We start from the raw sequence: 128,637 nt of genomic DNA, 5'->3' as shown, positions 1-128,637 counted from the left end.
TTCAAACACTCTAAAACCAAATTCATGATCAAACATCTCACTGACAAAGGACATATTTCAAACAAAAGGAAAGGGATCCCAGATGGAAAGCTGATATGTAAGAGAGAATGAAGAGCAAAGAAAGTGATAAATATGTGTAAGTACACACAGTACTCTCTGGTCACATATATACGTATAAATAATGTCACACATATATGCATATGCATAACCCACAAAAGCACATCCCTGGAGAGTTAAAATACCATATAAAAACAAGATAAGGGGATGGGAAACTGAAGTTGAAGTATTCTAAGGTCTATCAAGGAGGAAAGGAAAAAATTTTATTAAATTTTAATTTTTAATAAGTTAGGTGTGCATGTTGTGATTTCTATGGTAACCACTAACATGGTCATGGAAAAATAATAGAATGGAAATAGAATATCTAGATTAACAATTTGATACTTCTATGCATATAAACAGCAGCTGAACAATTAAGTAAATGGATGGATACTTGAAGTCAGGTTTCTCACTGCTGGAGTCTGAGTCTATGGATAAGCAAGGGAAGAAGCTGGAATGATCCATGCAGTAATGCACAAAAGCTGGAGACACCAATAAGAATTCACGTTTAGCTTAATATAAATACATATGTTTACATAGTAGCAATATTTATAGATATGTGTACACCAGCTAATATATACACACATATTTCTTCACTCTGTCAGCTAAGAGGAAGTAAAAGAAATGATACTCTAGTAGCAATAAGTGCACATAGAGCCCAGATTTTCATTCCTAATATCATTCTCCATTAAAAGGAACAAGGGCTGTTTGGAGACATGGTCGATTCTAGGATCAGCAAAGGAAATACATAAGATGAACCTGGAATATCCTGTGTTGCCAAGAAGTAAGGAAGTGTTCAAACACACACACACACACACACACACACACACACACACACACACATTGATAAGAGCATGTCAAGGAGACACAGGAGACAACTGAAAGGGCTCCCAATGGCCAAAGATGTCATAATTTGAGCAATAAAGTAGTATCGTATTATAGTCCAAAATACAAAATAAATATCCATGAATCAATACTGACATAAAGACATAATTGAATAAATTAATAAGTGGAAAATAAAAGATAAATCTGTACAGAATTCCAAATAATGTCTGTAGTTACTCAACCCTGAAGGAGGGGGGAGTATACCTTCTCACTGTTTAGGTGTGAACTGCCCATAATATGTTCCTTCCAAAGAAGACAGTGTGGAAAGAGGGAAAAAGAGTAACTTTGCAGAGGTAGAATGATGACTACTACCCTAGTCAGGTGACCAAGGTCAACATCAATGGTCACAAATCACCTGAATGGTATATACTTTTTTTAGATGACATGATGACAGTATCACTTTGTGCAATCTTCCTCCCCAAAACCCATAACTCCAATCTAATCATGATAAAAACATCAAAAAAAGTTCCAATAGAGGGATGTCCTACAAAATACCTGACCAGGACTCCTCAAAACTGTCGAGGCCATCAAAAACAAGGAAAGTCTAGGGGTTCCTGGGTAACGCAGTCAGTTGAGCTTCCAACTATTGATTTCGACTCAGGTTGTGATCTTAGGATCCTGAGATGGAGCTCTTACATCGGGCTCCACACTCAGTGCAAAGTCTGCTTGAGATTCTTCGCTGCCTCTCTGCTCCTCCCCCCTGCTCACTGTCTCTCTAAAATAAGTAAATGAATAAAAACTCAAAAAAAAAAAAACAAGGAAAGTCTAAAAACTGTCACAGCCAAGAGGAGCCTGAGGAGGCATGACAACTAAATGTAATGCGGTGTCATAGAAGTAATTCTGGAACAGAAGAAGGACATTAGATGAAAACTAAGAAAATCTCAATAAACTATGGACATTAGTTAATAATAATGTATCAATATTGGTTCTTTCATTGTAACAAGTGTTACAATTAATGTATAGTTTAGGGACACCTGTATAGATGTAAAACTATACAGGGATGCTAAAAAGTTACAGTGATTATCCAAAAGGAAGGGAGGAGGTTGCAATCACAAGAGCCATGGAGGTATTTTCTGGGATGCTTATAATATTTTATTTCCTGACCCAAATGATGGATATTGGTGTTTAAAGAATACTTGATTTAGTAATATGCATGAAGTTTTATCACTATATGTTAAGCCATACACATATATTTAATATAATTTTATCACCATAAATTTTTTTTAAAAAGTGGTATGAAATGTGCTGAAATCACAAAGGATATTTTCTCTGAATGCTGAGATCATGGATATTTTTTCTTTTTCTTATGTTTTAAAATATTTTCTAATTTTTCTGCAATACTCCTGAGTGCCATTTATTATCTGAGAAGAATAAACTCTACTTGTTAAAGAAGGTGAGAAAATCAGACTGTCAAGGAGTATCTGGCTAGGAATAGTCTTTTTTTTTTCCATGTACAGCCTTTTGTTGTGCTAAGAGTCGACTAGAAATATGCCAGTTATGGTCATTTAAATTGCATACCAAATGGAAATGTAAGGTAGAGTACAATGCCTGAAAAATCTGGAAATGCTACTTTATAGTTTTCTATAAGTCATTCTAATGCCTTAAAAGATTGTTTTCATAATTCCCAGTTTGGAAATCAGCTAACAAACAACAAAAATACAATGACTTTGGAGGAGACACAATGACCCACAAAAAAGATGGCAAAAAGTTGCTTATCATTTCCCAGCCTCCATTTAGAAGCAATTAAGCATCTGGCCTTGTGCTTTCGTTTGTAATGTCAAATACCAGAGGGGAAATTATATGTGAAATAGACAACATCCTCAGCTTGATTTTGTTCAGGCATTTCAAGGGAACCACTCCACAACATGTTCATCCTTACAGAAGTCCAATATTGAAGATTTTTTTTTTTATAATATGTGACCTTCTGCAAGTCACAGAGGCCTCCCTGGGCCTCTGTGTCCTCATCTGTAAAATGAAGACTCCAAGAAATGACCTCTAAGGACCCTCCCAGGATTACAATCTCTGGCTGAAGCCTATCCAACATACAGGAAGATAGGTCTTATGCTAAAATCAATGGTGATGATAATAGCATTGAAGATTCTGTAACATTTTAATCTGTAACAGTGTTTTTCAATTTATGTTCATCTTATCTTCAACAACTTTTATTTTTGGTAGGAATAGAAATGTCCTTATATCTGCCTTGAAATGAGAAAGCTGAAATGAAGTGGATATTGACAGAATGCAATAGAAAGCAATATCATGCAACATTCCAGGGTATTTTGAAAACTAGGACCTGGCACTAAATAACTGTGGCCTCTAAGCCTCATGGATCTCAAGGTTTGTTTTTGTTGTTGTTGTTGTTTTTCCCGTCTGTAAAATGAGCAGTTTGAACGAGGCTAGATGATCTCTACGATTCTTTATTTTATGACTACGACAAATTCACATTCGAGTAAGTAGGGGTGTTTATGCCAAAAGCAAAGTCTTGAATATAAAAATAGCCTTCCCTAATTAATGGACACTTTATAGATAGCTCAGAAAACATTGATGCATGTGGAAATCAAAGCAGAGTAACGATACTGGCTCATATAGTTCTTAAAGTTCTCCAAATTTGCTTAAAAAACAGTCCTTCTACCCCACTCTTTATTGCATTATTCTCTGTTAATTTGAATATGTCTTCTCACCCCAGTTTGATTATGTACCTTGCATTCCACTCCACCACTAATTATCTCTTGACCCTCGACAAATTCTTTAAACTCTCTGTGCCTCATTTTCTTCATATGGTTGTTGTGGGGACCAGAATGAGTGTGCATGTGCCCAGGTACAGGATACAGATCAGTGCAGAGGGCAAAGTGAGCCCTGTATGTGTTTACTATTATTGTAAGCTTCTTAAGGAAAAGGACACTGTGAATAGATATGTTTAAATAAATGGTTATCTTATAAAGGAATTGATTTCTTGAAGTAACTAAATTCAATTAATAATAGAGGTGTATACCTCATAGAGTTAAAAACTTACCACTGCTCACTTCCCAGGAAAATGGATTGACCTGACTTAGCAGAACTAATGAATTCAGTGTTTGCTCACAAATACATTGACAAGTTGCTGGTTTTCACGCTCATTTTTTCATTTTCCCAACACCTTCGCCCTTCTTCTGACAACCACCTACTGCCATCTGACAACTCCATCCAGATGGCTACCAGGAGAGCCCCGTGAGTCAGGCACCTCTCCTAAGTTAAGCCGATCAAAGGGCTGGCATGGGAACCTTGCAAACTAGAACCAAGAAAGAAAGTCAGTCAGTCCTTGAGTGGTTTACTGTAGGATGGGGCGCGCAGGCTGGATTTATATTCTATTTTCCTATAATGGAGACTAAAGAAATGAAGGGACCACTTACACGTAAAAAGGAGGAAGAAACTGGCATGTAGAGAGAATCAGAAGGAGCTTGGGTGGTGCAGTCAGGGAAATGTCCAACTCTTGATTTCAGCTCAGACTGTGATCTCAGGGTTGTGAGATCAAGCTCCATGTTGGGTTCCAGGAATACTGAGCATGATGCCTGCTTAAGATTCTATCTTTCTCTCTCCCTCTGCACCTCAGCCCTTCTCTCCCTTGGGGAAGGAAGGAAGGAAGGAAGGAAGGAAGGAAGGAAGGAAGGAAGGAAGGGCGAAAGAGAAAAAATCAGAGATTAAAAAAAAATAGAAATTGAATTTGGAGAGCATCTGTGTTTCTGATCCCAGGACCTGGTCATATTTGTGTTCCTGGGTTCTGTGAAACATCCCAATATCCTTAAAATAAATCCCTCTTTTGTCTAATTTAGCTAGAGTGATTTTCTTCCACTTGTACCTGAATGACCCTAAATTATAGTGTGTCCACCCAAGGCAACTACTCTGAAGGTCATCGTTCATGTAGGTATAATTGAGACTATAGCCAGCATTCTCTAGTTACTTAGGTTTTATTTTTACTTTAAATAGATAGGGCCATAAAAGTCTTCATCTGAGTTGTAATACCCAAGATGTTCAGTTCTTGAAAAAGAAAAGAAAAGGGGGGTTAGTGAAATTGCAGAAGGTCAAAATGTAAACCTTTCATAAGTCCCGCAGTCAGTAAGAAGAATTAATGAAAGAGACAGGCTAGCCCGGGCACAACCCAGCTTGTTCTCCAGTTCAGCTCTGGGCTTCTGGCTTCAGGATAAAATGATACCTCAGCCTCCAGTGAGTGCTGCACATTCAAGGACTCTACCCTGTCACATGAGGGCGCCAGACCCTGATACACAACCGTGATCTCAGAAAAAGAAGTCTAAGACAAGGAAAAAAGAAAGATGAATAAAAAAGACAAAGCTTCTTTTTGGATCGTCTCAAGAAGTCCTAAGCCACATGTCCACAGTCCCAACCAGGCAATCAGAAGACAAGCCTCCAGGGTTAGTGCCAATGGAGGAGGAAGATCCACGGTCCAGGCTTGGAGCTGCTCCCCAGAGTGGCCCTGTGTCAGCCCTTCACAAGCCAAGGTTATGTTATATTCTCCACTGTCCAGAAGAGTGTTAGATGCTGCTTTAACAGGCACTTCCTAGAACTGACAAACCATAATCTGGGTTTAATGATTTCCTCCTTATCTCCACAGTAAAGTTACCAAAAAAAAAAAAATAACAATAATCAGGAAGACTTGCTAATAATGCTTTAGACTCCAGATTTCAAAGGGAAAACCAGGCAGCCTATCTCCTTTGGTTGATATGTTCTATCTATGCTCCATCCGACTGAAGACCTAAAACTTAAACCACCCTGAGATCAAGAGTCACATGGCCTTCCAAATGAGCCAGCCAGGTGCCCCCAATTAATTTTTTTAATTGTCCTTTTGTAAGGTGTAAAAACCCAAAATTTCACAACATAACAAGAGAAGAGAGAAAGGGGTGGTCTGTCTCCGGAAAGCACTAGAGTGGGGGTTGGGGAAGAGTGATCGTGAGAGGTTCTATAGCAGGGCCTTTGACTTAAAGACCTCCAGAAGATACACGTACTTATCTCAACTAGTTAGAAAAAGAAAACGTTATGACCATGTGGCCCCTTGATATTAACTGTTGAAGTGGATAGAATAGGCGGTGGTTATAAACTCTACGATGCATATAAATAGGAAGTTAGAGCTACTTTTTTAATTCACCCATCTTACAAGAGTTCTAGTGTTAAGCTCATCAATCCTGCCTTAAAAGTCATACTCCTTCAGGGAAGAGCCTGAGTAAAGAGTCTATGAAAACTGAACTCATCACTGTAATTCTTCTGGGTTGGCGTTCCTAGTTCCTAAACTCAAGACTGAACCCCCAGCTCTGCCACTGACCACTTATATGACCTTGGACAAGTCACTGAATTTCTCCAAGCTTCATGACCATTCAAAAACATGAAAACAAAAAGCAAGCAAGATGAATACTTGCCTAAGAGAGCTGCTATTTGCTCCTCTATTCGTTCTTTTAACCAGCAATTATGATTCAATGTGATAACTTCAATAAATAGATTTGAACAAAGGAGGCAGCACAATTGATACTGTCTGGAGGAACTGTATGGGTATTCAGGGAAGGCAGGGAGCACTGTGAAAGTTGAGGCTGGAAAGGGAGGTTGGGCCCAGATCTGGTGCACTTGGAATCAAATGGGAAACTGCATGGGGAAACATTTTCTAAATTGTAAAATGAACATGAACATCTGCTATTATGATGACTTCTTTTCCTCTTTCCTTCCCTAGTCTTTCTTAAATGCTGCTGGAAATGCCAAATTCTCCCATCAGGGTCTCACAAAGAGAAGCTCTGAAGCCTTCAAAACTGTGCTTGAACCTTAGCTCCCCATACTTGCCCCAGGAACCTCCATCCTCTGGGGATGATAATACCGACTCTGCAAAAATGTTGAGGATGGTAAAGATCACTCACTTCTATGAAATGCCTGGCACATTCTAGGTGGTCAATAAATGGTAGCTATTAGCATATTTTTATTAGCAATAATGTATCCGAAATGCCAGGATCAATGACTGGCACAGAGGAGATGTTAATAAATCCCCTTCATTTTCCTTGGAGATGAAAAGGGCAGCTTCTGAATTAGCATTGTTTGAAAAGAGATCAGAATTCTACTTCCCCTGACGATTCTCCTCATCTGAAATTTCCACTCTCATTCAATAGGTTATGGGGAAATATTTCCAAAGTGTGTTTTTCAGACAAATTAGCTCTATGGTCTGAATATGTATATCACACACACACACACACACACACACACACACACACACACACACACACACAGGGAGAGAGAACAATGCAGCATTTCCCAAACTTATGTGACCTCAGAACACTTTCCTCTGTCAAGCCACTCAGTTGAAGAAAAGGCAGATAGGGCTTTATCTGCTGGAGGCCCCTGTTAACACTCAGGCACCTTATCCAAAAGGAGATAAAACTTGAACATCTTATAGTGAGAGCGATAATATCTACAATTCAATGTCTTTATATGCTTAGAATGGTGCATGCATTATCTCATTTAATTAATGTTCATTAAGGTATTAAGATAATAATGGCCACACTTAAAGATTTTATTTATTTATTTGAGAGAGAGAGCATGAGGTGGGGGGCAGAAGGAGAGGGAGAAGCAGACTCCCTTGCTGAGCAGAAAGCCCAACACAGGGCTCAGTCCCAAGACCCTGAGATCATGACCTGAGCCAAAGGCAGACCCTTAACCGACTGAGCCACCCAGGCGCCCCAATATTGGCCACACTTATATAATACTTTATACAATTATATAACCATCATGTCATTTATCCATTGACACAGGGATCCACTGCTGGACATGTAAATCGAGGCATGAAAACAGAAGAAATGCTTCACAGTGAATTTGAAAGCTGCTTATGAGAAATATGATGAATACTCAGAGCATCCTCTGAATTTCCTGGGCAGACCTGAAACAAGGTGTATGGTTATGATACAGTAGAGGTTGGGACACAAAAGGAGCCAGCCTCACATCCACAAGACTCTGGGCAGTTCACAAGAAAATGTTTATCAGACCACCCTAAACAAAAGAAGTCCCTTTTCCTGCCTAAACTGAGTCCCTAATTTGACATGAAACTTCTGGAGGCTAGTGATGGAATTAGTCTTAGCAATAGTGGCTTGCCACATGATTCCCCCCTGCCCCCCACCAAAGACCAGCGACTTGCTGCCCAAACTGTCCCTAATTGGACTAAATTTGCCCAGGGAATGGGGTTCACCTGCCACTCACCACACTTACTTAGCTACTCCCTTGTTAAACCAATTCTAGATCCACTTCACTTACTGCTTTTCAATTTAACAAATGAGGCAATATGGCTCCTTCATCTGATTTGCAAAGCCACACAGATTCAGTCCTACATATGGCTAAAATATCTTAAACCACAAAATCAACTCGGTGGGGCTGCAGCCGGGCGCCCTGTGTCATTGTCATTGACAGTACCTGCAGATGGCTTTGTTTTTCGTCCCTCGGGCACAGTCACACTAATATAACATTGAGGACTTTATTAATACTTTTCCTGCACGCTTGCTTGTCTTCTCAGGGAAGAGAGGATTTATAGGAGCTCAAGAACCCCCATTCCCTGAGACCTTCCCTGCCATCACTCAGCAGGTGCCAATTCTCCGAAACCAATAGGACACCAGCCCAGGTAACCGATGCTCAGGCTAGACGCTGTAAGACCTCTCCATTAAATAGTTTACCTCATATGGTCCAGCCAAATGATAAGCTATCACACAGCCTCCAAAAGGGATTATGAGGAAAACAGTGTAAGAAGTATAAAACAATGTTTTGATGTGAGAATATTTAAAACAGCAAAATTTAGAGTGTCTCATATACTCTGGATGCAACTATGCAAAATTATCTATGCAAGTGGTATTTAATAGGTAATGTGAAAATCATTATTGTACTAGTGTGTTGGGAAAAGAATTTTTAAATTTATGGTATACACTTTTTTAAATGTTTTCAGTTTGATCAACACGGTATAAGATTTTGAACATAAAAGAGTCATATATTCCGTAATAGCTTTTGTAAAGCAAGGAAGTTAATAGCCATTGCTTATGTACTACATGCCAAGGAATGTAAATACAATATTGCAATTAATGCTTGAAACAAAATTACAAGGTATGTACTATTATCTCCTTCCTTCAGATAACACAAAGTAACTAGCTAGCAAATGACTACAATAGACCAAGGGCTGGTTCCCAATCTTTACTCCGACCCCAATAACAGGATCATACATCCATTCCTGTTGCCATGTAAAGGTTAGTGCCCCTTTGACTCTGGGTTCAGTTGCATGACTTATTCTGGCTGATGGGATGTTAGCAGACAGGATGCAAGCAGAGGCTGCAAAAGTGCTTTTGTAGTTGGGCTTGTTTCTTGCACCTCTGCCATCACCAGCCTAGTTTTCTGGTTCTAGGAAGACACATGAAGCAGAACACCCCAGCTTGGCCAAGCCTTGGTCAGTCTACCCCCTAAACACCCAACCCTCATACTGTCCCACAGACAAGTGAGCTAAATAGTCTTTACTGTTGTGCACTACTGAGATTTCATGAGTGGTCGTGATTTAGCATTATTGTGGCCATTGTCAACTGAAATGGTGACTAAATCAGAATTTAAACTCAGCCACACACTCCAAATCCAGTCTTTTTCCTTTGCCATACTAGCAGACTCTAAACTTCTACTGAAATCACACTTGATATATGGGAAATTGGGCTGAACCAAGTGGAATACTGAACAAGTTCATCTTTGTCATCTTTCTCTTTTCCCACGATGATCACCCACACTTAAATATTCATAAGACAATGAATTCTATTAAACCTATTCCAGCACAAGTATTTCCCTGAACTTCTAAAATAGGGCTAGACATGGCTGGAAATAAATTTTACATAGTAATGTCTGCTATTAGATAAAGAGAATCCTAGTTGTTAGATCTAGCAGGGAAATGATCGAATAGGGAAATAACTAAATAAATTGTGGTACATCCAAACAATGGAATATTATCCCTCTATTTCATATACTTAAAAAGCTAAGTATATTTGCTTTTTTAAAATTTTTTTATTATGTTAATCACCATACATTACATCATTAGTTTTTGATGTAGTGTTCCATGATACATTGTTTGTGCATAACACCCAGTGCTCTATGCAGAATGTGCCCTCTTTAATACCCATCACCAGGCTAACCCATCCCCCCAGCCCCCTCCCCTCTAGAACCCTCAGTTTGTTTTTCAGAGTCCATCGTCTTTCATGGTTTGTCTCCCCTCTGACTTATTCCCCTTCATTCTTCCCCTCCTGCTATCTTCTTCTGCTTTTTTTTTCTTAACATATATTGCATTATTTGTTTCAGAAGTACAGATCTGTGATTCAACAGTCTTGCACAATTCACAGCGCTCACCATAGCACATACCCTCCCCTGTGTCTGTCACCCAGCCACCCCATCCCTCCCACCCCCCAACACTCCAGCAACCCTGTTTGTTTTCCGAGATTAAGAATTCCTGATATCAGTGAGGTCATATGATACATGTCTTTCTATGATTGACTTATTTCACTCAGGATAACACCATCCAGTTCCATTCACGTCATTGCAAATGGCAAGATCTCATTCCTTTTGATGGCTGCATAATATTCCATTGTGTATATATACCACTTCTTCTTTATCCATTCATCTGTCGATGGACATCTTGGCTGTTTCCACAGTTTGGCTATTGTGGACATTACTGCTATAAACATTGGGGTGCACATACCCGTTCGGATCCCTACATTTGTATATTTGTGGTAAATACCCAGTAGTGCAATTGCTGATCATATGGTAGCTCTATTTTCAACTGTTTGAGGAACCTCCATACTGTTTTCCAGAGTGGTTGCACCAGCTTGCATTCCCACCAACAGTGTAGGAGGGTTCCCCTTTCTCCGCATCCCCACCAACATCTGTCGTTTCCTTACTTGTTAACTTTCGCCACTCTGACTGCTGTGAGGTGATATCTCATTGAGGTTTTGATTTGGATTTCCCTGATGCCGAGCGATGTTGAGCACTTTTTCATGTGTCTGTTGGCCATTTGGATGTCTTCTTTGGAAAAATGTCTGTTCATGTCTTCTGCCCATTTCTTGATTGGATTATTTGTTCTTTGGGTGTTGAGTTTGAGAAGTTCTTTATAGATTTTGGATACTAGCCCTTTATCTGATATGTCATTTGCAAATATTTTCTCCCATTCTGTCGGTTGTCTTTTGGTTTTGTGGACTGTTTCTTTTGCTGTGCAAAAGCTTTTTATCTTGATGAAATCCCAAGAGTTCATTTTTGCCCTGTCTTCCCTTGCCTTTGGCGATGTTTCTAGGAAGAAGTTGCTGTGGCTGAGGTCAAAGAGGTTGCTGCCTGTGTTCTCCTTTAGGATTTTGATGGACTCCTGTCTCACGTTTAGGTCTTTCAACCATTTGGAGTCTATTTTTGTGTGTGGTGTAAGGAAATGATCCAGTTTCATTCTTCTGCATATGGCTGTCCAATTTCCCCAACACCATTTGTTGAAGAGACTGTCTTTTTTCCATTGGACATTTTTTCCTGCTTTGTCAAAGATGAGTTGACCATAGAGTTGAGGGTCCATTTCTGGGCTCTCTATTCTGTTCCATTGATCTGTGTCTGTTCTTGTGCCAGTACCATACTGTCTTGATGATGACAGCTTTGTAATAGAGCTGGAAGTCCGGAATTGTGATGCCGCCAGCTTTGCTTTTCTCTTTCAACATTCCTGGCTATTCGGGGTCTCTTCTGGTTCCATACAAATTTTAGGATTATTTGTTCCATTTCTTTGAAAAAAATGGATGGTATTTTGATGGGGATTGCATTGAATGTGTAGATTGCTCTAGGTAGCACTGATATCTTCACAGTGTTTGTTCTTCCAATCCATGAGCATGGAACGTTTTTCCATTTCTTTGTGTCTTCTCCTATTCTTTCATGAGTATTTATAGTTTTCTGAGTACAGATCCTTTGCCTCTTTGGTTAAATTTATTCCTAGGTATCTTATGGTTTTGGGGGCAATTGTAAATGGGATCGACTCCTTGATTTGTCTCTCTTCTGTCTTGTTGTTGGTGTATAGGAATGCCACTGATTTCTGTGCATTGATTTTATATCCTGCCACTTGACTGAATTCCTGCATGAGTTCTAGCAGTTTTGGGGTGGAGTCTTTTGGGTTTTCCACATACAGTATCATATCATCTGCAAAGAGGGAGAGTTTGACTTCCTCTTTGCTGATTTGGATGCCTTTGATTTCTTTTTGTTGTCTGATGGCTGTGGCTAGGACTTCTAATACTATGTTGAATAGCAGTGGTGATAGTGGACATCCCTGCCGCATTCCTGACCTTAGGGGGAAACCTCTCATCTTTTCCCCATTGAGAATGATATTCACTGTAGGTTTTTCATAGATGGCTTTTATGATATTGAGATATGTACCCTCTATCCCTATACTCTGAAGAGTTTTGATCAAGAATGGATGCTGTACTTTGTCAAATGCTTTTTCTGCATCTATTGAGAGGATCATATGATTCTTGTTCTTTCTTTTGTTAATGTATTGTATCACGTTGATTGATTTGCGCATGTTGAACCAACCTTGCAGCCCAGGGATAAATACCGTTTGGTCATGGTGAATAATCCTTTTAATGTACTGTTGGATCCTATTGGCTAGTATTTTGGTGAGAATTTTTGCATCCATGTTCATCAAGGATATTGGTCTGTAATTCTCCTTTTTGATGAGGTCTTTGTCTGGTTTTGGGATCAAGGTAATGGTGGCCTCCTAAAACGAGTTTGGATGTTTTCCTTGCATTTCTATTTTTTGGAACAGTTTCAGAAGAATAGGTATTAATTCTTCTTGAAATGTTTGGTAGAATTCCCCTGGGAAGCCATCTGGCCCTGGGCTTTTGTTTGTTGGGAGATTTTTGATGACTGCTTCAATTTCCTTAGCAGTTATAGGTCTCTTCAGGTTTTCTATTTCTTCCTGGTTCAATTTTGGTAGTTGATACATCTCTAGGAATGCACCCATTTCTTCCAGGTTATCTATTTGCTGGCATAGAGTTGCTCATAATATGTTCTTATAATTGTTTGTATTTCTTTGGTGTTGGTTGTGAGCTCTCCTCTTTCATTCATGATTTTGTTGATTTGGGTCATTTCTCTTTTCTTTTTGCTAAGTCTGGCCAGGGGTTATCAATCTTGTTAATTCTTTCAAAGAACCAGCTCCTAGTTTCGTTGATCTGTTCTACTCTTCTTTTGGTTTCTATTAAATTGATTTCTGCTCTGATCTTTATTATTTCTCTTCTCCTGCTGGGTTTAGGCTTTATTTGCTGTTCTTTCTCCAGCTCCCATAGGTGTAGGGTTGGGTTGTGTATTTGAGACCTTTCTTGTTTCTTGAGAAAGGATTGTATTGCTATATACTTTCCTCTTAGGACTGCCTTTGCTGTATCCCAAAGATTTTGAACAGTTGTGTTTTCATTTTCATTGGTTTCCATGAATTTTTTTAATTCTTCTTTAATTTCCTGGTTGACCCATTCATTCTTTAGTAGGATGCTCTTTAGCCTCCATGTATTTTAGTTCTTTCTGACTTTCCTCTTGTGATTGAGTTCTAGTTTCAAAGCATTGTGGTCTGAAAATATGCAGGGAATGATCCCAATCTTTTGGTACCGGTTGAGACCTGATTTGTGACCTAGGATGTGATCAATTCTGGATAATGTTCCATGGGCACTAGGGAAGAATGTGTATTCCGTTGCTTTGGGATGGAATGTTCTGAATATGTCTGTGATGTCCATTTGGTCCAGTGTGTCATTTATAGTCTTTATTTCCTTGTTGATCTTTTGCTTAGATGATCTGTCCATTTCAGTGAGGGGGGTGTTAAAGTCCCCCACTATTACTGTATTGTTGTCAATGTGTTTCTTTGCTTTTGTTATTAACTGCCTTATATAATTGGCTGCTCCCACGTTAGGGGCATAGATATTTACAATTGTTAGATCTTCTTGTTGGATAGGCCTTTTAAGTAGGATATAGTGTCCTTCTTCATCTCTTATTACAATCTTTGTTTTAAAATCTAATTTGTCTGATATAAGGATTGCCACCCCAGCTTTCTTTTGGTGTCCATTAGCATGGTAAATGGTTTTCCACCCCCTCACTTTCAATGTGGGGGTGTCTTTGGGTCTAAAATGAGTCTCTTGCAGACAGCATATAGATGGGTCTTGTTTTTTAGTCCAATCTGATAGCCTGTGTCTTTTGATTGGGGCATTGAGCCCATTTACATTCAGGGTAACTATTGAAAGGTATGAATTTAGTGCCATTGTATTGCCTGTAAGGTGACTGTGACTGTATATTGTCTGTGTTCCTTTCTGATCTATGCTGCTTTTAGGCTCTCTCTTTGCTTAGAGGACCCCCTCAATATTTCTTGGAGGGCTGGTTTCGTGTTTGCAAATTCCTTTAGTTTTTGTTTGTCCTGGAAGCTTTTTATCTCTCCTTTAATTTTCAGTGAGAGCCTAGCTGGATATAGTATTCTTGGCTGCCTATTTTTCTCGTTTAGTGCTCTGAAGATAACATGCCAGTCCTTTCTGGCCTGCCAGGTCTCTGTGAATAGGTCTGTTGCCAGTCTAATGTTTCTACCATTGTAGGTTACATATCTCTTCTCCCGAGCTGCTTTCAGGATTTTCTCTTTGTCTCTGAGACTCGTAAGTTTTACTATTACATGTCGGGGTGTTGACCTATTTTTATTGATTCTGAGAGGGGTTCTCTGTGCCTCCTGGATTTTGATGCCTGTTTCCTTCCCCACATTAGGGAAGTTCTCTGCTGGAATTTGCTCCAATATACCTTCTGCCCCTCTCTCTCTTTCTTCTTCTTCTGGGATCCCAATTATTCTAATGTTGTTTCATCTTATCATATCGCTTATCTCTCGAATTCTGCCCTCGTGATCCTGTAGTTGTTTATCTCTCTTTTTCTCAGCCTCTTTATTTTCCATCATTTGGTCTTCAATATCGCTGATTCTCTCCTCTGCCTCATTTATCCTAGCAGTTAGTGCCCCCATTTTTTATTGCACCTCATTAATAGCCTTTTTGATTTCGACTTGGTTAGATTTTAGTTCTTTTATTTCTCCAGAAAGGGTTTCTCTAATAACTTCCATGCTTTTTTTAAGCACAGCTAGTATCTTTAAAGTCATGATTCTGAACTCTAGGTCCAACATCGTACTAATGTCCGTATTGAGTAGGTCCCTGGCAGATGGTACTACCTCTTGTTCTTTTTGCTGAGTTGATTTTTTTTCATCTTGTCATTTTGTCCAGAGGAGAATAGATGAATGAGAGAACAAAATGCTAACAGGTTAACAATGTCCCCAGCAAATATATTCTATACAAATCAGTAAAGACCTGAAACCAGGAGAAAAGAAAGAGAAAGAAAGAAAAAAGAAAGAGGAAAAAAAAAGAAAAAGATAAAGATAAAAACAAACAATAACAGAACAAAACAAAAAAACCAGAATATGATCAAATGTGATCAGGCTAGTGCATAGATCAGTGCCACACACTAGATTGTGGGCGTATTTTGGTCTGTTAGAAGAAAGTGCCTCCTAAAATTTTAAAGGAAGAAAGACTTATATATGTACAAAATAAGGGTTGATACAATGAAGGGATGGAAGATGACTGTAAAGATGAAACTTATAAAAGATTTTATAAAAGGAGTTGATAAGATAAGAAGTTGTTTGAAAAAAAAAGAAGATTTAAAAAAAAAAAGAAAAGAAAAGAAAAAAAAAGGGAGAGAATGTGATCAGGCAGGAGACTAGAACAAAGCCATACACTAGTGATTTAGGGTATATTTTGATCCATTAGAAGAAACTGTATCTCAAAATTTTAAAGAGAGAACAACTTATATATATATGTCAAAAATAAGGGTAACTACTATGAAGGGATAAAGTTTGACTCTAAAAATGAAAAATAAAAAATATTTTTTTAAAAAAAGGGATTGATAAGATGTTGGTTGAAAAAGGGAAAAAGAAAAATTCAAAAAAAAACAGCTAAAAAAATATTAACTTTGAAATACTAATGAATCATGGTAAAAAAGCCATAAATTCTATGTGCAGTATTCCCCTAGCGCTGGAGTTCTCCCGTTCTTCTTGATCGGTAAACTTGGTCTTGGCTTGCTGGCTGTTCGTGCTGATCTTCTGGTGGAGGGGCCTGTTGCCGTGGTTCCCAAATGTCTTTGCCGGAGGTGGAATTGCCCCGCCCTTGTCGGTCCGGGCTAAGCAAGCTGCTCGTGTTTGCTCTCAGGAGCTTTTGTTCCCTGCAAGCTCTCAGTACAGCTTTGGAGGACCAGGGTGAAAATGGTGGCCTCCCATTCTCCGCTCGGAGGAGCTCAGAACTTGGGGCCTCGCTCCTCAGTGCACCCCCAGAGAAAAGCAGTCAATCACTCCCGTCTCCCCGGTCTCCGGGCGCACTCCATGCTCACCCGGCCTATGACTGTTTCTATCTCTGGCACCCGATCCCGTGTGGAGTCTCCAAACCCAGCAGATCCCTGCGGTGCGCTCCCGTGCCACTCCTCCTGGGGGAGGAAGGGGAGTCTCCCCGGCTCTGCCGCTTGTTGGGTCCTTGCCGGAGGAGCAGTGGCCCGACTGGGCTGGGGATCACAGTTTATGGCAATCCCGAGCTGAGAGCCCACCCCTCGGCTCCGTCTCTGCAGCCGGCTTCCCCGCTCCGATACCCGGGAGCTCTGCCGCACTCAGGCACCCCCGGTCTTTCTGTGACCCTGAGGGTCCTGAGACCACACTGTCCCGCAAGGTTTCCACCCTCAGCTTAGCCACTGGAGCGATGTCCCTCAGTGGAGCCGACTTCTAAAAGTTCCGATTTTGTGCTCCGCGGCTCTAGCACTTGCCAGAAGCGGCCAACGGAGGCCCCCTCCCCTGCTGTCTATCCTCCCGAATATCACCTCGGATTCACTTCTCCGCACGTCCTACCTTCCAGTAAGTGGTCGCTTTTCTGTTCAGAGAGTTGTTGCTATTCTTCTTTTCGATCTCCTGTTGAGTTCGTAGGTGTTCAGAATGGTTTGATCCCTATCAGCTGAATTCCTGAGACCAGATGAAATCCAGGTCTCCTACTCCTCCGCCATCTTGCTCCGCCCCTTATATTTGCTTATTTTTGCATGAGTTAGAGAAAAGTATGGAAGGATACACACCAAACAGTGGCATTGGTTGCCTGAGGGTGGGTAGGGAACACAGCTGTGAGTGAAAGATTAGCAGCATTTACTTTATACATCATCGTATCACTTCACTTGCTACAACAATCTTATGCAACTTCTAAGCCATTATATTTTTTAAATATTTTATTTATTTATTTATTTGAGAGAGAGAGAGAGAGCATGAGCCAGGGCAGGGAGATGCAGAGAGAGAGGGAGATAGAGAATCTCAGGCAGACTCCACACTCAGCACAGAGCCCAATGCAGGGCTTGATCTCATGACCCTGAGATCATGACCTGAGCCAAAATCAAGAGTCAGACGCTTAACTGACTGAGCTACCCAAGCCATTATTTCTTTGAACATTTTCTCCTTTCTCTCTCTCCTCTCCTGGGACACCCATTACACATACACTGGTACGCTTGACGGTCCCCTTGTTTCCCTGAGATGTTCCTCATTTTCATTCATTCTTTTTTTCTCTCTATTTCTCATCTTGCACAGTCTCTGTTAATCTACAAGTTTGGTAATTCTTGTTTCTGCCACGTCAAATCAACTGTTGAGCCCCTGTAGTAAATTTTTATTCCAGTTATGTATTTTTCAACTCCAGAATTTCCGCTTAGCTGTATGTTATAATTTCAATTTCTTTTTGAATATTCTCTATTTGATATGACATTGCCATCATGCCTTCTTTTACTTCTTTAATCGTGGTTTCCTTCAATTCTGTGAACATATGGACAAAGGCTACTTTAGGAAGTCTTTGGTTGCTAAATCCAACATCTGGTCACTCCCACAAGCAGTTTGTATTGTCTTCTTTTTTCCCCCTCATGTGTAGGTCCTACTTTCCTGTTTCTTTATAGGCCTTGTAACTTTCTGTTGGTAACTGGACATTTGAGGTTATATATTGTTGCAACTTGGGGTACCGGTGTCCCCTTCAACGCTTGTTTTGTTATTTGCATATTTTTTGGTGTCTGGAATTTAGTGAAGTCTATTCCACACACCCCTCCCCACCCCCAACACACACACTCAGTGTCAAGCCTCTGGGGTTGCTCCTCAGGGAGGTACAGATTTGGGGAATCGCACAGCCATTTTGGGATAATGAAGGTATTGGTTGGGCTCTCTTTCTCTCTTCCCTTGATTTGGCCCAGCTGTTACACTCTACTCCTTGTCAGTTGTTTTCAACAATGCCCCTCGGCATAAAGTGCTCTATCCGCTAATCCAATCAAATGGTGACTCCTTTGGAGGAAACTTTTCTGTTTGTGTCTGATATTCGTTCTGACCCTAAAAGGGCTCCTCCTAGCTGTCTTTATTCCCCAGTTCTCTCCTGAAAACTAGCCTGCCTACCCTTTGTGCTGCATCTTCATTAAATTCATGAGTCTCCCCCCAGTTAATTACCTTTCACCACAACCTTCTCTGTCCTTGAGAGCGTCCTTAGGTTTGAACTTCTCCACACTGGACTGAAGAGATTAGGAGCTATCCATCCTATGGTCTGTTTATCCCCTGGGAAAATCTCTGAGTGACATCCCTGGAGCTGGTGATAAGCAGGAGGGCAAGCTTTGCTAAGAATGCCACTTGGCTGGATGTGCTGAGCACCAGGTTGGGGTTAAGAGGGAGGTACAGCCTGAAGTCTCCTTGGCTTGCCTTTCCCGGTATGGAGCCACCACCTCATAAGCTCTGGCAAAGGCAACCCCAGTATTGACAGTACGCAGTGCCCACGGTAGAACATTGTCCCACAAGTGGGGGCTGGGCAGAAGAAGGGAGTCCTTCTGGAGCAACCCCAGAGGCTTGACATGAGTGTGTGTGTTGGGGGTGGAGAGGGGTGTGTGGAATAGACTTCACTAAAATCCAGTCCCTCCTCCCTTCTTCTGCCCAGCCCACTCACCTGGATCTTAGCTGTGTGGGCCTGGACTGCTGGACTGGAGTCTCCTCTTTGCTGAGCAGGAGTGGTAAGAAAGGAAGTGGTCTTGATTCAAATGCTACACACTCTGCCCTTTCTTACCAAATTTCCATAGTTATTTTTTTCGAATAGATGTTTTTTTTTCACTTGCTGTTTGCCCATAGGACCATCCCCAGAGGTTCTTAATGGTTGGGTTTTTAAAACATTTTCACCAGTTTCACGGGTGAGTGGATCAGTGGAGCTCCTCACGCTATCGTTCCAGACGTCTCTGTTCAATCAACTGACATTATACAACATTTGTAATTAATGAAAAGGTAAAATGACAGGCAAAAGATCTGGAAGACTTTTTACCCCAAACCTGATTATTTGCAGGTGTAGAACCTGAGGCCTCAAGGCAGTGGTTCATCGTCATCCTCCTTCCTTTTGTTATGTTTCCCCAAAGTTGTGGCACGCTTGGGAGCCCAGGCAGGCCCAGAAGAGATGGGGCAGGTACAGGCTAGGGGAGGATGCTGAGAATCATCATGTTGTCCAGATCGTCCCCCATCATTCAACAAGGTTGCTCCCCTTGAGGGGATATTTTATTTATGTGGCACAGAGACCCCAGCAATGCCAGTTAAATCCAGCATCACTGTGAAACCAGTTCCCAGATTTCCTTAAAATTATTACATTCAGTCACTGCTCCTTCCATGTTATACTACTAAAGATAACTGCTTTGTTTGACAAAAATGCATCTGGAGTACAGAATCTTAAAAGAGAATGTGCCCAGATGGTAGCAGTATTTAAGGAAATACAGTTTTCCAATTTGGGAACTTGTAACCCCCTCTGATTTCATTTGTACGATTTTTCAAACCCTCCTTTTGCCCATACACTGTTCAAGTTGCCAGGGGAGTTTCGTGGTGTAGTCATGGTAACCATGAAGCCTCACTATGATACCCACCCCCCCCACACACAAACACATGCACACACTTGACATGTTTTACCCACCAACCACAACTCAAACTCCAAAACTCATTTATATCCTGAAAATGAGTTTAAAATAACAAATACCAAAAGTTGTATGAACCACCACATGTTGTGTTTTCGTCACTATGTCTAATTACTATTCACACCAAAGGTAAAAAATATAAATGGAATTCAGTAGCAGATTGCTTGCTGTTGAGGATTTCCTTTTTAATAGGAGGAGAATGGGGGATTTGTGCGTTCCCATCTCTGCTTGGAGGAGAGCTGAAATTGAAGGTGGCTTTAAAGATGTGCCCCTTCCTGATTGTTTTTACTTTCCTTGCCGTAATAATTATTCTTGGCTAATAATGTTGGTTTTTAAAGCAGGTAATTAGTGCTTCCAACACTGTAATTGAATTCTCTGAAAGCCAAGGTCTGCATTCAACAATCCAGGTCCCAACTATTGAACCAAGAACTAAATCTCCAAGACAAGAGGCAAGAATTCCCTTGGATGTCTGGTGCTCAGGAGACCGATTCCAGAGGAACATTGATGAATAGATCCGCATGCATGAGCTACAGAAAAAGTCCATGAGCAGATCTGGAAACCATGTCTTAAAACTAAGCCCAGGAGAAACTGAGAGTCTTTGGTATGGAGAAATGCATATGGGATTTTAAGTCTGAAAATCTGTGTTTTATGTGAAATGATCTCTGAAGAGCAGGGAAACTGAAAAAGGAGTGTCCTTAACCAAGGAGAAACCTGCCCCCCTCATGTTCCACTCCTCCAAAGCAAAGGATGGAGAAAGTGTCCTCACTGTTTGTCCTGATGCCCCTCCTACTCCTACTCCCCAGGGTGATACGGTGATACATATGTGCAAGAAACCTTCCCAGGGAGGTGATCCTTATCTCCTTCTCACTCAATTATTTTCCCAGCCTGTGTTAGCCTGGAGTAGAGCCTGAGACAAAGGTCGGTGTCAGAGTTGTTTATTTGGGAGAATGATTCCAGCGAGCAGGACTGAGGGACAGGGGAGGGAAAGGAGACTAAGGAAACCCACATAGAGAGGCATTTGCAGGGGCGCCTGGGTGGCTCAGTCGGTTAAGTGTCTGACTCTTGATTTCAGTTCAGGTCATGATCTCGGGGTTGTGGGATCGAGCCCCGCAATGGGCTCCGTGCTCAGCAGGGAGTCTGCTTGAGATTCTCACTCTCTCCCTCTCCCTCTTCCTCTGCTCCTCCCCCTTCTTTCTCTCTCTCTCTCTTCCCCTCAGATAAAGAAATAAAATCTTAAAAAAAAAAAAAAGAGGTATTTGCGTTCTGTAACTGGCCCTCACTCCTGGATGACTTACTCACACACGATCTCCTGAGAAGTCATGAAATGTGTCTCTGAATCATCCTCCTGGGGTAAGAAAGGGGAAAGCATTTATCCTAGGTTCCTGTCCCCTGATGGCCCAGGGCTTCCCCTGCAGGGCATGGACGCCCCTCTATTTCAGAGAGGAGCATTCGTGAGTACTAAGCAGTTCTTTGGGTGTGCCGTGCTACAGTGTCAGAAATGCTGGAGGCAGCAAGCAGTAGGTCCACAGCAGGGACCTGAGGAAGGTGCAGTCAGGTCACACCTGCATGAAACTGCAGGAAAGCCTGTGTGGATTGATTCCCACAGCATCATTATCTGAAATGAGGCAAAGCCAAGAGGAATTCAAAGTGGTGCCCCAGAGGTAGGCAATCCCCCCCATCAGAGGAGTCACAATAAGGGCAGAGGATAGGCAGACACTGTTCTGGAACCCTTGGTCATCCCTCGGGCATGTGGTATTAAAGACCTGACTGTCCATCTCTGATCCAGGGTGCAGTTCCCCATTTCCATCTTTAGAATCTTCTCCAAATACTCTACTCTGCTGGATGTACATCCATCGGAAACTGTCTGCAGCCCCAGACATGAATCCAATCTGTTGGAATGCACCTTGGTGACCTAAGCCTATAATCTATGATTCTGCACCTCTTCGGTTTCCCCTGTTGGAGGAATCAGAATTTCTGAACCCGCTCTCCTTCTGTCTTCCTAGAATTTCTCACAATGACCTCTTTTTGGCTTCTGTGTGCACCACCTGCTGTCCCTTCTGACCTGGCCTCCATCCATGTCCTGGCCTCCTCTTCACCTTCTGTGTTCTTCCGTGCCCATCACCTAATTCATTCTGTCTCTCCTTTTGATCCTCTTTCCTTTAGGCTAGTTTCCCCGGGGGGGAAATCCTCTATGCGGTGAAAATGACATCGGAGAACTTCATGCACATGCGATATTGATTTTTAAGCAAGATTATGTAAATTGTGGATAGTCCATTATCTTGCTTGCCAAAGTTCCTTTAACAAAATCATGAAGTTGAAGTTCTTTAATATAAGGCAGGCCAAAAAAAATGAAATACGTATGGTCAAATCATGAAAACATGCAATTCTGGAACATTCTATTGGTGTCTCGGGCATTGCATTCAGACTCAATGAGACCCTAACACCAGAGTTTTGGAAGAGACATCAGTTTCTGCTAAACTTCACTCAGTCTTCTTACACCTGTTTTCTACTAGGAAACCCAAACCTCCCTCTGTCATTCTTCACATGGCGCATGGCCTAGGTCTCTAAGTTTCCTGTAAAGTGGGTCACATTTATAGTAATCAACTATGTCTCTTAAAATTTCCTCCAGGCTGTTAATTTAGGATTTTCAATCCCATTAAGAGTTTTACCTGGTTATTTCTGGAAGTCCACCTGGTTATTTCCGGAAGAGGTGCCACACGTTTGCATATAAGTGCTTTCCTCAAGTTCATCTGCCAGCTTTGGTTCCCCATTTTGATGTACAGCCCTCCACAAATCTGTCCCCACTAGCACCATTGCTCGGGTTGCTGTTCACAGCCCCACAGCCTCCCCATCCCCCCACCCAAGGCTCCCATGCAAGTCCAAGGAGTATCCAGTGACCGACCTCTGAGACAACATTGTCTTCTCCACCCTTCTTTCCCCCAGGCATGGTGCACACAACTGTCTCTGTTCTTCTCCAGCCAAAAAGGATTCTGCTGTGCAGACTAATGCCAGGAAGGTCCACTTCATGATATACACCAGGACTCACGCTCAGACACATTTCCAGATCCTTCACCCATCTGTCTTTTCTGGTCTCCTTTCTCTGTGTGCTCATCTTTAGCTGTGGAACATTCTGCAAATGGCATGGTTTTTTCAGGCCAGACTTAGTGTACTGTGATTTTTCTACACACTTGCTGGGTACTCTTTCTACCCATTGGCTTCAGAGAATTATTTGTACTAAATAGATGAAACAGGAAACACTTTTTTTTTCTTACAACTACAAATTCAAGGGAAGGAAGGCAAAAGGAGGAAGCAACTAACATTTACAGACATTGAATGAGAAAAAGGAGACTCAGAGAGGTCTCTCACTTGCCCAAGGTTACTCATCTAGTAAATGACAGAACCAGGATTTGAACCCTGGGAATGTCTAGCTACACATCTCTCTCTTTCTCTCTCTCTCAATTTCTGGCCTGATTATCTCCATGTTACAGCAAAATGAAGTTTCCTGTCACTATTTTGTAAATATCTCAGTTAACATCTGAACATAAATCTTCTCCATAGAAACTTCATTTTTCTTTTTTTCTTTAAGTTAGCCCTGAGCCCAGATTTCAGATTTCCCTCCACATTACACTTATAGGTCACCTGCTGCTTTTTCCTTCAGCAAAAGTCACTGTGGGGAGCAAGCAAAGTACATCCTGTCAAGAATCTCAAAATGAAACATACCTAATATTACATGCATCTTCTTCCTTGTGTCCTACCAAGAATAGCACTCAAAAATTCTATTTCTGTGTTTTGCTTTGTAAGCATTCCCTAGGGGACATTGTGCTCACTGTAGAAAGTCAAAACTTGGAGGGGACTTACACCCATTTCTCCACCTCTACTATCTTAAAGATGAGGAAATTGGGATTAAGCAACCAGCCCAAGAACTCACAGCATTTCCCTTGATCACGCAAGTTAGGAGTAGAGCCAAGAACCTCTGGGCTTCCAAACTGAGCTTCTCCTAGTGTATCTGACCACCTTTCCATGGATCAGTTGTGCTGGAAAGATTTGCTCCCATAAGCCCAGTTAGGGCAGTGGCTACATGTGTTTAAATATGGTTAACGTCAGGGCCACCTCCCATACATGGAAGAGCTCAATCTTTGAGTAGGCATGTTATGAGTATACAAAGCACCACTCACTTCTGCATTCTCATTTATAACACTTCGTCTTCACAAGTTCCCAGGCACACCCCGAGGTTTTGCCTGTATGAAATCACCCAGCAACAGTAAATGAAGGACTCGTTAAATAAGCATGGATTAAATGCCGGCCATCTGCTAGAATGGTGCTAGGTGTTTCTACATGGGCATTTAATAAATGTTTGCTAAACCTGATCTAGATGAGTCCTCCACCAAGATTAGGAAGGTCTTTCTATGTCAGGCTGGAGTACATTACACATGGTTGGAAAAATACCCTGGGCTCTCCAGCAAATGTGTTCTGGAATCATCTCTACATTTGGATGCAAGTTAAAGAAAAGAGGGGAAATATGCACAGTTTTGCAAAAGCTGTCTCATTCCACTTGACAGAGACTGGGAGGAAAAGCTAACCAACCCTGGAGTAGAAACCTGTTTTACATCTTCAAGGTAGTTACTGCCCTCTAGTGTTACAGGAATCAAGCAAACAGTGTCCGTGGTAGAATCTGAATCCAACCTCTCACAGTTTTTCAATTAATGGCAAGTCTCAGCAGCCTTAGGAAGTCCTTGGAAAACACCACCAGAAAGAGATGCCACACTGGGGTTGACCAGTTGCAGCCCCCAAGGTTTCTACGCAGTCAATTCACACTGGTACTTCCATACTTGTTAAAATACTGAAATGCTTCTATACTGGTTGGCAAAAAGCCACCACCCTATGCCTCCAGTACCCCCACCACCACCCCAGAACCAGGACTCTCCCTTGGACGCCCCTCCTGGAGCTCCCCACCATCTAATAACTAGCGTATATCATGAAGTGGACCTTCCTGGCATTAGTCTGCACAGCAGAATCCTTTTTGGCTGGAGAAGAACAGAAACAGTTGTGTGCACCATGCTTGGTCAAGCAAGGGACCTCCTAGACCCTGATCCAGAGCTATGGGTGCAGTGTTAGGCCAGTGTTTGAATCCATCCAGCGATTAAATATTTTAAATGTGACATTTAACTGCTTCTCACCACCCAACTATTGTGATTCTTTATCTGTCCATTCATCATTAAGCAAGGAGTGATTATTAAATAATTATCATTCTGTGGCATTCTCTGAACTTAAGATGGCATCTAATTTGGTTAATATTGTCTTGGTGGCCTGAAAACATCTGCAGCCAATGACTAATCTTACACCCAGGCTTCTCTGGGAGGAATTCAGGGGAATGATTATACTATATTGTATGCCCATTGATGAAGGACCAGTCCTTGGCCTCACCTCTTAATAGCTCTTTGGCCTCTGGTGAGTTATTCTGCCTTTCTACATTTCAGATTCCCATCTCTCAAGGGAAAAAAAAAAAACAACAAAAAACCAACATTTACATCATTAGGTTATTATGATAATTAAGGAGGTAATCCTTATCACATTCCTTGTCATACAGTAAGTCCTCAAGAGGGGTTTGCTAATATGTGAATCACAAAGTATTTTTTAAATGTTTTATTTATTTATTCATGAAAGTCAGAGAGAGAGAGAGAGAGAGGCAGAGGCAGAGGGAGAAGCAGGCTCCCTGCCTAGCAGGGAGCCCGATGTGGGACTCGATCCCAGTACCCTGGGATCATGACCTGAGCCGAAGGCAGACGCTTAACCATCTGAGCCACCCAGGCGCCCAGTGAATCACAAAGTATTAAAGGTTAAAATTTTCATCACCAATCACCAAATCAAATGTTTCTACTATTTTAATATACTAAAGAACAAAAACGCTTAGGGCATCAGAGCAATTCCACTTTCCAGGGATAGTCAGATAGAAAACACTTAAATATAGAGGGAAACGAGAGCGTGAAAAATAGGAAAACAAAAATGGCTCTGGTCACTCCATACTCGCAGTGTGAACTTAATCATTCAGTGGATGCATTCACTACACATGGCATTGTTGACAGACGTATCTGAACAGCTCTAGATAGACGTATGGCAGAGGTTTATCCAGCCAGTCGTCAAGTCATTGCAACCCTTGGTAATGGGTCTCTCTGCCCATCACCTGCAGACTTCCTTTTCATGGTTCACAGCATGTGGCTCTGTCCTCCTCATGGTCATGGGATGGACAGGTCAGTATGACACAGGTCTGTGAAATATACCTGACTTTTCATCATCTCAACTTGAAGGTGCTTGGCAGAAAGATGGCAGGCTTCCAAAGAAACACCTCCTTCCTCCCCTGGCTGTATGTCAGCGTATTTCATCAACAGCGATGGTTTTACTAGTGCCTTCTATCCCACAAAGTATTCTTTACAAATCTTAGAGCACTCACGGAGCCACTAAAATACCTGGCGAGACTGCCTTTAACTTTTTCCCAGACACCACCATTCCAGGAGCAAATTGCCATGGCAGACATCACTGCTTAACCTCTATGTCTGACAGGTTAGGAGAAGTGTCCCATCCAAAGGACTGAGATAGCACATTTGTAGCAGTAGCTGTAGAAAAGATTCAAAACTGCTGGCCAAATATTCAGGAAGATCATGAATAGTCACCCACATCTGAATAATTTTGACCTCTCCCCCAAAATGGCATGTCTCTCAGCCCCCCTCCCACCAGAGAATAAAAGCTCTTAATCCCCCCAGCATTGCTCTTTGGAGCCTGGAGGCTTAGTTTAGACTTTCCAAATATAGCCTACTAGTTTGAAATAGAAAAAAGATTCATAAGCACAAATTGGTATGGAAAGATGCACCCGTACACTTCCTAATACCTCAGCCTGCCATATCTACCTAACCCATCACATCAAGAACAGAGAAGGGATAACAAAAGATACAGCCACTCCCTTCATCTCTCACATTTGGGGACCTCCGGGATTCAGATGGACCAAAAAGCTGGGGCCAAATCTCATGCAGAAAAATAACCTTATAGGGGCGCCTGGGTGGCTCAGTCATTAAGCGTCTGCCTTCTGCTCAGGTCATGATCCCAGGGTTCTGGGATCGAGCCCCACATGGGGCTCCCTACTCTGCAGGAAGCCTGCTTCTCCCTCTCCCACCCCCCCTGCTTGTGTTTCCTCTCTCACTGTGTCTCTCTCTGTCAAACAAATAAATAAAAATCTTTTAAAAAAATTTAAAAAAAAGAAAAACAACCTTATATACTCCTCCATTCCTGAAACCAGAAATGTACAGATCAGCTATTTTAATGTTTGACCCTATTTGAAATGTAGCAGAATTGACAAATCTGTGTTTAACGACTTGATCAGTGTTTCACACATATAAATTTTAAAATATCTTTTAGATGTTATCCCTTATGTGAAAATAGCCCAAATCAAAGCTGTCTCATCCATGGCACATATATTAAACAATAAGAGTTTTCATATCTAGATGCTGTGGGAGTATTTTTTTATTTTGCTATGTCATAAATATCTCCATCTTCCCCCAAATGTAATTTTAAAATGTTGAGAGCTATCTTTCAAAATAATGTGTTCAATGTGCTGGATACACATCAATACGCTTTTTATGCTTTAGTCGTGACAGCCTGAGTTCTAACACACATCTCACCAAAGACAACCTATATTCTGATTGTGAATCTTTGGGGTACCTGGGTAACACAGTTGAACGTTTGACTCTTGGTTTCCACTCAGGTCATGATCTCAGGGTCGTGAGATCAAGCCCCAAGTCCGGGTCTGTGCTCAGCATGGAATCTGCTTGGTATTCTCTCTCTCTCTCTCTCTCTCCCCCAAATAAATAAATAAATAAATCTTTAAAAAAAATCTTCGGTTTATAGTTTTTTTTTCCACTGTAAAATATATAGACTTGGCAGGTTTCTGTAAATTGTCCTTATTAAAATCATTAGTACAAAGACCAGCAAATCAGCTATCAGTGATCCACTCCAAACATTTGTTAAACTTGGGTTTTCTTGACTCCAACATTTCAGAGATGATAGGGCACCTGGGTGGCTCAGTCAGTTAAGCGTCTGCCTTTGGCTCAGGTCATGATCCCAGGGTCTTGGGATCAAGCCTGCTTCTCCCCGAGGCCCAGCAGGACCAGAGGTGCATGGACAGCTAGGTATGTGTTTCAGGTGAGGGGACAGGGACTTGGCTCATCGCTCAAAATTTCCAGAAGGTGTATTACAGTCCTGCTAAGCAGAGCCCCTCTTCATTCTGTAATTAGCAATGACATAACTTTTATTCCTCCAGTTAACCTTTGTGGATAGCTCTAGTCTCTGTTTCATTTCATCATTAATCTTTTTAGAAACTTCATTGCTGTCACCAAAACCATGCATATAAATTTCCTCCCCATACTTAAGCAAATTAAATGAAATGGGCTTTAAGCTTGCCCAAATGCAAAGGGACTTATTTCCAAACTGTTCCTAGGGCTGTACCTGAACACAACACAGCTCCCCACAAAAGCACAAAGCTTTGGATGGGGCCAGGGGGGTGGGGACCACTTAAAGGTAGGGACCTGTGACCATGGGACACACGGGATCCATTCTATAAATATGTGTTGAATGAGGTCTAAGTAAAGGAATTTATCCCACTCTGACTTTCTCTTACCTAAAGGAGAAATCTTTTCTTTTTCAAGAAACATTTCCAAACCAAGTTCAGGTTGATTGTCAGCAGGTCAGAGTCACACCTAGGTAGGTCTTTATTACCTCCTGGGCACCCCTAGACAGGCGAAAACTTCTAGTAGCAAAGAGAACCAATATAAGGCCTAGTGGATTACAATGTGCCACAAATATATTTGTGTCTGTAAAAATCATTAACACGTGGAAACAGGCAAAACAGAGCTCATCGACCCCAGGTGAAAGGGTGTCCACCCTCTGCTGAGCCTAGGAAATAATTAGAGGCCTACAAATAGACATAGGCTCATAAGCTAAAGGCTTGAGTGAAACCAAGCAGTTTCTAGGGAAGGAAGTATTTTTATTGATGCTCTTCAGTTACTGATGTGCTGCTACTCGCAGAGCATCTCCAAACTTACGGAAGATAGTGAGCATTCTTCATGAGTGGCTAGCTTTTGTGAGTTTCTGGTTGGGCTGGATTTAAATGATCAGGGTACTAGAGCTTCCCCAACAAATCAGATTGGCAGGCTGTCAGTGCTGCTCAAAATATGGCCCAAGGACTGACACCACATCACTTGGGGGTTGTTAGAAATGTGTATTCTCGGGCATCTGGGTGTCTCAGATGGTTAAGCGTCTGCCTTCGGCTCTGGTCATGATCCCAGGGTCCTGGAATCGAGTCCCGCGTTGGGGTCCCTGCTCCTTGGGAGGCTGCTTCTCCCTCTGCCTCTCTCTCTTTCATGAACGAATAAATAAAATCTTTAAAAAAAAAAAGAAATGTGTATTCTCTGTTTCAGCTGGGGGTGGGGCCCAGCAGTGTGAGTTTGAATGCCCCTCCAGGTGATTCTGATACACACTAAAGTTCAAGAATCATGAGCCACCCTATCCCTTCTCCCCTCTTCCCTTGGCACCAGGATCCTCAATTTGGAGGAAGGATGGCAATGTTCCCAGGGAAACGGCATATTTCCCAGCCATTTCAGGTCAATGATATTCATATGGAAGCAACCGGAAGGAGCATCTAAGAGAATAGTTTCAAGGGAGGTGGGCTTAGGTGGGAGGTGCTGCCCCTTTGCCCCTTGCCCTCCCTTCTGCTTCCTGCCTGAACTGTGGATGCAAGGACCAGCTGGAAAATTGCCATCCCCGTCTCTGAGGCAACCTCATGGAAAAAGTGCACTAAAAATTGAGGAGCCTAAAAGCAGGAGTCTGTTCCCAATAATCAGATCACAAAGTAACCATACCAGCTATGGCTTTCTTTCCTCCAGATTTCCTTAATACAAGAGAGAAATAAACCTTTAACTTATTATGAATATACTCTAAACATGCTGGTTGGGGTTTTCAGTTGTATGTTATCCAACCTAATCCTAACCAAACCCCAAAGGTTGGTCAGTGTTAGCTCAGATGCCCCCTAGAAGAGCCAACTGTGAAAGTGAAAACCACTTTCCTGAGACTACTGGGAGCCTTGCCCACTACCCAACGTCCTGCTTGCATTCTGGGCCCCCATCCCTTCTTCCATATACAACCTTCTGCAAAGTCAATGAAGTAAAAACGGAGTATTTTCTGGAGAAAATGAGCTGGGGTGCCTTTTCCCTTACCTGGTTTATGAAGATAAGAAATTAACACATGCCTTGAAGAAAAGAGAAACGGGAAAGAAAACCATTGAGATTCAGAAATCCACAATTGACTGGTAGGGAAATGAGAATCCTCTTTCAAGCAGAAGGTGCATTTTACTTATGATAAAATCATCGTATGTTGTTTTTATTGCCAACTTAATAACCATCTTGCCCACTTGCCGTAAGTAGAAGGAGGCAGGGACCATGACGAGGGTTTTTACCAATGGATCCCAGGACTTAGCACAGAGCCCAGCACATGGTATGGGCTCAGTAAGGATTTATTGAATAAGTGAATGAATCAGTGACTAGATGGATTAATAAATACCATTCTTTTCATATGTATGATGATCCTTCCATTTATTCCAGGTGAGACAATCAAGTGAGTTGTCTATGGCCTCCGGGAATGGAGGTTAAATGTTTGTCTCGCCATCCCATTCCTCAGACACTCAATGGGAGGCCCTGCAGTAGGGGATTACGGACTGAGAGATTACTCCAGAATTATAGAGAGAGCATCACTGTAGGCCTTGTAACCCACTCCCAGTGCTACATGTCTCCTTGGTCACATCATTTGATCTCTCAAGGTCCCCATATGCAAAATAAGGTGAAAGAAATGATTCTCAACATGCCAACCCCAACTGATTCAATCAACTTAGGAATCCAGAAGAAACCTTAGTGTCTGGAAATAACCTCTAGCCTCAGTTCTTAAAAATTTGTTTATAATTATTTTTATTATTATTTTTAATGAGCTAATACAAGGTAGCAGGGGACCCCGGGAATGTGGTTATTTATCACATGACCTCAGGTGCATGTGCTATAAACTTCACAAATAGGCACGCCGATTTCACTAATTATTTCCAATAAAACAGAAGGTCAAAACTCAGCATCAAGAGATGACACAACACAGTTGAGGCTGTTAAAAGTACCAAAACGGGCATCATAAAATATATCATGAACCGTGAACAGCTTTGCTCAACGAAGGAGAACCTCATCCTTCCACACCGCAAGGATGCCATTGGGAGTTTCTCAAGATAGAACACGAAATGAAAAAGAAGGGCCTGGCCAGAAATGCTGTACATTATCCCCCAATGACCTGCCACAGAGACTATTTTTAAAGAAGCATTTATCTCAGCAGGAATGACAGCATTTAAGAAGAGGCCAGGTACCAGCGCCAGGCAATTCTTCATGGACGGGGAAGGCTGCAGAGCCTGGCTGCACCCTTTACAAAGGCCTAGGTGATGGATGACATAGGAACTGCTCTTGTTTGGTTAGGTGGTTGGTTTAAGGAGCCATACAGTTAATGCACATATTAGAGCTTGAAAACCCAAATGGAATTGACCCCCAAATTATGGCAGCCATCTCAACACTCAAAAATTAATTGGATGTGAGATTTACAAGATCCATCTTAACTACAAATGCAGATTCTAACTGCTTTATAAATTTCTTAAGTGGTAGCTGCTCATTAAATTGTATCATCCCATTGAAGAATAATGTTACAAGGGATGTGGCCATCTCCAGGTTACACAATTCTCTTGAACGGACCTAGCCACTGTATTTCATAGTCAGAATACAGAAAGTATATTACAGCTATGTTACATTGGGCCTCTCATTACTGATGTAGCCTTTATGTTAGGCAATTCCTATAAAACACTGAGAGAAATGTTAATACACAATAGTATATTTATATATTTGGGGGGATCAGGGTGTCAAATCAGAGCTGACATGTCTTCTTTCCCTGTAAAGAAAAAAAGAGTGAATAAAGAGGTAGGAGACAGGAGAAGCAGAGTCAACATTTTAACCATTAAAACTGATCTCAGATCCAAGGTGGAAAGGTGTCGTAATATTTACTCTTTCCTCCTGTCTACTTGTTACTCCAGAAAACAACAGAAAGAGGGCCTGAAGCTGTCCTGGGACCCAAGTGTCTCCCCAAAGCTGAGAAAACACTCCATGTGGTCATCAGTACCCTGCTTCAGTTTTTGGAGATGCCTGGTAGGGAGTGTGTAGCACTTGACAGCACTCAGAACACTGCATATCAACTTGAAGCATGAGTTCTTGCAAGCTGATGCTCACCGGGCCTCGGCCAGTCCACCTCCAGGGACGAAAGCTCATAGCTCGCTGTCCTTCCAGGCTAGATAGTTCCGGTGTATGAAACCTTCCTTTTCTGTGCTGTCAAGACTTCAGTCTATTGCTGACCCTTGCCAAAGCAGTTTTCCTGGGTTCCCCACCCCCATCCCCACCCTACCCCCATTCATGTTCCAAGCAGGTCTCAGAAAAGAATTCACTTGGAGCACTGAAGGGAAACATACTTGACATCCACTGCATGCCCTAATTTCCACGCCAATGACATCTGTTTTCAAAGGTCCTGAACCGAGACACATAGCATAGATTTCGCATGGGACCTGACCATGATAACAAATATGGATCATGTTTTACAGCTAAAAGAAACAAAGAATTTTCGCTTTGGAGAACTGTGGTTACTCTTCCCCATCCCTCCCTCAATCACTCATGTTGTCCACTGTGTTTTATTCTTGCCCATAAAGAGAATGCCAGAGGCCCCCGAACCCTTCTCCTGTTGTTTCTGGGGGTGCAGCAGCATCTAATGCCGGTACCCACGATGGTGAGCTTGTTTCACAAGTGATCTGTGTAAGAGAGAAAGGTAACTACTCCACCTACACAAAGAAAGGTGCCTGGACTAAATGAACTGTACAACACGAGTTTACGAAGTGCATCCTCCTGACAGCAAGTTAAATGGCTATAAGATATTGTGGTTGCATTTCATTCAATCAGACCTAATTTCCTGGGACTCCAAACACCAACTCCTCCCAAAATATGGCTAAAAGGCTGGCAAATATTTGCAGGTACCATTCCTGCAAATTAAACCCAGATATAGTTATGTACAAAGTTAGTTTACAGAATACCTATCGCATTAAGTTTCTTTAAATAGATCAAAACAGGAATAAATAGCATCCTTAAATTTACCACCTAATCGTCATGGAACACTTAGGACACTTGGTTGAGGGGGGAGCAGATTTCTATAGATATTGATCAAATATTTGGTTTTCTATATTAGAGTATCTTCAATGCAATTGTGCCAAATTTCAAATAGAACATAGGCTTGGTGATACTCTAAATGCAAAAAGTATCTTGTATTTCAAACCCAATATTTATATGATGACTCTAACTTCCTGGCAAGTCAGTGTGTTAGGTCATTGGGCTCTGAGAAACTTTATGGAAGAGGACCTTAAATGTTTCTCACCCTCAGATTCATTCTGAAATGCAAATAAGTCCTCGCACCTCACTAGGCGGAATACACAGTCCTTGCTCAGCATGTGCACCCATTGGAAGGTGTGATCCTTCTTCCCCTGCTTTGGGCTGGGGAGACCCAAAGCCAAGAACACAGCTCTGGGATTCTAAAGGTGATTCAGGACACCCCCAAATCAGTCACCTGAGTTACAAACATATTGACAGCTGAAAGGGGTCCTAAACTAGGAGTCACAAAATCAACTTCTTCTCCCGTGTCCTCTGGACAGTGTCCTCTGGACAGTGACAGACAGTGCATTTAAGGTTCTTGGATAAGGTTCTTCCAACATCTTCTTTCCCCAGAGGTTGTTCACATCAGGACCTGTTCTCGGGTCTCTGGCAGCCGAAGAGCAATCAGGCCACCCCCAACGAGAGATGCAGCGGCCAGAAGAATGGGAACCACTTTGGTTATCCCAACAAAAGAAGCAAAGATGGTGTTTCCCAGGATGGCGCCAAATTTGCATAATCCATTAAGGATGCCAAAGGCTGTTGCCCTGTTAAAGAAGAAAGTCAGTCATTCTAAAAGATGAACCAGACCTCCTTGGGATGAGCAGGACTGGGTCCTTTCTTTCCCTGTTGTGAGGGAAGGTATAGTGAAGGTGTGGGAGGGAAATTTGTTCCTAAACATAAAAGTCAAACATTCTCATTTTAATCAAATTTGGAAATACAGAACATAAAGATGTAAAGGTATATAACCCCACCACTGAAAGGCAATCACCACTATTACCAGTCTAGAGTATTTCCTTCACACTTGTTTCTTTCTCTTTTCAAACGTTATCTCTTTGAAATTGTCACAGATAGGACATGCATATTGTGAAACACTGAAAAAAACAGAGAGAATGAAGCAGAAAGTGTCACTATTCCTCCTCAATAACACCCTGACCCTCTTGTGACAGACACTGCTGGGTGTCCCTAACTAGCATTTCTCCAAATGTAACTACATTTTCCAGACTCCCTTGCTGAGGAGTCTGGCCATGTGACTATGTTTTTAGCCAATGAGATATAAGTGCAAATAGCAGCTCCTGAGAAATTTCCTTGAGAGATGTCATGAGTGGTACTTTTTGCTCTCTTCTCTTCCGTTTTTCTTCCTTCCATCCCACTTCCAAAAATGTAGATGGTCTCATCTTGACCCATGGCTGAGCTCATGAAAGGGTGAACAACAAGATAAAAAAAGCCTGCAATGCCTGGTGTGGACTTCTACAGGAGAGAAAAAGGAAATGCCAACCTTCTTAAGGCTGAAGTTATTTGAGATTTCTGTTATCCATGGCAAAACCTAATCCTAATTATTATCCCTCAATCACACTTCTGAGGGGCAACTATTATTTTTTTTAAATTCATTTATTTTTTTTAGTAATCTCTACATCCAATGTGGGGCTCCAACTCACTACCCCAGTGATCAAGAGTCACATATTCTACTAAGCCAGCCATGTGTCCCCTTAATGATAACAGCTACTAATCATCTGTCCTTTCTTGACTCCATCTGTATACAGAGACTATATTCCTAACACCAGCTCTCTTCAACTGAAGCAAAATATTTTTTTCCTATCACAGGTTTACTAAGAATGTGTCTACATTTTTGTACATTAATTTTTTTACATTTTTAATCACTTTATATATAACTAGCCCCCAATCCCAATCTTTTTGTTTTCAGAATTTTCTTGGGTATTTTCACATGTGTATTTTTCCAAATGAAATTTCCAAAGTTGTCCCAAGTTTCCAGAGGAGGGGGGGAGAAATCTCATTGAATTATGAATGGACTCCGAAGTTAGAAGGAAACAAAAGAAGATTTGAAGTTCGTGTAAGAATAAATCTTCTTAGAATTTCATAAGGTATATCTTGACGTATATGTAAGTCTTCTGTTTTACCTCTCAGTAAAGCTTTATGGTTGTCTTCACATAAGTGTTTCATCTTTCTTATTATCTCTTATATTCTTATATTCCTATTTTATGATTTCTGCTATTATTAAATGGAATTCAATTTTACTTTAAAATTTTTGGATACATTTTTAAATCCCATATGTTATTAAGTTAGTTTTGTTATTGACCACCTTATCAAATTATTTTTCTGTTTTGAGCAGTCTCTTTAGTTAATTGTCTTGGGTTTCCTAGATATAAAACCATATACCATTGAAATAATGACAGTTTTTCCTCCTCTTATTTTTTGTAAAATTTAGAAGCTCTTTGGTTCAGGGGAGAGGGGCTCCAAATATGGTATGCTGTGCTTTGCCATAGCTAGCCATATTCTAATACCTCTGTCACCAATTTGGGGAATATCATTAAGATTTTTTTGCAGAATTTCATTTACCTGCCTTCCACATCACTTCGCACTCCTTTTTGACCATAGGGCCACTTACCTGCCATCCTTAAAATTCACAACTCCCTCTCCATAAGGAGAGACAACTGCTACATAATGGCTTTGACCCCATGCCTTTCAACCAGGCCTCTTCCCACATGGCTTGCACAAAAATAAAAGTAAGCACTGGGCATTCCTATCACACTCTCTGCAAATGCCCTAGACCATCAGGACTCACCCCCACCTTTATCTGCCCTTGCCTCTCCTCCACCCTTTGTTTATCTAGTTCTTCACATCCCCCCCCCCCCCCCCCCCCCCCCCCGTCTCCCATTAGAGGCCTGTTTTCACCTCTCTTTGGAGCGCATGATACCTATGGTGTCACCCTCATTTCTTTCTCCTGAACATGGTTTGCACTTTTCCTTTGTATCTGACCCCTCACCCCACCCCATCAGGCTTTAGCCTGCTCACCTCTGTGCCTATACCAGCCCCCATACAGGAGAAACTCAAAAACCGAAGAGATGCTTCCTTGGTCCGTCAAACACCAGAAGACCAAGATGGCTGTGGGGGAGGGTGTTGGAATGGGTAGACTTCTGGCCAAAGAAGTCCGAACAAATCCCAGAGAAAAGCCCAGGGAAGAACTGACCTCTGGTTGGTGGGATACAGCTCCACCGTGATCACATCCAGAGCATTCCAGGCGGCAATGCTGGTCCCACAGAACAGGCACTGCCAGCCAATCATCGCAGACTCGCTGTTGCCAAAAAACAGGAAGAAGCAGCAGACCGCCGAGATTAGCATGGAGCCACCTAGAGGCGGAGATGAAGGGCAGAAAAAAAAAAAACAAAACACGAAGCCCATATCTTAGACAAGACTGTCACCCATAGGTCTTTCCCCTCTCCTATCCTCACAGGTGCGCCTGTAGTAACAGGTCACCTCAAGTCACAGGTCCATCTCTACACAGAGAAATCATAGCTTGAACCCCCCACATGGTACTCCCGTCACGGGATTAGAGCCTTTTGCGTGGGTCCTGTCACCAGAATTAGCCTCCGGGAAGGATTTTGGGAAATCCTCACTCTGTGGTGCTGCCCAGCCCAGAATAATTGGGGAGGAGGCCAAGGGGACATTTCTTGAGAATCTGTTATATCCCGGACATTGTTCTGGGTGCCTGAGATACATCAGTACCAAAAAATCCTCTTGGAGCTTACGTGCTATTGAGAACAGAACTGTAAATGGGCTGCAGAAGAAAACGTGAAGGGCCTTGCTCTTTAGTCTCCATTTATCCTAAATCCACCCCAGACATCTGATCTGCCCTTCTCAGCCCTGCCTGTTTCCTGAGAAGCTAGCCCCCAGGGACTGCATACCTGCTGCTCCCTTATCAGCTGGGAGCAGATAGGGGTTGGAGTATTTCTTTCCGATTCCCGTTCTATCTATAAAGCCCTTTTTTGGTCATGGCTGCATCCCCCCCAGGACTATAGTTCCTTCCAGGAGCCTCTACCTCCACGGTTCCTGCTCTCCCTGGGCTCGGTGAGTGCTCTTCTCCCTGCAATCCTCGAGGCAGTACCTGCTGCCAATTTTGCTAGCATCTGAGAGCCTCATCTGCCTTATTTGTTCCCATAACCCTGTCCCCAAATAGCTGGTGAGGTAGGTACTATTTTTTTTTTTTTGGCCAACATTTTATAAATAGGGAAAGTGAGGCAGCACAGAGAGGTTAAAAGACTTGCTCAAGGTCACACAGGGAGGGAAAGGTGGGACTTGAACTCAGGCCTCTCTATCACAAGGGAAATGAGAATTAACCGAATGGAAGTACAGTGGGCCACAGGGATCTATAGTAGGATTACCCCCCCAAAGCCACATCCCATCCCTAAAGTCTCTTCACTAGAACTCTCTGGGGTGGATTTTTTTTCCCACCAACACTCTGGCTGATACAGCTCATGATAAGAGGTCCCACTGAAAGAAGCTGTGTCAAATGCTACCCAAATCCATTCCATCCAGCCCAGAAGAGCTTGGGGAGTGTGGAGTGTGGAGTGGATGCAAGGCTGGACCAGGAGTATGGCTGGAAACGCAGTGGGAACCGATAGCAGAAAGAAAGAAAGCAGCTTCAAAACAACCAGCTGGGAAACAGGCCAAGGGCTCCCCCTCCAGGCATCAGGACCCTGGGGGACCTGTTGCCAAGGAGCCATGTTGGTGGCCTGGCCTGACCCACAAGGGCCTCCCCGGTTGGGGGGCCGCTGCCTGGAATATCGCCCTCAGAGCTCGAGCTGCCAATACTGATACCAAACCCTGCTGATGAGCTGGGACATGGTAACTGTCGCCTCGATTCTGCTGATTCTGGGAAGGGGCAGGGCTGTGAGCAGGTCACCTGGTAATGTCTTTCCAAACAGCTAGGAAGGAGATAAACAGCTACGAGACCATAAGTGCCTTGGGAACCATATCACCTAAACGCATGCCTCCCTCAAAGTGGCCAGCCATGGCGCCTAGCTTACAATAAATGTTGACAAATGTTTAATTGGATACAAAATATTACCATCAAATAAATCAAGTGATATTCAGGGAACTGACCTCTCAACTATGTCAGATAATCCTACTATAGATCCCTGTGGCCCACTGTACTTCCATTCGGTTAATTCTCATTTCCCTTGTGATGGAAAGGCCTGAGTTCAAGTCCCAGCTTCTCCTCCCTGTGTGACCTTGAGCAAGTCTCCTAACCTCTCTGTGCTGCCTCACTTCCTCTATCTGTAAAATGTTGGCAAAAAAAAAAAAATAGTACCTACCTCACCAGGTTATTGAGTGTTAAATATGTTAACATTTACGAAATGCTTGGCATGAAGCCTGACCTATAAATATGTGCTTTATAAGTGTTTGTTCAATGCAATTTCTAGTTTATGTCTGTCTCTCCCAATAGATCATTTGCTCTATGAGCATGAGGATGCTGTCTGTCTCAATTACTGTTGCCTTCCCATTGTTGCCACACAGCCTGGCAGAGAATAAGTGCCGTATAAATTATCACTTATTGAATGAATAAATGAGGACTAACAGCCTCATCAGGAAAACTTCTACTCTGTTGTTAACAAGACACTACTTCTACCCAGGAGGGAGCGTGGCAGAGTAAGCAGGACAAATTCTATGCCCCGGCAGATTCAAGAGGGAATTTTGCTGAGGAAATAGCTCTTTCCGTTCATGGAAAGACTATTTCAAAACAGGTCACCCACATCCCACCGAGATATTTATTGATTATCTAGTATGTGCTGAGCATCACTGAGAATATCACAGGTGACCCGTCTCACGCCAGACCTTCTACTAAAGATCGAAGAAAGAACTGCCTGAGCTCTTAACAGTGCAGCTCAGAACCAAAATACAGACATTAATAAAAGAGTAGGATACAAAGAATGAGAGATATTCATTCCAGCTGTCCAGTTTGGGGAACATGACAGGAATCAGTTCTGATCTGGAATATCTGGTTGATGCCAAGAAGGACTGCAGTGGCCACAAAGCAGATGTCTGCTCTCCGGGTGCCCTGCCTCCTTCCCACGCCCAGCCTTCCCTCTGCCTCCTTGGTGGGGGGGTGGGGAGGCTTGTGGTTGCTCCAGGCAGCGGGCCACGCCCCTGCACACCACCCCACCCCTCCTAGACCCTGCCTTACCAAGGATGTCTTGGGCTACCCCCAGGGTTCAACCACAGCATTCGCTGTTCAACCTGGGGCTGGAAAGGCCAGGGGCAGAATGGCAGTAATGTCACCTGTCTACTCTCACACACCTTATCTCATTGGAGCAAATGGAGGTATTACTTTCACAATTGTGAAACAGAAGCTCAGAGAAGGAAAGGAAGGTGTGTAGACTCATAAAGCAAATGTTGGCGGAGATGGCCACCTGACTCCCAGTTGCTGGTCTTGCACAGGGTGTAAGCTACCTTCTGCCGAAAAGCTCGGGAGTTAAGGAGTTAGTCAACGCTGCCCTTCCCTCAGGGGCTTCAGGTCTAACCATCTGCCATGCCTATACATGACTCCATCCTCACCACAAACAGCATTCACGCTACTTTTACACTAATAATATTCAATGAGCCCCACACCGGCAAAAGTTTCCCTTGCCAAGCTCTGACCAAAGTGCTCTTCTCTGACAAAATGACTATGTGATTTATTTTGTTTCCCTTTGAGCTTCGCTGGTAGGGAGTTGGTATTAATTTTCCTGATCAACTACATCCCTAGAACAGACCCTTCATGTCATATGTATCAATGTGTTGTTCTCATCCCCACCCCGGCCTTACAATATATACATTCTGATATGTTTTCCCTGGCCCTGGGTATATATGTTTTGTTTCTTATTTTCTATGCACAGCATGTGTTTCTGCAGCAAACTCCTGCGGATCCTGGTGCAGTGAAGCAAGGCATGCGTGAAAACTTCTACCGTTTCAAGAACCTACAGGGCACCAAGCACTGTAAGATGCTCTGGCTACATTATGCTCAAGCCTCACAAAACCCTACCAGCTAGTTATAGGTACAGATATGGAAACTGAAGCCTGGAGAAGTAAAGGAACATGTCCAAAGTCAAACAGCTTTGAGGTGATAGGACTCAGACATGAGTCTGTCCACCTCCAAAGCCTAAGTGTGATCACTATGAAATCGTAATAAGAAATGCAATCCATTTTAAACCCATCAGACGAACCAATGTTCATTGAAGAGCATTTTGTATTTTTTTTTGACAAAAATCTTACAAAGCAGGTAGAATGGGCATGTTTAATATCCTTACTGAAGTGCTAACAGCATAAGTGACTATCACAGAATCTCTCAGTCGGGAAATGAAGATGAGTCCCTGACCTGGACCATTGGTCTCAAACTATGCCTGTGGAGTCCTGGGGTTTTGAAAACATGTGTGCCTCCCAGGCTCCACACCAGCAGATCCCGTTTTGCCTGTTTGGTTTCCAGTGCAGGATTTCTTTAAGAAAAATTAAAAAATCCTCTTCTTTAATACACTTTGAAAGCCACGATCCTTACCTACTGGAGGAGATGCGGCATCCCTAGCTACTCACCAATCATCTTGAGCCTTCCAACTCTATCCATGAGCAGGGCAGAAATGATGTTCCCAGGCAGCACAGACAGACTGCCGAGGAAGCTGACGAGGTAAATCAGGAAGTCATTATCCTGCTCAAAGTCCATGTGGCAGCCCTCCTTCTGCTCCAGAAAGGAAGTGTTGATAAACCGGCAGTTGATGAATTTATGCTCATAGAGGTCTGGGGAGAGAAGGACACCCTGGGTTCATTAGAGTGAGCAGGGGCTGGGGAGAGATGGGGCGGAGGCAGGGATGGAGTCCTGCACCTTCCCCGGGCAGGATGCTCCAAGCCTCCGGCAATCAGATAATCTCAAAGTCAAGGTGATGTGTGGCCAGGTATGGATGAAGAGAAAAAACTAACAATGTAATAACTGCTTCAACTTCCCATAAGCAAAGGGAAATGAAACAATCACTCCTGGAGAGGCATGTCTGAATACATCATCTCTCAAGTAGGAAATGGTCCTGTTTCTATCAATGAGATGGCACCAGGGTCCACACCAAGGCCGGGCCACTCCTCCGAGGCTACCCAGCTTATAGGAAGCAGAAGACAAGAGAATTGGGTCTGGATTGAGGTGACCACTCCAAAGCCTGTGCAGAAACCTAAACATTCTTCAAAATAAAAACCATTTGCAGGGTGCCTGGGTTGTTCAGTCGGTTGAGTGTCCAACTCTTGATTTCAGCTCAGGTCATGATCTTGGAATCCTGGGATCGAGCCCTACATCAATCTCTGTGCTCAGGGATTGTCTGCTTGGGATTCTCTCTCCCTCCCCCTGCTTGTGCTCCCTCTTTATCTCTCTCTAAAATAAATAAATAAAATCTTTAAAAAATAAAAATTAAATTAAATTAAAAATAAAATTAAAAACCATTTGCTCAGTGGTTTCCAGGGTGGGGAGCTGGGGAGACGAATGTGGAAAGCACAGAGGATTTTTAGGGCAGTGAAAATACTTTATATGGCATGATAATCGTGAATATATGCCATTACACACTTGTCCAAGCCCAAAGAGAATATCCAACACCAAGAGTGAACCCTCCTGTAAACTCTGGACTTGGGATGATTCTGAGGTGTCAGTGTAGGTTCATCAATGGTAACAAATACACCACTCTAGTGGGGGGATATTGGTAATAGGGGAGATAGGGGCAGGGGGCAGGAGTTCTATGGAAATCTCTGTACCTTCTTTCTAATTTCATTGTAAACCTAAAACATCTCCAAAAAAATCAAGTCTTAAAAAAATATAAACCATTTACTTTGGACCTCGTTCCCAAGTCTTCCAACACCTTCTAACACCAACTGTTTGAGCAGAAAGAGTGCCTAAGCAAGCTCTCCGAAAATCTGGATTTCGGGAACTGGCTCTGCAGCTGGCTCTGAAACTCCTCCTACAAAATTAGAAAAGTACACCTAATTCTCTCCATCACTTCCCAGCACTGACATTTCATGAGTACAGGTGTTTGCAGAAATCCCCACGTGACAGTATGCAAACAAAGAGGTAACTTAAAACTTGAAAGAAAAAATTAAAAGATGCGTCAGGTTTTAATGACAAACAGGAAATGTATAAGCCTTTTTAAGTTCAGGCTAGAAAACAATTATGAAGGTACATCTCATAATGGATCACTTAGAGACAGAGGGATATTTGGAGGCCACATATTGAACATTTTGGGGCTGACCTCATGGAAGAAGAAGATATCCTTGCATCAACCACGGTGCTGAGGCCCAGGAGAAAGCACTAATATTGACACAATGTGCAGAGTTCAGTGGAAAGATCACAGACTTTAGAACCAAACAACTCAGGAATGAATCCAAGCTCCCTAAGCTTGCTAGCTGTGGCCTTGGACAAGTGCTTAAGCCTGGGTTTCCTGAGCTATAAAATAGGAGTAAATGTACATTTCTCACTGGAGACAATGTAGGTGAAGCCCCTGGTAAAGCTCAGGTAGTTTCCTTACATCTCAATTCCCCCTGGTATGTTATTAACGTATGATGAGAGTAAAAGTAATGAGGAGGGATAGAGTGGTGGGATTTTGTGAATGTTTTTTAATCATGGAAGTCCAAAATGGTGTGATTTTAAAATATGCTTCTCATCTCACTTTATGCACAGGCTTGAAAAGATACAACTTTCCCTTTTCCTTTATTATTGTGAGAACATGAGCCTTGAAGTTTGCAAGATTCAGATTACGTGAGGTCTTCAAGAATGCACTCCACGCATAAAATGCGGCCTTCCTGAAATACTTTTCAGGCTTTTCATATGTGCCATAGTGTGTTCCTACTGAAGACCTGCAGCATACAAGCATCAGTCTCCTTGAGACCAGAGCACTCACCCAGAAATTTCGTTTCCACTTCACATGTAATAAAACATGCAGACAAATTCAATGCATTGGTAAAGATGGTGCAACTAATCCATGCCATACCTGGGGCTAGAACCCATTTCTCCAACCTGACTCTCAGTAACCATGTCTGTGTATACCTTCCTACTCCTAAAGCTTATGACTGAGCACTTTGCTTCTTAAATAAGACCAGTCCAACCCTTGATACCATGCACCTACACCACCCATGTTCTCACCTGTGTTGTAGAAGATGGTCGATTCAATGGTGCAATTTTTGAAATAGGTATCAGTAGATGTAACGTCTTCAAAATAGCACTCGTCAAAGAATGTGTCCTCAAAAAGTACATGTTTAAAGTACATCTTTGTGAACCTGTGGGAAAGACATTAGTCCCCGAGTGATTCAACCAGGAAGAAAGAAGACTTGAGACCAAAATGGAAAGCACAGAAAGGCAGAAAAAGGAGAATTTCAAACCAAAGGGTGCTGAAACGTTATTTTCCAAGGTTAGTTCTCTATTCTTTAGCTGGTGTTTATAAAGGAGGGAGGACAGCCGGAGTGCGGAAGCTGGTGTCTGGCCCGAGATACGGGGCTACTATGCAGCAGCCAGATAATTCCAAAATGCAGTCATGGACCTTCTGCATCAGACTCACTGAGATATGGACTAGCGTGAAATGAAAGTACTGATCACATGGCACTTTATGAGGAGCTTTAAAAACACGCAGATCCAGGGCGCCTGGGTGGCTCAGTCCATTAAGTGTCTGTCTTTGGCTCAGGTCATGATCTTGGGGTCCTGGGATCGAGCCCCACATCAGGCTCCCTCTCCTTCTGCCCCTCTGCCTCCTGCCCGCACCACCTGCTCCTGCCCTCTCTCTCTCTCAAGTAAACAAAATCTTTAAAAAAATGGCAGGTCCCTCAGCTGGTCTTAGTAGGTTTGGAAGCAATAGATTTGTGAGGGACTGAGAATCTTCATTTTAAAAATTTCCCCAACAAATATCTAGAGCAATAGGCACTTTCATTCACACAGTTGGTAGAATATAATTGGTGCAGCCTCTTTGAGAAGCAATTCTGCAAAATTTTAAGTGCACAATTGCATTGACCTAGAATACCACCTCTAAGAATTGACCCTATTTATACTTGCTCATGCATTCAAAAGAGATACATTCACTGATGCTCGATGCAACATTTCATATGGTAAGGATTGATTACTAGACAGATAATGGGTGGGTAGGTAGACAGACAGACAGATACCACGCAGTGGAATACCATGTGGCTGTTACAGTTTTTAGGTAGACCCATATGCCTTAATATGGATCAATCTTCAAGGTATACTGTTAACTGAAAAAAAAATCAAATGCAAGCTGTGACCATTCATGTAAGAAATTATATGCCTCCAAATGCATAGAATATGCCCCAAGAGTTACACAAGAAACTGGTAGATGTGTGGCCCTGGGGAGGTGCATTGGGATGAGCTTAATTTTTCCCTTATATCAAGCATACATATTATTTCTTCACTGAAAAATGAAACAAAGGTGGAAGCACCTAGGTGACTAGGAGGTGCAGCCACATTTGGGAACCACTGCTGTACTCCAACTCCTACATGAACTTAATAGGAAAAAACAATATTACATTCAAAACCATATACTGACATATATTAACATCATCCTCTGCTGGACCTTTACCAAGCTTGGTCAAACTTTTAGGCTAGAAGCCTTGGATCTGGTTGTTTTTTGTTTTTTGTGGTTTTTTTTTTTTTTATGTTGTTAGTCACCATACATTACATCATTAGTTTCTGATGTAGTGATCCACGATTCACTGTTTTCATATAACACCCAGTGCTCCATGCAGTATGTGCCCTCCTTAATACCCATCACCGGGATAACTCATGTCCCCAAACCCCTCCCCTATAAAACCCTCAGTTTGTTTCTCAGAGTCCATAGTCTTTCATGGTTCTTCTCCCCCTCCAATTTTCCCCCGCTTCATTTTTCCCTTCCTTCTCCTAACGTCCTCCATGCTATTCTTTATGTTCCACAAATAAGTGAAACCATATGATAGTTGGCTTTCTCTGCTAGACTTATTTCACTTAGCATAATCTCCTCCAGTCCCATCCATATTGATGAGAAAGTTGGGTATTCATCCTTTCTGATGGCTGAGTAATATTCCATTGTATATATGGACCACATCTTCTTTATCCATTTGTCTGTTGAAGGGCTGGATCTGTTTTCATTTATGAAGAATTACAACTCATTCATTTGTCTATTCATTTATTTATATACTCAGTCTTCAGCAAAATTTAGGTACATGGTATTAGGTGCTATGCACACAGAGAGGAAAGACAGGGTCCCTGCTCTCAAGTCTAATTGGGGGAAAAAAAACAAGCAAACAGACAATAATACATGGAAGTCACCGTGACAGAAGTGGCACAGGCTGCTGAGGGTCATTGTTTCTTTCAGGGCCACCACATAATTCAGTCCATGACCACAGATGATGACCAGTTCTCCTTTCCCTTCATGCTATATTGTATTCTGCTAACAACCCTACTCTAGAGTCACCTGTCATGAGCTTCTGCAAAAAGACCTCCCCCTACCCCTGCCCCGAGTAAGAAGGCCTAAGTAAGTGTTTCTCAAAGAGAAGTCCCCAGAACACTTGCATCAGAATAAAACCAAAGGTTGTTATGAAAGATGCAGTTTCCTATATTCCTAGACCTCTTGAACCAGAATCACCCAGGCAGACGCCAGATTATTTTTAAAATGTGACAGCCATTGGTCTAGGAAAGCCAAATTATTTTATAGAATTTTTCACAGGGTCAAATTTGCTACAGACTTTTAAACAGGGGCCTCCAAAGGCTTTCACTGAACTCCAGATTTCCATGGAAATTGGTAAGCCTTGTGTTACAGGAAGATGCCTTTGATTTCAAAATTAATATAATTTGTATGCTGGATATGTTTACTCAGGAAAGCTATTCCTGGACACTGTCTCAGGTCTTTGCCTTTCTTAATATATCGTTCTCTTTAATATAGTAATAGGCTGCTGATGTGACCCTCAGATATATTTTAATGTTCTGCCAGGGGTGGGTGAGGGAGCAGAGCCATAAATCATAATGGGCCTGACGTAAGCAGACCTTAAAATGTATCTCCAAGTGAGTTATAAAAAGCCAAAGTTATAAAGAAGGAGAAAAAAGGAGAAAGGACCAAGGCATATTTTATGAGTCTTTATATAAATCATCCCCTATCTCTAATTTATATACTGAACTGACCCGAGATTCTTCATTCATGAGAGTTCAAAGGCTGAAAGAAAAGTTAGCATAAGTATCTTATGGAACTTGTCCTGTAAGAAAACACAAGCCATTGGCAATCCAGAATCCATGGCAGGATTATTAATACAAACACTTTATCTCAGTTACCCTCAGGCCCAATGGCTAGTCCACCAAACGGTCTAAACTATGCCAAAAATTTTATCTGTTTTGTCACTGTATTTTACCTGACGGCAACCTCAAGAAGCTCTGTCTAATTATTATTCTAATAAATAAGAAAATTGATCATTAAAATTTAGTGTGATAATTATCAAGATAGGGGTATATTCTAGGATCACTTCAAAGGGGACACTTATGATCCGATTGGGAAAAGCATGAGATGATGTATCCTGAAGGACAAGTAAAAGCTATCCAAGTGAACATGGAGTAAGTGCAGTCCAGGCAGAGGGAACAGCATGTGCAAAGACATGGAGGCATATTACATACACCCTTTAACTGCCTTTTTTTGAAAAGTAGAGAGTTCTCGCCCAGATAAATTAAATCACCTTTTGGGGAGAAAATAAACAAAGGGTACAGTTCTCCAAAGATTCCATACATGTAACCTACTATCATATACCTTCCAGCTACAGTATAATGAAATAGAATGGTTTGGAAAAGAACTGGAATTCTAGTCTCTCACATATTATCTCCTGTCAGATCCCAACCTAACCTTTAAGCAGAGCATAAAGAGGATCATTTGCTTCAGAAAATATATGCGTGGACCTAGTTTCTTTAAAGAGAGGAAGAAGGTGGAAGTCTTGCCTAAATGCTCCACGTAACTTGTTAAATTCTCTAGTGTCATCATCAGGCCTGTCCCCCACCTCTGATACCACTCTCCGAAAACTGACGAGTGGAGGCCAACTTTCAGAGTTTAATCACCAAGAGATCTCAGGCAAGTTTTTTCTCCTCTCCAGGCAGGCATATAAGAATCTTTAAAGTAGGGGTATTGAGGAGGTGGTTTTTTCCAGCTCTATATGGTTCTATAAATGAGGAGTGTCTTAACTGTGTGTTGCCTGAAAAGAAATAAAAGAATGGACCTAGGATATGGCCATCTTTCTTCTCCAAATGATGAAAATATTATTTCGTGGAAAATAAGAAGTATTCATGGAAATGCTGGGGCCAATGTCAATCAAATAGACTCTCTAAAAACCTATGTTCTTGAGCCTCAGTGAATCTGCCGGTAAACCCAACTTCCTCTCTTCCTTTTCTTTTACACTCAAGGCTACCCAAGTGCTGAAGTCACAAGATCGTATCCTGTCCCTTTTACAAAGATCCTAGCACAGGTACAGCCTTTGGGAATAAAATCTTAAGCAGAATTATAAAAATGGAATACAGGGGGAAAAGAGAAATAATAAGGATAAAAGCAATTATTAATTTGCAAGAGGAAAAGAACAAATTCATATATAAATATGGTTGCAAACATCCTAAATAAACATTACTTTAAACATGCTAAAATCTGAAGAGAACACAAAATTTCTTCAACTGGTAAATCGATAAAAATGTATTAGTACATTCATACCATGGAATAGTACTCTGCCATAAAATAAACTGTTAAATGTGCAAAAACATGGATAGATCTAAGTGCATAATGCTAAGTGAAAAAAAAATAGGATTAAAAGGCTTCATATTATAGGATTCCATTTATGTGACAGAGAGAAGAGCATTGGTCCTAGAAATTTCTTAAAGCAGTAAAACAGATTAAGAATACCTTTGATGGACTCATCAGTAGACTCATCATATTTAAGAAAGGAATTACTTACCTTGTATATAAATCAAGAGAAGTTACCGAAACTACAACATAAAGGGGAAACTCCAGAAAAGAGGCTCCAAAGACTTTGGGAAGCTATCAAACAAACTTAAGTGTGATGGGAATTTAAGAAAAGAGAAAGAAAACTTGGCATAAGACATATTTGAAGGGGTGCCTGGGTAGCTCTGTTGGTTAAGCGGCCAACCCTTGATTTTGATCTTTGATTTTTGATCTCAGCGTCATGAGGTCAAGCCCTGCATCAGGCTCTGTGCTCAGTTGGGAGTCTGCTTGAGATTCGCTCTCTCCCTCTCCCTCTTCCTTTTCCCCTGCTCACGTGTGCACTCTCTCTCTCTCTCTCTCTTAAATGAATAAATAAATCTTTTTTAAAAAATACATATTTGAAGAGATAATGGCCCAAAATTTTCTAAATTAATGAAGCAGATCAAACCACAACTCATAGAACCTCAAGCAGAGTAAATACAGAATAAGAAGAGAAGAAGGAAGAGGAAGAAGGTACATCTAAGTACATTATATTCAAACAACTGAATACCAAATATAAATGGAAAATTTGGAAGGGAACAAGAGGGAAAAGTCACATTACATTGAGAAAACCAAATTTTAAGAATTTAGCAGACTTCTCATAAGAAATTATGAAAGCCAAAGACACTTTGGTGAAATCTTCACATTTCTGAAAGAAAAAACTGTCAACCCAGAATTCTATAGCCAGCAAACATATCCTACAAAAAAATGAAGAAGAAATACTTCTAAGACAAGCATTGAGAAAATTTATTCCCACCATAATTATACTATAAGAAATAGTAAAGTTCCTCAAGCATAAGGAATATAATATCAAGTCACATTTGAAACTTGGATCTTCATAGAGAAATGAAGATGGTTAAATTAAAGGTATATCTAAAAGACATTTTTTCTTTTTTAAATCACTCTAAAAGAGAATTGAGTGTCTGAAGCAAAAATAGTAGCAATATATTGTGTTCTTATAGCATATGTAAAAGTAAAATACATGACAATAGCATAAAACATGAGAGAAAATGAGAGTGTTCTACAGTAAAACTCACACATTACACGTGAAGTTAATATATTATTTGAAGATAGACTGATTTATTAAAGATGTATATTGTAAGCTCAAGGCAAACACTACATTTTTTTAAAAGATGAGTAAATAATAAGCCAATAGTGAAGGTAAAATGGAATAATGAAAATAATCTAAAATAGAGCAGAAAAAAATTTTTTTAAAGAATAGAGCAGAAGATACAGAAAATAGCTAGCAAGATGATAGATAAATTGGATCCCAATTATATATGCTCTCTACAAGAAACCTACTTAACTCTAAAAATGTAATAAATTAAAGAAAAAAAACGGAAATAGTAAACACCAATCAAAAGAATACTGGCGATTCAGTATTTATCTGATAACATAAGATAAAGTAAACTTAGTAAACAAGAAATATTATCAGGGAATAAGGGGTGACTTGCATAATGATAAAGGCATCAATTCACCAATAAGACACAACAAATATAAGTGTGTATGCACCTAACAACAGAGCTTTAAAAATGGAAGTCCTATATCATACAGACTGCATTATCTGTCCATAACAGAAATATATATAAATGATCAATAATTACAGCATTTTGCAGGACACCTGGGCGGTGCAGTCGGTTAAGCATCTGACTCTTGGTTTAGGCTCATGTTGTGATCTCAGGATCATGAAATTGACCCCCACATTGGGCTCTGCGCTCAGCTGAGCATGGAGCCTGCTTGAGATTTTCAATCCCTCTGCCTCCTGATCCTCCCACTTGAGCTCTCTCTCAAATAAGTAAATCTTTTTTAAAAATAGCATTTTGACACTTAACATACACTTCTAAATAATTTGTGAGATGAAGAGTAAATATCACCAGAAAATATAAAATATATATTGGTAAGCAAAGTTGTTTGAAGGAGCTAAAGCAAAATTGGAGGGAAATGTACTTAATTCAATTCATTCACTTTTTTTAAAAAAATCAAGAAACACAGTAAGGAAACTAAAGAGATATAAAAAAGTAAATCCTAAGAAAGAAACATTAAAGAAAGGAATATGATTACTTAAATATAAAATACGCAAAACTCCAGTAAGACTGATTTTAAAATAAGACCAAAACCACAAATGAGCAGTATTAGCAATAAAAAGGAAGGATTTATTATTGCAAATCTAATAAAAACTTCATAAAACAATGTTATGAAGAACTTTGTGACAATATATTTAAAGCTTAAAAGAAATAATTTTCCAAAAGAAAAATGAGCATACTCGAATATATTAATGCCATTAAAAAATAAATTGGTAATCAAAATCTGCTGCCTCAGTTAATGGCAAGCTAATATAGTTATAGTGACTAGCTTTACCAAACCTTCAAGGAATCAACAACCCCTACAGTTTGTTTTAGCAACAAAGGGGGGGGACTATAAACTTGATACCAAAGTTGAATGAGAACAGTATAAGGAAAATATACACCAATTTCACTTACTCCTACATAGTACACTAGCAAATCAAATTTGTCAATGTATTGCCTTGAAAAAAAATAACAATGAATTAGTAAGATATATCTCAGGAATCACATATGGTTGAAAACCAGAAAAACTATTATTTCAATATGTCACATTAGTAGGTCCAAGGAGAAAAACACATAGTTATCATAATAGACGCAGAAAAACATTTGACAGACTCAATATACTATCATGATAAAAAAAAAATCTCAGTATACTCAAAAGAGAAGAGAATTTCCTTAACTTTCTAAAGACTATGATTCAAAAACACACAGAAGATGTTATATTTAAGAGGGAGACACCAAAAGCACCCACAGAGGTCAAGATACCCGTTGGCACTCTTCCTATCCATCACCGAACTGGAGGTTCTAATCAACGCAACACAATGAGAACACAATTATAGGGATAAGAAAGGAGGAGATAAGACTGTCATTAATTTTTGTCATTGTGTTTGCCACATAAAAGAGCCAAGCATATCTACCAAGAAGCTATCAAAATGAATAAAGAGTTGGGCCAATGTTTTAGATCCCAAAAAATCATGTATAAAGTAAAAAGGAGGAGGAGGAAGAAAATGAGGAGGAGGAGAAAGAGAGGTTAAAAGCCCCACTCACAACAGCACCAGGAGCAATAAAGCATCAGCAATAAGCTTCACAAAATACATACAACATCGATTTTTTTTTTTAAGTAGACTCCACACCCAGTGTGCAGCCCAGTGTAGGACTTGAACCCACGAGCCTGAGAAGGAAACCTGAGCTGAAATCAAGAGTCGGACATTTAACCAACTGAGGTACCCAGATGCCCCCATATGGAAGCTTTATAGAGGATTTTATAAACCATTATGGAAGGACATCAAAGAATGACTCAGTCAACAGAGAGAAATACAATACGCAATGACTGGGAGACCCTATACTCTAAAGATGTCCCCCAATGAATCTAGACATTCTATGTCATTCCAATCAAAATCCCAACCAGCTGTTTTTAATGGGATTTTAGAACTTGATCCTAAAATTCATCTGAAAAAGCACAGGGGCAAAACCAGCCAAGAAAAATGTTAAGAACGAGGTGGAAGACACTAATCCTCCTGGAAACACAACAAAACAATAAAGTTAATGGCAATGAAGTCAGTATGGAAAAGGGAGAGACAAATAAAACCATAGAACCAGAGAGCCCAGAAACACGGTGATACATACGAGGAACTCTGACTTACCCTAGAAGTATGACTATATACCAAGAGGGAAAAGATGGGCAATTTTACAAATGCAGAAACAATTGGCTATTCACATGGGGGGAATATCAAAGTATTCCTCTCTCATAGACAGAGACCCCATTCAAGTAAATTAAGGTCTTGAATGTGAAAAGAAGCTTTAAAAAAAGAGAAACAAACTGAAAATGACTTTTCTGACTTCAAACATGGAAGACTTCTTAAATAAGAGTCAAAAGGCACACACCTTAAAGGGAAAGGTGACAAACCCAGCATTAGAATATAGAGTATCTCCCCAAGAAAAGGCTCCTGAAACAAAGTAAAAAAGCAAGCCACAGACTATCAGAGCCAAGAGGAACCTGAGGAGGCATGACTACTAAAATGTGATGTGGTGGCCTGGGTGTGATGCTGCGACAGAGAAAGAATAGTGGGTAAAAGGAAAACTGAGTGTGGGCGCCTGGGTGGCTCAGTCAGTTAAGGATCTGCCTTCAGCTCAGGTCATGATCTCAGGGTCCTGGGATGGAGGCCCTCATCAAGCTCCCTGCCTGGTGGGGAGGCTGCTTCTTCCTCTCCCTCTGAAGCTCCCCCCTGCTCATGTTCTCTCTCTCTCTCTATCAAATAAATAAATAATTTTTTTTAAAAACCCAATTTTATACCAAAAAAATTGCAAAATTTATAATATAATTATACATTTACATATACAACATAGTATGATATTTATCTAAATTTTAAACCATACAAAAGAATACTGTACAACGTTTACAGATATAGAAACATGGGAAAACTATAAAAACACCCTTCAGTATAAAATGCTAGGTTTATTTTTATTTTTTTTTGTTCATCTCCCCCTCTGACTCCCCCCTTCATTCTTCCCCTCCTGCTATCTTCTTTTTTTTTAAACATATAATGTATTACTCATTTCAGAGGTACAGATCTGTGATTCATCAGTCTTGTACAATTCACAGCGCTCACCATAGCACATACCCTCCCCAATGTCTATCACCCAGTCACCCCATCCCTCCCACCCCCACCGCTCCAGCAACCCTCAGTTTGTTTCTTGAGATTAAGAATTCCTCATATCAGTGAGGTCATATGATACATGTCTTTCTCTGATTGACTTATTTCGCTCAGCATAACACCCTCCAGTTCTATCCGCGTCATTGCAAATGGCAAGATTTCATTCTTTTTGATGGCTGCACAATATTCCATTGTATATATATATGACTTCTTCTTTATCCATTCATCTGTCGATGGACATCTTGGCTCTTTCCATAGTTTGGTTATTGTGGACATTGCTGCTATAAACATCGGGGTGCACGTACCCCTTCGGATCACTGCATTTGTATCTTTGGGGTAAATACCCAGTAGCACAATTGCTGGGTCGTAGGGTAGCTCTATTTTCAACTATTTGAAGAAACTCCATCCTGTTTTCCAGAGTGGCTGCACCAGCTTGCATTCCCACCAACAGTGTAGGAGGGTTCCCCTTTCTCTGCATTCCCGCCAACATCTGTCACTTCCTGACTTGTTAATTTTAGGCATTCTGACTGGTGTGAGGTGGTATCTCATTGAGGTTTTGATTTGGATTTCCCTGATGCCGAGCGATGCTGAGGACTTTTCCATGTGTCTGTTGGCCATTTGGATGTCTTCTTTGGAAAAATGTCTGTTCATATCTTCTGCCCATTTCTTGATTGGATCATTTGTTCTTTGGGTGTTGAGTTTGAGAAGTTCTTTATAGATTTTTGGATACTAGCCCTTTATCTGATATGTCATTTGCAAATATCTTCTCCCATTCTGTCGGTTGTCTTTTGGTTTTGTGGACTGTTTCTTTTGCTGTGCAAAAGCTTTTTATCTTGATGAGGTCCCAATAGTTCATTTTTGCCCTTGCTTCCCTTGCCTTTGGCGATGTTTCTAGGAAGAAGTTGCTGTGGCTGAGGTCGAAGAGGTTGCTGCCTGTGTTCTCCTTTAGGATTTTTGATGGACTCCTGTCTCAAGTTTAGATTCTTTCAACCATTTTGACTCTATTTTTGTGTGTGATGTAAGGAAATGGTCCAGTTTCATTCTTCTGCATGTGGCTGTCCAATTTTCCCAACACCATTTGTTGAAGAGACTGTCTTTTCCATTGGACATTCTTTCCTGCTTTGTCGAAGATTAGATGACCATAGAGCTGAGGGTCCATTTCTGGCCTCTCTGTTCTGTTCCACTGATCTATGTGTCTGTTTTTGTGTCAGTACCATACTGTCTTGATGATGTCAGCTTTGTAATAGAGCTGGAAGTGATTGTGATGCTGCCAGCTTTGCTTTTCTCTTTCAAAATTCCTCTGGCTATTCGGGGTCTTTTCTGGTTCCATACAAATTTTAGGATTATTTGTTCCATTTCTTTGAAAAAAGTGGATGGTATTTTGATCGGGATTGCATTGAATATGTAGATTGCTCTAGGTAGCATCGACATCTTCACAATATTTGTTCTTCCAATCCATGAGCATGGAACGTTTTTCCATTTCTTTGTGTCTTCCTCAATTTCTTTCATGAGTATTTTATAGTTTTCTGAGTACAGATTCTTTGCCTCTTTGGTTAGATTTATTCCTAGGTATCTTATGGTTTTGGGTGCAATTGTGAATGGGATTGACTCCTTAGTTTCTCTTTCTTCTGTCTTGTTGGTGTATAGGAATGCCACTGATTTCTGTGCACTGATTTTATATCCTGCCACTTGACTGAATTCCTGTATGAGTTCTAGCAGTTTGGGGGTGGAGTCTTTTGGGTTTTCCACATAAAGTATCATATCATCTGCAAAGAGTGAGAGTTTGACGTCTTCTTTGCTGATTTGGATGCCTTTGATTTCTTTTTGTTGTCTGATGGCTGTGGCTAGGACTTCTAATACTATGTTGAATAGCAGTGGTGATAGTGGACATCCCTGCCATGTTCCTGACCTTAGGGGGAAATCTCTCAGTTTTTCCCCATTGAAAATGATATTCACTGTGGGTTTTTCATAGATGGCTTTTATGATATTGGTATGTACCCTCTATCCCTATATTCTGAAGAGTTTTGATCAAGAAAGTATGCTGTACTTTGTCAAATGCTTTTTCTGCATCTATTGAGAGGATCATATGGTTCTTGTTCTTTCTTTTATCAATGTATTGTATCACAGTGATTGATTTGCAGATGTTGAACCAACCTTGCAGCCCAGGGATAAATCCCACTTGGTTGTGGTGAATAATCCTTTTAATGTACTGTTGGATCCTATTGGCTCGTATTTTGGTGAGAATTTTTGCATCCATGTTCATCAAGGATATTGGTCTGTAATTCTCCTTTTTGATGGGGTCTTTGTCTGGTTTTGGGATCAAGGTAATGGTGGCCTCGTGAAACGAGTTTGGAAGTTTTCTTTCCATTTCTATTTCTTGGAACAGTTTCAGGAGAATAGGTATTAATTCTTCTTTAAATGTCTGATAGAATTCCCCTGGGAAGCCATCTGGCCCTGGGCTTTTGTTTGTTGGGAGATTTTTGATGACTGCTTCAATTTCCTTAGCGGGTATAGGTCTGTTCAGGTTTTCTATTTCTTCCTGGTTCAATTTTGGTAGTTGATACATCCCTAGGAAAGCACCCATTTCTTCCAGGTTATCTAATTTGCTGGCATAGAGTTGCTCATAATATGTTCTTATAATTGTTTGTATTTCTTTGGTGTTGGTTGTGATCTCTCCTCTTTCATTCATGATTTTGTTGATTTGGGTCCTTTCTCTTTTCTTTTTGATCAGTCTGGCCAGGGGTTTATCAATCTTGTTAATTCTTTCAAAGAACCAGCTCCTAGTTTCATTGATCTGTTCTACTGTTCTTTTGGTTTCTAGTTCATTGATTTCTGCTCTGATCTTTATTATTTGTCTTCTTTTGCTGGGTTTAGGCTTTATTTGCTGTTTTTTCTCTAGCTCCTTTAGGTGTAGGGTTAGGTTGTGTATTTGAGACCTTTCTTGTTTCTTGAGAAAGGCTTGTATTGCTATGTACTTTCCTCTTAGGACTGCCTTTGCTGTATCCCAAAGATTTTGAACAGTTGTGTTTTCATTTTCATTGGTTTCCATGAATTTTTTAAATTCTTCTTTAATTTCCTGGTTGACCCATTCATTCGTTAGTAGGATGCTCTTTAACCTCCATGTATCTGAGTTCTTTCCAACTTTCCTCTTGTGATTGAGTTCTAGTTTCAGAGCATTATGGTCTGAAAATATGCAGGGAATGATCCCAATCTTTTGGTACCAGTTGAGACCTGATTTGTGACCTAGGATGTGATCTATTCTGGAGAATGTTCCATGGGCACTAGAGAAGAATGTGTATTCTGTTGCTTTGGGATGGAATGTTCTGAATATATCTGTGAAGTCCATTTGGTCCAGTGAAACACCAGGTTTATTAACAATGGTGATCATTATGCTTTGGGAGGGAGAGGAATCACAACGAGGCTCACAGAGTGAGTAATGCTTAATCTATTTTAAAATCTGAAGTAAATATAGCACAGTTGATGATTTTATAAAGCCAGCTGCTCTGAACTGGGTTGTTTGCATTATTCTCTATTCTTTTCATATTTGATATACTTCACAATGGGATAAAAAAGAGAAGAAAGGAGACAAAACAATGGCTATTTGCAGATGATGGGATCATACAACAGTAACAAAGGGGAACTGTTAGGACTAATGAAAGAGCTTAGATATCAAATAAACATCTCCAAATCAATAGGATTTCTATTTATTTGCAATAACCTGTGTAAATATTTGATGGGGAGGAAGCAAGCCAATTTTCAGTAGCCAGTGAGATTATAAAATATCCTGGAAGAGTCTCCACAAAGATCTTTGCAGGACCAATATTAAATTGAGAGATTTGATCAACTCTGAAGCATGAAGTATGTTATCTATTGATATTATGACTTTCAGATGTGGAATTGGAGGCTTATGCAGGTCAGAGATGGGTCAGCTAGTCTCTGACTCATCAAGGCTTGAAACCCAGTCCCTCAAGCTACTTCCCCAGACCTGGAAGCCAGAAGGTGAATTTACACATTTCCCACCCATGGCAGCTTCACAGGACTTCACTGCCCTGAAACAGACCCACTGCAGCTAAAAAAATTCTTATTTCTGCCTCACTCAAAGGAGCTTTGAACAGTGTGGGGAATGCCTCAGTGTGATGCATGAAACCAACCTTCTTCTCTTTTCTGCTAAGCCACCCTCATTTCAGAGTTCAACTCCCTGACCTTCCATGAAAACTCATGAGAGCTTTTCTCCTATTTTTCCCTTGGCTGATTCTCTTGTATCATACTCTTCCCCATCCTAACCGTCACAGAAATTAGCCCTGCCAAGCAGAAATGTCTCCCCAAGCAGAGAGGGTAATTAGTTTCTACATGCTCTCAGGAAAAAAATAAATAAAACTATACTGCTTTCAGTTAACAGTATGAGAAGCCTGGCCTGACATTTTGGCTCAGGGTTTAGAATATGAACTTTTTCTCTTGCCTTTCTTGCATTTTCCAAAACTTATGAGTTCTAGAGCAAAAGCAGGATAAGAACTCAGAGCCACCTGGTCCCATTAGATGCACCAGGAGGGCTGCAGATAGTGCTTGGGGAACAGGCCCAAACTAATCTGTGTACTTTCATTTCTTCTTGGGGCCAAAGGGATTGTCTTACAGCAGGATGAAGATCAGGCTTCAAGAGGTTCTCCTTTATTGACAAAGTCTGAGGGTGAAGTCTGAAGCCCTACTTGCACCAAAGTCATTTTCCCCGGTGTGCGACAGTCAATAAGGTAAATAATTTCTATTTAAATTTTAAATTAGCAAAGTGTGGATAAAGTCAAAGGAGGAATACAGGGTACATTTGGAGAAATGCGGCACCCCAGCGGCCACATTTCTCCAAGGAGGGTTAGGGTTTTCAAAGATGAGGCGCTTTCTAGCCTATGATCAGCAGGTGGCAGCATAACTCAAGAAAAGAAACCAGGTTCCTTCATTTCTTAGCTAAGTTTCAAGGTTCCTAATCTTCCAAGGAGACAAACACCCCTTTTATTCAGTTTGCTGGGGGTAAAAATGATGGGTTTCACGTGATAATGGTTGTGCTTTTAGGATCCATTGGTTAAAAAACATAAATGAGGGGCGCCTGGCTGGCTCAGTCAGTTAAGCATCTGACTCTTGATTTTGGCTCAGCTTATGACCTCAGGATTGTGAGATCAAGCCCCCAGTCAGGCTCCGCGCTGGGCATGGAGTCCGCTTAGGATTCTCTCTCTGCCCCTCTCCCTGCTTCCTCCAAAATAAAGCAAAACAAAACAACCATATAAATGACAAGTTAAAATTAACTCACTGCAACTTCTGAAGGAATTTATATTTGAATAATTACACAAAACAACCACATTCTCTTGAACCATAGAAACATGGCCACATATCTGTGCATGCAGAATATTCACATCTACTCTCAGATAATTCTTAGCATGACTGTGCGTTCCCAGACCCTTGGCAATAACTGTATGGTGCCAGGGGAGGTCCTGGGTCCACAGGAGACCACTGCTTTAAAGAACCCTTGTTTCCCCCTCACTCCCACCCAAAAGCCTGATGAAAGCTTCCAGAGGCTGAGAAAGATTAAAAGAACAGAGTGGATCAGACGTTCTCGTTTTTTATGTAGCTAAGTCTAAGAACTACAAAACCAGCCTGTTGCAAACCATGAGAGTGCTGGCATTGCAATGAACTTTAAAAAAATTGTTTTAAAGATTTTATTTATTTATCTGAGAGAGAGAGAGAGCATGAGCAGGGGGGAGGGGTAGAGGGAGAGGGAGAAACAGACTCCCCACTGAGCAAGGAGCCCGACCCGGGGCTCGATCTCAGGACCCTGGGATCATAGCCTGAGCTGAAGACAAATGCTTAACCGACTGAGCCACCCAGGCATCCCACGATGAACTTTTAAATGCAGAAGACACCATATAACACAAGACCTCTGTGGGAATGGAGAGTTTCCCGGTGAGACAATATCTAGTTGTTTAGGGTATGGGATTGGAGTCCGAATACCAAGATTGGGAGAGACATTTCTATTTATATTAGCTATGTGATTTGGGCAAGCTACTCAGCCTCTCTGAGCTTCTATTTCCCCACCTGTACAATGAAAAGCATATGTCTTGCTTCCTGGAGGCTTCCTTTATTTTTGTGAGGATTAAATAACAGTCTATGAGGGTGCTTAAGGCAGCTGCTGACACCTAGAAATGCTTGATGATGTTGGCTGCCGTGGTTATGATTATGAGCCTCATGATCAATGTCATACTATCATTATTTATTACTAATATCACATGAGAGTATCAATGAACATTGGAAACGTCATAAATGAGGTCTCTTTTATTGAATTTGTCTCTGCAGAGAATGGTGTCATGTCATGGGTGACATCTGGCCATCCATAATGTCCCTTCGTTTTCAACATTTCCAAAGTGTTCTTTGGGCAACGTTTCTTCATGGGCAATGTCAGCACAAGATCTCCCAACTTATACCAAAGACCCCTGAGAGTGAGAAATCCCAGGGTGACTACCGCCCACCCCCACTAGCTCGAGCTGCCATCCCTGGAGTGGCCAATCTCAGCAGATTTTGATGACTGAAGTGTCTACACAGAGGCTGTGTGCATGCATGGGCACATGAATGTGTAGATGTTTGTGACTGGGTTTTGTGTTAAAAAAAAATCATCGGAAAGTCTGAATTCCTTGTCCACTCATGTTTGGTCCTAACCTTCCTCCCCAGTGGTCTCTTATTTCTAGAAATAATAGTCCCCCTTTCCTCTCACACTTTCTCATCCTAAATAACAGTGAGTGTTTGCTCAGGTGTGGCCAGTGAGAGTGATATGGACTAGCCTGCAAGAGATATCTCCCCCCACCCCTTGGACTTCACCCAGACATAGGCTTCTCTCCTAATGTGACTGACAGCCACAGGCCAGTCCACTTCACCCAAACACATAAGTGGGTACAGGGGCCATGCGAGACCATGCACTGCAGGGGAGAATTCTTGGTGTTAATTCTTGTAGAGAGGTGGTAATTATGGGGTAGTTTATACCATTGACACTGAACTATCTGGGCCGTGGTATTTCTGATGTCACCGTGCAGCTAACTTGATGAGCTTGCTAAGTACAATTCAAGAAGGGAAACAGGAGTAAATGTCCTCCTTAGTGAATAATGTGGCCTGGGGTCAACTTTAATGTGCTGTCCCGACCCATCGGGGGGCCTCCAGAGGGCAGCCTCAAAGAAGCATCCTTAAAGTCCAGTGGGCGACTGCTCATCTCATTGGTCCCAGGAATAGGAAGAGAAGTAAAAGGGAATGAGGAGGCAGCCCCACAAAGATGTGGGCAGGACTCTTTCAATACACCACTGATTTTACCCCTAAGGGACAACACTCTTGATGGCAACGGGCCATGCTGACCAATCCTTGGAGGTAATATTAGGTGAAAGAATAACATAAGATAGTGTCATATTAGCCTCTGGATTTGCTTCTAGAGAAGCTTCCAAAATCAAAGAAAAAGCTCAAAAACCAGGCTGGTATAGGGTTCTCAACCCTCTAGGCCCTCTTTATAGGTAGGCATCAATAGGAGGCCACAGCCCTGTGCACATCTCCATTAAAGGTGTGAGGTCACAGGAAAAATGGTCTGATTGCCTCTCCTCAGACAAATGTCTCTATCCTTGGATGAATAAGTTCTAGCCAGGTGATTAGGGATGACTAGAGGCCATCAGGCCTCATTGTGTCTCTGAGGTACCACAAAAGCCTTGGAGCTCATTCACCTGCCATACTGAATTCTCTTTCCAATGGCCCCTCTCCCAAGAACAGTCCCCACAGACCATCACCCCGATCTGGGGAAAGCCCGTGGTCTCTCTCACTTACTTGTCATTCACAAGTTTCCCACGTTGATGAATCTGATTCTCCATCGTGAAGTTGATGGTGGCGCCATACACGTGCTCACCAAAAAACACCTTCATTTTGGACTTGTATGCTTCATCTTGAAAATACCGGATCATATCAGGGAACCAAACTGTCAGTCCATAGTAGCTGTAATAGAGAAGACAGAATATTCAAGCAGCAACAGGATTTATTCTTTCGTGAACAGAGTCTGTATCCCTAACCTGATATAAATCAAGCTCATTTTAAATGTACGAATATGGTTCATTATTAGAAATTAAGACACTAAGTGCCACATTATCACTCATCATATGAACAGATTTAAGGAAAAAAATCATGACCATCTTCATAGATTCTGAAAAGGCATTTGATTAAAAAAAATTCATTCCTGATTTAAAAAAAAAATAGATTGGGAATTGGTGGGCACTTCCTTTACATGTAAGAAAATACATACCTCAGCTCAAAGGTAGAATCTTACTTCATGTGGAAACAGTAGAGGCATTTCCACTAATGTCAGGGACAAGACCCAGACACCCAATCTCACCACTACTCTTTACCATCACATTGTAGGGCTTAACCAACTCAGTTAGACAGGAGAAAGAAATAAAAAATTGCAGGAATACAAAATTGCAAAGCAAGAGGCAAAACTACCTCCATCTGCAGATGATATAACTTTATACCTGCCGATCTCAAGATCTTCAACTCAAAAAACTGGCCACTAAACATTTAAAAAAGATGCTCAGTCCCACTCACAATAGGAAAAATGCAAATTAAAGCCACACCATTATCATTCTCAACTATTAGGTTATAGGTAAACAGATGCTCTCATACACCACAGGAAAAATTTGTACAATACCATATGGAGGAGAGGTCAATGTCCAAAAAAAATTACTGATGGATTTACCCCTTTGACTCCATAATCCCATTTCTAGAAACCTATTCCATTGATCAGCTCGCTCAAGTACAAAGTTGCCTACAAACACAATTATTCGTTGTGGTATCATTCATAATAGCAGAAGTCTGAAGACTTCCCAAGAGTCTAGCAATAAGGCCCTGTTTGAAGATTGTGTGGTGCTACATAATGGAAAACTATGCACATGTATTTCTCTGTTGTTTCAACATTTGAAATGCATTACCTATTCAACAAAATGAAATCAGCTATAAGTAAATATAAACAAGACATTTTAGAACTCTCAGTGAATTGAATCCTAGTGTCTACCATCTTTGGCTTCTGAAATGTTCCCTCCTCACTTAGACAGAATAAGTGGAGGGGAGTAGGGTCTGGCTTCCTCTTTACTTTTACCCATTTGGGTCTCCATGAATAGGTATTGAAAGAAATCAGGTCTCCCCATGTTCCTCCATGAATCAAAGAGGTCATTAGACCCCATTTCATTTCCTTTGGGCACAGATGATGGTGAACCAAGCAATTTCACAGATGGAAGTTTTAAATCTCATTGACAGTTCCTCTCTGATAATAGCAACTAATTGAGCACTACTAAGTGCCAGAAATTATTGCAAGCACTTTCTTTATACAGTAAATAGCCTCAAGATGCTTTAAGTGGCTTAAGTGGCATAAAGAGGGTCATGATATCTGAAGGTGTGTGAAATGACCTACCAATTAAGAGAGGAGCCAGCTAATCACCATTCCTATTGAACTCGATCTTCCTTATTGTAGGGCACAGTACTGCAGTCTCACTGCTTTATCCCATGGCCACAGTGCAAGTGGCAGCTGCCTACTCAGCACTCGTTCCCTGCTCATTCCTTGGAAACTAGATTTTGTTTGGGTATCAACCCTCAGGGAAGCTTACAGTATCGTTGGCTCAGACACAAATCCTGATTAGTCTGAAGTCGCTGGAAAATCCCATCCCCTTCGCCAGTTAGTTTGGCACTAAGTATGTGACACATATCTGGTTAATAGAGAAAAAGGATGTAGGGGTTTTCGGCGGGGGGCTCCTGAGAAAGCTTTCCTTGCTGTTACAAAGAGAAGCTCAGAGAGAGGCAGCCTTTTCCTCCTTGGGACATTTTCCCACACTGATGGGATGCCAAGAAGAGCACAAGCATCTGGCAACCATCAAGAGATTGAGCCTGGGGCTGAAACCCTGCCTGGAGCCTGCCTCTCTATGGAATTCTTGTTACAAAGGACAAGACGTGTCCTTGTAGAAGCCACGAGAGTGGGCTGCCTGTTACTTGCAGCCAAAAGCATCCAGACTCTAGGAGTTAGAACTAATTGAAATCTTTGGTTTATAGATGAGGTGCTGGAGGCATAGGGAAGTTAATGAAGTTAAGTAAGATAGAATTTACCTTAAAGCCATGGTGAACCAGACCACAGCCAGAATCAGCGTGTTCATCCTGTAGGGCCCCATCATACAGTACAGAGCATTATCCCAGACCTGTAACCCACACACAGAAGGGTTATTAAAGCAAGAGACTTGTGACTTGAAAGAGCTCATTTCTAGGATTTTCTGATAAATTTCCTAGGACCCCATGAGAGAATGGAAAACCATGATCTCCCAGAAGCAGCAATTCTGTTCAAATAACAAAGAGTCTTCTCTTCTTACTGCCTGGCCTCAGCCTCCAACATAACAGTTCTGGAGCATCTTCCCTGGGAACACAGTAATACATCATCAAAAGCACACTGAGTTGGGATTTCAAGACACTAGATAACCTTGAGTAGTGAGCTCTGCTCCTTGCCTATGGGAGTGGGTGACATTCCCAACATTTAACAACCATTCAACCATTCATTGGCTGCCTCAGTGCTTGACAGCTGAGTTGCCTACAGGAGTCACTTCTCCGGAGAAATGGCCTTGCCCTTCATGGAGACTTCCTCAGAAACCACCAACACACCTCAAAGGGCTATCTACTTCACTCATTCCTTTCTTCCTACAGATTATGTAAAGAGAAGGTGATAGAGAGAAGGATATTTACTAAGAGTAGATAGATGTTCTGCCTGTGTTCAAAATCTCTCCTTGGGAAGTAAGAGCAAAGAAAAGAAACTAAGGTTTAGAGAGTCTGTGGCTCAAGTCACATGGTGAGTGAGAAGCAGGCACAAATGTGTCCCAGAGATTCCATCCAGGACACTCCCTCCCCATCACACTGCCTTGGGTTGTTCGGTCTTTATCCTTCATCCACCAAAGTTACAGAATTCCAGACATTCTCCCCTCTCATCTCCCACATGTTCCCAATCATACCTGCTTGAAAGTGGTCTTGAACCTGACCAGCCAGCGTTGGTACCAAGTTCCTGTTGAACTTTGGATCTCAATGAATTCATCCATTTGCTTGGGAGTTTTGATGTGGGAAACCTGCAAAACAAAGATGGTCTAGAGAATCATAACCCCACTCTGTGTCAGACTTTTCAATCTTTAATTAATGTAACTGAATTTATGTCACGTATCAAAGGCTACAGGAGCATTGGATGACCCTCTAGTTCAGTGATTCTTAACCAGAGATGTACATGGCCTGTCTTAGGAAATCTTTCTCAGGGAGATAGGTCCCCCTGCAGACAAGATGAATCCATCTTTTCACTAGATTATGCTTTTGAGAAATTTATATTCGTCAGTCATAATATGCTGAATTCCCATGTACATCTGATTTGCCCACAGTAGAGTTGACTCCACCTTAAAATTCACAAGTCTATCCTTAATACCTTAAAAGGTATTAACAATTAACATCACAGAAGTCTAGAACCCATGTAAGAAATGGTGTGTGTGTGTGTTGCGGGAGAGGGTTGTTACTTAAGATTTTTTTTTAAAGATTTATATATTTTAGAGAGAAAGTGAGGGAGAGAGAGTGTGCATGCACAAGCAGGGGGAGGGGCAGAAGGAGAGGGCAGAGACAGAATCCTCAAGCAGACTCCCCACTGAGCATCGAGCCCAACACAGGACTCAATCCCAAGACCCTGAGATTGTGACCTGAGCTGAAATCAATAGTTGGCCACTTCACACACTGAGCCACCCAAGTGCCCTACTACTTAAGATATTTTTAAAACACAGCAGAATATGAGAAATCATGTCCTCCTTGCTGTCTCTGGCTTTCCTAGTGGAAATCAAAGAAATGGGGAGTGGGGATAAGGTTATATATCTCAGCTCTCTCCCTAAAGGGCCCCAGAAAATATTGATTTGTCCAATGTCAGCAGGTAGCCCCAATGTGCAATCCTGACCCACCAAGAGAGTGATTGTCAAGTTACCTAGTGTTTAAAGCAACCACTGAATTCTATAACTAACCATCATGTTAAGGAGATGGTTAGCCAAGTTAGCAAGGTCCATGCTTGCAGACTTATTCAGAGGAAAATGGAGGAGAACACTCAAAAATATTCAGCCCCCCCAATGAGCTTTGTCTAAGGGAAAAGGTTTTAGTCCTACAAGCATCTCCATTGCTTTCTTCAGCCATCTGAGAATGTGAGGAGACGGGAAGAGAGAAGGAGATAAGGCTGGTAATCCATAGGGAAAAAAAACAGCCCTTGGGTGTGGACAACAGACTCATTAACTCTGAGCATGAGGTCTAGGACAGCATGGCTTTGCTTTTCTAAACCCTAAAAATAGTAGTTCTTAAACTCCTGGCGTGTCCTACCATCTGCAGGTGTTCCTCCTTTGCAGATCTCTCCGTCTGGGCTCTGACAAGGACATGGGGGAGTGAACGCACAGGCCCTGCAACAGAACTCTTGGCTGGAGCTCCATGGTATCAATACCCCCAGGGAGCCATGAGCCCTTGCTGTAGCCAAAAGAGGCCAGAGGGCAAGGTTGACATCAAATCAGGAAGCATGTCGAAAATCATACTCCAAAGCATTAAGATATCCACTCAAATGCAATGTTTTTCTTTTTGGTGCGCCTAGGGAAAATAACATTCTATTCCCTAGGGATTTGGGAGTGGGTGTGTGGACAACCTCAAGCAAAATTACTCTAATTTACAATTAACTAGGATACTTGTCTTTAATTGGGTCTAAATCAGAATATGGCCTGTGTTCACCCTAGCCCTGCAGAACATTTTACTGGGGACACCTGCCAGGTGGCAGATCAGAAGCTGTGAGGCAGCCAGCCAATGGGATGGCTGAAACCTGGGGCTTTGTAGAGGAGGAAGAGATTTTTTTTCTCGCCCCTCTTAGTGTCCCAGGCTGGGTCTGAAAATTAAACTGACAAACACAGATTAACAGGAGAAAAGCCTACACATTCTATCAAATTTTAACACAGACAAGGGAGGCTTCCAAAGAGAATGAAGGCCTGAAGAAGTGACCGGAGCAGAAAGCTTTTACACCTTTGAGGCCATGAAACAATGGATTTGTGAAGAATTGACAAGACAAAGGGGTGTGGGGCTAAGGGTAGTCATTGGTGAAGCAGTAACTAGGAAGAAAGAGTTGATTTAACAAGGTTTGTCGATGCAGGCTTCTTGACCCCTCCCCCCATCTCTGATGATAAGAATGTCTTCTTTCCTCCTGGTACAGGGACAGTCACTTCACACCGGGGATCTATGACCTGTTCCAGAAGATGGGCGAGTGGGGAGAGGTCAGAGTGATCTTCCTGCTTCTGCCACTTTCTCAAACTCCTTCAGCTAAAGATATTCAATATGCCAAGGTGCCATATTTTAGGGTAGGTGTCCTGAACCCCAGCGGCTCAAAGGTGAAGGTGAGGACCCTAGCATCCGTGGCTCTCTGAGTACAATCAAGGGTGCATTATTTACTGAGGGGAGCCCACCCACGGTTCCTATTCCTGCTCTGCTCCGGGATCTCTGACTTCCTTGGGTTGCACGGCCATCCCGGGGGGGAGGGGTTCTGATGCTCAAGTGAAAGACTGAGATTGTGCCTTTGGAAACTGGAGGCTTTATTGATTTCCAAGCTAAGACCTCATTCTTCAAAATTAGTCTGCTTAAGGATAAACCCATTGTGAAGAGAGAATGCGGGATCACGTCTCTAAAGAGGACTCCTGGTCTGGCAAGCCCATGCGGTTGATTTAGAAGTGGTCCTTCTGGAAGCAACAGTCAGGGAAGCCACTGGGTGGGAGAGGCTGCAGGGGCCACCCAGGTAAGACAAAGGTCGGGAAGCATTTCCAGTCTCCTGGGGCTGTTAGGGACAGGTATACAAATGAGGTGGAGAGCAATCATCCCTCAGGACTCCTCTCAGGAGAGCTGTGGGTTTGCTTGGAATAAATATGCTAACAGACTGCTTGACAGGTCAGGGAATGTCAGAGAGGACCAGTGCGTGAGCCGTGCACGAGCCAAGGAGAATTCGCCATATTCCAGAGGGGGAATAGGGGAAAGAGAGGGAAGGCGAAAAAGGAGGGGGAAAGAGTGGGAGATGGGGCAGGGAGGAAGTTCCTCAAATTGTCACGAAGGTTATTAAACTCGCAAATGCTTGGTATGAGTGAGGTGTGTCTGTGTGTCTGCATGTATGATGTGTGTCTGTGGACGTGTGTGTGTTCATGCATCTTCGTGTGTGTTTCACACCGGGTTGATGTGGCCCACAATCCAATCCAGCTGATGTGGATTCAGAGGCTTGAGTCAGAGACAGCCCATGAAGATGTCTCTCAGGAATAAGCAGGAGCTTGGAGAGCAGTCTGTGGAACGGGTGGGGGTGGGGGCAGGACCAAGCCAAGCACACCTAGGTCCTGGAGCGGGGGCTCTCCACTAACATCTGGTGTCCACACCTGCAGTCCAGCTGCAGCGTTATAATCCGCCACAGACAGTGATGGGGATAGGGGACTTGGCAGAACCATCTATACCCTTAACATCTTTCATCTGGAGTATTACTGTTAGTTGTGCTTCTTAATAAATGTTTGTGATAAAAGCACCAGTCCTGTATTTTAGATATTTTTAGGAGCATTGGAATTGAGGGAAATAGGTGACTGAACAGCAATAAAACTCATTGCTGGAGTTAATTTAAGAAAAAATGTGTCATATCATTTTTTTTAAAGATTTTATTTCTTGGGACGCCTGGGTGGCTCAGTCGTTAAGTGTCTGCCTTCGGCTCAGGTCATGGTCCCAGGGTCCTGGGATCGAGCCCCGCATCGGGCTCCCTGCTCAGCGGGAAGCCTGTTTCTCCCTCTCCCACTCCCCCTGCTGTGTTCCCTTTCTCGCTGTCTCTCTCTCTCTCTGTCAAATAAATAAATAAGATCTTTTTTAAAGATTTTATTTATTTATTTGACACACACACACACACACACACACACACACAGAGGAAGGGCACAAGCAGGGGGAGCAGCAGAGGGAGAGGGAGAAGCATGTTCCCCGCTGAGCAGAGAGCCTGATGCTAGACTGGATCCCAGGACCCTCAGGTCACTACCCGAGCCAAAGGCAGACACTTAACTGACTGAGCCACCCAGTCGCCCCTATGTCATAACATTTTTGAATAATAGTTAACATCTATGTAGCCCCTACTCCAAGGCAGGTACTGGTTTAGGTACTTTATTTAATCCTTACTAATAGAGATATTATTATGCTTCTATTCCCAGTAGAGAAACTGAGGCAGAGGGAGTACCCTGCCTAAGACCACACAGCTAGAAAGTATCAGAACTGGGATTTGGACCCAGACTGTCAGGCTCCAGGTTATGGATTCTTAGCCACATGATCCTGCCACATGGCCCAGCCTGAGAATCAGGGCTTCTAAGCAACAGTTAACAAGGACAACTGTGTTGTCCAGAATCAATGGCAGAGGCCAAAGCTGCAAAAGCAGTGAATCAGATAAGGAAGGGGTTAACCCAGGAGGGCTTCCTTGTGGAAATGGATTTGAAGTCAGCCTGAAGGGAAGTTATGCAAAACAGGGACCCAGGGCAGGCATCCCTCCTTGGCCGCAGAGCATGGTTGGGGGAACACAGACCCTGGTAACTAACAGGACATGTTCATGGAAATCACCACTCACTAGTTTTTCAAGCAAAAAACAAAATTCAGGCTAAGCGCCAATGCTGATAAGGGTGGAGGAGAGAAATGGCTATCCTGTTGCCTGTGGCACTGTAGATTGGCACAACCCTATTGAAATGTAATCTGGCAATATAACTCAAGAGCTATAAAAATACTAGTGCTTTTTCAGCCAGTCATTTTATTTCTAGGAGTCTATCTTGGAAAACAAACCGAGAACATGAATGGGAAGGAACTATGTGTGTGAGAAGGTTCACTGTGACAATATTTACAGGAACAAGGTAATAAAATGGGGTAAAAAAACTTTCTAGCATTTGGGGCATGTTTAGGAAGACTGTGTTAACGTTCCCAACATTAATGTTGGTTAAAAGGATAATTATGAATGCCAAAAGGCAACATACGGAATGCTTATGGGTACTCTTTAAAAATATATAGATGGAGGGGTGCCTGGCTGGCTCAGTTGGTTAAGCATCCGACTCTTGATTTCAGCTCAGGTCGTGATCTCAGGGTTGTGGAATGGAGCCCATGTGCTGAGCATGGAGCCTGCTTAAGATTCTCTCTCTCTCACTCTCCCTCTGCCCCTCCCACCCTGCTCACTCACACTCTCTCTCTCTTAAAAAAAAATGTAGATGTAAATATATGCACATATGCTTATGCCCATATGAACACAGCTAGTTTTTTCCTTCAGCATTTTTTTAACAATTAGCAGTAACAAGGATATCCATCAAAATGAACAAATAATTATGACACAATAATAGGAATGTCAGGCTTTTATTCTCCCTCTGATACATTTCCTTTATCAAATTAATAAATATCATGATATAATAAAATTTTCAGCAAGCCAAAACAGTAAAGAGGGGAGGTCCCCTCTTGTTGGTATAGGTGCCGCACACTCACTGTGAACACCTTCTCCGGGGCCCCCTTCGCCCTCATGTTGGTGTCGTGGACTTGCTTGAGAATCATCCAGGCTTCGTCGTGTTTGCCCATCTGGTGAAAGCAAGGAAAGAGGTGTAAGAAATCCTTTCCTGACGAGGGGTGGAAACCCTACGGGGGCATCCAACCCTTAGTGTGAAGTGGTTAGACAATGGATGCACTGCCACTCGTCTTGGGAAGGATTGGGACAAGTCTTTGTCCCCAGCCCATCTTGGAAGGATGCTAAGGTAATGCCTCCGGGGTGTAACGTGTAAACATTACACACTATTCCCATTACACAGTACAACAAGCCTAGTTGTAAGGTTGAGGGACTGCTGGAGGGGGAGCCACGTTCCTCCCTGACCAGAGCAAGCAACGAAGCAACATGTTACAGATTGAATTGTGTCCCTGCAGCCCTGGGTACCCTGGAATAGGACCCTATTTAGAAATAGGATTGCTGTAGATGTCATTAAGATGAGGTCCTACTGGAGTAGGATGGGCCCCTCATCTAGTTCAACTGGTATCCTTATAAGAAGGCAGCACGTGAATACGGAGACACAGGAGGGGAGCGCGTGAGATGACACAGGCAGGAAGCGTGGTGCAGCCGCAAGCCAAGTGATGGCCAACAAAGCACCGGAAGCTGCAAGAGGCAAAGGAGGACTCCCCTACAGACTTCAGAGGGAACGTGGCCCTACTGACACCCTGATTTTGGACATCCAGCCGCCAGAACTGTGACACCGTTTCTGTTACTTGAAGCCACTCAGTTTGTGACAAAACCCTTTATCACAGCAGCCCTAGAAAACTAATGCACCACAAAGGGTAAATTTTGAGAGATCCCTGGTTAAAAAAAAAAAAAAACTCCCTGCGGTGTCTGCCCCTGATAATGGGACACAAGGGAATTTGACAAGGACGATCACTCTGTAGGAAGATCTAGAAGGAGACACAGAAATGGACTCAAAATTGGGCATGTAAGAGGCTTCAAGTTCCTATCACTCCTCTGCCAGTCCCACCCAGTCTGACCCCTGCAAGCACAAGAGGCACCCCCAAGTTGGAAGGACTCTTTTCTCAAGACACCAGGAGCAGCTTTCCTGTGGGGAGGGGTCCTGATGGGCTTGCGGGAGACATGAGTTTTCCCACAGATCTCACTGTAGCAACTTGAAAAATCATCCCACAGTTTTGAAGAGCCTCTGGAGAGAATGGGAGCTGGAAGCAGCCTCTGACAGTCCCTGAATCCAGGGCGTGCAGCCATCAGACAGCGATAAAGCCAGACATGATGATGGGCCAGGCGGGCTGACGTGGGGGTGGTGTGCAAATGCAAGCAGGAGAGGAGGGGGGCCAAAGGGCTATCGTTCTCAAATTGGGTGGGGGCGGGGGCAGGGCTGACTCACCTCCAGCAGGAACCTCGGGCTCTCTGGCATGAACCTCAGAGCCACCATGGACACAGTGCAGGGCAGCGCGCAGATGATGACAAACACTCTCCAGCTATGGAAGTGGTAGTTGGTGCCCATGCTGAAGCCCCAGCCTGTGAAGAAGCAGTCAGAGGATTTCTGACATGATCGTAGAGTGACCTTAAATCACTCGCTCTCAAATGAGGGCACAAGACCATCGCCTGGGAAGCAGGTTAAAATGCAAACCCCCAACTGTCCCCAAACCTTCTGAGGCAGAAGTCTGGAACAGGCACGGGCAACATGCATCTCCAGAACACCCGAGTTGGCCAGGCCTGACATTTACCGGGCCTTGGGCTGCATCCTATATTTCTCTATAGTCATTAAAACTGAAGTGAACCAACTATTAATACAGATGTTCTATCCCCTTGCCTTGAAAAATAAGGACCTGGAAGGCCAGGCCATGACCTACCCTTGCGAGACTCCTTTCATTTCTTCTCCTGGCCCCTTTCACAGAGTGAGGGGCCTCGTGCTGATATATGTGAATACTCTACCACAATGAGAATGGGCATCTTTGTCACGATTCCTTGAGTTTCGTGGGAATTCCTGGGTTCTGAGTACCCAGAGCATGATCTGGATGGAAGGGAGAGTGATCACACACCTCAGGGACCCCTTGTCTTCTAGGAAAGAATACCAGATCAGGACCTTAGGACCTTGGGGTTCCCGCTTCCCAGGCCAAAGTGCAATACCAGCTCCAGGTGATTCTAATGCCAAGGTTTCAGGACCACACTCTGAAAAGCACTATCAGTCATAATACAGGCATACCTCAATTTATTGTGCTTTGCAGATGGTGCAGTTTTTACAAATTGAAGGTTTGTGGCAACCCTGGGTCAAGTAAGTCCATTGGCATCATTTTTCCATCAGCATTCGCTCACTTTGTGTCTCTTTGTCACATTTTGGTAATTCTCAAAGTATTTCAAATTTTGCATTATTACATTTGTTATGGTGATCTGTGATCAGTGATTCCCACTGGCCAAAAGCTCAGATGATGGTTAGCATTTTTTAGCAATATTTTTTAATTAAGGTATGTACACCTTTTTTAGACATAATGCTATTGCACACTTACTAGACTACAGTTTGGTGTAAACATAACTATTAGATGCACTGGGAAACCGAATAATTCATTTGATAGTTGCTTTATTGCAGTAGTCTGAAACCAAACCCATCATATCTCCAAGGTATGCCTATATTATTTTTTTTTTATTTTAAAGAGACAGGGCTTCTAAATTCAAATGAATTCTATCATTACTGAAATGGAGAGATGACTAGCTCCTACTCAGCATTCGTTATTGAAAGCATTTCATTTTTTTTAAGATTTTATTTATTTGAGAGAGACAGAGAGTGCGAGAGAGAAAGCGAGCACAAGTGGGGAGGGGGTGGAAGGGTACAGGGAGAGAGAGAAGCAGGCTTCCCACTGAGCAGGGAGCCCAATGCGGGACTCGATCCCAGGACCCTGGGATCATGACCTGAGCTGAAGGCAGACGCTTAACCAACTAAGCCACCTAGGTGCCTCTTGAAAGCATTTCTAAGAAATTGCTTCTGGATCTACAAAACATTATTTCAAACATCCTCATGGGTCTCAAAAGTCTCTCTTTTAAGGAATGGGTAGCACAGTGGAAAGAGCCTAGATTTTCATAGTCATGTAGATCAGAGTACAAATCCTGGCTTTCCCACATCATTGCGGTGTTGGTGGGTTTTCACAGAATGCCAATACCACCACAGATTGACTAAGTGCAAAAGCTCCTGACAACCAATTCATCGGCTTTGAGGGTAGATTTGATTTGCTGAGAAATAGCTACACGACATTTATTGCCAAAGTTGTTGACTAAAATAGATGAATATAAGCAAAAATCAGCAAAATAATTGCTTTTTAAAAAAATTCAAGGTTATGGAGCAAGATGGAGGAGGAGTAGGAGACCTGGGTTTCGTTTGGTCTCAGGAATTCAGCTGAATAGGGATCAAACCATTCTGAACACCTACGAACTCAACAGGAGATCGAAGAGAAGAATAGCAACAACTCTCTGAACAGAGAAGCGACCACTTTCTGGAAGGTAGGACGTGTGGAGAAGTGAATCCGAGGCGATATTCGGGAGGATAGACGGAGGGGGAGGGGGCTTCCGTCGGCCGCTTCTGGCAAGAGATAGAACCGCGGAGCACAAAATCGGACCTTTTAGAAGTCGGCTCCGCTGAGGGATGTCGCTCCAGTGGCTAAGCGGGGTGTGGAACCCTCGCAGGACAGTGTGGTCTCAGGACCCTCAGGGTCACAGAAAGACCGGGGGTGCCTGAGTGCCGCAGAGCTCCCAGGTATCGGAGCGGGGAAGCCGGCTGCAGAGACGGAGCCGAGGCATGGGCTCTCAGCTCGGGGTTGCCATAAACTGTGATGGGTGACAGTCGGGCCACTGCTCCTCCAGCAGGGACCCAACAAGCGGCAGAGCCAGGGAGACTCCCCTTCCTTCCCCAGGAGGAGCGGTGCAGGAGCGCATCGCGTGGATCTGCTGGGTTTGGAGACTCCACACGGGGTCGGTGCCAGAGATAGCAACGCTCGGTCACAAGCTGGGTGAGCACGGAGTGCGGCCGGAGACCGGGGAGATGGGAGTGACTGCTTTTCTCTGGGGGCGCACTGAGGAGCGGGGCCCCGAGTTCTCCACTCCTCTGGGCGGAGATTGGGAGGCCACCATTTTCACTCTGGTCCTCCAAAGCTGTACCGAGAGCTTGGAGGGAACAAAAGCACCAGAGAGCAAACCCGAGCAGATTGCTTAGCCCGGGCCGGCAAGGGTGGGGCAATTCTGCCTCCGGCAAAGACATTTGGGAACCACAGCAACAGGCCCCTCCCCCAGAAGATCTGCACGAACAGCCAGCAAGCCAAGACCAAGTTTACCGATCAAGGAGAACGGGAGAACTCCAGCGCTAGGGGAATACTGCACATAGAATTCATGGCTTTTTTACCATGATTCATTAGTTTTTCAAAGTTGATTTTTTTAACTGTTTTTTTTCTTTTTTTGAATTTTTCTTTTTCCCTTTTTCAGCCAACATCTTACCAATCCCTTTTTAAAAATTTTTTTTTTATTTTTCATTTTTTGGAGTCATATTTTATCCCTTCATAGTAGTTACCCTTATTTTTGGCATATATATATATAAGTGGTTCTCTCTTTAAAATTTTAAGAAACAGTTTCTTCTAACAGATCAAAATATAGCTAAATCACTAGTGTATGGCTTTGTTCTAGTCTCCTGCCTGATCACATTCTCTCCCTGTTCTTTTTTTTCTTTTTTGTTTTTTAATCTTCTTTCTTTTTTCAAACAACTTCTTATCTTATCAATTCCTTTTATAAAATCTTTTATAATTTTCATCTTTACAGTCATCTTCCATTCCTTCATTGTATCAACCCTTATTTTGTACATATATAAGTCTTTCTTCCCTTAAAATATTAGGAGGCACTTTCTTCTAACAGACCAAAATACGCCCAAAATCTAGTGTGTGGCACTGATCTATACACTAGTCTGATCATATTTGATCATATTCTGTTTTTTTTTGTTTTGTTCTGTTCTTGTTTGTTTTTATCTTTTTCTTTTTCTTTTTCTTTTTTCCTCTTCCTTTTTTCTTTCTTTCCTTTTCTTTTCCCCTGGTTTCAGGTCTTTTCTGATGTGTATAGAGTATATTTGCTGGGGACGTTGTTAACCTGTTAGCATTCTGTTCTCTCATTCATCTATTCTCCTCTGGACAAAATGACAAGACAAAAAAAATCACCTCAGAAAAAGAACAAGAGATAGTACCAACTGCCAGGGACCTACTCAATACGGACATTAGTATGATGTCAGACCTAGAGTTCAGAATCATGACTTTAAAGATACTAGCTGGGCTTGAAAGAAGCATGGAAGTTATTAGAGACACCCTTTCTGGAGAAATAAAAGAACTAAAAGCTAACCAAGTCGAAATCAAAAAGGCTATTAATGAGGTGAAATAAAAAATGGGGGCACTAACTGCTAGGATAAATGAGGCAGAAGAGAGAATCAGCAATATACAAGACCAAATGATGGAAAATAAAGAGGCTGAGAAAAAGAGAGAGAAACAACTACAGGATCACGAGGGCAGAATTCGAGAGATAAACGATATGATAAAACAAAACAACATTAGAATAATTGGGATCCCAGAAGAAGAAGAAAGAGAGAGAGGGGCAGAAGGTATATTGGAGCAAAGAATAGCAGAGAACTTCCCTAATGTGGGGAAGGAAACAGACATCAAAATCCAGGAAGCACAGAGAACCCCTCCCAAAATCAATAAAAATAGGTCAACACCCCGACAGGTAATAGTAAAACTTACGAGTCTCGGAGACAAAGAGAAAATCCTGAAAGCAGCTCAGGAGAAGAGATATGTAACCTACAATAGTAGAAACATTTGATTGGCAACAGACATATCCACAGACCTGGTGGGCCAGAAAGGACTGGCATGATATCTTCAGAGCACTAAACGAGAAAAATATGCAGCCAAGAATACTATATCCAGGTAGGCTCTCATTGAAAATTGAAGGAGAGATAAAAAGCTTCCAGGACAAACAAAAACTAAAGGAATTTGCAAACACGAAACCAGCCCTACAAGAAATCTTGAAAGGGGTCCTCTAAGCAAAGAGAGAGCCTAAAAGCAGCATAGATCAGAAAGAAACACAGACAATATACAGTCACAGTCATCTTACAGGCAATACAGTGGCACTAAATTCATATCTTTCAATAGTTACCCTGAATGTAAATGGGCTCAATGATCCAATCAAAAGACACAGGCTATCAGATTGGATTAAAAACAAGACCCATCCATATGCTGTCTGCAAGAGACTCATTTTAGACCCAAAGACACCCCCAGATTGAAAGTGAGGGGGTGGAAAACCATTTACCATGCTAAAGGACACCAAAAGAAAGCTGGGGTGGCAATCCTTCTATCAGACAAATTAGATTTTAAAACAAAGACTGTAATAAGAGATGAGGAAGGACACTATATCCTACTTAAAGGGTCTATCCAACAAGAAGATCTAACAATTGTACATATCTATGCCCCTAACATGGGAGCAGCCAATTATATAAGGCAATTAATAACAAAAGCAAAGAAACACATTGACAACAATACAATAATAGTGGGGGACTTTAACACCCCCCTCACTGAAATGGACAGATCATCTAAGCAAAAAATGAACAAGGAAATAAAGACTTTAAATGAAACACTGGACCAAATGGACTTCACAGACATATTCAGAACATTCCATCCCAAAGCCAAGGAATAAACATTCTTCTCTAGTGCCCATGGAACATTATCCAGAATTGATCACATCCTAGATCACAAATCAGGTCTCAAGCAGTACCAAAAGATTGGGATTACTCCCGCATATTTTCAGACCACAATGCTTTGAAACTAGAACTCAATCACAAGAGGAAAGTCAGAAAGAACTAAAATACATGGAGGCTAAAGAGCATCCTACTAAAGAATGAATGGGTAAACCAGGAAATTAAAGAAGAATTTAAAAAATTCATGGAAACCAATGAAAATGAAAACACAACTGTTCAAAATCTTTGGGATACAGCAAAGGCAGTCCTAAGAGGAAAGTACATAGCAATACAAGCCTTTCTCAAGAAACAAGAAAGGTCTCAAATACACAACCCAACCCTACACCTAAAGGAGCTAGAGAAAAAACAGCAAATAAAGCCTAAACCCAGCAGCAGAAGAGAAATAATAAAGATCAGAGCAGAAATCAATGAACTAGAAACCAAAAGAACAGTAGAACAGATCAATGAAACTAGGAGCTGGTTCTTTGAAAGAATTAACAAGATTGATAAACCCCTGGCCAGACTTATCAAAAAGAAAAGAGAAATGACACAAACAAATAAAATCATGAATGAAAGAGGAGAGATCACAAGCAACACCAAAGAAATACAAACAATTATAAGAACATATTATGAGCAACTCTATGCCAGCAAATTAGATAACCTGGAAAAAATGGGTGCATTCCTAGAGATGTATCAACTACCAAAATTGAACCAGGAAGAAATAGAAAACCTGAACAGACCTATAACCACTAAGGAAATTGAAGCAGTCATCAAAAATCTCCCAACAAACAAAAGCCCAGGGCCAGATGGCTTCCCAGGGGAATTCTATCAGACATTTCAAGAAGAATTAATACCTATTCTCCTGAAACTGTTCCAAAAAATAGAAATGCAAGGAAAACTTCCAAACTCATTTTAGGAGGCCACCATTACCTTGATCCCTTAACCAAAGACCTCATCAAAAAGGAGAATTACAGACCAATATCCTTGATGAACATGGATGCAAAAATTCTCACCAAAATACTAGCCAATAGGATCCAACAATGCATTAAAAGGATTATTCACCATGACCAAGTGGGATTTATCCCTGGGCTGCAAGGTTGGTTCAACATCCACAAATCAATCAACGTGATACAATATATTAACAAAAGAAAGAACAAGAATCATATGATCCTCTCAATAGATGCAGAAAAAGCATTTGACAAAGTACAGCATCCTTTCTTGATCAAAACTCTTCAGAGTATAGGGATAGAGGGTACATACCTCAATATCATAAAAGCCATCTATGAAAAACCTACAGCGAATATCATTCTCAATGGGGAAAGGCTGAGAGCTTTTCTCCTAAGGTCAGGAACGTGGCAGGGATGTCCACTCTCACCACTGCTATTCAACATAGTATTAGAAGTCCTAGCCACAGCCATCAGACAACAAAAAGAAATCAAAGGCATCCAAATCGGCAAAGAGGAAGTCAAACTCTCCCTCTTTGCAGATGATATGATACTGTATGTGGAAAACCAAAAAGACTCCACCCCCAAACTGCTAGAACTCATACAGGAATTCAGTCAAGTGGCAGGATATAAAATCAATGCACAGAAATCAGTGGCATTCCTGTACACCAACAACAAGACAGAAGAGAGACAAATCAAGGAGTCGATCCCATTTACAATTGCCCCCAAAACCATAAGATACCTAGGAATAAATTTAACCAAAGAGGCAAAGGATCTGTACTCAGAAAACTATAAAATACTCATGAAAGAAATTGAAGAAGACACAAAGAAATGGAAAAACGTTCCATGCTCATGCATTGGAAGAACAAACATTGTGAAGATGTCAGTGCTACCTAGAGCAATCTACACATTCAGTGCAATCCCCATCAAAATACCATCCACTTTTTTCAAAGAAATGGAACAAATAATCCTAAAATTTGTATGGAACCAGAGGAGACCCCGAATAGCCAGAGGAATGTTGAAAGAGAAAAGCAAAGCTGGCGGCATCACAATTCCGGACTTCCAGCTCTATTACAAAGCTGCCATCATCAAGACAGTATGGTACTGACACAAAAACAGACACATAGATCAGTGGAACAGAATAGAGAGCGCAGAAATGGACCCTCAACTCTATGGTCAACTCATCTTTGACAAAGCAGGAAAGAATGTCCAATGGAAAAAAGACAGTCTCTTCAACAAATGGTGTTGGGAAAATTGGACAGCCACATGCAGAAGAATGAAACTGGATCATTTCCTTACACCACACACAAAAATAGACTCCAAATGGTTGAAACACCTAAACGTGAGACAGGAGTCCATCAAAATCCTAAAGGAGAACACAGGCAGCAACCTCTTCGACCTCAGCCACAAAAACTTCTTCCTAGAAACATCGCCAAAGGCAAGGGAAGCAAGGGCATAAATGAATTCTTGGGATTTCATCAAGATCAAAAGCTTTTGCACAGCAAAAGAAACAGTCCACAAAACCAAAAGACAACCGACAGAATGGGAGAAAATATTTGCAAATGACATATCAGATAAAGGGCTAGTATCCAAAATCTATAAAGAATTTCTCAAAGTCAACACCCAAAGAACAAATGATCCAATCAAGAAATGGGCAGAAGACATGAACAGACATTTTTCCAAAGAAGACATCCAAATGGCCAACAGACACATGAAAAAGTGCTCAGCATCGCTCGGCATCAGGGAAATCCAAATCAAAACCTCAATGAGATAGCACCTCACACCAGTCAGAATGGCGAAAATTAACAAGTCAGGAAACGACAGATGTTGGAAGGGATGCAGAGAAAGGGTACCCTCTTACACTCTTGGTGGGAATGCAAGCTGGTGCAACCACTCTGGAAAACAGTATGGAGGTTCCTCAAACAGTTGAAAATAGAGCTACCATAAGATCAAGCAATTGCACTACTAAATATTTACCCCAAAGATACAAATGTAGGGATCCGAAGGGGTACGTGCACCCCGATGTTTATAGCAGCAATGTTCACAATAGCCAAACTGTGGAAAGAGCCAAGATGTCCGTTGACAGATGAATGGATAAAGAAGAAGTGGTATATATACACAATGGAATATTATGCAGCCATCAAAAGGAATGAGATCTTGCCATTTGCAACGATGTGGATGGAACTGGAGGGTGTTATGCTGAGCAAAATAAGTCAATCAGAGAAAGACATGTATCATATGACCTCACGGATATGAAGAATTCTTAATCTCAGGAAAGAAACTGAGGGTTGCTGGAGTGGTGGGGGGTGGGAGGGATGGGGTACCTGGATGATAGACATTGGGGAGGGCATGTGCTATGGTGAGCGCTGTGAATTGTGCAAGACTGTTGAACCACAGATCTATACTTCTGAAAGAAATAATGTAACATATGTTAAGAAAAAAGAAGATAGCAGGAGGGGAAGAATGAAGGGGAGTAAGTCAGAGGGGGAGACGAACCATGAGAGACAATGGACTCTGAAAAACAAACTGAGGGTTCTAGAGGGGAGGGGGTGGGGGGATGGGTTAGCCTGGTGATGGGTATTAAAGAGGGCACGTTCTGCGTGGAGCACTGGGTGTTATGCACAAACAATGAATCATGGAACACTACATTAAAAACTAATGATGTAATGTATGGTGATTAACATAACAATAAAAAGGAAAAAAAATCCAAGGTTATGGGGTGCCTGGGTGGCTCAGTATGATAAACATCCGACTCTTGATTTTGGCTCAGGTCATGATCTCAGGGTCGTGAGATTGAGCCCCACATCAGGCTCTGCACTCAGTGGGCAGTCTGCTTGAGATTCTCTCTCCGTCTCCTTTGCCCCTCCCCCTGCCCGTGCTCGCTCTAAATAAGTTAAACAAATAAACAAAAATAAAATCTTTTAAAAATAAATAATCAGATAATCCAAGGTTATAAAATAGCTTGGTTTTCTCATGCCACTCCAAGTAACTCTGAAGACAATTCCAACAGCATTTTTTTTAAAAAAAGACAAACTGTATAAATGAATATATTGATTTCTAAAGTTCAGAGGATAATCATTATTGGAACATAAAATCTCCATTCCATTTACCAACTGCGAAGCACAATAAAGTGAAGTGCCATAAAATGAGGTAAGTCTATATGTAAACATATACCATGTCACCAGCTGCAGTGGTGGGCAGTGAACATCTTGAACACTCTATTACTCCCCTTGTGTTTTGACTCCTTCTACTTGCCCTTGACTCTTAACCCATTGCGCTTCTACTCACTCTACCTGCACTGCTCTTTCTGCTGATATTTCCTAGTCTGTGCAACTAAAGGACATGCCAGAGGGAACGCCAGGTGGGGAAACATGGGACTGAAGCCGCTGTGACACATTTGGCCACACAATACACACATCATCCAACTTTCTCAACGAGAATCAAATCTCTATGCACAGCATACTCTCTCTGGGGTTTGTAGGTTTTCATTTTAATTAAAAAAACCTTTCCTTTCTCCTGACAACAACTCTAGAAAGAGGAAGATAAAAGCATAGTAATATTGACACATTTTACAGCTCATGTCCAAAAGCTACTCTGGAATAATTAGAAGTCAAGTTGATCAAAACTACATAGCAGTCAAACTCAGGTGGATAATGAGGAAAGGAGAGCAGAAGTGGGTACATTTATAAAGTATTCTGCCCAAAACAAATTTTTTTCTTTATGATAATATGTGTAAATTATCCCAAATACGTTATTCCCTCATGCCTCTGTAGTTTTTATGGTGATTTTGGTAATCTCCATTTATCACATTCATTAGGCAGATCTTTGGGATCTTAAATAAAATTAAATAGTGAACTGCTTCCAAATATATGGAACAACTATTAATTTGGAGACAGGGATGGTTCTGTTCACTGATCTTTTAGCTTGCCCTACTTTTCACCACCAGGCTTTCACAAACAGCTGGTGGTGCTGACTACAATGGGAATTAATCTTCCATAATATATCCAATTTTTTCTGGGCTGTGACCGTGAGTTCCCAGGAAAACATTCTGAGATTTGTAATTTTCTTTCTCAATGACTCAGTTACCCGAATTCCTGGTGCCAAGACCTCCCATCACTTCATTCCTGAAAAAGCAATTAAATGGGTTTCACAAGCAGTACACAAACATCAGTCCCCTTTCTGTAGTTACCCTGGCATTTGTCCCTGCTGAGTGGAGGGGTGTTAGAAGATTAGTGTCTTGGGCACTTTGAGAAACAGCATCAAATGTCTGGTTCACTCTGGACAAAACATCTGGTCCTGGTAAAATGAGGCTTAAAGTAAATAATCACTCCTGTTATACTGTGATTCTAGTCTACCCCATGTTTCTTGGGTGGCCCCCCCCCCGCCTCCCCGCCCAGCTAATCCTTGTTTCAATGAAGCCTAATCACCCAAGAGTCTTGGATCTTAAAAATGGACATTAAAGTCACAGATTTCATACAAGCAAGCAAACGAAAAACATCCTGTCTGTGTGGGGTAAAATATTGAATCACAAGCCCTGATGTCAGCCAGCAGTGGCGCGGCCCCCCTGCCATGGGCATCCCATTCAGTCTTGGTCAACACGTTCCCATCTGAATCTTTGTATTGCTTCCTTAGCAACCATACCCCCGGAAGTAGGTGTGTGCTTATGTGTGTAAAGCAAAGTGGAAAAAGTGATGCAGCACGTACTGACTATTGTGGTGGCTCCTGTCGTAACACCCCGCACCCTACGGGCTCCACTGTACAGCAGACACGTGGTCTGCGTGGGACTGACCCTGCCCCGCCTCCCCGCCCCCACCCCGGCCGCCCCGCCCCGTGCTGGATTTGTGGACGTATTCCCCAGAAACCGAACCAATCAGGACCCGGCATCCTCTGGGGTGTAGTGATTGACTGAGGTGGGCACATGACCTAAGCTGAGCCCATGGGAGGCTCCCTGGTCACGTGTGAGGGCAAGCTGCCCTTGGGGGAAAAGCAGTCTGCAAATAGGACGCTGACGTTGTCGTTGCTGCCGGGAAGGGAGCTCGCTAGAGTACGAGAATTGTTTTAAACGTATTCTCAGCACTCCCCTTTTTACTGAATCCGAGGGCTGGCATGATTTCTACAGTCTGCTCTTCTTGTTTCCATCCCTCTCCACTTTATAGGTGACGGAATCACGCCAGACACGATGGAGCGACTTGTCCCCAACCACAGAGAGCACCACTGTTTTGGCTCAGCTTTTATTAAGATTTTATTTGTCCCCCACACCCCCCAAAAGATTTTTTACTCACTTAATTTAAATGTGGAAATGGTTTCTTAGCACTCACACATTTGGACCAGTTAAGAGTTGTAAATAATACAGCAAGAATTGGGGGGAGGGTAAGCGATTCCTCTGACCCATATAACCAATGTGGAGTGTACTGTGTGTGTAAAGTGTGCCTTGGGGTGAAGGGCAGAGTGCAGAAATGATGTTAGGAGTAATATGATTTTGTATCTAAAATGATGGAGAACTGCTTTGGGTGACAGAATTATCTGGAAAACTCTTCAGCTGTTTATTTCATTATTCCTGTTCATATTTCCTCTCTGTTACTTATACAAAACCCAGTGGGTTCTCAAAGACTAGACAGGGCAAAGATTACTTGTTCCCAAATCCATTTTCTCTACTTTCTTGGCACACAGCAAGATAGGGGTGATCATATTACAGATTTGGGGCCAGTAGGTTGTAAGTAGAGAGGACATGGTCCACTTCCCAACCTGTCCTTCAAAACCTCCCGTGTACAACTGCCTATGCTCTTTCCCCAAGCAGAGACTTCACGCCACATGTTAAAGATGGTAGAATCACAGGGAGGAAAGAGTCTCAGCCCCAATATTACTGATGGAGCAAAGCCACCTGCAGATCAGAAACAGTCACCATACTTTACAAGTGGGGAAACTTTTATTGTGTTAAACCCCTGAGATTTCAGAGTTTATCAAATTACCAGGATAATACACCCAGCATCACATTAACCAATAGTATAGGCATTGTCTACACCAACGCTTCTTCTTAAAGAGACGTACATGGAGCCTCCATCACCTCAGAATACACAAAGAGGATGAGATTTCAAACAAGGACACCAAGGAGTTCAGTGGGTAGAGAAGTGTTGGTTAGCTTCAGGGCAGTTTTCTGCTACCTTAGAGATCGGCAGAATTCTAAATGATGACAAAGCCTACACCCATAATCACTGGTTTACTGAAAAAAAATTTGAAGGATGCTGATAGCATTTATTGCCCAGGATGCTCAAAAGACATAATCAAATTCAAAACTGCTGCCTTCTCCCTACTTTACTCTTAACAAAACCAATTGTGAAAGTAAACGTTGCCAGGTCTCTGTCCAGAGAATCCGGTTTTTGCAATTACCCAGGATAATAAAATTGTCCCGGCTGAATCCAAGACTTTGTCTGTAAGGGCTCTCCACTTCTGCAGCCAAACAAGAGTGACAGCAGGCACTAGACTGGAAAGTGCACAAGAGTTCTGCATGGGGACAAGGGGCAGACAGAGCATCAAGCTTCAAGGTCATGCCAGGGACGTGACCTTGGCCAAGTCATCAACTTCTCTTGGCTTCTGTTACATCTTCTATTAAATGGGGTCACTGAAGCCTAACTGCCTAACTTGCTTGGGGGAGGAGGGCTGGGGAGATAAAGACTGACATTCTTTCAAATAAAAGGAAGAAAAGAAGAGAATGGAGAGGGAGGGAGGCAAGAAGAACAGACTGTGTTATTTCCAGAAAGACAGGTGTATGGAAATTAGCGAGGTGTCAGGGCGCCTGGGTGGCTCAGTCAGTTAAGCGTCTGCCTTCACCTGAAGGGTCCTGGGATCAAGCCCCACATCAGGCTTCCTGTTCAGCAGGAAGTCTGCTTCTCCCTCTCCCATTCCCCCTGCTTATGTTCCTTCTCTTGTTGTCTCTCTCTGTGTCAAATAAATAAATAAAATCTTAAAAAAAAAAAAGAAATTAGCAAAGTGTCTCCAGTATTGGAAGTTCTATAGAAAGATAAAAGTCATATAAGGGAACCGTGTGTGAGTACAGGGAATAAGGTTAAGGACAGAAACACTGTTGGAGGTAGGTGCCAGAGTAAGAAGGGCCCCTGGGCGATTTGAAGGCAGTGCACTCACCATAGTGTGGAATGATGCTCCAGGCCATGGCAGATGCATAGATGCCCCCCGTCATCCAGAAGATGCCCAGCCAACTAAGGTGTTCTCCTCGCTTCTCCCGAGATAAGAATTCCGAAAAATAGGCAAAAACAATGGGCAGAGCACCCCCTATCCTGCATAAAGAAAATGCCAAAAAGAAACAATCAAGTCATACACTAAAAATGGTCATAGCAGAAGCCTAGTTACCTTATACCCCACCCTTGTGAATTTGAAAGACTGGTCAACGTAGTGTCAGGTTATTTGACCTTATACACTGACTTTACAACCTTTTCTAAGGTTCAACTTTAATATAATATCTTTGAAGTCAAACACAAAACATAGTCTGTTTTCTGGAGGAACAACTCAGAGCTCGAGTAGCAGGATGGATGGAACACTGGTCTACAAGGGTCCAGCAAAGCCCTGCATTTATGTACCCTATGCCTGAGAGGAGTCGGCAGAAGAGGAAGGCTCCATATCCCTGGACGAAGGAGGAGAGAGAGGCGAAGGAGGCGTTGAGGGCCAGAGACATGCTGAGGACTTTCTTCCTCCCCAGCTTATCAGCCAGGCCCCCTAGGACGAAGGCCCCAGCCATCATTCCTAGGTAGACTATCAGCCCTGCAAGGGTTGGGGGAGAAAAGAGAAGAGAGGGTGGAAAAAAGAGACAAGACATTAGAAACCATGCAATGTGCTAGAAAATCTGATGCCTGTTTTTATGCACTCTAGAAATTCTGTGTCACAGACATAAAAGGTGGACTCTAACAGATGTTCCTGGCAAATTAGAAGTGCTGTACAAATTCAAACTCTTAAGAATGCTATTCAAAAAAATAGCCTCACAGATTGATACATATGTGCACATACTAAAATAGATGAACCATAGCTCACTCTAGTGTACCTTTCTTGAAGATGGCTCTTTTAGTGACATAATCTGCAGAAGGTAGCACTGTCATTTTATTTTTAAGCAAAAAGAGTGTTTGTGTTATAAAATTTCTTACCTGCAGGGATAGGTTTAAAGAGAATTTCCAGGAAAAAAGGCCAAAATGGTATAAGGATCATGGGAAGGAAGGAAAAGGTACAAGTGTAAAACAGCAATTACCAATAAGCCTGGCTATTTTATTACTCCCAAAAAGATCTTCTCCATGCTACACCCGATGTTCAGCTTCCTTAGGGGAATGCAGAAGAGACCAGCAATGAGCCGTCCTTTCTTTAACACATGTAACTTGTACTTGCCTTCTAATAATAAGATCAGTTAATTGAAGATATCATATAAATATATGGTTGTTGACATGTTTATGGTGTTCCAGTGAAAGTCAGCATCCTCACAGACATGGGCCATCTCCAGAAGCACATGGATAACTCCTTTCTGCTAAATATTGAGCTCTTACTAATTATTAACGACGGTCCTGAGTCCATACGTGATTTACGATACCTGTGAAGGAAACTTTGCAGACCATCACTTTGCAGACCATCCTTCACGAGGACAAAATAACTGAATGCAAATTATGGAAGGATCCTTTCACCCAGCCTTAACTGTAAGTCAAACAATAAACACAAATTGTCTTTCACAGAAAGGAAGCCTCTGGACCTACAGATGCTTTATTTATGCAAATGTGCACCAGGAAGGGCCGACATAAAGCAAAAAGCTTCAGTTAGCTGGTTAATCAACTTGAAGATTGGTCCCCAAAAGGAAAGATTTGACCACAGTCTGTTTTATCTTCCCCATGACAGAGTTCCTTCTTTTGTCATCTTATTCTACAAGATGAAAAGAAATGATAACTTTGGTGTTGTCAACGGTTTTCACAAAGATTTTCTTCACTCACCTGGGTTGTAACTCTTAGCCTTTAAGTATGAAAGATGCTATTTTCTTTTACATTTTGGTATATGCTGTTACTTCATGGAATATGTCTATGAGTCTACAAAGTATCTATTAAATGTCTGTTACTAGGTAAATACTCTTGTAGTTACTGGAGATACAGCAGGGTCCAAACACATGAAAATCCCTGCCTTCACAGAGCTTACATTCTAGTTGGGGAAAAGAGATAATAAATAAATGCGTAAAATATACAGTTAGTGGGTGACTGATAAGAGTTCTAGAGAAATATAATAAGAAGGAGGGAAATAGGGAGAGCCAGGGTGGGAGGTGGCAATTTTAAAGAAGATGGTTCAGGAAGCCCTTACTGAGATGGGACATTCGGGCAAAGACCTGAAGAATGTTCCAACCATGGGAATGTCTAGGGGAAATTGCTGAGCCCGTGCTCCTGGTTCTGCCATTTCTCTGCATCCTCAGAGGACCCACAGAGAAGTAATAGAGTGAGGATACCCGCTCCTCCCTATTTCACCAGTTTCCCAGTCCAAAGCTCAGAAAATCTAGTTTGTGATTTCCCACTAATATTAGGTCACCAACACTTGTGTTTCAGAAAATGAGTCAAGACTTGCAAACACAATTCAGAGTATGTGTCATGCTGTGTCATAATAATGTGTGGGTCAGTGTGCTCTGCTAGACTAATAGTTTATCTGCTATCCCACCCTGACCAACCAAGGGTCTCCAACATCTAGTTCCCTGCAGACTTAATCATGCTCAGTTCTTAGCCATTGTGAGTCATTTCCAGCGGGACTGCCTTACTCACTGATGGGGGCTTAAAACCATCTTCTGCTGCCATGACCCAACCCCACCACATAAGCCTGAGTGAGGGTCAGGCTGCAGCTTCCCTGTTACTTTTACTTGTGGTTCCAGTCCACATGACTGCCTTTGTGCCTGGTCCTGAGTTCCTGATCCCCATGCTAGTTTCCGATTAGCATCTGATACGCCAACCAATTGGAAAAGACCCAAACTCTGTCCATGCCTAACCAGGTCCTTCCCAGGAAAGAATTGGATTCTACTTCCTCTGACTTAGGTAACCCACTTAACATGATGGCCATAATCAGGAATCCCATATCTGAGACGCTCTGTCCTTCTTCCCCACCAGCCCAACACGTGTCTGTCACCACCAGCCCAACACAACGTAGGCCCTTGTACTTGGTAATTTAGAGTTTTGGACCAGAGCAGAGAGGGAACATCTTTCTCCACATTAGGCCTGTTCAGCTTCCAAACTTTGTTGGCCTCAGCTCAACTCCTTGTCAAAAATTTCCAATACTCCATTCAGCTGACAAATACCCTGTGGTTCTTTCATGATACGTGGTCAATCACGTTTGGAATAAAGACACAGATACTGAAAGGAAGAAAGGAAGGGAGGAAGGGAGGGAGAGAGTCCTGCCCAAATTGCAAAGTAAATGCTATGGGTGCTTTAAGCCAGTAAGTAATACAACAATAGATCATGAGAGCCTAATATATCACATCATAGCACCAAGGTAGCAAATGCAAAGTGAGCACTCACCACTAGCCTGGCTCCATGTGAAGCATTTCACAGAGCATTTTTGGTCCCATTTAATGCTCGCAGCAACCCAGTAGATACCACTAGTGTCCTTGTTTTGTAAAGGAGGAAACTGATTCACAGAAAGGCAAAGTAGTTCCCCAAGGTCCCATAACTAGTGGAAGTACCAAGATTTTGATCTGGGAATTCCAACCTCAGAGTTGATGCTTTAACTACTATGCTTTACTGTTCTTTATAGATAAGCATCCGACAGATCTGTTAGCTCTGTATTAGTTTATTCTTCCCTTGTTTGCTCATCCCCAGAACTGCTTGCTAAGTGGGGGCATGGTTCCTTCCTTTCAAGGAGATAAGCAATACATTATATGATTATCTCCTGGTGAGAAAGAATGTTCCAATAAAGGCATATGCTGGGTATTATACAAACACAGAGAAGGAGCACAGCGTGGATGCACCTCACTCAATGTGGGAAGGCTTCCAAAAGGAAGTCATTGAGCTGTGGGTGAACGACAAAGAGAAGCTAGTCAGGTTTCCATCTTGGTGGTGGGGGGAGTGCATCACAGGCAGTGGTAGGCAGCAGGTGCAAAAGATAGGGAGGCAAAAAGAACACCTGATATGTTTGGGCAATGGTGCCCAAGTGGTTCAGTGTGAGTAGGGCTGAGTGCACGTGGGGGAACCTGGTGAGGGACTGGGGAGAGGGGGTAGGGCAGAGACCATGTCATAAATGGCTAATGGGTGTGTGGGTGTATGGGTGTGTGTGTGCGTGTCTGTGTATGAGGGAGAGAATACATATGCATTTTCGGATGCATGCTCATGTAGTTATGTGTGTGCACGTGGCTGTTTGCATCATGTGTGTGGGCCTATAAATTAGAAGGAAGGGAGACGAGAAATCAGAGGAGTGGCCAGGCGATTTGCTGAGAACCAGTCTGCATACTCCTTACCCTGGTTCCATCCTGGAGAAAAACACTAGCAGCCAATTAAAGTTTATTTTCCTTTTCTGAAAAAAGCTATCTTCAGCACTTCTCAAATGTTACTGTGCACACACAAATCATGGGAAGATCTCATTAAAATCAGATTTTGATTCAGTAAGTCTGGTGTGGGGCCTAAGAGTCTATATTTGTTTTTAATTGAGAGAGAGAGAGAGCGTGTGCCAGCCAGGGTAGGGGGCAGTGCAGAGGGAGAGGGAGAAAGAGAATCTTAAGCAGGTTCCATGCCCAGCATGGAGCCTGATGTGCGGCTGGATCTCACGACCCTGAGATCATGACCTGAGCCAAAATCAAGAGTCAGATGTTCGGAGCGCCTGGGTGGCTCAGTCAGTTAAGCGTCTGCCTTCGGCTCAGGTCATGGTCCCAGAGTCCTGGGATCGAGCCCCGCATCGGGCTCCCTGCTCCACGGGAAGCCTGCTTCTCCCTCTACCACTCCCCCTGCTTGTGTTCCCTCTCTTGCTCTGTCTCTCTCTGTCAAATAAATAAATAAAATCTTTAAAAAAAAAGAGAGTCAGACGTTCAACCAACTGAGCCACCCAGGCACCCTTGAGATTCTGCATTTCTTTTTTTTTTTTTAAAGATTTTATTTATTTATTTGAGAGACAGAGAGTGTGAGCAAGAGAGAGCATGAGCCAGGGGGAGGGGCAGAGGGAGAGGGACAAGCAGTCTCCTGGCTGAGCAGAGAACCCAACGTGGTGCTCAATCCCAAGACCCCAGGATCATGACCTGAGCCGAAGGCAGACGGCTAACTGACTGAGCCACCCAGTTGCCCCAAGATTCTGTATTTCTAACAAGACTGGTGCTGCTGATCCATGGACCACACTCTGAGCAATGGGAGGCCAGGGCACACCCATCTTCCTGGAAGCACAGTGAGGGGTAGTGATGAGAATCCTGGACTTAACACCCCAAAATCTCCTTCGCTGGTTGTGAGATTTGGGAGGAAATTCTTGCACCCTCTGAGGGCCTTACCACCAGATGTGTAAACTGATTACTAGATAATTTCCAAGCTGCCTTTCTATTCATTTGCCTTTTAAAAATGTAAATCATGAACGATAAAGTTGTGTGGATTTCCCAGGAAGCACATGTTCAGATTTTAAAAATTAACCGAGACACACGTTTGATTAAACTATCATGAATGCCACAAGAGACACGTCTATGGACCATACGTGGCCAGTGGCCAAAAGTAGCTCCTAGACCACCGGTGTGCAATCTCAGCCATGAACATTGTATCAGTTATTAAAACTATTGTCGCTCAGCCCGGAATCACCCTTCCTATTTTGTCCACAAACACCTGCGCATTGCCGGCCAGGAGTTACTAGGCCCTGCCACTAGGGGGCACTAGAGGGCGGGGGCGCTGAAAGGCTGGAGCAGGAAGAGGGGACCTGTGCTTTCTGTTCCTATGAATTCCGCCCCAGCTTTGTTCGCCAGGCAGGAGCAATGCCGTACCGCACGGGAGCTGCTGGGTCCAATTAGCAGAAACAGCCACATCCTGCTCTCCCCTCCACTCCCACACCAACACCAGCCAGCGAGGGTCCCCTCTCTAGAGATCTGAGTTATAGCTCCCTGAGCTCCCTTCTCTGAGCTTTTGAGGTATAATAATTCCATTCTCTTCCCTTTATTCCCCCAGGCCCAGGGAGGGAGCTGCTGCCTGCATCCACTATCTCAGTATCCTTTATCAACACGTTTCACTCACCCCACTCATCATTTTTTATATTCAGTTCTCTCTGTTCCAATAACTGGTATGAGTTGTATCTCCTGACTACGCCCTGACCGATGCGGACACGTCGGCAAACCGATGTAGTATGGAGATTCGATATTGAATCCGACTCCTTCGCTTCACTAGCTGAGGATGCTGAGCCCCAGATCAGGTCAGAGACTCTCCTGGAAGTTCCCTGCTGGCGCTGGGCTTCTGGTCTCCTGGCTCTGAGCCTGGTGCTTTTGCTACTCACTGTCCAAGGCAGAGGAGGAACTAGGAAGAGTAAGGGGAGCTTTTCAAAATGCCGTTGCAGGGGATCAGAATATGCTGCCCCCAAAATGTGCCGTTTTGGCCTAAGGATTATTTTGAGCTGAAGACGGTTGAGAAACCGCAGACTCCAAGAGAAAGCTCTCTGCCCTCCCGCATATTTGCCTAAAAGCAGGCTTAGGCTTTTATTTATTCTTTTTTTTTAATTTTATTATGTTATGTTAGTCACCATACAATACATCATTAGTTTTTGATGTGGCTTTTAATCACTGCAGGTGCAGCCTGAGACAGCACCACGAGGGATCGACAGAACAATCCTTCCTAAAACAACCTCGTCTTCGGTTAGTTTGCCCCCTTTGCCACCCAGGGAAGCCTAAGCCTACAACCCTTTTCCTTTGTCCTTGTTCCTTCTCTACAAACGTATTGTTCTTTGTGAAGTTGCTATCTAAGACCAAAGTCCTAACCATCCGTTGGAATGGCACCTGTGTCTGTGCATTGCACGTGCTAATAAACTGTTTTCCTCTTGCTAATCTGTCTTTTGTCAGTTTAATTCACAGGGCCTGCTGCTGGGGAGGGCTGAGGGAAGAAGTTTTTCCTCCTCCGCACTTGTTAGCAGGCTCTGACAAGGAAGAATGGAGGGAAGAAGGGCCGATCCACAGAGAAGAGAAATATAGAATTAACAATGCCTCTGAAATGGCTGTGCTATTTAACTCATTTAAAATCTGTCTTTAACAGAGGAAATTAAGACAATAAATTTTGAAAATTGAAATGCAATGGTGTTATCAAAAATAACTAGCACGAAGCAGAGAAGGGACTAGCTAGAAAGCTGGAAACTCTATCATCCTTCAGTTCCACTCCGCGAGCTCGCTGGCATATTAAGGAAATGCCCCTCAATACATGAGCTTTTTAAGGAAATTAAAAACCAAAACTGTTACTTGCAGAGTAGGGCGGAGGGGGGCGAAAGGAGGTGGATGTGGGAGGGTGAGAAAGGCTTTTAATCAGTGATAACACCACAGAGGAAGTGAAATATGCCTCCGTGGAAGAAGGAGGAGTCCACTCTGAGGAAGAGCCCAGTCTTGAAAGCGAGATGATCCGGCTCCTAATCCTGGCTCCGTGAATTACCCGCAGCGCGACCGCAGGCAACCCATGCAGCTTCCCTGATCATTGCTCCTTCTTTATAAAAGTCAGATGATAGTGCTCATCTTGTGGAGTTGTTAGGATGACATGGCACAGCGGATTGAAAGTACCTAGCAGGATGCCTGGCACAAAAGTAAATGCACAATTAATAAAAGTTGCTACCGTGGTTATGAGCAGGGTAGCGGAGAACCGGCTGTGACCTAAGAAAGCCACGGGATTAGAAAAATGAAAAGTTGGTGGTATTTTAAAATCAAACCAACCATATGTTAAAGGAATTGGAGGCAAGAGGACAGAGATTAGCAGAAGAAACTTATTTATAGTAGCATGCCCTTTAAACGCACCTCCCTCTCTCCATACCTGAAGCAGAAGCCAGGTTCCAATAAAAAGCTTTTTTTAACTAAAACATTTTTCAAGTTTCCTCTGATAAAACTTCGCTGGGAATTGTTTTTTTCTTTTTGCTAACTCATACTTAAACTGCCAGGTTGATGGTCATCTCCTTCGAGAGGCATCCCTGATGTTCCTTCCAAACTAGGACTCAACAAACTTTTTCTGTTAAAGGGCCAGAGAAACATAGTTCACTTGTCAATAGTTGACTTTGCAGATGTCCTATGGTCTCTGTGACTTCTTCTTCTTCTTCTTCTTCTTCTTCTTCTTCTTCTTCTTCTTCTTCTTCTTCTTCTTCTTCTTCTTCTTCTTAACAATCCTTTAAAAATGTACAAAGAAAAACAGGCCATAGTTTCCAGAACCCCTGTTCCAAAGGAAGTTCTGTCCTCCCTGCTGGTACTCCAGCAACATACTGTTCCTTCCTTCCTACCACATATGTCTGTTTGCTATTATACATTTATTTCTTCAACATAGGTCCAATCCCTCAGACCACAGACTCCTGGAAGAAGAGACTATGTTGGTTTGGTTCAAGTGAAATTCTCTCTGTGTCTCTAGCATCCAGCTCAGAGGCTGGGACTTGGTAAGCACTCCATTAAAATTCATTCTACAAATAAATAAAATAATTCATAATCACTATAGAAAAATCTGAAATATAAAAAAGTAGAAAAGTGAAAGCAAAAACTGTCCACCCCAAGCTGTTGTTACAGCTTGTTTTAGTCTTTGTATTTCTACTTGTCCACATACAATGACATACTCTATTTACATGGTTGAGACCATTCTGTATTGGAAGTTTCAGGGCCTATTTTCCATTTGATAAATAATTCCACAAAGAACATCTTTGTGCATATGTCCTTGTCTGCCTGACTGGTCATTTGTTCAGAATTGATTCCAAGAAATGAAATCATGAGGTCAAAGGGGCTCAATGAGTTTGTGGCTCTTGAGACACAAAGCCAAATTTCCTTCCCGAGAGCTCATACATATCACAAACCTCTTGAGATCTCTAGAGATGCTTTTCATGTAAACAGAATATACCCTCTGAGGATCAGAGGTAATAGGATGAAGTACACAATTAACCAAGGAAAAGAAGCCATTTCTAATTTTTTTTTGCTTGAATACATAGAAATTAAATGCATTAATTATCCTGGGAGGATTCTAAGCTCCCTTTCTCTGCAACCACTCATTTATTGGACTGTGCTTTTCAGGGATCAAAATCAGCACTTCCCAAATGAACTATCTCCATTCTATTTCTTTATTATTCAACCAAATATACCTTTTAAAAGGGCAATATTTTCTTGGACCAGGACCTGGGAGGTTAATGTGCTAAAGATTTAATGTATACGGGAATCCCCTAGTGAAGTCTCACTTCGGTATTAAGTCATGGAAGAACATCAGGCTATCCATCTGCACACCTCCATGAGATCAGATGCATTAGATGAAGTGAGCCAAGTTCTGCGTGTATATGACATGTGGATGCTTGGAAACTTCTGGGATGAATAAACACTTTCTTTTGGATCCAGGTACTTGGCACAGAAAAGGTTTGACTCGAACAATTTGTCAAGTGAAAACCAATCTGGCAATCACGATGTTGGACTTTTCTAGTACTTTATGTGTCCAATAAGCTCAAGTGAATGAATCTTTGGAAGTAGGTTAACTTTCCTAATCTATTAAAAGTTGGAACTCTTCCCCAAATCTCATATAACATATTTATTTAGAAACAAATGGGCAGAGGAGAAAGGAAGGAACAAAGGAACTACTTAGTATCTGTTTAGCTCCTGCCACGTGCTAAGTGCTATAGTAGGTGACATAGATAATAATTTCAATTTGCCATTCCAACAGTGTGAGGGAAGTATTAATATCTTGATTTAACAGATGAAGAAATTGAGATTAAGAGTTTTCCTCTCTGACCACAGTTTTCTGATGTCTGATGGAAGAAATCCAGGCTTGCAGTTGTGTGACTCATCAATGACCCAGATTATAGAGTAACCCCCAAGAGAAGATACACCAGGACTATTCAGGGATACCTGGGTTGGATAAAGCATTTGTCACTCTGGCTGAGGATGCATCACACTCACTCACATCTGGCCCTTCAGCTCAGGAGAAGCCACAGCTGTATGGAAGAGTAGAATTACCCCTTCTGGAAGTTCTAGATTCTGTGTGTGACCAACAGGTCCAAAGATGGAAGTTTGCAGACAGACTGGGGAGTCTGAGGGACAGAAGCCCCTTACTTTAGCAACATCGTGTAAGGGTAAGACCTTAAGTCAGGAAGGGGTGCTCTCTCCAACCATACTTATGGGAAATACAGACCCTGCGAGGCAGCCTGGAGACTTCACCCTCCCAGCTGTGTGTGTGACCAAGCTTAAGCCATGAGGCAACATTCTGGGCCAAGCCATGAGCCTGTGAGGAGACTAGACCTCAGATCCCCGGCCATGTCTTTGATGAGTGGAAGACAAGCCCACAGCCATAGTGGGAGCAAAGCCAACAGAAAGGATTCAGGTCACTAGTAAGGTTTCTGTCCACTAGCCATGGGACAAAGTGGTACCTGGCACTTCCCTCAATCTTCTCTCACACTGGAAACAAGAGGCATCAAGAAGCATTCCCTGAGAATACTGTGAGAATCTTGAAATTGCCTTGTTCACATACTACCACACTAGAGATGTCTTAGAAAAGCAAAGCTTCCCTTCAGGTACCTCCCACAGCAGGTGAGAAAGGTGAGGCAGGTGACAGAGGGTGTCACCTGGGCTAAATAAAGCCAGTGGAGGTATGACATCTCTGATAGCTGTCCTGGTACTGTGCACATCTCAGATGTAATCATGACCCAGGGAGACTCAAGGGTCTCTTGGCCATTCCACTAAAGACCAAGTTGGGGCTGCCACTGTGGTCATTTCTAGAGGGTGAACCAGCCCAGGGGAATCACAACAAAGCCAGTCATGGAGAATACCCCAGAGCCAGAAGCTGAGAAAGGAGTGGATAATAAAAGATCAGGAGAGGAAACCCAAGTCTTTGCAAGGAAACTTCCTAAGCCCCATTCTCTACATGTCAGTGAACCCAGGATAGGGGCATAAAGATAAATAAATCCTAGCCCTCTGCTTTCAAAAAACTCATAATCTAGCAGAAATAAAGAGGTAGGAAAAGGGGAATTAGTGGATCACGGCAAGGGCTAGAGAAGGGAAGCAGCAAGAACTCTATGGAGCTGATATATGGAAAGAGGGTGGCTGGCTGTCTTCGAAGAGGCGGATGTCTAGTGGGGCAGGGGCGGGGCTGAGCATCATACCAAGGGATCAGAAAGCTATTGAGCTGGTTATTGGCCGAAGTCAACCCACAATCTTCCAGAACTTAGTTGCCTTTCTTGGTACAATCACTCTGCACCAAAGTGGTCCACCTTGTCTTCAAAGGACATTCTCTTCTATGTTGGGATAGAGTTGTTTGCATGCAGCCAGCCTGGAAGAGATCTATCTTCATCTCTGGAGACACCTGGATATCTGGCTCTGACTTTTGGACAAGATAGGGGCAATCCTATTTGTGACAAGCACTTTTAAGTCTGAAACTCCCCTGGCAACCCCTTGGGCCCGTTTGTTTACCGATGGTCTTCAGTGGTATAACCAGTTGGTCAGCCTGGCTTGATGGCAAGACCAAAGGAACACAACAGCCCCTGGGGGAACTTCGGCCTTTGAGTTCTCACAGAGTGAAGATTTCTTGCACAGATCTTGGTGGTTCAATCTGGAGACAGGTCTGTATGGGACTAAGGAGGACCCTGGAGAGAGTGCCTGAATGTCTCTTGAATCCCCAGTGCTTGCCTATATGATCTTCCTATGCCCCCCTACATCCTTTGCCTTTAAATAAAAGCCTTAGGTGACTATACTCAATGCAGACTCATGAATCCTTGCAAATATCTGAAATGATGAAATCTTTTCATTGCCTGCCCCAAAGGTTGCAAAATCAGATGCCTCCAGGGGCCAGGCCGGGAAGTGAGTGAAGCCGGGCAGGCACACCTAGTAAGGAAAACACACCCATCTAAAAGGAACAAAAAATAAATAAATAATAAAAAATAAGTAAATAAAAGGCGCAGCCATACCCAACATTTGCCAACTGCTGTGTTATGGAATACAGACGCTGTTTCTAGAATTTCAAAAAGCATCAGAAATCTGGATTTCTAAATAAAATTCTTTGCTTTTTAAAAACACTTTAGCGACAAAGCAATTATTTTCTTCCACCGTTTGAAAAGCCTGTGTGACAGAAAGTAGCACAGGCTTTAGTAGAATGTTAGGAACGTGAACATTCACATTTTCATTAAAATAAAATGTTTCTCGGGTGCCTGGGTGGCTCAGTTGGTTAAGTAACTGCCTTCGGCTCAGGTCATGATCCTGGAGTCCCGGGATCGAGTCCTGCATCGGGATCCCTGCTCAGCAGGGAGTCTGCTTCTCCCTCTGACCCTCCTCCCTCTCATGCTCTCTGTCTCTCATTCTCTCTCTCACAAATAAATAAAATCTTTAAAAAATATATATTTTTAAAATAAAATGTTTCTCATGGTTCAGGTCTCTTCATTTTTGTATTCCTACGACAACTTGTCTTATCAGGTATCAATTACCCCCAGGTGGTGATTTTCTATGCTCTTTCTCACCTCAGAGTCTTCACACTGTTTTTTTGTTCCATTCAGTACGTTCTTTATTCATATCTTTGCTTGGGGGGCTTCTTCTCATACTCCAGCCCCAGACACCGAGAGGCCTTCTCTGATCACCCATTCACAGTGATCCTCCTTCCAAAGGTGGAATCAGACATGCCAGTGAGAAAGCCATGACATATATTCCAAGTGAGTAATGCTGACAGCATGGGCCGGGGTGGTAGGTAGCAGTGAGAGGGGTAAGAAGTCGTTGGATTCTGGGTATGTTTTAAAGGTAGAGTCAATTTCTGCAAAGAAGACATCCAAATGGCCAACAGACAGATGAAAAAGTGCTCAGCATCACTCGGCATCAGGGAAATCCAAATCAAAACCTCAATGAGATACCACCTCACACCAGTCAGAATGGCTAAAATTAACAAGTCAGGAAACGACAGATGTTGGCGGGGATGTGGAGAAAGGGGAACCCTCCTACACTGTTGGTGGGAATGCAAGCTGGTGCAACCCCTCTGGAAAACAGTATGGAGGTTCCTCAAACAGTTGAAAATAGAGCTACCCTACAACCCAGCAATTGCACTACTGAGTATTTACCCCAAAGATACAAATGTAGTGATCCGAAGGGGTATATGCACCCCGATGTTTATAGCAGCAATGTCCACAATAACCAAACTATGGAAAGAGCCAAGATGTCCATCGACATATGAATGGATAAAGAAGATGTGGTATATATACGATGGAATATTATGCAGCCATCAAAAAAAACCCTGAAATCTTGCCATTTGCAATGACGTGGATGGAACTAGAGGGTATTATGCTAAGCGAAATAAGTCAATCAGAGAAAGACAAGTATCATATGATCTCACTGATATGAAGAATTTGAGAAACAAGACAGAGGATCATAGGGGAGGGGAGGAAAAAATGAAACAAGATGAAACCAGAGAGGGAGACAAACCATAAAAGACTCTTAATCTCAGGAAACAAACTGAGTGTTGCTGGAGTGGTGGGGGGTGGGAGGGATAGGGTGGCTGGGTGATGGACATTGGAAGGGTGTGTGCTATGGTGAACGCTGTGAATTATGTAAGACTGATAAATCACAGACCTGTACCTCTGAAACAAATAATACATTATATGTTAAGAAAAAAAGAAGAAGATAGTAGGAAGGGAAAAATGAAGGGGGGGAAATCGGAGGGGGAGATGAACCATGAGAGACTATGGACTCTGAGAAACAAACTGAGGATTCTAGAGGGGAGGGGGGTGGGGGGATGGGTTAGCCCGGTGATGGGTATCATGGAGGGCATGTACTGCATGGAGCACTGGGTGTTATACACAAACAACGAATCATGGAACCTACATCAAAAACTAATGATGTAATGTATGGTGACTAACATAATAAAATAAAATTTTTTAAAAAACATATTTTACTCCAAACATATCAAGAACGTAAAAATAAATAAATGAATAAAGGTAGAGTCAAGAGAATGGATGGTATTTAAAGCAGAGATGACCAGAGCCCCCAAAGAAAGGGCAATAGAGAAGAGATCCCAGGACCGAGTGCTGAAATGTTCCAGTGTTTAAGGGTCAGAAAGATGAAGAGAAGCCAGCAGCAGAGACTGGGAAGGACCAGCGGGGGGACGTGGGGGGCAGGCACCAGGAAAACTAGAAGGTGTCCTCAAGGCTGAACATCGGTAGGGGCTGGAAAACTATACACAGTGAGCTGGAGACAGAAGAAGGGTATTAAAATATGCTCAGAGAAATTGCCCCCTTATGTATATACTCAACCTTAGGGGGTGGATCATAGTTCATTTAAGATGGCCATCTTTATCCAATTCCTCTCGCCAGTGATTTATTCAGGAGAGCAGTAAGACATATGGGGATATTTGTCAGAGGCTTCTGGGCAATAATTTTGTGCCTAATAAAAGCAGAAATAGCACTTTCTTGCCACCATCTCTTACTTTGTGCTTGGAAAGCCAGTATGGGAGGATGGGAGAGTTTAGAGCTACAGTGATCATCTTGTGACCATGAGGAAAAAGGAAGGAGAATGACAGAGATGCCAGGCCTTATGCCCTGACATCGGTGAACCACTTACCCACCCCTGGAGCCACCTAATTTGGGAATTCTTGATAAGTAAATAATAAACACTTCTACGATTCAAAGCCACTGTTATCAGTAACTGAATGCATCCGAGACACATACCGCCTCTTAAAAAGCAAATCATAGATAAAAGATCATCTGATTGATTTGTATAGTCTTCCTTAAGAGCAAAAGACAACTTGCTATGGAGCTTGCTAAAGAGCTCTGTGCCAGGCCTCAGGGGTCCCAGGCTTCAGTCTCAGAGTATCTGACCTTGACCAACTCACTTGCTCTTGGCGCTCAGTTTCCTCCAATTAGAAATGAAGGGGATGCTAGGAGTTTTCCTTCATCCCTTTCACTTCTAGTATTAGATGACTCCATAATGTTATAATTAATGGCTTATGCCTTATAATTTGTCATCACATCTCCTTTCAAGGATAACACTTCCCTTTCTGGGACTCAAGAAAGGTGAGGCAGAGGGGCCAAGGAGAGGGTGAAACTTCTCGGGGACATTTCCTACACATCCCCAGCAGAGACTGATGCATGCCTCTGAGTCAGCAAAAATTCCAGCAGTGAAACAGAAAATGCTCAGTCTGCATGTCTGAGCAGGCCAGGTAGCCCCCATGGAGTGGAAGGTGTTCAGTCTGTTCAGTGGACCCCATGCGGCATATCAAAGGTGATTACAATCCCGGGACCATCTATCTGACTCTCCTTTACCTCTTCCCTGCCCTGATACAATCTGAGACTTTTTCTGGAAACTAAAACAGTCCTTTGCAATGTGAAAACCAGCTCATCTGGGCTTGTGCTGCCCATAGTTTATAAATAAAGAGGGATTTTTACACCCACCGGTCTACAAAGGACCATTTTAGCTGAGCAGTTGTGAACTCCACATCTGACATAATTCTTGGCAGTGGGGGCACGGGGGAGTTCTTTTCACCTTTACTGCTCTGGTCTCTACAGGGTGATGGATCATTCCTTAGGAGCCCTTCCATGGCCTGATACAGGAGGGCAGTGTTGCTCTTCATTCCCTGGATAGCCTACTTGGGCTGATGGTCTATGCCTCAGGGACTGCTGTGAATCCCCAATAAAATCAGCACCTGCCTTTCTGGTGCAGCTAGTTGGAACATGGACTACATCCTGCTCTCACCTACAGAGATGGGCTGTACACCACTCCAGCACTCCCAAGGGGGCCCCATGCTTGCATCATACTGGAGTGATGCATTTCACATAAAAGGTTGTTTAAGGTTAACAGGCACCTATAAACAACTTCCATGGATGGGACAGCAAGGGAAAGGGGAAGCAATAGACTTTGAAATCAGACCTAATCACTGGTCTCAAATCCTAGATGTATCACTACTTTTGACAAGTTACTTCAACCTCTTGGAGCCTAACTTTTCCCATCTGTAAAATGCTGAAAACAATGCTTTCCTTGCAGGTTGCTAAAAGGATGAGAAATGTCATATATAAAATGCATAGTACAGAACGGTTGCAAAGGGAAGATATATTATCAGATTATAGCCCTTGGTGGTGGCAGTATAATTATTATAATTGGCTTTCAAATTAGAAGAAAGTTCACAGAGGTTGTACCAGGCACTGGGAAGTAACTGACTTTTTAGCATTGGTTCTCCTTTGGTTTTCTATGAATGCATCTGTGCAAGAGAAAAGAACTGCCCAGCCTCATTACTAGAAAGTAGCCCCCGGTGAAGATGAGTGGCAGTGAGTGACAAACAGGACAGGAAAACAGCTTTAGGAACTGAATGGCCGGCCAGCAGGCATCCTCTAAGATCTCCGACATCATTTCCCTCATCATGTAAACGGGGGATTATCACTCTGACCATCTCATGGGGTCATTTAAAATTCAGAATATCCATGAACACCACTGAAGATCTGTAAAGCACCATGCAAAAGGAAATGTGGTTTTTGGATGCAACCCCATTTTTTCAGGCTGGTCAAGGTGCATGCAAACATCCCAACCATCATCACAAACACAGGAAGGAAGCCTTTCGGGGACAGTTCCTACAGAGCACAATAAGAAAAACCCTGACCTCTCAGCAGCTCCCGCTACCTCTGAGATTCTGTAAAATACCTAGTTCTCGTACCTGGCTGCACCCTGGAATCACCAGGGAGCTGTTAGCAAATGTCTATGCTCACACCTCACCCGTAGAGATTCTGACTTAATTATTCTAGATGTATCACTACTAATTATTCTAGAGCGGGGCCTGTTTCTTTTTAACAGCTCCTCAGGTGACCTAATGGGCAGCCAGGGCTGAGAATACTCATCTAGAAGTGGTTCTCCGCTGCAGCTGATTCCCTCACCCCCATCCCCACCCCCACACCCCTCCCCGGGGGGACATTTGGCAACATCTGGATATAGTTTTGTTGTCATAAGTGGGAGCTGGGTGCTTCAGGCATCTGGTGGGGTAAAGGCCCGGGATCCTGTTAATAGCCTTGAATGCCCAGGACAGGGCCCCAGAGCAAAGAATGACCTAGCCCCCAAATGGCAATGGTGTGCTAGTTGAGAGGCGCTGTTGAGAGGGGCCACCCAGAGAACTGGTTCAAAACAGTCAGTCGCTGGGGCACCTGGGTGGCTCAGTCAGATAAGCATCTGCCTTCGGCTCTGGTCATGATCCAGGAGTCCCAGGAACAAGCCCTGCATCAGGCTCCCTGCTCAGCAGGGAGTCTACTTCTCCAGCTGACCCGCCCCCCTCTCATGCTCTCTCTCTCATTCTCTCGATCTCAAATAAATACATAAATCTTAAAAAACAAAAAGAAAAAAACAGTCAGTCGCTGACTGTACCACACAAAATGGGTCAGCAATATTTCTGGTCCCTCCTCCTCCCTGCTCTCCAGAACCAATCAGGAGATGGGGTCTATTTCCCCTCCCTCTTGAAATATATATATCATATCTTCTTTATCCATTCATCAATCAATGGACAATTGGGCTGCTTCCATAATTTGGCATTTGTAGATAATGCTGCTTGGGGTGCATGTTTATATATATATATATATAAAATATATATTGGGGTGCATGTTTCCCTTTGAATCAGTGGTATATGTACACAATGGAATATTACTCAGCCACAAAAAGAATGAAATCTTGTCATTTGCAACGACATGGATGGATCTAGAGAGTATTATGCTAAGCGAAATGAGTCAGTCAGAGAAAGACAAATACCATATGATTTCACTCATATGTGGAATTTAAGAAAAAAACAAATGAGGAAAGAGAAAAAAAGAGGAGAGAGAGGCAAACCAAGAATCAGACTCTTAATTATAGAGAACAAACTGCTGGTGACCAGAATGGAGGTGGGTGGGGGGATGGGTGAAATATGGGATGGGGTCGAAGGAGGGCACTTGTGATGAGCACCGGGTGTGGTATGGAAGTGTTGAATCACTATATTATATACCTGAAACTAATATTACACTGTATGTTAACTAACAAGGATTTAAACAAAAAACTTAAATATATGGTTTTTGCTTGTCTTTCTCTCTCAGGATAGGCACCTTGGCCACCCTGAGCCAACAAGTATGAAATCTAGTTCTCTTGAAGCTGCCATGTTGACGTAGAGAGACCCTATAACATAAACAGCCCCCAGCTGTTTGTGTCTTCCCAGCCTTGGCGCCCACTGAGTGTGTGAGCCTTCAGATGATTCTAGCTCCACCTTCTGGTTGCCCCAGGTAATGCCAAGTAGAGCAGAGGCCAGATGTCTGCCCAGACCAGGTTCATTAGCAAAGAAGATGGTGTGAAGGTTTTGGTTCTACAAGGAATATATGTTTGTTTGTTTGTTTGTTTGTTTGTTTGTTTGTTTGATACACAGAAATACAGAGCCAAAACGAAGCCCATTATGATTTGGTGAAAGATCCGTGCCAGGCTCCCCTTGATTGGACCACTAACATCAAAGGCTTTATATACTTTTACAGGGATTGAGTTACTTATATATTGAGCCCATGCCCAACCCTGCAACTTCCCCTCCATTTGCAATAAATACACCAGTTTACTTAAGAATTCCCCCTCATTCATTCCAGTTGTATTTTCCATGGTCTGGGAATTATATTTTCAAATATGTGGATTAAGAGCCTTTTGAGCTTTTTTTAAATCTGCTGAAGTTTTCCATGGTAGGGACAATATAAATATAGGGAGGTCAATATAAATAAGTAACTACAACATTTTTATGTTGATAATTAGTAAGTCGATAGTTACCAAACATCTTTATTTACAAGGTCTCAAGGAATGTGCATATAACCATGGAGGGGGAAAAAAAAAATCCTTCAAGTCTTTGAAGGTCTTATTGCCAAAGGAGATGCTCTGTAAGCAGAATAGAAAGAATCTGCTGAGCTATCCTTACCCTAACCAAGGTTAAAACAAGTGAGAAGCTGAAACATCAGGTTTTGCAGATAGACCAGAGGAGCAGGATGAATACGGACTGAGCACCTACTATGTGCACATCCTGAGCTGCACAGTTAGCCTGAGCTATTCCATTTAATTCTCCCAGCAACCCTGGGAGCTAAATACCATCCTCTGCTGCGTTCTCCTCTCTCTGTGTGTGTCTCTACCTCTCTGTGTCTCTCTCTCTGTCTCTCCTCCCTCTCTCTCTCCAGACAATGCTATATTTACTCCAAGTAAAACTAAAAACTACACATACATAAGCTCCAAATATCTTTGATTCAATCTAGATTAAAATCAGAGTAAAACCCAGGATCTACAAATTTGCACCAGCAGTTAATAATTTGAAGTGGTTGACACAAGTGCTTTGAGACAGAGGTAGGTACTATCCTTTGATGCAGAAGTGGAAAGGCACAGAAACCGAAGCACCTGTAGACAAGTGGGAAAGTGCCTCACTCAAAGCTAAATCCATACTTAATCTGTATCTCACATCATGAAAGTGAGGGTTTTCTTTGTAAGAAGTTCTCCTTGTAAGATTTTTTTTTTTTCAAACCCCCTTGGTTAATTGTGGGAAAAAAAAAAAAACCCTCTTCATCTTGAGAACACGATGCTGGTTCTTTGGATGGATGGTTGGCTGGTGGGTTGGTTGGTTGTACAGAAAGTTGTTTTTATTCATTGTATGTTGGCTACAAAAATACTGGATTTATTCATCAGCTTTGTAATAGTCAACCCTTTGCTATGAATGCATTGATCTTATAATAAATACAACCAGCCGTGGAAAAGTGTAAATCTCTTAGAGAGGGGCTATCTTCTTTGCCTAGGTCCTCTGCTTCCTTCCTTGCATAAATTAAACAAGAAAAATGGTACTTACAGCAGAAATATTTTAAAGCTCTATATAAAAATCTTAATTTTTCAAAACACTCACATGGCATCTACTACTTCCTCTACATACCAGTCCAGGGACTGCATATTTCTCCCCTGGACTATTCTAGTAATCTTGTCATCTCTCCTACCTCTAGTTTCCCTGACAATCCATTCTTCATCAATGTGGGGGTTTGCCAGTTGCTCAGTAGGTCTACCCCAATGACACATTCCAGAACTGGGGGCATAACCACAGGAGGGTTTCGGGACCCACTGAGCCCACTGTGAGAGGGACCTGAGCTAAATCTCCATTGATCACCTACCTCCATGAGCCCCCACTCTGCCTGGTGGACCACAGAGATGTCTGGATCCCCTGGAATTAGAGCCAGTTCAGAGCCAATGTCCCGTCATCTTCAAAAGTTCTGATTATTTCCCTTTCCCCAGCGCACAGTTGGAAAGACTGGGAGAAAGCATGTTTTCAGTGTACCAGGATCCTTCCTCAAGGAGACTCAGCCTCTTCCTCGTTCAGGGGTTCTGGGTCTGTAAACTGGCTCAAGTCTGGAAATGCACAAGACACTGTTCTTATGATACAAGGTGGAGTTTTGTTCACTTTACCTAGAATTTTTCTGCTTATACAGAACGAGTGAGAATTTAGTATGCTTCCGACCTGTTTCACTTCTGAAAGCACCACAGTGTCCATGAGTCAGACTGTTCTAATTGCTGCCCTGACTCCACCAAGCTCATTTTACTCATTAGTTGGACAAAAAGGTCCAGGGGATTCTGTACGTGGTCACCTTGCCTCTTCGAAGTGTTTCATTAGCAGTATCCAAGGATGATAGTTGGAGTATCTCTGTTGCCACATCACACCCAGGGCGATCAGTGATGTCTTTACTACTGGAATAGTCAATCGTGTCTATATCGAATCTGATTAGAGAGTCAATTCCAGAAGCTCCAGAATCAATTCAGACTCTCATCCTCTAGAACCATTCCCAGTACCAAAACCCCTGGAGCAGAGTGACCCTCCTAAAACACAGGTCCCAACTCGTCAACCTCTTCCTCAAAGGCATTTGATAGCTCCTCATTAAACAGCCCCCCATTGCCTGTGGAATCAAGCCTAAATATGGCAGTGAGGGTGGACTCTGTGAAGGGATCCCTTAGCTTTTCTTCTAAAGAATCCCATCATCTAAAAAATCTAAATAAGAACAACTGATATAAATAAAACACACACACACATATATTCCTAGCAGTGGATTTCACCATCATTAGTATTTATTTTCACGGTGGTAGGTAAGTATTTACTGGGCACATATTTTGTGCCAGGACCCAGGGCCCAGAGTGGCCCTCCTTTCAGGAACTGATACTCTGAATTCAGGGCTAAAGAAAAAGTAGTTCATAAATCACATGTTCTGCCCTGATGTTCACCTCGAATTCACACATAAAACAATTAAAGGATAATTTTCCGTGACAGCAGAGTAGTAAGGGCACCTCTGAGCTGCTGTGGAAATTGAGCTCAAAATTTATTCTAATGAGTCCATCCTGTGTGACATTGCTCCGCGTCTGCCCTATAGTTCATGCAGACACCAAGCCCCAGGGGTCCCTTGTGAGGTTCTAAATTACTGTCTGAAGAATAGGACTCCCTGAGCTGTCACACTGCAGATGGCAAGAAAAACTAAGAGCCAATAAAATACACGCCAAGCAACTAGACCCTTCCAGGAAATCAAAATCCTGAAGGCAAAAATGAAACTTTTGCCTGAAAATGGGACTCTCTTTCTTTTGGGCAGCAGGAAGGTGGGAAGAGTCCGCCTTAAAATCCAGCTGCTTAAGGAGTGTTTTTGCAATTGTGGAGAAACTTTGGCGTCAGTGGACCCAAGGCAGGCAAAGGAGGATGCTAACAGTTTGCCCTACACATCCCCAGCATTAAATGCAAGGGAACAAGGCACTGAGATGCCAACAAGAAGGTGTCATTTGAAAACACCAAACACAATCCTGAACTACCTACCTTTAACGTCAATTCTTTGAATGACTTTTTTACATATAACTGGAATATACATCAATGGGACCTGAAAGGGCATTAAAAAGAAATGTGAATTCATTCGTCCACCACCTAAGATCATGGAATCTCAGAGAAAAGACTTCAGAGCAGCCTGATCTCAGGCTCCATCCCTTACACGGCCTTTGTTTTCTTCATCTTTGGGCCAAAAGGATAATATTGGATGTGACACTGCAAGTGCCCCATGCTGTTTTATATTTTATATCTTTTGTGTGGGCTCTAGTTCTGCCTTCAGAATAAAACTCATTGATCTGTGTCAACTACATTTGAGTTAAAAAAAAAAAAAAGCAGAGCACAGGGTGTTACACACAACTAATGAAATCATTGAACACTACACCAAAAACCAAGGATGTACTCTATGTTCGCTAATTGAATTTAAATTTTAAAAAAGCAGAATGTAAAACTGCAAAAAAATAAATTTAATTAAATACATGGTACAGTTGGACATTAAGTATTGCATATCCTCCCACCCCAATTTTTAACTTTTTAAAATGGACTTTAAATAATAAAAGCATTTTTCTCTGTCCTGCAGTGTGCAGACAGGCCTTGCTAGAGCCATCTATTCTTGAAATGTTCTGAACCGCACTCTGAAAACAGTTACTGAAAGCACTGGGCTTGCATTGATTTTCTTTGATATACTGTTTGTAAGGAAGTCGTGATTTTGAAAACAAAGTAGTTTTATTCCATGAAAAATACTTCTTAGCCCAGAAAAGTAGTATGCAGAGTTTTTCTTCTTGTTTTATAATAAGCTACTAAGACGCCCTTCAAGTAATAATGTTAATAAGTTAGCACACATATATAAAAGAATAAAACTCACTGAGTGCTATGAGTTGCTGACTTTGTGTGGCCATCAGCCAGAGGGAATCCCAGGCACGTGATAATATTCAGTAGTTTTAAAAATAATAATGAAGGAAGATTTTAATTAACAAATGAATGCATTCTCCTTGTCTTGAAGGAGACCAACCACTTGACAGTAAGCAGGGTAGGGCCTTCAGTGCTAACAATATTTTCACAGAATTTTTCTTCCCCAAGTGAGACAATTCTAGATGAGTGACCCACTAAAATGCAGCACTTGAAGGAGCTCAACTCTCATCTTTCTAAAAGTTCAGGAGTCAAGAAGAGAATGAGAAGACAAAGTCACAGACTGGAAGAAAATGTCTGCAAAAGACACTTCTTGTTAAACGACTCTTACCTGAAACATACAAAGAACTCCTAAAACAATATGGAAACAACCTAATTTAAAAATGGGCTATCACCTTAACAGACACTCACAGAAGAAGATACATATTTGGTAAATAAGTATATGAAAAGATGCTCCACGTGGTATGTCCTCAGGGAAAGGCAAGTTAAAACAACAAGGAAACACACTTATAAGAATGGCCAAAAACCAGAACACCAAGGATGCTAAAGGCTGGCCAGGATGTGGAGCAACAGAAAGTCTCATTCATTGTTGGCAGGAATGCAAAATGGCACAGCCACTTTGGAAGACAGTTTGGCCATTTCTTACAAAACCAAATGTATTCTTATCATATGATCCAGCAATCACACTCCTTGGTATTTACCCAGAGGAGGTGAATATCCATGTCCACACAAAAATCTGCATGCAGATGTTTATAGCAGCTTTATTCTAGTTGCCAAAACTTGGAAGCAACCAAGATGTCCTTCAGCAGGTGAATGGATAAATAAACTGTGGTACATCCAGACAATGGGATTGTATTCAGCACTAAAAAGACATGAGCTATCAATCCATGAAAAAACATGAAAGAAATTTAAATGCACATTACTAATTGAAAGAAACCAATGTGAAAAGGCTACATACTGTATGATCCAACTATAGAATATTCTGGAAAAGGCACAACCTTATGGAAACAATAAAAAAAAAAAAACAGATGTGTCCAGGGATTGGAGTCAGGGAAGGGCTGAATGGGCAGAGCACAGTGGATTTTTTTTTATTTTTTTATTGTTATGTTAATCACCATATATTACATCATTAGTTTTTGATGCAGTGTTCCATGATTCATTGTTTGCTCATAACACCCAGTGCTCCATGCAGAACGTGCCCTCCTCAATACCCATCACCAGGCTAACCCATCCCCCCACCCCCCTCCCCTCTAGAACCCTCAGTTTGTTTTTCAGAGTCCATCATCTCTCATGGTTCGTCTCCCCCTCTGACATACTCCCCTTTTCTTCCTCTCCTGTTATCTTCTTTTTCTTTTTTCTTAAAATATGTTGTGTTGTTTCAGAAGTACAGATCTATGATTCAACAGTCTTGCACAATTCACAGCGCTCACTGTAGCACATACCCTCCCCAATGTCTATCACCCAACCACCCCATCCCTCCCACCCCCAACGACTCCAGTAACACTCAGTTTGTTTCCTGAGATTAAGAATTCCTCATATCAGTGAGGTCATGTGATACATGTCTTTCTCTGATTGACTTATTTCACTCAGCATAACACCCTCCAGTTCCATCCACGTCGTTGCAAATGGCAAGATCGCATTCCTTTTGATGGCTGCATAATATTCCATTGTGTATATATACCACATCTTCTTTATCCATTCATCTGTCGATGGGCATCTTGGCTCTTTCCACAGTTTGGCTATTGTGGACATTGCTGCTATAAACATTGGGGTACACGTACCCCTTCGGATCCCTACATTTGTATCTTTGGGGTAAATACCCAGTAGTGCAATTGCTGGATCGAACAGTAGCTCTAATTTCAACTGTTTGAGGAACCTCCATACTGTTTTCCAGAGGGGTTGCACCAGCTTGCATTCCCACCAACAGTGTAGGAGGATTCCCCTTTCTCCACATCCCCGCCAACATCTGTCGTTCCCTGACTTGTTAATTTTAGCCATTCTGACGGGTGTGAGGTGGTATCTCATTGAGGTTTTGATTTGGATTTCCCTGATGCCGAGCGATGTTGAGCACTTTTTCATGTGCCTGTTGGCCGTTTGGATGTCTTCTTTGGAGAAATGTCTGTTCATGTCTTCTGCCCATTTCTTGATTGGATTATTTGTTCTTTGGGTGTTGAGTTTGAGAAGTTCTTTATAGATTTTGGATACTAGCCCTTTATCGAGCACAGTGGATTTTTTAGGGTAGTGAAAGTACCTTGTATGATACTGTAATAATAGATACATGTCCTTATACATTCATCCAAATGCATTGACCGTATAACACCAAGAGTGAGCCCTAAATTGAAAGTCAAGTACAAGTTTTGGGTCACAATTATGTGTCCACATAGGTTAAACAATTATAACAAATGTTTCACTTTGGTGGGGGGGAGTATCGGTAATGGGGGAGACTAGGCATGTCTATAAGGACAGAGCCATGCAGAACATCTCTGTACCTTCCTCTCAATTTGGCTGTGAACCTAAAACTGCCCTAAAAAATTAAGTCTTAAACACACACAAGCATGCACACACACACACACACACACACACACAGGGAAAGGAAAGAGAGAAAGAACTGGGTTAGCACAGAAAAGAGGGGGCCTTGTCACCAGCCCACGTAGGGCGGCTTAAAAGTCTGTAAAAAATAATTTGGCCTGAAAAAAATGGGCAATGTCATCACCTGAGAAGATCTAGCCCTGAATTTGGGTGGCTCATCATTACCAAGTCATCAGTTTAGTAACAACAACTATATATAACAAACAATAATAATAATAACAAAACAACTAAGATATCTTGAGCACCAATTATGTACAAGCACCGTTTTAGGCAAGTTAAAAGCACAGAACTCATAGAATCCTCACAAAACCCTATAAAGTAAATCCCATTGTCATCTCCATTTTGCAGACAAGGAAACCAAGGCACAGAGAAGCTAAGCCATTTTCCCCAAATCACCCTATTAAGAATTGGCAGGGCAAGGACTCAAATTCAGGCTGCCTGGCTCCAGGGTGCATGCCACTCCATTATGTCATTGCAACTATAATTTGTCCCAAATGCAGGGAAAGAGAATGTCAAGATACAAAATAGCAAGAACTAACAGTTGTGTAGGCCTTATGCAGGGCTGTTTGCTTTATCAGCTTTATCTCATTTAGTCCTCACCAAAAAAAAAAAAAAAAAGTATTATTACCCTATTCCACATATGGAAAACAAAGAGAATTTATGAAGGTCACTAACTGGTAAATGGCGTAGCCAGTGGCCAGACTCTAGCACCCACAGCATCATTTCTCACACCATGCCACCTCTCCGTTGGAAGCAATCTATGGTCCTCTAAGCAATCTACGGGGTGCTTGATGACATGGAAAGAAGGCCTGCCCCATGGCATGACCTCTTTTCCAAAGACCATGTAGGAAAGAAAGGCAGAATGGTGGAACAGAATGAAAGGAGACTTTGAAATCAGACAAACCTGGGTTGAAATCTCAGCTCCAGCAATTATTATGTAACCTAGGATATAGCTCTCCATGTTCCCTGACATGTACAAATGGGGTGAAACTCCTCTAATCACCATGGTGACCATGAAGGTCATATGAAACAGCATGTGGAAATGCTAGTCCCTGGAGACTTTCCCATCATCTACCACCCCAGATCCATTCCCTTGACCACACAGGGGGGGCCCATAAATGCATAGGAAGTCCATCTCTGCTCAGGTAGTCTGCCTGCCCTTCTTGGGCTGAGTCATAATGTCTTCTTGGCAAACACCAAAAGCAAAATTGCACAAATATGAGTTCTCTAGATTAGGACCACATTCCCTTGACTCCAAGCATTTGCCCTGGGAGCCATCAGGAGCTCCAACCATGCCGCAGCTCTGTTAACGAGGTTGCCAGAAACCGACGTGGTGGAGAGACCAAGAGGGCATGAAATCATTACTGACATTGCCAGTTTGGCCTAACAGGGACCCAGGGTTTCAGTTGAGACTAACACAAAGCAAATTAAGGCCTTGCAAATGTTTAGATCAATTGGGGATTGTATGGTTTTGTTTGGGGCTTGGGGTTTGTTTTGTTTTTTGCCCTTACCAAAAAAAAAAAAAAAAAAAGATTCGAACTTAAAATCACATAGCAGAATTTTTTCAATAAAAATACAATTTTAAAAAGCAACTAAAATTCTAATGGTATTTAAAAATTTTGGCTGATAGCCTTGCTCCTTAAGTCATTCCTTCTGTTTGTACATACTCAGTCTCTTTTGGTTCCCTACTAGTCATATATAACACAGTTTAATCGTTTTAAATGGTCCCTTAGTTAAGCATAAATGGATTAAACAAACTTTAAAAGTTTCCAGGAACAACTCTTTATTGCAGGTGTTTTCTTTATTTTCTATCCCAATCTTATTTAGAGGGGCTTTAAATCAGGGCTGGCAAACTACAGGCCATAGGCTAGATCTGGCCCTTTGTCTTTTTTCATAAATAAAGTTTTATTAGAACACAGTTATGCCCATGTGTGTTGTCTATAACTGCTTTTGTGCTACCAAGGCAGAGTTGAGTAGTGGTAACAGAGACTATCTGCACCTGCAAAGCCTAAAATATTTACTATCTGGGTCTTTATAGAAAATGTTTGCCAACAGTTGCTTTTTTTTTTTTAAGATTTATTTATTTTAGTGGGAAATTTTAGCATGAGTGGGAGGGGCCAAGGGAGAGGGAGGGAGAATCTGAAGCGAACTCCACACTGAGCACAGAGCCTAATGAGGGGCTCAATCTCACGACCCTGAGATCAGGACCCTGAGATCAGGACCTGATCCGAAACCAAGAGTCAGTTGCTTAACTGACTGCACCACCCAGGTGCCCCTGTCAATGCTTTCTTTAAAGCAAGTACTAGAGAAGAGAGTCGTACAAGATATTTCATAGCACTTATCTCTACAGTAATTAAATAACTCTCTGTGTCTGTTAATGCCTGTTTGTCCCGCTGTATGTGAGTCCCTCGAGAGACAAGGACCATGTCTATCCGGTTCAATATTTTCTTCCCGAGGCCTGAGCACAGAGACTGGCACACAGTATACACATAATAAATATTTGTTGGGTGAATGAATTAAGTTGCTAGACAGGTTTTGAGTTCTTGAGAGTTCTTAAGAACATGACTCATAGTAAGTTCTCGATAACTATATGTTTGCTAAATAATCAATTGCATGGACTTTACATTTAGAGAATGGATATGTTTCCAAGACATTTAATGATCAAGACAAATCCTTGTCTGTATTATGATGAATCTCTTCTACACCACACCATTGGTACCCATCCTCTCTCTAACTTCACAAAATCCTCTTTGTCTCAGGCCCTGATATCTGAGGCTTGGCTCTCACGGTACCCGTCTCATTACTGATTTGCAAGGCTGGTCCTCCATCCTGTGGAATCCATCTGTGCTTCACAGTGTGATTCCCAATGGCCTGCAGGGGATCTAGGGGTAAGCTCAGCCCAGCATGCATCCCCAAGGTGCATGGGCAGTCAGCCCACTGACACTTACATACAAGAGAAACCGGAAGCAGACGCCATCCGATTCTAGGACTCAGAGAGGACTGAGTGGAAGAGGCCTTCTGGCCTACCGCTCACAAAATGTATTTGCCATTTCAATATGGAAGGTGGTTTAATATGAAGATGAGAGAGGTCTGACTCTCAAAAAGGCAGTAAGATTTGGAAAAAGAACTAAGAACTTGAGAGTCAGACAGACTTGAGCAGGGATCCAAGCTCTAATACTTATTAACTGGGTAAACTTGAGCCAATTAATTTTCTCTGAGATAAAAATGCCTTAAAGGCAAATGGAGGTAAAATGAGAACATTGCAAGGGCATCGTGATAGATTTAAGGTGCCCAATAGTGACAGGTACTATATAAATTTAACTGCTCTTTCCCCTTCATAATTTAATGCCACAAAGAGAATGATCTTTGGAAATTTCTACTTACCAAGCATTCCTTTTTTGGAACTGGACAGACACATGTCCTTCTCTGCACTGGGCAGGACAAAACTCACCACGAACACCTCCACTCCATCAGCCATCAGAGCCAAACCCAAGACAAAAAAGAGGATCCACTGGAAACGCCCGTGGCCACACTCATCAATGATGGTCTCGTACTGGTGGGCCAACTGCTCCTCATCTTCCATCCTCTCGGCCATCAGGTCAGTCTGGCCCCGAAGGCCATCTGCCCTGGAGGGTGCCATCTTGGCCTGCTTGGCCTTGACATCATCTGGGTGAGGGATGCCCTGGTACTCGCCTTCATAGATCTCATCCTCCTCATCGTGGCCTTCTGTAACATCGCTCTGTGCGTCCTCCTCTGGGTGGGACTCATTGCCACGGTAATAGCCATCATTGGGGGCATACCCCTCATAGTTGTCCTGATACTTGTAGTCATCCATTCCTTGGTTCCGGGACTGCCGGGTTGCCTCTCGAGCTATATCTCTTGCACTGTGGTAGAGGTTTGGGCTGTTTCGATAACCATCATCCATTATATGTGCAGAGGCGTTAAAGGTAGAATCTGTTCGTGTGACTTCTTGGGCGATTCTCCCCCTTATCTCCCAAACAGAGCAGATTTATGCAAAGACACTGTAAGTATCCTTTTGCGTTCAGTGTATATTGGAAGTTTTTGGAAAGTTTCAAATTCTGGTCTGGTCTCCTTCAGTGACCCAGCAGAGTTTTGTGGGGAGAGGTTGATTAGAAATGGGGTCAGCTGTTTTCCTTGACAAGAAGCCCACAGGATTTGGCAGCTTGCTAGCTGGCCTGATTTGTTCTGCCACTGAAGGTTATGCCCTGGGAGTAGAGAAAAGGGAAAGAAGAGTGTTATAAAATGAAGAAATTCTTAAAATACTCTCAGAATTAAACAAATATGTTTACACATGCCAGCGCTTCAGGTGCTAGGTGGAGGAAATCTTGATTAGACATTTGGATTTGTATCAAATGAATAAGGACTGAATCAGTGAGACAAAGGGGAAGGGAAGAAACAACAGTGGTCAGGGAGGTCTTTGGAGGTGCTGATTAACCTACGAAAAGGGTCAACTCTTATGCAAGAAGGAAGCAGAAAGTGGGCAAGGGATTCTCAATACAAGACGATATTGTGTTACGGGATTTTCTGTTAGAATTTATCAAGTCTTTGGCAACAGGACAGATTTATTACAGCTCAGCTTCTGTTAGAAAAATGCCAGCTTTTCTAACTTTGTTATGAGGTTGCTACACGATTTTTATATCTAGAATACTGTGGCAAACCTCCAGGACCATTTCTCCGAAGGCCTGGCTCACTTGGAGACTCAGCACTTTGATGGTTTGAGGGCCCCCCTGACCTTGTACTTGGCATAACTGGGGAGGAAACGCTGCTGAAGACCCAGAGCCGGAAAGCTTGATGCTGCCACATCAGGGCTGCATGACCATTCTCATGCCCCTCTGAGGCTCTGTTTTCTCATCTGTAAAATGGGGATAATAATACTAGCTACCTCACAAGGTTGTTCATAAAATGCTTGGGACCTGTGTGGGAAATATTATTTTAGCCTTGACATGATTGTCACTCTTTTTTTATTCCTAGTCCCAAATGTAGAAACCAGGACCCAGTATTGTCAGAGCCAAGGCCAATCCCCGACGCCGCCTGCTGATTCTCACGCCCAGCGACTGGCACACCCTGTTCCAATCACATCCTTAGAATCTCAGTTCTCGCAAGGTTTGGAGCCACCACTTCATGAAGCCTACTGTGTGCCAGAAATTGTGCTAAATGTGTCACGTCCCTTCTCCCTAACTGTCACAATGATCAAAACAAGAAGAAGAAAGTATTTGTACTTTCATTTTACAAAGAAACTGTGGCTCAGCTGGAGTTAGGTCAAGATCAAACAACTAAAACTCAACGCCAGACCCACTGATTCCCAAAGTCAGTTCTTTCCATGGTCCCTGTGCTTCCCAAACGCTATCCAGAGGGACTGTCACATAGATTACCTGGAGGGCTTTAGAATGCAGATTTCCGAGCATGCAGAGGGGCTGGTTCAAGCTCAGGGGTCTGAGTTTTCACACAGCTCCCCAGAGGGACACGGAGGCCCAGGTGCTCCCTGAGCAACCCTCAGGGGTGGAGGCAGGGCCCCTCCCAGACACCTGACCCCACTTCAGCTCTCCCTGGCTGCTGGACCCCTTCCCTGGGGCTGCCAGAAACTCACTCCCCAGCTCAACCCACCTACTGTTGTGTGTATGTGCTGTCAACTTTTACAGGCCTCTCTGTCCCATCTGAAATCCACACAGACCTTTTGCCATGCTCAGCAGATGCCATCCCACAATGGACTGGACACACTCATCCCCCTGCCCCACGCCTACCTGCCTGGCTCTCTTCACCTTCAGCCCTGGACAGACTCCAGCTCTGGAACTCAGTGACTCAAAAACAAAACACAGGGGCACCTGAGTGGCTCAGTTGGTTAAGCGACTGCCTTCGGCTCAGGTCATGATCCTGGAGTCCCAGAATCGCGTCCCACATCGGGCTCCCTGCTCAGCAGGGAGTCTGCTTCTCCCTCTGACCCTCCCCCCCATGTGCTCTCTCTCTCTCTCTCAAATAAATAAATAAAATCTTAAAAAAAAAAACAACAACACATATTTCTTCTGGGTGATGCCAGAGACGAGTGGTTCTCAAACGAAGGGTGGGCCAGAACCACAGGGGCTTGAGGAACTTATTAGAAATGCAAATCCCAGGACCCCTCCTCCAAAGACTCAGAACTTGCAGAGTGGTGGGTGGGACCTGGAAACCTACATTTTCCACAAATATTCCAAGAACCCCAGTGGACGGCCTTCTCAGGAACAGTGTCATAAGAGACAGCAAGAAAGATTTACTAAGGACTGATTCTCACTTTATCTTTTCAGATTTTTCACCATCCCCAGTAAATAAATTTGTATTGGACCATGCTGGCCTGAACCATGTCAGATTAATATTCTAAATCTGCTTTTATTATATCCATTTAGGAACCACAGGGAATATAAATCACATGTAAACAGCATGAGAGTTTTGCAGAGTGCTATTAAAAAAAAAAAAAAACAGAAAGAATGCCAACTGCCTGAGATCTGGTGTGTTATTTCCATCCTGGGGGCTCTGCAAAAAAATGTCATGAACCAGAAATGATAGATTTGCAATTCTAAAAGTATATGTGGGAAATGTCACAGGGGGCAGAGGTCCTGGGACTTGCTTTGTGAAAAGAAGTAGATCTTTGTCGAATCCAATTCCACTCATCTGATCCAGTGAAATGAGCTTCTGCGAAGGGCAAGTGCATTCGAGTAGGGAGGAGTCACTGTTGGGTGTTGTGGGGTCATTTTCTCTTCCATTGGGAAAGGCCAAGTTATTTTTCCAGCAAAGCATTTTCCAGAGAATACAACCATTAATCACTTTCAATGTTATGGGTTGAAATGTGAATCCCCAAGAAGGTATATTGAACTGCTAACCCCAGTACCTCAGAATGTGACCTTATTTGGAAATATGGTCTTTCTAGAAGTAATTGAGTTAAGATGAGATCATTAGGGTGGTCTCTAATCCAGGATGACTGGTGACCTTATAAAAAGGGGAAATTTGGACTCAGACACCGATCTAAATAGAGTGAAGATGACATGACACGGGGACAGTGTCATCTACAAACCAAGGAACGCCTGAGGCCACCTGAAGCTAGAAGAGAAGTCTCTCTCACTGCCCTCCGAAGGAACCAACCCTGATTTCAGATTTCTAGTCTTCAGAACCATGAGACGGTGAATTTCTTCCTTTAAGCCACACACTTTGTTGTACTTGGTTAAGGCAGCCCCAGGAAACAAATTCACTCAACAACATTAACAAGCCGAGTATTTATCACCTAACCAGCAATAACAGAATAAGCATGAGAGCACCTATTAACTGAAAAGCAATAATTGTTTAACCTCACAGCCAATCGTGAAGCAAAACCATTCTCTCCATTTCATGGATGCAGAAAACTGAGGGCTAGGGAGGATTAAAAAAGGTGTCCAAGTTAACACAGAGAACAGACCATCAGGGATTGGATTTGAAGCAGGTTCACAAAGAACCTTAGGGAGGGGTACAACGGGAAGAGACTGGACTCCAAAGAGACAAGTCAAGGTCACATGCGAGTTGTCTACACAGCCAAGAGTAGCATCAAGCCTCTGACCCCCAGGTTAGGCTTTGTGCATCCATCCTCCACGAACATCCCCCAGAATCTCTGGTGCTTCAGGCAATGTGATAGATACAACATGACCTGAACCCCATTCTCAAGACATCTGCCCCTCATGGAAGAGTCAGAGGAAACAATGCAAAGCATCATGCAATAATAAAAATGACAGTCTTAATTATTAATAATAGTATCTTTTATAAAACTTGCCTTGTGGCTTTGTGCCAGGTACTAGGCTGAGTGTATCATGTGTATCCTGGTCTTTTAACCAGGACAGCAACCCTATGAGGCAAGGACTATTATTACGAATTCATTTCACAGTAAACGAGATTGATGCTGAAGATGTCACAATCGTAGGCTCTCCCAGGGGGTTCAGAAAAGAGACAGGTTGTTATGGGCTGGGATGTGCTGGAACAGCATCCTAGAGGCTGGGGACTGTTTAGGGCAGAAAAGGGCTTAGAGAAGCCAGAACAGAGGAGGCCACTGCACGCTGGAGACCAAGATCAGCAAAGTCATGGAGGAGAACATGACTTAGCTTGTTTGGGCAGCAGTGAAGCACCTGCCTCCAGCAGTCGATCCAAGGAGGGAGACTTACAGCGATACAGTGGGGAAGTGAGGAGCAGTCAGTCCGAATGCCCTGCTCGGGGACTGGGAATCCTCCTTTGACCAAAGGGAGCCATGACAGTTGTTGAAGTGAGCAGAGCAGTGTGTCACACAGAGCAGGGATCTAGAAAGATCTCCCTGGTGGGGATAGGTGACCTGGTTTTTAAGAGAAAACCTGGGAACAATGAAACTAGGTAGAAGTTTTCATGGCGGGGAGGGTAATAATCCAGAGGTGTGGTGAGGCCAGGACAAAGGTGGTGGCCGTCGGACTGGATGAGAAGGATGGACATGAGGAGACTCCCACAGGAGAACAGATGATGCATTTCCTGTCAGTGGACGAGGAGAAGGTGAGGCAACCGGGAAGGTGGTGATGTTCGGGAAGCAAACTCTATACTGGAATCTCACTGGAATATACAAGCAAACTCTATTTCCGGAATCCTCCAGTTGCTGTATAATTAAAACAAACAAAAATCTTTTTCCAGACTTCTTTCAGATTGCCTTTTTGGTGGGGTGGTGGGACACAGAGCACAAACTCTGGCATCAGAGGGGCCCCAGAGGGGTCCCAGTTCAAGTCCTGACTCTGCCACGCCCTATGACCTGAGCTCAAGCTCTTCACCACTCCGGGCCTCAATTTTCTTATCTATAAAATCGTTGTAATAAAAGCACGCACGTGAGATAATCCGCAAAGAGCACTTAGCATGGTGCCGGGCACAGATGTGATTGATGTAAATTTGATCTGATTATCATTGTTGTTGCTGTCATTATGATCATTATCTGACTGAGCATTGACAATTAAAGTGTAGCCAGCATCTCAGCTTGAGCCCAGCCCAGCTCCACTTGAGATGTAGGGGTCCATCTGGGCCGTGCTGGGGAACCAAGTACAGAGAAAAACAAACTGACATTTCGTTCCTCATGAAAACCACTGCCTCTCAGATGCAAGCCAGACCTAACCTCGTCAGCCTCTCTCCTCACCTCTCAAGTTCTCTGAACCTCTGAGTCTGTGCTATTCGACTCAGCATCACTGGGTGGTAAACTCTTGTGTGTAATTAAATATCACCAAGAACAAAGCTAAAAATAATACTAGAATAGAATGATGTAATGCTTCCCAAAATGTGTGCTCTAGAACATTAAGCCTTTCATAAGCTCATTTCAGGGGAAAAAAAAGAGAGAGAGAATTCCAAGAGCTTATTTGAGTTTAGGAAACATGGCATACCCTATTCACTATTCTCTTCTGGAGATTCAAACTGCACATTGCTAGGTTCAAGTCTGTGAAAGACCTGAATAGATACCTATTTAACACCACAATGAGCTGCACCCCATATACATCCGGAACAGCTCCAATCCACAGACAGACAATAGCAAGGGTGGGCAGGGATGTGCTGAACTGGAACCCTCATCCATCGGTGCTGGGAATGAAGAATGGTTCGCTCCTTCAGTTTCTTAAAATGTTAAGTTTTAACATTTCTTAAAATGTTAAGCATGAACTTACAAAATAAGCCAGGAATTCCATCCTAAGTATCTACCTGAGAGAAATTAAAGAAAAAAAATGCCCACACAAAGACTAATCTAAGAATGCTGATAACAATACAATTTATAACAGCCCCAAACTGGGAACAATACAAACGTCTATCACAAAATGTGGTATATACAGGCAGTGGGATGATCATTAGCAATAAAAAGGCACAAAGTACTGATACATACTACAACACGGATGAACCTCAAAAACGTACCAAGTCAAAGAAGCCAAATGCCAAAGGCCACATATCGCATGAATCCACTTATATAAAATGTCCAGAACATGCAATCCACAGAGACAGAAAGTAGATTAGCACTTGCCCAGGGCCAGGGGTGGGAGTGGGGATTGACTGTAAGTAAACTTAAGGAAATTCGGGTTGGGGGAATGACAGGAATGTTTTAAAATTGGATTGTAGTGATGGTTGCACAGCTTCATAAATTTGCTAAAAAGTCATTGAGTTGTACACTCATGAGTGGATTTAACGTTACATACATTATACCTCAAAAAAAAGCTGCTGTTCTTTCCCCCACCAAAATAAATCTATTTCACTTGTTGAAATCAGTGTTTCCCATGACCACAGCCTCTTTTTCCTTGGAACCTCTGTTAACATCCATGAAATCCAGGCTTTTCCAGTTAGGTACTGATTTTATGCTTCGAGTCAAAGGTCTATTAATCCTAGGATTTTCTCATGTCTTGGGAGCCCAGTTGGTGAGCATCCCAAAGTCTATTTGCATGTGGAGCCAAGAGCTTCCTATTGTAAGAGAGAATTGGGGAGCACAGCCTGGTCACAGCCCAGTGGGTCACAACTGGAGGAAGGGATAACTCAGATTTTTCACCAGAGTCGGTCAAATCTTCATGATGTATCAAGAGCCTGGAATGTAGCAACTTTAGCACAAGCAGTAATAGAAGATGGTCCCCTTAGCAAAGATACTAGTGTCCTCAGCACCCACCCCTGGAAAGCTGGGTCCACTGGTTGTCCCCCTCAGCAGCAGCTGTACCCTCAGCTGCAATTGGCCTTGAAGGGAGATTCACCCCAGTGAATCAAGGCAGAAGAAAATGGTGGATAACCTGGACCGGAAGGACTACTACCCCAATACATGAGCTAGACTTGGGTATGCCTGAAACTATTTGGCAGGAGTTTAGTGGGAACTGAGGCATGTAAAGGTATAACTTGAGTAAATGCTATTTTATATGAACAAGATAGTGAATTCTATTTTACATGAACAAGAGATAGTGAAGTCAACAAACTCTGATGGGTGCTAATGAGATGTCCAATGTGTCAGTTAGCTTTGCAGACATCTCTTCCTTAAGTTCTCATACAAATTGTGTAGGTCATACCAAAAATGAGTACTAAGAGAGGGCAGGGGGACTCAGTATATAATATTGTACGCTGTGGAAGAGAAAGACCACTGGACCACTGGAAAGAGGACCTGAATTATAGTCTTATCTCTACCATCAAGTCATTGGGGGACCTTGAATGAGTCACTCACTTTCTGAGGTCCCTAAAAGGAGGGGCTGTACTAGGTGACTTCTTAAAGTCCTTTCCTGTATCAGACTCAACATCTTCTTCTGTATCTGTCACAATGCTTTGAACCATCAAAGTAACATTTAAAACATAATTGTTATTAGTTTATTACCTAGGAATAGTATTTGTTTTAAATTAAGAGCAACATTTACAATTCTGAATACCTACGAACTCAACAGGAGATCGAAGAAGAGAGTAGCAACAACTCTCTGAACAGAGAAGCGACCACTTACTAGAAGGTAGGACGTGCGGAGAAGTGAATCCGAGGCGATATTTGGGAGGATAGATGGTGGGGGAGGGGGCCTCCGACGGCCACTACTGGCAAGTGATAGAGCCACGGAGCACAAAATCGGAACTTTTAGAAGTCAGCTCCGCTGCGGGACGTCACTCCAGTGGCTAAGCAGGAGGTGGAAACCTCGCGGTATAGTGTGGACTCAGGACCCTCGGGGTCACAGAAAGACCGGGGATGCCTGAGTGCAGCAGAGCTCCCAGGTATCGGAGCGGGGAAGCCCGCTGCAGAGATGGAGCCGAGATGCGGGCTCTCAGCTCGGGGTTGCCATAAACTGTGATCCCCAGCCCACTCGGGCCACTGCGCCTCCAGCAGGGACCCAACAAGCAGCAGAGCGGGGGAGACTCCCCTCCCTCCCCCAGGAGGAGCGGCACAGGAGCACACTGCAGGGATCTGCTGGGTGTGGAGACTCCACACGGGGTCGAGTGCCAGAGATAGAAACGCTTGGTCACAGGCAGGGTGAGCTTGGAGTGTGGCCGGAGACCGGGGAGATGGGAGTGATTGACTGCTTTTCTCTGGGGGCGCACTGAGGAGCGGGGCCCGAGTTCTCAGCTCCTCTGTGGCGGAGATTGGGAAGCTGCCATTTTCACCCTGGTCCTCCAAAGCTGTGCCGAGAGCTTGCAGGGAACAAAAGCTCCTGAGAGCAAACCCAAGCAGCTTGCTTAGCCCGGACCGACAAGGGCAGGGCAATTGGCCTCCAGCAAAGACATTTGGGAACCACGGCAACAGGCCCCTCCCCCAGAAGGTCAGCACGAACAGCCAGCAACCCAAGACCAAGTTTACCTATCAAGGAGAACGGGAGAACTCCAGCGCTAGGGGAATACTGCACATAGAATTCATGGTTTTTTTTACCATGATTCATTAGTTTTTCAAAGTTAACTTTTTTAACTATTTTTTGTTTTTTTTTTAATTTTTCTTTTTCCCTTTTTCAACCAACATCTTATCAATCCCTTTTATAAAAAAACATTTTTTATTTTTCATTTTTAGAGTCATATTTTATCCCTTCATAGTTACCCTTATTTTTGGCATATATATATAAGTTCTTCTCTCTTTAAAATTTTGATATACAGTTTCTTCTAACAGATCAAAATATACCCTAAATCACTAGTGTATGGCTTTGTTCAGGTCTCCTGCCTGATCACAGTCTCTCCCATTTTTTTTCTTTTCTTTTTTCTTTTTCTTAAATCTTCTTCTTTCTTCTGTCAAACAACTTCTTATCAATTCCGTTTATAAAACCTTTTATAAGTTTTATCTTTACAGTCATCTTCCATCCCTTCATTGTATCAACCCTTATTTTGTACATATACAAGTCTTTCTTCCTTTAAAATTTTAGGAGGCACTTTCTTCTAACAGACTAAAATACACCCAAAATCTAGTGTGTGGCACTGATCTATGCACTAGCCTGATCATATTTGATCATATTCTGGTTTTTTTTTGTTTGTTCTGTTTTGTTTGTTTTTATCTTTTTCTTTTTCTTTTTCTTTTTTTTCTCTTTCTTTTTTCTTTCTTTCCCTTTCTTTTCCCCTGGTTTCAGGTCTTTTCTGATGTGTATAGAGTATATTTGCTGGGGACGTTGTTAACCTGTTAGCATTTTGTTCTCTCATTCCTCTGTTCTCCTCTGGACAAAATGACAAGACGAAAAAAAATCACCTCAGCAAAAAGAACAAGAGATAGTACTGTCTGCCAGGGACCTACTCAATACTGACATTAGTACGATGTCAGACCTAGAGTTCAGAATCATGACTTTAAAGATACTAGCTGGGCTTGAAAAAAGGGTGGAAGTTATTAGAGAAACCTTTTCTGAAGAAATAAAAGAAGTAAAATCTAACCAAGTCGAAATCAAAAAGGCTATTAATGAGGTGCAATCAAAAAGGGGGGCACTAACTGCTAGGATAAATGAGGCAGAAGACAGAATCAGCGATATAGAAGACCAAATGATGGAAAATAAAGAGGCTGAGAAAAAGAGAGATAAACAACTACAGGATCACAAGGGCAGAATTCGAGAGAGAAATGATACGATAAGACGAAACAACATTAGAATAATTGGGATCCCAGAAGAAAAAGAAAGAGAGGGAGGGGCAGAAGGAATATTGGAGCAAAATATAGCAGAGAACTTCCCTAATGTGGGGAAGGAAACAGGCATCAAAATCCAGGAGGTACAGAGAACCCCTCTCAAAATTAATACAAATAGGTCAACACCCCGACATGTAATAGTAAAACTTACGAGTCTCAGAGACAAAGAGAAAATCCTGAAAGTAGCTCAGGAGAAGAGATATGTAACCTACAGTGGTAGAAATATTAGACTGGCAACAGACCTATCCACAGAGACCTGGCAGGCCAGAAAGGACTGGCATGATATCTTTAGAGCACTAAACGAGAAAAATATGCAGCCAAGAATACTATATCCAGCTAGGCTGTCATTGAAAATAGAAGGAGAGGTAAAAAGCTTCCAGGACAAACAAAAACTAAAGGAATTTGCAAACACAAAACCAGCCCTACAAGAAATATTGAAAGGAGTCCTCTAAGCAAAGAGAGAGCCTAAAAGCAGCATAGATCAGAAAGGAACACAGACAATATACAGTCACAGTCACCTTACAGGCAATACAGTGGCACTAAATTCATATCTTTCAATAGTTACCCTGAATGTAAATGGGCTAAATGCCCCAATCAAAAGACACAGGCTATCAGATTGGATTAAAAAAAAGACCCATCCATATGCTGTCTGCAAGAGACTCATTTTAGACCCAAAGACACCCCCAGATGAAAGTGAGGGGGTGGAGAACCATTTACCATGCTAATGGACACCAACAGAAAGCTGGGGTGGCAATCCTTCTATCAGACAAATTAGATTTTAAAACAAAGACTGTAATAAGAGATGAAGAAGGACACCATATCCTACTTAAAGGGTCTATCCAACAAGAAGATCTAACAATTGTACATATCTATGCCCCTAACATGGGAGCAGCCACTCTTATAAGGCAATTAATAACAAAAGCAAAGAGACACATTGACAACAATACAATAATAGTGGGGGACTTTAACAGCCCCCTCACTGAAATGGACAGATCAACTAAGCAAAAGATCAACAAGGAAATAAAGACTTTAAAAGACACCCTGGACCAAATGGACTTCACAGACATATTCAGAACATTCCATCCCAAAGCAATGGAATACACATTCTTCTCTAGTGCCCATGGAACATTCTCCAGAATTGATCACATCCTAGGTCACAAATCAGGTCTCAACCGATACCAAAAGATTAGGATTATTCCTTGCATATTTTCAGACCAAAGTGTTTGAAACTAGAACTCAATCACAAGAGGAAAGTCAGAAAGAACTCAAATACATGGAGGCTAAAGAGCATCCTACTAAAGAATGAATGGGTCAACCAGGAAATTAAAGAAGAATTAAAAAAATTCATGAAAACCAATGAAAATGAAAACACAACTGTTCAAAATCCTTGGGATACAGCAAAGGCAGTCCTGAGAGGAAAGTATATAGCAATACAAGCCCTTCTGAAGAAACAAGAAAGGTCTCAAATACACAACCTAACCCTACACCTAAAGGAGCTGGAGAAAGAACAGCAAATAAAGCCTAAACCCAGCAGGAGAAGAGAAATGATAAAGATCAGAGCAGAAATCAATGAAATAGAAACCAAAAGAACAATAGAACAGATCAAGGAAACTAGGAGCTGGTTCTTTGAAAGAATTAACAAGATTGATAAACCCCTGGCCAGACTTATCAAAAAGAAAAGAGAATTGACCCATATCAACAAAATTATGAATGAAGGAGGAGAGATCACAAGCAACACCAAAGAAATACAAACAATTATAAGAAGATATTATGAGCAACTCTATGCCACCAAATTAGATAACCTGGAAGAAATGGGTGCATTCCTAGAGATGTATCGACTACCAAAACTGAACCAGGAAGAAATAGAAAACCTGAACAGACCTATAACCACTAAGGAAATTGAAGCAGTCATCAAAAAATCTCCCAACAAACAAAAGCCCAGGGCCAGATGGTTTTCCAGGGGAATTCTACCAAACATTTAAAGAAGAATTAATACCTATTCTCCTGAAATTGTTCCAAAAAATAGAAATGGAAGGAAAACTTCCAAACTCATTTTATGAGGCCACCATTACCTTGATCCCAAAACCAGATAAAGACCCCATCAAAAAGGAGAATTACAGACCAATATCCTTGATGAACATGGATGCAAAAATTCTCACCAAAATCCTAGCCATAGGATCCAACAGTATATCAAAAGGATTATTCACCATGACCAAGTGGGATTTATCCCTGGGCTGCAAGGTCGGTTCAACATCCGCAAATCAATCAACGTGATACAATATATTAACAAAAGAAAGAACAAGAATCATATGATCCTCTCAATAGATGCAGAAAAAGCATTTGACAAAGTACAGCATCCTTTCTGGATCAAAACTCTTCAGAGTATAGGGATAGAGGGTATATACCTCAACATCATAAAAGCCATCTATGAAAAACCTACAGCGAATATCATTCTCAATGGGAAAGCCTGAGAGCTTTTCCCCTAAGGTCAGGAATGTGGCAGGGATGTCCACTATCACCACTGCTATTCAACATAGTATTAGAAGTCCTAGCCACAGCCATCAGACAACAAAAAGAAATCAAAGGCATCCAAATCGGCAAAGAGGAAGTCAAACTCTCCCTCTTTGCAGATGATATGATACTGTATGTGGAAAACCCAAAAGACTCCACGCCAAAACTGCTAGAACTCATACAGGAATTCAGTAAAGTAGCAGGATAGAAAATCAATGCACAGAAATCAGTGGCATTCCTATACACCAACAACAAGACAGAAGAGAGACAAATCAAGGAGTCGATCCCATTTACAATTGCCCCCAAAACCATAAGATACCTAGGAATAAATTTAACCAAAGAGGCAAAGGATTTGTATTCAGAAAACTATAAAATACTCAGGAAAGAAATTGAAGAAGACACAAAGAAATGGAAAAACGTTCCATGCTCATGCATTGGAAGAACAAACATTGTGAAGATGTCAATGCTACCTAGAGCAATCTACACATTCAACGCAATCCCCATCAAAATACCAACCATTTTTTTCAAATAAATGGAACAAACAATCCTAAAATTTGTATGGAACCAGAAGAGACCCCGAATAGCCAGAGGAATGTTGAAAAAGAAAAGCAAAGCTGGCGGCATCACAATTCCGGACTTCCAGCTCTATTACAAAGCTGTCATCATCAAGACAGTATGGTACTGGCACAGAAACAGACACATAGATCAATGGAACAGAATAGAGAGCGCAGAAATGGACCCTCAGCTCTATGGTCATCTAATCTTCGACAAAGCAGGAAAGAATGTCCAATGGTAAAGACAGTCTCTTCAACAAATGGTGTTGGGAAAATTGGACAGCCACATGCAGAAGAATGAAACTGGATCATTTCCTTACACCACACACAAAAATAGACTCCAAATGGTTGAAAGACCTAAACGTGAGACAGGAGTCCATCAAAATCCTAAAGGAGAACACAGGTAGCAACCTCTTCGATCTCAGCCACAGCAACTTCTTCCTAGAAACGTCACCAAAGGCAAGGGAAGCAAGGGCAAAAATGAACTATTGGGGCCTCATCAAGATAAAAAGCTTTTGCACAGCAAAAGAAACAGTCCACAAAACCAAAAGACAACCAACAGAATGGGAGAAAATATTTGCAAATGACATATCAGATAAAGGGCTAGTATCCAAAATCTATAAAGAACTTCTCAAACTCAACACCCAAAGAACAAATAATCCAATCAAGAAATGGGCAGAAGACATGAACAGACATTTTTCCAAAGAAGACATCCAAATGGCCAACAGACACATGAAAAAGTGCTCAACATCGCTCGGCACCAGGTAAATCCAAATCAAAACCTCAATGAGATACCACCTCACACCAATCAGAATGGCTAGAATTAACAAGCCAGGAAACGACAGATGTTGGTGGGGATGTGGAGAAAGGGGAACCCTCCTACACTGTTGGTGGGAATGCAAGCTGGTGCAACTACTCTGGAAAACAGTATGGAGGTTCCTCAAACAGTTGAAAATAGAGCTACCCTACGATCCAGCAATTGCACTACTGGGTATTTGCCCCAAAGATACAAATGTAGGGATCTGAAGGGGTACATGCACCCTAATGTTTATAGCAGCAATGTCCACAATAGCCAAACTGTGGAAAGAGTCAAGATGTCCTTCAACAAATGAATGGATAAAGAAGAAGTGGTATATATACACAATGGAATATTATGCAGCCATCAAAAGGAATGAGATCTTGCCATTTGCAACGACATGGATCGAACTGGAGGGTGTTATGCTGAGTGAAATAAGTCAATCAGAGAAAGACATGTATCATATGACCTCTCTGATATGAGGAATTTTTAACCTCAGGAAACAAACTGAGGGTTGCTGGAGTGGTGGGGGGTGGGAGGGATGGGGTGGCTGGGTGACAGACATTGGGGAGGGTATGTGCTATGGTGAATGCTGTGAATTTTGCATGACCTGTGAATCACAGATTAGTACTTCTGAAACAAATAATGCAATATATGTTAAGAAAAAAAAGAAGAAGAAGATAGCAGGAGGGGAAGAATGAAGGGGAGTAAGTCGGATGGGGAGACGAACCATAAGAGATGATGGACTCTGAAAAACAAACTGAGGTTTCTAGGGGGAGGGGGTTGGAGGGATGGATTAGCCTGGTGATGGGTATTAAAGAGGGCACGTTCTGTGTGGAGCACTGGGTGTTATGCACAAACAATGAATCATGGAACACTACATCAAAAACTAATGATGTGTGGTGATTAACATAACAATAAAAAATTAAAAAATAATAATAAGAGCAACATTTACAAACTGATAAGCCATTTTTGGGAAATTTGATGGCTCTTTATTCTTAAACATTTAGAATTACTCCAAGAGGTCCCATATCTCTATTATCGTATTTTATTGTAACTCTTTATGTGTCTCTCTGCCAAGAGATTGTAAGCAATTCTAGGATAGATAATGCACTGGGTTTTTACTTATTTTTGCATCTCCAACAACAAACACAGAGCCTTTAACCATAGAAAGTCTTTGAAAATGTTTGCTCATTAAAGGTTAATAGTTATTCAGTGTCAGGCTGAAAACAATTCTAAAACGGCCCATGGGCCAGAGTGCCCTTGTATTTGTTGTAAATAGACGAACTGGTTTACCTCTGTTAAAAAAAAAAAAAAAAAGTCGGGTCAGCTGACATCCCGAAGATGCCACCTTTCACAAGGACCCGTTCACTCCTTTGCTTCCCTAACTGGCCTTCTACTACCACCAAGTTCCCCGCTGAGATGACTGCGGTGCAGGGGTTCTCAGGAAGG

The 128,637-nt window shown here is 42.4% G+C and overlaps 1 protein-coding gene across 3 annotated transcripts; it reads right to left on the bottom strand.

Annotated features, from left to right (window-relative positions):
* Positions 1 to 33,894: 33,894 nt before the first annotated feature.
* On the bottom strand, positions 33,895 to 113,664 carry SV2B (synaptic vesicle glycoprotein 2B). Of its 3 annotated transcripts, XM_028122188.2 has the most exons (12): positions 113,124 to 113,664; positions 84,909 to 85,089; positions 84,457 to 84,608; positions 71,009 to 71,142; positions 69,606 to 69,695; positions 64,058 to 64,168; positions 63,171 to 63,259; positions 60,855 to 61,019; positions 43,468 to 43,601; positions 40,896 to 41,096; positions 36,520 to 36,679; positions 33,895 to 34,078 (listed from the first exon to the last, which is right to left on the bottom strand). In XM_028122188.2, exons 1-12 carry the CDS (start codon positions 113,662 to 113,664, stop codon positions 33,895 to 33,897), a joined length of 2,142 nt encoding a protein of 713 aa, XP_027977989.2. The 3 variants fall into 3 exon arrangements, with proteins under 3 accessions (XP_027977989.2, XP_027977990.2, XP_027977991.2); XM_028122189.2 differs by lacking the exon at positions 40,896 to 41,096 and having other exon boundaries at positions 113,124 to 113,574; XM_028122190.2 differs by lacking the exons at positions 84,457 to 84,608; positions 84,909 to 85,089 and having other exon boundaries at positions 113,124 to 113,574.
* Between the last annotated feature and the right edge of the window lie 14,973 nt (positions 113,665 to 128,637).

The sequence above is a fragment of the Eumetopias jubatus genome, unplaced genomic scaffold, assembly GCF_037043125.1.
Source record: "Eumetopias jubatus isolate StellerSeaLion01/CBP00866 unplaced genomic scaffold, mEumJub1_p1.0 scaffold_7, whole genome shotgun sequence".
Lineage (NCBI taxonomy): Eukaryota > Metazoa > Chordata > Mammalia > Carnivora > Otariidae > Eumetopias > Eumetopias jubatus.
The sequence above is the reverse complement of the archived record's forward strand: the minus strand, read 5'-3'. Positions and strand labels throughout refer to the sequence as shown.

Excerpts from the sequence above, each read along its gene's own strand:
- SV2B (XM_028122188.2), bottom strand. The coding sequence starts at position 113,664 with ATGGATGATGGTTATCGAAACAGCCCAAACCTCTACCACAGTGCAAGA. Across the intron at positions 71,143-84,456 it reads GAGCATCATTCCACACTATG|GCTGGGGCTTCAGCATGGGC; the intron begins GTGAGTGCACTG and ends GCTTCTTCACAG. Across the intron at positions 41,097-43,467 it reads GACCATCTTCTACAACACAG|ACCTCTATGAGCATAAATTC; the intron begins GTGAGAACATGG and ends TTCTCTCCCCAG.